This window comes from Anabrus simplex, chromosome 3 (assembly GCF_040414725.1).
Source record: "Anabrus simplex isolate iqAnaSimp1 chromosome 3, ASM4041472v1, whole genome shotgun sequence".
Taxonomy (NCBI): domain Eukaryota; kingdom Metazoa; phylum Arthropoda; class Insecta; order Orthoptera; family Tettigoniidae; genus Anabrus; species Anabrus simplex.
In genome coordinates, this window is record NC_090267.1 from 425,676,738 (window position 1) to 425,820,916 (window position 144,179).

Here is a 144,179-nt window from a genome sequence, read left to right on the forward strand (position 1 = left end):
CTTTACACTTCCTGAGCTACACGCTCAACCTAATAACCTTACTTAAGGGCAGAAATCCCCTACTGAATGGAGCACATGCTCCCAAAATGTCAATGTCAAGCCTCCCAGAGGCACCTTTACAAACACTTGAAAAGAGTTGACACGCTCTCAGTTTTCAAGCCTCTTAAAGGCAATACCAGGCTTTACAATTAATTGTCATCAAGGCACAACTTACAAAAATGACACGGGGGTATCTTGTTCCCAACCTACTGGGCCTCAGCAGAAAAAGAACAGGTTAAGTAAATGGCCCGAAATACCAAAATGAATGGAGGCGTGTACTTGCACTCGTTAATACTCATTCTAAAACCTAAAAGGCACTAGGCCGATGAAACAAGGGCTATTCCCAAACTATGGAGGTGACTCGTATAAGAATAATTTAAGACATTACAGAAAGGAAGAAAACCAGTTACGAAACGTAGTCATCTCGAACCAATATGAAGGGGAGCTCGAGAGGGTACAGCACTCTCTATCCCCGATTTACAGTTAAAGATTTTATGAAGTTTCACATAAGCCGGCAAAAAATTACATATTTAGAAAAGTACGTTACATGGAAAAGTTTCGGACCTATCTCTCGGGTTAAACTGCGGAGCTAGCAAAAGGTGAAGATGTTAAGTAGCCATACCTTGTGGAAGTACTGCTGCCTGATGAAAGAGGCACCTCCCGCCTCCTGCTTCACATACACACAGTTAGATGTTGATCAATGGCCAAGAGACGTGAAAATCCGCAGTTTATAAACCCTCGAGGAAGGTTCGAGACCTTTCCTGAATAATCAAGACACACCCACGGCGTTTTATTGGTTAACATCAAAAGTTACACTCAAAATCGAAGAAGAAATACGCGATAGGCTGAAAATTAATTACAGAAATTGGGGATTGGCTGAATTCAAAACTGGCGGAAAGGAAAGATAAATATTTTCAACCCAAAGATGAATGAACAAAATTTAGTAAAGAACAAACTTATGAATACAAAATTTCATCAAAAAAAGTTCTTTCACTTCGAACCAGGGTGCATGATCATAGTTTCTGTCGTGACATCTATGAGAGAATGTCCCCACTTCTTGATCAATGGAAAACAAAACAAGTTGAAACTCACACAGTACTGGCAACTTCATCATCACAAAATTGTGGTAGTGACATCTTCTGAGGAAAAGTTTAAGTAGGTCTAGTTCCAAGTTCAGTGTTTCTCCTGTAGAGGAGGTTTTAATTGGCGCAAGATTTAAATGTGCGGCGTAGAGGTGTACCTCCCGGTACAATTATTATTATTATTATTATTATTATTATTATTATTAATATTATTATTATTATTATTATTATTATTATTATTATTATTATTATAAAACTCCATCGGACAGCGACTTTTTCGTAAGCAGTAGTGCCATAATATGTAGTCCGGTAGTTGCCATACTGTTCCTGTACGACGTAAAGCAAATTCTAAGATAAAACAAAAAATGTAGTCCTGTAACACCGAAAAATCTTTCAACCCGTAGTTCTACTTACTTCTAATTTATCTTTGGTAAATCGTTGATATCAAAATTTACCCTTTACGAAAATAAAAGCGCACGGAAAGGAATGAAATATTATTTCAATGCTGCCGACATCTGCAATCGGGTTTGGAGAGTTTCGTCAAACAACCAGGGCTTGCGGAGCGATTTACATTGGTTTCGTTCACGATGCTTGCGCGTGTAAACTGTGAAGTGTGCCGCCGCGAACATTGTACAATGAGCTAATAGTGAACTGACCTAGGGTGCAAGTGACAGTTGCAAGAGTGTGTGTATTTTAATTGTTTCAGCTCGTACGTATTAGAATGAGTAACTAGTGTGACGGAAGAGTGTGAACACAACGTAGTCTAGACACTCGCAGGAGATCGGGCATGCGCAAATAGGTCATGAGAGCGGTCAAGTGGCGGAATTGTTGTTGTGTAGTGTGCATCTAGTTGGGAGTGTTGTTTGGGTGTGGCGTTGAAGTGAGGAGTGTCTATTCAAAAAGTGATCAGAGTTCGTAGATTAAAATTAACGTTGCCCCTGGTAAAAATGCATCAGAATGTCGAGAATGGCGAGAATGCATAACCGATAGAACGGTTGAACGATGACTGTGGATTTTAACTGCACAAGTCCACCGTCCATTCCTCAAGATCAGGCTGACATCGTGAGTGCTCTTACTTCCTTAGACCGTCGTTGGACTGTACAGGTATTAACCGCAGAGATTGGTCCCAGTCATCAACCTGTGTGACACATACTGACAAAAATTGAGTCAATTGGGTTGCACATCAACTCACCGACGTATAAGAATGGCACCGGCATGCACTGTCTGGCATCCACCTGGACAGATACCGCAACGGAGACACATTTCTGGAGCGTATTGTCGCTAGTGATGAGACGTGGGCACGAGACTACGAGCCTGAATTAGAGCGTCAGTCGAATGAAGGGCGTCACCCAGGCTCGCCACGTCCATAGAAATTTCCATAAGAACCCAGTCGGAGGAAGCCTATGCTGGTAGTGGCATCGAGGTTGTTATTCTAATGCATGCTGTGCCTGAGTGACAAATTGTCAACAGTGACTACTCTTGCCGATTTCTGCAGCGACATCTGAGTCCAAACCCCCACGTTTATTGCGAGACGACGTGCTGCATGACGGCGCACGTTGTCTTGTCGCAAACAATGTCAAGCTCTTTTATTGCAACGGTTGCATTGGGAGGTCTTGGAACACCCTCCGTTCTCACCAGACATGAGTCCTTGTGACTTCGACCTGTTTCCGAAGTCGAAGAAACCCCTCCGAGGCCACCGATTTCCTGACGTGGCTTCTGTACTCTGCGCAGTAGGGAGCTCCGTCGCTGTCGTCAACACAGAACGCCTTGCCAACAGTCTCCAACGGCTTCCCGACATTTGTCAAAAGGTTTGCGGATGACTACATTGAAAGAATGTAATGCAAGTGTCCTTGTTAGTTCATAAAATATTGCCAGTACTTTATTTACAACCCTCGTATTTTAATTTTGTTGAGTTGAATAAACAATGTTGGTAAGGATTATGTGATTAATCTCAAAAGATGGTTTATAATTTTAAAGTTGATTTCTTACTGAATTATAATATAAAATAGCTATTACATAGTCCTAGTTTTATGCTCGAAACTTCCTCCACATACACATAATTGGAGACCGCCTTTGACAGGTTAAGCAGCGTAAAGCAAGAAATTTCTCGGAGACCAGTTTTCTGTCGACTTAACTTCACTAAAATTCTCAACTCCATTTTGTCCATTTTTCACACACCTAAACCTTCCTTAATAAATACTCTAAACAACTGTGAAACCATATCAAAAATACGTTTGGTGATTCTCGAGATTATCTTGTAAGAACACAGACACTTTCCTTGCACTTCATTTTATACGAGCAACACGTATAGATATACACTGACTGACAGAGCAAATGCAACACCAAGAAGGAGTGGTTCGAAAGGGATGAAAGTTGGGGAAAAAACAGAGACGGCACGGACGAATAATTAATGTTTATTTCAAACCGATATGCAGGTTACACAATGCGCACGGCATCGACTCAGTAGGATGTAGGACCACCGCGAGCGGCGATGCACGCAGAAACACGTCGAGGTACAGAGTCAATAAGAGTGCGGATGGTGTCCTGAGGGATGGTTCTCCATTCTCTGTCAACCATTTGCACAGTTGGTCGTCCGTACGAGGCTGGGGCAGAGTTTGCAAACGGCGTCCAATGAGATCCCACAGGTGTTCGATTGGTGAGAGATCCGGAGAGTACGCTGGCCACGGAAGCATCTGTACACCTCGTAGAGCCTGTTGGGAGATGCGAGCAGTGTGTGGACGGGCATTATCCTGCTGAAACAGAGCATTGGGCAGCCCCTGAAGGTACGGGAGTGCCACCGGCCGCAGCACATGCTGCACGTAGCGGTGGGCATTTAACGATTTAACGTGCCTTGAATACGCACTAGAGGTGACGTGGAATCATACGCAATAGCGCCCCAAACCATGATGCCGCGTTGTCTAGCGGTAGGGCGCTCCACAGTTACTGCCGGATTTGACCTTTCTCCCCGCCGACGCCACACTCGTCTGCGGTGACTATCACTGACAGAACAGAAGCGTGACTCATCGGAGAACACGACGTTCCGCCATTCCCTCATCCAAGTCGCTCTAGCCCGGCACGATGCCAGGCGTGCACGTCTATGCTGTGGAGTCAATGGTAGTCTTCTGAGCGGACGCCGGGAGTGCAGGCCTCCTTCAACCAATCGACGGGAAATTGTTCTGGTCGATATTGGAACAGCCAGGGTGTCTTGCACAAGCTGAAGAATGGCGGTTGACGTGGCGTGCGGGGCTGCCACCGCTTGGCGGCGGATGCGCCGATCCTCGCATGCTGACGTCACTCGGGCTGCGCCTGGACCCCTCGCACGTGCAACATGTCCCTGCGCCAACCATCTTCGCCACAGGCGCTGCACCGTGGGCACATCCCTATGGGTATCGGCTGCGATTTGACGAAGTGACCAACCTGCCCTTCTCAGCCCGATCACCATACCCCTCGTAAAGTCGTCTGTCTGCTGGAAATGCCTCCGTTGACGGCGGCCTGGCATTCTTAGCTATACACGTGTCCTGTGGCACACGACAACACGTTCTACAATGACTGTCGGCTGAGAAATCACGGTACGAAGTGGGCCATTCGCCAACGCCGTGTCCCATTTATCGTTCGCTACGTGCGCAGCACAGCGCCGCATTTCACATCATGAGCATACCTCAGTGACGTCAGTCTACCCTGCAACTGACATAAAGTTCTGACCACTCCTTCTTGGTGTTGCATTTGCTCTGTCAGTCAGTGTAATTATATACACCGTTTACTTCACTCTGCTGATCCCGCGGTGTAGGGGTAGCATGCCTTCCTCTTCCCCGACATCCTGTGTCCGATTCCCGGCCGGGTCAGGGACTTTTACCTGTATATGTGGGCTGGTTCGAGGTCCGCTCAGCCTACGTGATTACAATTAAGGAGCTATTTGACGGTGAAATAGCGGCCCCGGTCAAGAAAGCCAAGAATAATGGCCGAGAAGATTCGTCGTGCTGACCACATGACAACTCGTAATCTGCAGACCTTCGTGGTGAGCAGTGGTCGCTTGGTAGGCCACGGCCCTTTGGGGCTGTTCTGCCATGGGGATTGGTTTTACTTCACTCTTTTGCACTCCATGAACTTTCCCCATTGCCTATCATTGAAAATTTTACATGACACCTAATCCCTGTAGTATACTTTATTCAGTTTCATTTCCCATTGCATTTACAGATATAAGATTATTTTATCATCCAGAAAAGTGGTTGCAGAGTAACCGCAAGCAAGTTTCTGGACGAAATTATAGACTCAGTTCGTTAAAGCGGGCGTCACAAATACCAGCTGATTTGTTTATGCCATGTCCTCGTCGACAGTGGAAGAGTCGCCACAGGCTGAAACACGTAACTTCATTAATCGTCTGACCATTGCACTTTTCTGATATTTCATGCATAATCCATGACATGCTGGACAAAATCCACGCCACGTCAAACAAAACTTGCCTGTCAGCGATACAAAATATGAACATTATTTGCATGCGAGTGAAATTCAATTCTCAGTGATATTATAAAAAGTACCAAATCTCATAACCATGAAGTTAATTATTTTGTTCAAACAAGAGGAGACTAAAGCTCAAAAATAAGTTTATCATAGGTCAACTATATGTTAATAAAAATATTATTTTGCTTTAGTGATATCAAATGTGCACGTTTGTGTGTGATGCTATTTATTTAACTTATGCTTTTATTCTTGACACAGATGTATTTACAGAAATTTTAAATTTATTTAAAAACATTCTACTAAAGCTAAGTCATCTCTTCAATGGCCATGGTTGTCCCTGTAAAAGTGAAGGCTACCGGGCGAGTTGGCCGTGCGGTTAGGGGCGCACGGCTGTGAGCTTGCATCCGGGAGATAGTGGGTTCAAATCCCACTGTCGGCAACCCTGAAGATGATTTTTCGTGGTTTCCCTTTTTCATACCAGGCAAATGCTGGGGCTGTACCTTAATGAAGGCCATGGACGCTTTCTTCCTTCCTAGCCCTTTCCTATGCCATCGTTGCCATAAGACATATCTGTGTTGGTGCGACTTAAAGCCAATAGCAACGCCAATGGCGACGAACTACAAAAATAGAGCTTACGGAGGAGACTATGAGTAATTCCTAATGGCAAGCGCGAATTCCATCAGATATATGCAGAATTTAGATACTTGTTTATCATATAGTTATGAATGTAATATGTCTCTCATAATGTATCCTAAAAGTTATACACTAAATAAAGTACGTGTTGAAGAGCATTTAAGTACAGAACAAAAATTGCCAACCGGTCACCAATGGGATCCGAACTCACAACCTCCCGATTTTTCATGGTTTGCTCCACCAATTGCTGCCGGCCCCATGGTGTAGAGGTAGCGTGCCTGCCTCTTACCTGGAGGCCCCGGGTTCGATTCCCGGCCAGGTCAGGGATTTTTACCTGGATCTGAGGGCTGGTTCGAGGTCCACTCAGCCTAGGTGATTAGAATTGACGAGCTATCTGACGGTGAGATAGCGGCCTTGGTCTAGAAAGCCAAGAATAACGGCCGAGAGGATTCGTCGTGCTCGTAATCTGCAGGCCTTCGGGCTGAGCAGCGGTCGCTTGGTAGGCTAAGGCCCTTCAAGGACTGTAGTGCCATGGGGTTTAGTTTTGTTTTGCTCTACCAATTGAGCTATGGTGGCCTAGGTTATATTTGTTCTGTTGTACGGGTACTAAGCTACAGATCTGGCACTACTACCATCACACTGTAGAGTGCGTGTATGTCTCCCGTTGTGTGCTAAGTCAATATTCATTATCTTAGTGTTTATTTCCATTACAGAATGGATGGACCCGAGGACAATGTGCCTACCCAACTAGTCTCGTTTCTAAATTTTTCGAGCCCACTTTCAGTCGTGAGGACTAACCTATATTCAGGAAGCAGCCGCATGAGGCTCGTATCAAACAAGACAATGTTTAGCTGGCAGTGGAATCAAACACTAGCGTGATGTTTAACTTGCTAGCAAAGAATAGTAAACGCGCTTCAGTGATTTCGTGTTTCTTTTGTTAGAAACACTTCTTTGCTAACAGTGCTTGTTAGAAACATGGAAGAATAAAAAAGAAAAAGGTCGTCGAATTTGTAGAATTTTGAAACCGATTTTGTGGAATAATTGCACAAGCTATAATATTATTCACGTCGTGTATAATCCGAGCTGCTGCTGTTCTGTGCATATTAAGAAGGTGGATTTGAAAGTAATATTGTTATATTATGATAATATTATTTTAGCTCTAAAACATGTACTGAATTAGTGATTTTTATTGAGTGAGAAGAATTAAATTTGAATAGGAGTTCAGCTGTTATGACCTTTTTATTTTATTGAATATCGCTTTGGTTTATCGCTTAATTTATTATTTTTTGGGGATTAAGGTTTTTTTATATTTTCCTTACTTATTTAATGTATTTTATTTAGTACAGTTAATAGAAGAATTGAACTTCTGTCTTATATTTTCAAAACATATGCTTTCATAAGCTTAATAAGCTCAAACAATTTCCTATGAAGAGAGATTAGCTTTAATTTTGTCAAGATTTATTTTTTTAGTATATAAGATTTAACATTCTGATAATAAATAACAGTAAGAAACAAGACCTAACCCATCTCATCCCAAAAAAATTCTAATTAAATTTGGCCTAGAAAAAAAACTAAATATATTAATATGAGATAACCCAACAATCTCTAAAATATAATCCTGTCATCTACAAACATATTAAGGAACCAGTGGCGTAATACTTCAATGCAGTGAGCAGTCTGTTGATAGCAGAAACAGAATGATTTCTCTGCGTTAGATATTGTAGGATGTTTTGTATTGTTTCCAGAAGAAATGAAACTGTTTGTTTATATAAGCGAAACTTTTCCACCGATCTCCTATCACTATGTTCTTCAAAAGGGTCACCTCTCCTCAATATTATATTTTCGTGCATATTTCCATTTTGTCCCAGATATACCAGTAAAACAGTTCATCTCCAAATCTGGTAGCCATTTTACCTTCACTGCTAACCACTGTTGGGGTTTGGTAACCGCTTGAAATTGAATGTTCAACTTTAACCGACAATAATCAGGGATTTAAATAATAATCAGGAATGGTGCTCCACAGTTTCATTTAAACAAGGTTTAGGAAGAATATTAAACGCGGATTAGGGTAAACAAGGTTCGTGCACTTCGCCATTATTCTTAATTACTTGAGTCCTAAAAGTAGAGTGACAAGAATGATAGAAATTCTTGGGTGGGAGGCATTGGAGTCCAAAAGGAAAAGAGTACACTTGCATGCCATGTACAGTGCCTATAACAATAATCCAGCTTGACGAGAACTGAACAGTCAACTAGAAAGGCATTGTCGCATAATCAGGACCGAACATTCAAATAAAATGAAATGCAGACGGTCCATCCAGCCATTATCTAAAGGCTAAGCTTTGTCGCTGCAGCCACATCCCACGATCTTCAGCAGTCCTTTTCATCGTGACATGGGAAGCAAAATCCAGCTCAGTGATTATGTTCCTAAGGTATGAGAGACGTGGTCTTCCTCTCGACTTCTTCCCTAGGACCCTTCCTTCGAAGACATTCTGGAGAAAGGTAGAAAACCAAATATACGTAGGCAAGTAAATAAGGATTTGCAAGTTTGCTCTAATTGTCTTTAGGTTGTGTGCACACCAACCGCCATGCAGTACCGTTGTATATGTCTGTGGTAGGTTTCAGCGTTATCAGATCAGTACAGCTTGCGCTGTTGCGACGTAAAGATGGCCGCGTCACTCTTTGTTTGCACCAAGAAAGAACAGCGTTCCGTAATCCGTTTTTTGTGGTCTGAGGGTGTACCAGGAGCGAAAACTCATAGAAGACGTCCAGCATAATACGGGGACAACGTTTTTCCCCGAGAAGTGTTTACCAGTGGACTGAACAGTCCAAAGTGGTTGCACGAGCGTGAAGGATGAAGAAAGATCCGAGCGTCCATCTGCAGTCGTAACTGATGCCAATATTGAAAGGGTGCGTGATATGATCCTGAATAACAGGCGAGTGACTCTTGATGACGTGGCAAAGCATATGCACATTAGCTTCGATCAACAGGTGAAGGAAGCCGTGCATACAGTGGCTCAGGAAAGTATTTGTCTGCCCATAGCCGTGGTATGAACGGAGCAGTATAGTACAAATAATGGTACATATAATGGAATTACACGTATGTAGATATGTAGGACAGTCAAGTACATCAGTAGCTGGAATATGGAGCCAAGGAGATTCACGCTGTTTAAAAACGGACCAGTAATACAGAGGCGTGCGTCAATATACGCCAAAGAAGTATTGGTCTGGTAAACAATATCATCGTGACATCGTGCTGTCTGCCGAAACTCGGGCTCATTGTGTCTGTGCTGACACGTTGGAAGATAATATTCAGCATTGTTTCCGCGTTCAGCTAGCAATGGGAAGGAAAATGAAGGAAACAATCGTGGAAGAAAGGAGGATTGCAGTGTGAGTATTTCAAAAAAGGTAAATCTTCCAAGGACATAAGTGAAATTATTGGGAGAGCTGTTACAACTGTTAAAAATATTGTTTACAGGTACAAAAGAACAAGGACAAAAGAAAATATACCAAGAAATGGCCGCCCCTCGAAGTTATCAGTACAAGACAAACGGCAAATTGTGCGTGAAGTGGCCCAAATTCCTCAACTAAGTGCGCCGAAGATAGCAACTGCGTTACAAGATGTAAAAGTGCAAGCACCATCTGAAACCATCCGAAACGTGCTACACGAAAAAGGATATGTAGGCAGAACAGCCCGTACAAAGCCGCACAGCAGTAAGGCTAACTGGAAGAAAAGATATGAATACGCTAAAGAGCCCAGAAATTACAGCTACGAGGATTGGAAGACAGTCGTTTTTACTGATGAGAGTAAATTTACCCTCTTCAGGTCAGACGGACGAGTGACTGTGTGGAGGAAAACGAATTCTGAACTTGAAGAAAGGAATCTGACAGCTACGGTGAAACATAGAGGTGATTCCCTGATGGTGTGGGGTCGAATAAGTGCGAATAGTGAAGGTGAATCACCCTTTATTGAAGGGATTATGGATCACAAAGCATGCATGAACATCTTCTAAACACATCTTCCATCAAGTGTACAAAACATGGGACTTTCAGCAAAGTATACGTTTACGCAAGATAACGGTCCCAAACACACAGCCCTGAGCACGAAGCTATGGCTGTTATATAATAATCCGCGTTGGATGGAAACTCCATCACAATCTCCCGACATCAACCCCATCGAGAATTTGTGGCACTATTTGGAGCAAAACGTGAGAAAGCAAGCAATATCAAACAAAGCTGGCCTGAAAGAAGCCGAATGGAATAACATACCAAAGGAAACTACGGAAACCTTGGTACGATCGATGCCAAATAGGTTAGATGAGATTATAAAGAGGAAAGGTAGACATACCAAGTACTGGAACGTTCACGAAACTGCATTATGTTAATTCAGAGCAATACTTTTTTGGTGGCAAGTGAAAATGATTGTTTTAAGTTATGGTTTTTTAGTTCTATGGACATGGAAAAATTATGTTTTTTACAATGCAAATGATACGCAAGATGATAAATAATCAAGGATCCTAGTATGTGTCAATTTGTATCACCATTACATTCGATTCCTCGTCCTCAATATAGCATATCTCGACAGACCAATACTTTTTTGAGCCACTGTACGAGGCTTGCTGCGCAACCGAAGACCTTTTTTGCAGAGGGTATCAGAAAGTTTGTGAAATGGTACCGTGTGTATTGAAAAGCACCGCGGGTAACTATGTTGAATAATGATATGAATAAAAAGTATGTACCCTTTTTTGTAATAAATTATAAACATTGATTGCAGATACTTATTGACTTGCCCTCGTATTAGACTGGGAAAACCATTAATTAGAATGGATTACCTGCAGCAGTCTTAGGTCTATCGCCTTTTTACATCAAGAATAATAATGCTATTGTTTTACGTCTATCTAACTACTCTTGATGGTTTCTGGAGGCGCCGAGGTGCCGGAAATTTTCCCTGCAGGAGTCCTTTTACGTGCCAGTAAGTCTACCGACATGAGACTGGCGTATAGAGCACCTTCAAATACCACCGCACTGAGCCAGGATCGAACCTGCTAAGTTGGGATCAGAAGGCCAGCGCCTCAATCGTCTGAGCCCCTGAGCCAGGTTATTGACATCAAGAAAAGATTCCAATATTCTGTAGATGTTGTGTATATCCCAGTGTGGTAGTCTTATGTTTACGATAGAAAGCAAGTAATAAGTCACTGTACTGCTTCATCTACTGTGAACTGTAGTGTTCAAGGTAATGGAAAATATTTAAGTCATCTGTGAATTTCTATGTGATTGCGTTGTAATTGTTGTATCTCGCTGCTAGTAATGCGACATTTTTTTTATTTTTTTTTTAATTTCTGAGTGACTGCGTTGTAATTATTTCATGCTGCATGAAAGGGAATACTGTAAATTATCTTCCGTAAATTTAGTATTGCCCGCCTCTGAGGTGTAGTGGTTAGTGCGATTAGCTGCCACCCTCGGAGGCCCAGGTTCAATTCCCAACTATGCCACGAAATTAAAAAAGTACGAGGGCTGGAACGGTGTCCACTCAGCCTCGCAAAGTAAACTGAGTAGAGGCGAGTTCGATTACCTTCTCAGCCATCCTCAAAGTAGTTTTCCGTGGGTTCCCACTTCTTCTCCGGGAAAATGCCGTAATGGTACCTACTGTTACTTAAGGCCACGGCCTCTTCCTTCTCTCTTCCTTGTCTATTCATTCCAATCTTTCCATCCCCCATAAAGCCCCTGATCTGTATAGCAGGTGAGGCCGCTTGGGCGAGGTACTGGTCCTCGACCCCAGTTTTATCAAACCAAACCCCATGGCGCAACAGCCCGGACGGGCAATGGCCTACCAAGCGACCGCTGCTCAGCCTGAAGGTCTGCAGATTACGAGGTGTCGTGTGGTCAGCACGACGGATCCTCTCCGCCGTTATTCTTGGCTTTGAAGATCGATGCCGCCATCTCACAGTCAGATAGCTCCTCAATTGTAATTGTAGGCTGATTGGACCTCGAACCAGCCCTCAGATGCAGGTAAAAAATCCCTGACCTGGTCGGGAATCGAACCCGGGGCCTCCGGGTAAGAGGGAGGCACGCTACCCCTACACCGCGGGGACAACCCAGTTGTATCCCCTGACTCAAAGTTTCACGGACCAGGACACTGCCCTTGAGGTGGTAAAGGTGGGATCCCTCGCTCAGTCCAAGGGAAAAGCCAACCCTCGAGGGTAAACTGATTAAGAAAGAAAACAAAGAAATTTCAATGCGACTGTTTTTAATTATTATGTTCCACTACCCGTAAGTTAGTATTAATAGTCATGTGCTTTTGTTTCTTATTTGTTAGTTATCACAAGAGTTATTGTTTAGACGTAGAGTATGTCTACTGTTTCGTCCCAGTACTGACTCCCTTCGTAAAAATCCACTTTTCCAAAGAACGGTACACCATACTTTCTTAAATAATTTCAATAATTTAAATGCTAGAAAAATATAAAACATGACCTGAAAAGTGGGCTATTACTCTAGACAAAACAGTGGTTGAATGGGTAGCTAAATTTCTAGAAAATAGAACTCGGAGAATTAGAGTAGGTGAAGTGTTATCAGATTCTGTAATGATTAAAACGGGGATCCGGCAGGACAGTATTCTTGGACCCCTATATTTTCATATATACTGTATATAAATGGTAGGGAACCTGCCAACTGGGAGACAGATCATTGATGACTGATTGATTGTTTCAGTTGAAGAAAGAGAATTTCAGATCTTCAAGCAGTGGTGGTTGGGGCAGCTAAACCCGTTAACCCCAGTTTCTTCTGCGAACGCGATAGAGTCCATTATCAGAAACTGTGTTAACTCTTGTGAGAGTTATCACTGAGCATGATGCCAATGGTCCCCCTATACAGGGTCTCCCATACAAACTTTTTTTGCTAGTGGCTTTACGCCGCACCGACACAGATAGGTCTTATGGCGACGATGGGATAGGAAAGGGCTAGCAGTTGGAAGGAAGCGGTCGTGGCCTTCATTAAGGTACAGCCCCAGCATTTGGCTGGTGTGAAAATGGGAAACCACGGAAAACCATCTTCAGGGCTGCCGATAGTGGGAGTCGAACCTACTATCTCCCGGATGCAAGCTCACAGCCGCGCGCCTCTACGCGCACGGCCAACTCGCCCGGTCCCATACAAACTAAAACCGAACGCACGCTGTTTGTATTCTGCTCTACGGCGGCTGCTTCAGCCGAACTTACGTCGCGCGCTGCAGCTCTGCTTTAAGCGAGTATACAATCTTAAATGGAGTCTTACTTTATGAAAGATGCTGGAAGTGTTGTCCTTCCTGGGTTATACAGGCATTGTATCTGGTAACCACATTCTGACTGACGCGAGTGAGTTCTGCCATTCCACTGTTTCTGATTTCACTCGTAATGTTTTCTTTCGGTCTCTCCGAGGTGTAAGGATTCGTTCGATACACCTTTTCTATCAGTTTACCCCAAAACTAAAAATCACACACTGTTAGATCTTGAGAACGAGAGGAAAATAGGGCAGCACTGATCACTCTGTGTGCAAACACTTCCGAGTTTGTAAGAAGGGAATCTTCTGTGGTATGAGCAGGGCCTGAGCCTTGTTGAAACCACCCACGCGATTTTCCTTCTTCCATTAACTGATGGAAGAATGGCATCAAAATGCCATGTTGGTACCTCTCTGCATTTATCGTCATCTCGAAACAAAAATAGGCCCAATTATTCCTGTTCCACTAACAGCACACCAAACACCAATCTTCATACCATAAAGAGGGACTTCATAAACATCATTAGGATTTTCTGCTCACCAATAGCGATAGTTATGACTGTTCACATGAACATTAAGATGAAACCAGAAATTTTACATACGAAAATACGGTGTTGCAACGATATCTGTCTCACCATGTTAACAGCTGAGTTTCAGACTGCCGACTCATGCTTGGCAGGTAAACACACGCAGGCTGTTTGCAAGGTCAAGAACTACGCGTGCGCCTCCCATACTGCAACTGCCGTAGCGCAGAGTACAAACACCGTGCGTTCGGTCTGCGTTTAAATTAGAGATCTTGTATATGATCACTACCTTAAGCGGGTTTTTCGACAGAGCCTAGAGAAAGGTGATTCTACTGTGATTCCTGCACATACCAAGACTTGGACTACTTGCAGGAGACACTTAAAATGTTCGATGAAACACCATCACGCTGTCCTACAAGAATACTTAAGATAGCGAGAGCGTCCAAGAAAGATTAGTACCTTAGACGAGGTCACCAACACCGACAATGAGTCAATGAGTGTCGAACATCAAATTCGATGGACCCAAGGTAATTAGAGCAAGAGGTAGGTATCACGCGCACGTCTCCCTACCACGTTTGGCCGTCGGTGACGTCATCGGAACCCAGACAGCTCAGTGCCTTATCCTCTAAATGAAGTAATACACAGCTCTTAGCGATTCTGTTTTAGTGAAAAGTTAGGGATAGGTTTTTTAAAATATATTTTAACCCCACCTCATGAAAGGTATTCTACTATTATATTAGAGTAGTAATATGAGATCAGTTCAGGAGCGTAGCCAAGAGGGTTTAGTGGGGAGGGGTTTAGACTCCCCCCAATGAAAATTTTACAAAAGAAAGTAAACACAAACTGACAATAAAGAAGTTAAAGTGGACTCAAAGGGTTGGCTCCTTTGAATTTCCATACATACTAAGTCGTAAAACCAACAGTGTTCTTGAATCTATTTCCTAAGTAGCCTCGAAAGTTGGAATTTAATCTGAACATACCATTCGCCGTAAAACTATTTTCTTTGATCATATTGTTCTTCTTCTGTATTTTAATGTAAAACTGTGTAATGTACTGGAAGTGAAATCTGAATGTAAACATAATTTAATTTTATCGGTGTCCTTGTGACACTCGTGCATGCGCGCACCACACACGCACATCCACCTTCAATATGTTCTATCAACATTTTGTAACCATAACCCACCCCATGCCTGTCGCCATTTCTTGATGGATGCAGTATTTTTGTATCCGGCTCTTGGCACAGTCCAGAGCAAAGTGTACCTTCCACCAGAGTTCCAGTCTCATCCACGGCTGTCACAATATGGAAGCTGCTGGGGTATGGGTGGTGCTGAGTAATGACATTTGGAGCACAACTAGTGTCTGAATGTTATGAAAGGTGTTGCTCATAAGATCAGTCAATCAGTCACTACTGATCTGCATTTAGGGCAGTTGCCCAGGTGGCAGATTCCCTATCGGTTGTTTCCCTAGCCCTTCCCTAAACGATTTCAAAGAAATTGGAAATTTATTGAACGTCTCCCTTGGTAAGTTATTCCAATCCCTAACTCCCCTTCCTATAAATGAATATATGCCCGAGTTTGTCCTCTTGAATTCCAACTTTATCTTCATATTGTGAGCTTTCCTACTTTTATAAACGCCACTCAAACTTATTCGTCTACTAATGTCATTCAACGCCATCTCTCCGCTGACAGCTCGGAACATACCACTTAGTCGAGCAGCTCTTCTTCTTTCTCTCAGTTCTTCCCAACCCAAACTTTGCAACATTTTTGTAACGCTACTCTTTTGTCGCAAATCACCCAGAAGAAATCGAGCTGCTTTTCTTTGGATCTTTTCCAATTCTTGAATCAGGTAATCCTGGTGAGGGTCCCATACACTGGAACCATACTCTAGTTGGGGTCTTACCAGAGACTTACATGCCCTCTCCTTTACATCCTTACTACAACCCCTAAACACCCTCATAAGCATGTGCAGAGATCTGTACCCTTTATTTACAATCCCATTTATGTGATTACCCCAATGAAGGTATTTCCTTATATTAACACCTAGATACATACAATGAGCCCCAACAGGAACTTTCACCCCATCAACGCAGTAATTAAAACTGAGAGGACTTTTTCTATTTGTGAAACTCACAACCTGACTTTTAACCCCGTTTATCAACCTACCATTGCCTGCTGTCCATCTCACAACATTATCGAGGTCACGTTGCAGTTGCTCAGAATCTTGTAAATTATTTATTATTCTATACAAAATAACATCATCCGCAAAAAGCCTTACCTCCGATTCCACTCCTTTACTCATATCATTTATATATATAAGAAAACATAAAGGTCCGATAATACTGCCTTGAGGAATTCCCCTCTTAATTATTACAGGGTAAGATAAAGCTTCACCTACTCTAATTCTCTGAGGTCTATTTTCTAGAAATATAGCAACCCATTCAGTCACTCCTTTGTCTAGTCCAATTGCACTCATTTTCGCCAGTAGTCTCCCATGATCCACCCTATCAAATGCTTTAGACAGGTCAATCGCGATACGATCCATTTGACCTCCAGAATCCATGATATCTGCTATATCTTGCTGGAATCCTACAAGTTGAGCTTCAGTGGAATAACCTTTCCTAAAACCGAACTGCCTTCTGTCGAACCAGTTATTAATTTCACAAACATGTCTAATATAATCAGAAAGAATGCCTTCCCAAAGCTTACATACAACGCATGTCAAACTTAATGGCCTGTAATTTTCAGCTTTATGTCTATCACCCTTTCCTTTATACACAGGGGCTACAATAGCAACTCTCCATTCATCTGGTACAGCTCCTCCGACCAAACAATAATCAAATAAGTACCTCAGCTATGGTACTATATCCCAACCCATTGTCTTTAGTATATTCCCAGAAATCTGATCAATTCCAGCCGCTTTTCTAGTTTTCAACTTTTGTATCTTATTGTAAAAGCCATTGTTATCATATGTAAATTTTAATACTTCATTGGCCTTAGTCTCCTCCTCTATCTCGACATTTTCCTTGTAACCAACAATCTTTACATACTGCTGACTGAATACTTCTGCCTTTTGAAGATGCGGTAGCACCTTCTGGTCCAGTGAGGAAAGCAATGGCAAACTACCTCACTCCTCATCTTGCCTAGTACGCCTCATTTTGGTGCTGCCATTGGTTTTTGTGGTTTCCCTATAACTGCATAGCCTTGGGTGGTACTATTTGATAATCCAACCAGCCTCTGCGCTGATGACCTAACCGACACAACCCACCCCCACCCCCAAACCGGTAGATTCCGGCTAAGCTACTGGGTCAAATACAATGTCAATCAAGTAGCGTTTCTGAAGTATTTATAAGGAATACTATCGCAGTGGAATGGCCATTCCATATGTTCATGCTTCTAACACCTACGTATGGCAAGAATAACAAAGGGTTGTAATTAAAACAGACTCGAACATTTGCTGCTCCTAATTTGAGAAGGAGATCCTTATTTTCCTTCGCCAGAGAATTATTCTGTTCAATCCGTTTTATACTTTTGGAAAATGATGACTCTTCGTTTAAAGTATGTTCGGAGGTTGAAGTATCGCGTTGCGAAATATGTGTCGAATTGGACACATCTGCTGCGATGGAATTTTTCACTTTTTCCTGTTTCTTCACAATCATCAAACTTACACACTATATTGTCTACTTCTTTCTTTGTAACTCTTTATTAATCTCTGACCTCTTGCACCGTGGCGATTTCAAATGTGGGACAGCGTTTGATTTCAACTTTCTTCTGAGGATTAACTGAAGTAACTCTGACTTCAAACCTCCAAAATGTTTAGAACAAACCTTTGCAGTATTTGTTGAAAATGAATTACGTCTTTTAGAAGCATGGGCCCACCATTTATTTAAGTTAATAACGTTAGAGAATGATTGAAAGTACCGTATATCTTTCATTCTCCTGCGTGCCTGCTATGGTTTGTGCAGCTTGCAATAAGGCAACAAACCATACTGGAAAGTGTACACTACGAGTATTACTGCTTTCTACGCTTTATCACTATACCTTGGATTTTTAGGTGGTAATAGGTTAGAATGTCCGCCTCTGTGGTGTAGTGGTTAGCGTGATTAGCTGCCACCCCCGGAGGTCCGGGTTCGATTCCCGGCTCTGCCACGAAATTTGAAAAGTGGTACGAGGGCTGGAACGGGGTCCACTCAGCCTCGGGAGGTCAACTGAGTAGAGGTGGGTTCGATTCCCACCTCAGCCATCGTCGAAGTGGTTTTCCGTGGTTTCCCACTTCTCCTCCAGGCGAATGCCGGGATGGTACCTAACTTAAGGCCACGGCCGCTTCCTTCCCTCTTCCTTGCCTATCCCATCCGATCTTCCCATCCCTCCACAAGGCCCCTGTTCAGCATAACAAGTGAGGCCGCCTGGGCGAGGTACTAGTCATTCTCCCCAGTTGTATCCCCCGACCAAGAGTCTGAAGCTCCAGGACACTGCCATTGAGGCGGTAGAGGTGGGATCCCTCGCTTAGGCCGAGGGAAAAACCGAACCTGGAGGGTAAACAGATGATGATGATGATGATGAATAGGTTAGAATGCAAACTAATTTGGTTTGTAGGAAGTGTGATGCAACCCGTTGTACCACAATGTAGGAAGAATAGCATAAATTCAAGGAGTTCTATAGGCTGTACCCCTAATATCGATGCAAATATCGTAGCATAACCGTTGTACAGTGTAGGGTATACTTGTTACAGGCTTAAGTAAGTTTGCATTCTAACCTATCAGTACCTAATAATCCGGACTCTATAAATTATCACTTAAAATAAATATGCACGGTTTCTTTTACACCATAGATAAGCTACTATCGAGTATTCTTAGTTCCTAGCTTCTGTGTGCAGAGCGATTCTTGTTCGAGCTACCGCTACCTCGTTCACGGCAGCTTCAGCGTGACGGTCCGGTGTGAGTCACAGTTCCTCTTTGCTACTGCGCTTTTCTCCCATTATCTCTTATTCTACGTATCACGCATCGACCGACCATGTCGTCCGCAACCTAACTAACACACGACTTCCAAAGCGAGTGATGAAATTTTAATTGAAGGATGGACTGAGTAATCACAGGGCGACTGTAGACCGATACAAAGACATTCTAAAGTCTGATTTGAACAACTGTCAAAGTGACATCACAACTTCGAGAACCAAGTGAGTTGGACGTGCGCAGCTGTGACCTTGCATTCGGGAGATAGTGGGTTCGAGCCCCACTGTCGTCAGCCCTGAAGATGGTTTTCCGTGGTTTCACATTTTCACACCAGGAAAATGTTAGGGCTGTACCTTAATTAAATAAAATGTTATTGGCTTTACGTACCAATAACTACTTTTTTCAGTTTAGGAGACGCCGAGGTGCCGGAATTTTCCCCAGCAGGTGTTCTTTTACGTGCCCGTAAATCTACGGACACGAGGTTGACGTATTTGAGCACCTTCAAATACCATCGGACAAAGCCAGGATTGAACCTGCCAAGTTGGGTTCAGAGGGCCAGCGCCGTAACTGTCTGAGCCACTCAGCCCAGCGGTGTACCTTAATTAAGGATATGGTCACCTCCTTCCCACTCCCAGCCCTTTCCTATCCCATCGTCGCCATAAGACCCATCTGTCTCGGTGCGACGTAAAGCAGAGCTGTGAAGGAAAAAAAATCGTTCGACGGTGCAGTATCTGATCGGCCGATGTGATGACGTACTATCCAACAAGGATCACATATCATATCCTCCCCTATCTCTAACCCCCCTCCCCTACCCGGCACCTACCGTTTAACAGCTTTGAACTGAGCAAATGAAATTCCTTTGCGATCACAATAGCTTGATTGAAAGGTGCTGGCAGAGCTGAGTATCACTGTGAGTTGAACAAGGGACTTACAGTTCAGGTTGAGATATTAAGAGTTTAATATACCAATAATGGGGTTTCCACGTTACGCTTCATGTATTATTTTACTACTGCGGAAGCTGGAGTGCATCAATATCAATAACGAACATACATAAAAACTATGCCAGACGTGGTTCGCCTCCTTAGCAAATTTGTCTGCAATTCCACTGAATATCACGTTTACAAATTGCCTGAAGGATGGCCCTTTAAAAGGGCAATATGGACATATTTGCGTTGCAGTAACTCATCTGTGTGTTTACTTTGTTGGCGGAAGTTTATAAGTCAATGGAGTGGATGATACTTATGGCGTGCTAAATCTTTCTAATGGCCATACCGACATATTTTGTCTTCTTGAATCGTTATTAATGTCCCGCACTGCGTGGCGAGTACAGTGTTATATACTGTTCAGCATCCATCAGCAAATATATGAATATCGAAAATAAATCGATTACTATCAAATAAACTTGTGTGCAGTTTGGAGATTTAATGTATCCGTTAACCTTGATGATACTTGCAAATTTACGTTAATCCGACCAAAACGATGGGAACTCTTCACATAAGTAGAATTACAATCCAAGGATAGGAAATCAAAACTCTGAGATTTGTCTATGATATTTTAATTTTATCTGAGACTGAAGAAGATATGGAGAAATTGCTGAATGGTATGGATAGAGTCTTGGGGAATTGGAACAAGATTAAAATGAACTAGCAGTTTCCCCGCTGGCTCTGCCCGCAATGTACAAAGTATGGTGTTGTTCGTTACTATCAACACGGATGTATTAGCAAAGTTTCCAGTTAATGAAATAAAGCACATAATCGGCTGTGGTAATAGAATGTAATATTATGCTAACAAAACACTTGAAAATACATCACAAAAAATAAATTGAATTAAACGTTCCTTGGAACAACACTACGCGCTAAACTGTTAAAAAGTCCTTCAAAGATCTTCGTCATGGAGACAAATATACTCATAACTTTTCTCAGAATCTACCATTTTAAGTAGTTATTGCCTTAAAAGAAAGCGCTTGATCCACACAGTGTTTTTAGACCAAAACAAACTGCGTACCTCAATTAGAACGAAATATATGATTGCTTCAATGAGAGAAATGTTGAAGAAATGAGATGTCAAATTGAATGTGCACTCTTAACTTTCCTCAGAATCAACCAATTTAAACAGTTAAGAGCTAAACTGAAAGAGCTTGATCCACTGACTGTTCTAAGGCCAAAACTAACTCCGTACCTCAATTAGAACCAAAGATATGATTGCTTCAAAGATACAAAACATTGAAAAGATAAAATAATTTGAGGAAGGCGGAAGTTAAGTGATTTATAGTACCTGATGACAAATCTGTCCATGGATACCTTTCAGTTAAAAAGAGAATGAAGGAAATCGACCTGATAGAATGGCCGGACTGACTGAGTTAAGTTTTCATAATTTTTTAAATATATAGGTAAGTCCAAAACAAAAGTAGTGGAGTGCAGTCGAACGAAGTCAGGTGACGCAGGAAATATTAGATTAGGAAATGAAGTCTTAAAGGAAGTAGATGAAAATTGTTCCTTGGGTAGTAAAATAACCAACGATGGCAGAAGTAAGGAGGACATAAAATGCAGACTAGCACAAGCGAGGAAGGCTTTTCTTAAGAAAAGAAATTTGCTGACTTCGAACATTGATGCAAGAATTAGAAAGGTGATTTTGAAGACTTTAGTATGGAAGTGAAACGGACGATAACAAGTTCAGAAGCAGAGAGAATAGATGCTTTTGAAACGTGGTGTTAAAAAAGAATTCTGAAGGTGAGATTCATATACCGAATCATGAATGAAGAGATACTGAATCGAATTGATGAGAGGAGATCTATTTGGCTAAATTTGATGAGAAGAAGAGACAAAATGATAGGACACATCTTAAGACCCCAGGACTTGCTCAGTTACTTTCCCAGTGAAGTGAAGACAACGAGAACGGTAGGGGTAGACCAAGGCATAAATATGACAAGTAGATTAGAGCAGATGTAGGATGTAGTAGTTACGTAGAAATGACACGATTAACACAGGATAAGGCGGCATGAAGGGCTGTATCAAACCAATCTATGGACTGATGACTCAGACAAAAACAATAATCTCACTTTCATTGGCCGCAATACTTCCTTAATCTAACGCAGTGAGTCTCCAGTGACGATGATACGGTAAGCTTCATTAATTTGGACACTACACAAAATAGTCGCCGTTATTCATAATTATAGTCCGCCTCTGTGGTGTAGTGGTTAGTGTGATTAGCTGCCTTTCCCGGAGGCCTGGGTTCGATTCCCGGCTCTGCCACGAAATTTGAAAAGTGGTACGAGGGCTGGAAAGGGGTCCACTCAGCCTCGGGAGGTCAACTGAGTAGAGGGGGGGTTCGATTCACTCCCCAGCCATCCTCGAAGTGGTTTTCCGTGGTTTCCCATTTTTCCTCTCCAAGGAAATGCCAGTATGGTACCTAACTTAAGGCCACGGCCGCTTCCTTTCCTCTTCCTTGTCTATCCCTTCCAGTCTTCCCATCCCTTCACAAGGCCGCTGTTCAGCATAGCAGGTGAGACTGCCTGGGCGAGGTACTAGTCCCCCTCCCCAGTTTTATCCCCGACCCTAAGTCTCATGCCCCAGGACAGTGCCCTGGAGGCGGTAGAGGTGAGATCCCTTGCTGAGTCCGAGGGAAAAGGCAACTCTAGAGGGTTAAGCAGATTTAGAAAGGAAGATACATAATTATAAATGAAATTGGTGATAAAAGGATTTGAATGTATCATATAGGTAAAATATAATCGCCTTCCCTTAATAGAAAATAGCCGACCCCGCGGTGTAGGGGTAGCGTGCTTGCCTCTTACGCGCAGGCCCCGGTTTGGATTCCCGGCCAGGTCCGGGATTTTTACCTGGATCTGAGGGCTGGTTCGAGGTCTACTCAGCCTACGTGGTAACAACTGAGGATCTATCTGACGATGAGATAGCGGCCCCGGTCTAGAAAGCCAAGAATAACGGCCGAGAGGATTCGTCATGCTGACCACACGACACCTCGTAATCTGTAAGCCTTCGGGCTGAGCTTGGTAGACCATGGCCCTTCGGGGCTGTTGCACCATGGGGTTTGATTTTTTAATGGAAAATACAGGGTGTATCCGCGATGATGTCAGAAATTTTCAGGGTTGATGGAAGACGGAAAATGGATCAATATGACGTAAAGAACCATATTCCGGAAACGATGGAATCAAAAGTTAAGCAAAATTCTACTGATTGAATTTCGCTTACCTGCTCAAGTTTCACAAGCTGCTCCATTTACAGCAACTGTTCGAAACGGCGTCCCCCTGCATCGTTGCACAAAGTTCTGTCGTACGGATACGGCGTTGGTCTACTAATCCCAAGTTAACGGGTTCAAACCCGACTGAGGTCGGCGGTCATTAAGGGCGTTTAAAGGTGACAACCCCGGCACTTTAAAGTACTACTGAGGGACGAAATTCCGACATCCCGGCGCCTGTTAAGAACGGACAGACGTTAAACAACTTAGATTATTATTAATCTTTCAACTCAAACGTATCCGCACTACGGTTCCGTATCTCAAATTGATCAATTTGCCGTTCTCCATCATCCCCTGAAAATCTTTAACATCATCACAGATACACCCAGTATAATAAACTATCCTCAGATGTCAATACATGAAACGTGTCAATGTCAACAATGTACACTATGAACAGCTAGTACTTTGTGAGCAACACTTCATTTCATTAAAAAGTATATTTGTTTTCTTAGGGAGCATACAAGAAAATCATTTCAAATGGTCAAGGTTATAAGAGGTACACAATCAAGGAACAGTCTAGTTCAGTTAAATGTAAGTGTAAGGAAAACGATGAAATGTTTAACTACAATTGTCATAATAGCTTGTGTTTACGAAAGTCTTAGATTCTTGTAAACATGTGAAGATTTTTTAAAACACAAAGATCAATATGATCTTTGATGATGGTGATGATGATGATGATGATGATGCTTGTTATTTAAAGGGACCTGACATCTAGGTCATCATCCTATAAATAACTTTAAAATATTTCTGGGTATCCCAAATTATTATTTGTTCTTTAATGTCTAATCACATTCTTTTATATGCTCTGTGATTTTATTAAGTTTCAGTCTTAATATTCAACATGTACAGAACTACCGCGCCCCTATCAGATATTATTTTCTACTTCATTCCTAATGACACCCATGATGGCAACAACATAAAAACTACTGTGGACTTGAATATACCAGTGACACCATAGAATTTTACTAACCTGAAGCATATTTTACTGGCTAATAAGATGAGCTTGGAGTATTGGAGTGAACTGCTTGATTCAATTCCTCGCTTGTATGACTATTGAGATGTGTGTCTTTGCTGGTTTAAGGTAGGGCAGAAGGCAGCAACATAAAAACTACTATGTACTGGAATATACCAGTGTTCCCATATAATTTTACTAACCTAAAACATATTTTACTGCTAAGAAGATGAGCTTGCAGCATTGGGGTCAACTGCTTGATTCAATTCGTTTGGCTTGTATGACTACTGAGCTGTGTGTCTCTGTTGGTTTAAGGTACGACACAAGGTTGCCTTGACACTGTCAATTGTAGGTCAAAGTGCACATACCGGAACTGAACCTTTACGTAAGGAAGATAATTGAAACTGTGACCAGGAATATTTAAAAAACAAACTAAGCGCCATGAAATGAAAGACATTTCTCCCAACTTGATGAAAGAGGAAATACCCGTTTGAAAGAAGTACAACTAATCGAACGCAAGAAATTATTGGACAAAGTTTATGATGGCTGACTTACTTTCGAATAGTTTCACAAAACAAATGTATCAAAATGTTTAAAATTTGGTATAATCTATTGAAAAGAGGTCCAAAAAAGTGTGGTATATGAAGAAGAGTCTCATAAGAACATCGCGCTCTTTAGGCTTTTCCAGTCGGGAAATTACCGCCGTTGCGCCCCTTGTAGCAGTGGTCTCATCAGTTGGTTTTCTACACCATTCCAAGTCCCCCGTTGAGACACCACAGCAAGCCTCTTATGTAGGACAATGCAGTGACAGTGCACTAGGGGAAGCATGTGCCTCCACTTGTATGAATGCCTGGCTTATTTTTGATACCTTATATTTGATATTAAATTCTCATAGTTAATTGAGCGGTTGTTGGCGACGTACGTATTCACACCTTGTCACGAAAAAGTAAATCTCGGTTTTCTGCTGACCAACGTATTCCATTTAACTAGTCAAACCTGATTTACATAGTAATTCATGTTTGAATGGCGTCTTTAAAAGTAGGAGAGATCACAATATGAAAATACAGTTGGAGTACAAGAGAACAAATTGGGGCAAATATTTATTTATAGGAAGGGGAGTTAGGGATTGGAATAACTTACCAAGGGAGATGTTCAATAAATTTCCAATGTCATTGAAATCATTTAAGAAAAGGCTAGGAAAACAACAGATAGGGAATCTGCCACCTGGGCGACTGCCCCAAATGCAAATCAGTATTGATTGATAGTATTCAAGGACCATCACATGCTCCTGGACCAAGACGTACAAACCCGAAAAATATTGACATGATTTGATTTCAGAATTTTTCATCCAACTAGGTGCAGGACATTTGGGCATAAGTCGTTTAACCAGAGTTCAAGAGGGTCTAGTGAATAATACGAGTTGCACACCATCCAACAGTCCCCATTATTTTCCTTGGATGAATTTTTCGATTTCATTATGTGTTTTAGCCCGCCTCAAAATCTTGCCATAATTTAGTGATTATTATCGTGAAAAGTCCATCTGTCTCACGTTATCTATTTCGGAAGCAACCTAAACAACCAGGATATTGAGATCAGAAGATTTTTGAAAAGAAGAAAGATTCATCTTTCCTCAGATGAGGCTTCTTTTCCGGTGCAGAGACCTATCAGCTGATATGAAAAACGTAATAGTTAATTTAATTTAACCCGGCAGGAGGCGAACTCTCTCTCCAGACTCAATGACGCGCGATGGGTTATAATTATCTACAAGCAAAAATCCTCCTTAATTCTAAATTGTAATTGTTTGAAACCATGAAAATGATGATACATGTATGTAGTAAATCAACTGTAATTGTTTAGGAGTAATTATGGAAATGTGCAACATGTGATAAAAAGAATCGATATTGAAATATTCATGTTCTCATAATGCTTACACATACATCGGCATCACTCAGTCTTTTATATTACATCGTTTATATTAGACACTCATTTTCTGTATCAGAATAGTCACATATGATAACCTCCCGTTGAGTATAGAAGGAAGAGCAGAGGGTAAGAGCAGTACAGGTCAGACTTGATTACACTTCTCTCCTCTCGTACATTCTGTTGCTCGTTCACTTGTTTCATACATTCTCCGCGCACACAGGCTTCACGTGTCCCCGGGAAATTAATTTTTCGCACATTACATAGCACTTTGTGGTTTTTCTGTCCTTTTCACTTCCACGGTTTTGGCATCTTCCTGCTTGACGCTTTTCGAGGACAGTACTTTTCCTTTCCTTAGATTTTCCAGAAAACCACTGAACAGGATTTCGGAAATTTGTTGGTGGATTCAGTATTTTACTTCTCAACGCCAAACGTTCCTTTGTGAGATCCAAGGACAGCACTTTCAAGCATTTTCGACGGAATGTAGGTTCAGAGATTGGTTGCTTTGCATATGACTTGAGCATTTGAAACAGGACACAACTGACAATTACTAATTCCAATAATAATAATAATAATAATAATAATAATAATAATAATAATAATAATAATAATAATAATAATAATAATAATTGTACCGGGAGGTACACCTCTACGCCGCACGTTTAAATCTTGCTCCAATTAGAACTCCTCTACAGGAGAAACACAGAACTTGGAACTAAATCTACTTAAACTTTTCCTCAGAAGATGTCACCTCCTTAATTTTGTGATTGTGAAATTTCCAGTACTGTATAAAATTCTACACGTTTTGTTTACCATTTATCAGGAAGTTTGGACTTTCTGCAACAGATATCACTACAAAAACTATGATCATGCACCCTGGTGCGAAGTGAAGGAATTTTATTTGAAGAAATTTTGTATTCATAAGTTTGTTCTTTACTAAATTATGTTCATTCATTTTTGGGTTGGCAATATTCATCTTTTCTTTCCGCCAGTTTTGAATTCAGCCAATCCCTAATTTCTGTAATTAATTTTCGGCCTATCACAGGCTTCTTCTTCGATTTGGTGTGTAACCTTACGCTAGCCAATAAAAGTAAGAGGGTGTGGCTTGATTATTCATGAAAGGTCTCGAACTTTCCCCGCCGTTTTATAAACTGAGGATTTTCACGGCTCTTGGTCACTTGATCAACATCTAACTAAGTGTATGTGTGTGAAGCAGGAGGCGGGTGGTGCCTCTTTCATCAGGCAGCAGTCCTTCAGCAAGGTAATGGCCGTTTAACATCTTTACTTCTTGCTAGGTCAGCGGTTTAACCCACGGGAAAGGTCCGAAACTTTTACCATGTAACCTACTTTTCTATAAAGGTAATTTTCTGCCGGCTTATGTAAAAAATTCATAAAATCTGTAACCGTAATTCGGAGATAGAGAGTGGTAGACCCTCTCGAGCTCCCCTTCATCTTGGTTTGAGGTACCGCATTTGTTTCTGCAATATATTTAAGTGATTTCCACCCGCGCTACCTCAGTAGATTGGAATTAGCCCCTGTGTCGTTAGCCAAGTGCCCCATAGGTTGTTAAATTTTTTGTGGAGCTGAATCTTTGACTCCATTCCATTTTGCTCGGGCCATTTATTGAACCTGTTCTTTTTCACTAAGGCCCAGTAGGTTGGGTACTAGGTACCTCTGTGTAATAAGATGGCTATTTGTAAATAGTGCCCTGTCAGGCCAGTGATTATTGGATTTTTGCATTGTGTTGCCTTGAGTAGGCTGGGAACACAGAGCACGTCAGCTCTTTTCGAGTATTGTAAGAATGCCTCTGGGAGGCTTGATATTGAGAACTGGGAGAAAGTGCTCCATGTATTAGGGGATTTCTGTCCTTTCTGTAAAATTGTAATTTTTTATAAAGTTGAGCTAGGAGCTCAAAATTGTAAACTGGCGGCTTGTAGACCAAGAATGTTTAAATTCTGATGTCTGGAGTCCTCCTAAGTCTTGGTTCTAAATTGATCTATCCTTGTTATTTCACTAAGTTGTTTAAATTTTGTTGTTTCAAGAAAATATAACCTTCGTTAAAATTTCAAATTAACTTTGACTTCGTAGTTATACCCATTCACCCCCGGCACCTTCTTTCATCTCTGCGTTCCACGGGTAACCCCGTAACAATAATAATAATAACAACAATAATAATAATAATAATAATAATAATAATAATAATAATAATAATAATAATAATAATAATAATATCAAGCTTCCGCCCTGGTCGCTCGTGTGCAGAACAAATATTCAACTTGAAGACAACACTTAAATACAAAACATTGAGGAACAAACCGGTCATCTGCATTTTTGTTGACTTCAGGAAAGCGTACGACTCGGTTGATCGACAGTCTCTCTTCGTTGTTCTTGAGGAACTGGGGCTTGATTCCAAGACCCTCAACCTCATCAAGGCAACACTCACTGACACTATCTCCAAAGTTAAATTCATGGGGGAGATCTCTGAACCATTCCCGATTAAAACTGGCGTCCGACAAGGTGACGGCTTATCTCCGCTTCTTTTCAACCTCGTCCTAGACAAAGTCATCCGCGAGTGGGAAAAGGTATTGAAAGACATGGGATACTGGCGCCCCATACGACTAGGACGACCCAAAGACGGTATTGAGATATCATGCCTAGCTTTTGCAGATGACCTGGCCATACTTACAGATGATGTATTCACAGCCGTTAAACAAATTGAAACCCTTAGCGAATGTGCTGGAAAGGTTGGCCTACAAATTTCCTTTGAAAAGACCAAGTTCTTCTGCTCAAAATTTGACATCCAAAATTTGAACACGACACATGGGCAAATCAACCGAGTACCACACTTCAAGTACTTGGGAGAAATACTTGAACCAACGGGAGGCGAGAAGGCTGCCCAGAAAATTCGCCTACAAAATTTTCGGAAAGCCTACGGTAGGGTTCACAACATATACAATAAAAAGTGCTTGTCCCGCCATGCAAAGATCAGACACTATAATACAGTAATAAATCCCGAAGTCTTATATGCCAGCGAGACCCTTACACTAAACGGGAAAGGTGACCTAGAAAACATTTTAAAAGAAGAAAGAAGAATCCTGAGGAAAATTCTCGGCCCCCGAAAAATAGAAGATGGATATAGACTGAGGTCACGCAAAGAGACAGAAGAGCATTCCAACATTGCAGCAGACATCCGCAAAAGACGTCTGAAATTCTATGGGCACGTCCACAGATTGCCGGCAAGTAGACTGACACACAAGATTCTCACTTACATGGAACATCTAAAAAATATTCCATGGGTACTAGAAGTGAAGAAGGATATGGAAAAAGCCCAGATAAACCCAAATGACACCGCGGACAGAAACCTTTACAGGAAAAAATTTAATGGATGGAAAGTGCAACCAGAGAACGAAGTGAAAAAGAAGACTGGAGCAAAGTGGACAGAAGAACGAAAAAGGATCCACTGAGAAAGGATGATAGCTGTTTGGCAACTCAGAAAACAGAATCGTTAGAGCTTTGCGTGATCCATTGGGTCCATACGCACATAATAATATTAATAATAATAATAATAATAATAATAATAATAATAATAATAATAATAATAATAATAATAATAATAATAATAATAATAATAATAATGTTATTTGATTTACGTCCCACTAACTACATTCTTATGGTTTTTTGTAGACGCTGAGGTACCGGAATTTAATCCCGAAGGAATTCTTTTAGCTGCCAGTAAATCTACTAACATGGAATGACGTATTTGAGCACGTTCCAATACCACCAGACTGAAGCAGGATCAAACCTGCCAAGTTGGGGTCAGAAGGTTAACGCCTCAACCGTCTGAGCCACTCAGCCCGATACTACTAATTCCTATCGAGGAAATAAACATATTAGGAAAGTGCGTGATCACTTCCTTCGACATTGTCAATTTTTCACTTCACACCAGCCGCGATGTCGCTGTCTTCCTTGGGAGCAATAGGTTTATGATTACGTTCTGCGTCATTGAGTGATACATCATCAGTTCCTGAAATTCACTCAAATTTCGCATGAACCTGCCGATAAAAAGTACACATACTATAAAGTACACTTGTCTAATAATTAATTTCTGCACTGTACTTCCGTAAAAACAAAGCAGTTAACCATATACAAGAATGGCATTCTGAAACGTATGGGCGCGCGCTCGGGTGAAATTTACCGAGTCGAAGTTTCTATACACTTTGAGTGGAACTAAGAAAGCCACAAAGCTGATTCAAGGTCATGACATTTGGAAGGGTTCACTCGAAAGGTACTGATAGAGCAGGACTGAAGAGCTAATTAGAAATAGCTGAAATAAACATTTCAATTTCGCCTGGGTAATTTTTACCCAAACGCGCGTCCTTACGGGTTAATTTACTGTGGGTATTACTCATTTGGTGCAGCCCTTGTAAGGCAGACCTTCCGATGAGGGTCGGTGTCTGAGAAACTGCGTTTTATTTTGGTGTAGGTGTTGGTGTTGTGTGTGGTATCTGAGTTTCAGGAATATGAGGGAAACACAAAAACACCCACTCCCCGTATCAACGAAATTAACCACTCTTATGATGAAAATCCTTCCAACCGGCCGGAAATCGATCCTGGGGTTCCGAGATGTTGATTATCAGCCATGGAGTCAACAGTAATGTTTCAAGAGAAGACTTTATGTACAAGGATGAAATATAAAGCACTCAGCTAGTAAACTGTTGGTACAAGCTCGTAATGTTCTTGCGCGTGCAGCACATAACATAAGTTATATTCAGAAACTTAAATATCTTCCATATTAAATTTGTTAAGCTTGATTTAACTAAAGTATTAACTAAAAAAAAATAGGTCGAACTATATTTGCAAATTATGGAGGCGTTTTCGCGATATTTCCCCCCATATATCTCTGATATTAATGGAAGCAGCTAGTGTTGGAAGGAACACCCATGTGTATTTTTTTAAAGCCTGCTGGGTAATGAGTTATGGAGGCTGTAGCTCACGGCTCATATCGGGCCTAACCGGAAGGAGAGGGGGAATTAAGGGGAGCATGTGTTGGGCGATAGCGCGCGAAGTGGTAACATTTGTAAGGTATATCGTGTATACAACCCCACCTCTGCACCCCTATACATACACACACAGATTGCGTTTACAGATAGGACGAACAGAAGAGAGCAAGACCGCATTAGCCACAAATTGCAACACCAAATACATGATCTTCGTTAAACACATACATTAAATTCACCAGTAGCTCAACCAACCGAGAATTTCTACGATTTTTCTCTAATTTAATTTAAAACTTGATTAGCTTAATTATTTCTGCTCTACGTATTGTCGAGATTAACCAACATATTGAATGTCACCATTTTTTCTGTACCATTTGCTTTTGTCAGTGGGAGGAATTAGGACAAGAATTGTGTCCGTGTATTCACCATGTGAGGGTGCAGATGAGGATGAAGTTGACAAGTTTTATGAAGCATTGAGTGACATCGTAGTCAGGGTCAACAGCAAGGATAGAATAGTGCTAATGGGCGATTTCAGTGCGAGAGTTGGGAATAGAACTGAAGACGTCGGATACCAATCGTCTCACCATGTGTGAATTTTGCCATATCATGTTTCATAGCGTTGGGAATGTCCTCCCGTGTCCCAAACCGTCTCCCACGTAATGGTTTGTTCACTTTGCGGATGAGATGAAAATCGCAAGGAGACAGATCCGGCGAGTATGGCGGGTGTTCCAGTACTTCCCAACCCCAGCGCTAAAGTTGCCTCCATACAGTCTCTTTTGCATGCGGTCTGGCGTTGTCATGGAGAAGGATGACATTCTTGAGAAGTTTCCTAATTGAACGATGTAACTGGCTGTGAAAAAAAGGTTTTGTAGTACGTTGCTGTCTCTGCCATGTCAACTTGTAACTTCAAAGTCTCGGAATAAATTCGTTAATTATTATTTCCGTAAATGGCTGTAATCTCATAGAAGAATCAGAGGATTAGCACATTGTTGCTAATAATAATCATAATAATAATAATAATACGTGAAAAGATTATAGTATATAGTCTCCTGTCTTGAACAAATTAGGAAATAAGGAATTAAGTTGCTGTCCGAGTAAAACATAAAGAATATATATTTATACGTAAGATAAGGACCGTTTTGTAATAAAGAACACAAGCCCACGATTATATATTCTTCGTACACGAATATAAGTGGAAATATTATTATATTCCGCCAATAAAAGAAAATATATCAGGCGAGTACTTGTGCAACTGAACGACATTACCAAGTTTCCAAGAAGTCGTGTTAATTGTGTTATTTTTAAGTTTCTGATCGGCAAAATTGTCAATATCAGTATGAAAACTACTTAGGTGACGTGTACGATGAGTCACTAAAGTCTGATGTTGGGCCGACGTCACAGACGGAGGATCGTTAAACATATCCTTGCCTGAGAACAAATCGAATCTTCTGCAGATTAGTGTTCATTTCGTTTTTTCAAGAGGCTTTATAAATTGCGGTGATGTTGGATATGTAATTCTTCGAGACAATAATTCATCTTTCCAAGGTAATGTAATTTCTATTCTTCCGTACGAAACGAAAGTATTATTATAAATACATCACAGTGAATATATAGATTACGGTATCGTGAAGTGTTAAAAGGGAGATATGATTACTTTAGGCTTTGATATGCTTTCTATGTTAAATATTCATTACCCATTTAATTTCTCTCTAATTTATTATGTCCCAAATGGAATGACGTCTTTTTAATTAATTTAACATTCGGCGAAATATACTGATAAGAGTCCCATTATGATCTATAATTATGAAATATCGGATAAGGAATGTCTTTAAAGGAACGATCTTACGTTACACATGACCAAACGGCATGGTATTATGCATTCAGGTACGATGATTTTACTAATAATTGATAAATACGTACTGGAACGTCTTCGAAGAACGTAACTAAGTGAAATGTTGTTTATATAGTAAGAGTATTAGAAGTGTTATTTGGATTATTTAGGGCCATCGAATATTTTTTTTTTTTTTGCTATTTGTTTTACGTCGCACCGACACAGATATGTCTTATGGCGACGGTGGGAGAGGAAAGGCCTAGGAATGGGAAGGAAGCGTCCGTGGCCTTAGTTAAGGTACAGCCCCAGCATTTGCCTGGTGTGAAAATGGGAAACCACGGAAAACCATCTTCAGGGCTGCCGACAGTGGGGTTCGAACCCACTATCTCCCGAATACTGGATACTGGCCGCACTTAAGCGACTGCAGCTATCGATCTCGGTACCGTCGAATTTAATATTCAGTTCAACATCTGAAGTGAATAAATACGACAGGCCTTGAAATGTTGAATAATTGATGTCATGAATATATTGAGATGACCATATATATCATTATGGGGATTGACAAGCTATAGCCGTGATTATTATTTTTATTCGGAGTAATATGTTATAATTATAGTGTCTTATTAACTTAGGGGAACTTTTCACATCGTCATACCATCGTATTTGATTAAAACAACTTGATAGTCTGGCTTTGAAGAAATGTTATTGTCTTCATGGAGAACCAGGGGAAAATAATTTCGTATTTCGTACAATTATGTCACTACTACTACATACATTCCTCATGAAGTAATATAGGTATTGCTGGTCGTCAAAATTAGTTTATGGTTAGGATGAGGACATAAGATTATATCCGAGTTATTATAGGGAGTTTCAAGTGAGTCTGAAAGAAGAGATGGGGACATTTCAGCCGAAACGTGAACCATCAAAAGAATTACACGTCAGTTTGGTTGCTGTACTTAGTGTTGCTTGAAGTAGACAAATATTACGAAGGGTATAAATGTTTCTTTCAGCCAACTATAGAATGTCTATACATATGAGTAATGAATATTTTCCGTGAATATTAATTTTGCAAATTAAATTATCTGAACTGTGAATTCATAATGCGATTTTTTTACTTCATTAGTGAAAATATTTTTCTTTTCTAAAATTCGTTATACCATTTTAACCAATATAAATAATCATTTATTGCCTTAGGAAGAAGAAGTTATGGATGGAATTCATTGAATTATTGGGAAGTGAATTATTGCGCGGGGAAATGAAAGATTGAATGTACCATAAGAAAATGCGAAATGACGCGTAAATAAGATATGAACACATAATTCTAAAATACATAATTCTGAATCTATATATATTCCCAAACACCCCATATTGAGGGTCATTTGACGGTTAGGACCAACATTGTGATTTAATCAACCGAAATAACAATATTATTGGGCCTGGACACTTATAAGACTTAATTGAACGTTCATCTATGGTGTTAAGAGATATTATATTAATGGAATTATATTTTCTATTTTCCGGAACATTAACCGTAGCCTTATTTTATTATACCGTCATATGATACGGATAATTAATCCATTTTCTTGACTCCATCAAATGGCCGATTCGATACAGTTTAAATTTCAAATAAATGTATAATATATATATATTTACTAGCGAACGTACCCGTGCTTCGCTACGGTATTCTACATTGTATTCGAATATCGAAGTAAATTGTGTGCATGCAGTAAATAAGATTGTTTTAAAATTGCATGTCTCTTAGCGTTATCCGAGGAAGAGCATGGGGAGGTCCCCGTACGTTGTTTCCAATGTAAAGTGTTTGTTATGGATTTGTGATATAACGGCAGGCTCACTTGCCTACTGGCATTCACAATCAAGTTGGGAAGTTTACATTATAATTGCAAGCCCCATTGCCTACTATGCGGACAGAATCGATTTGGGGAGTTTTCGTTAAAATGGCAGCCCCCCCTTCCTACTTCCAGACAGATTACAGTTTTTATTATAATGGCAGGCAATTACCCTACTATCACTCGAAATTGAGTTGTGCAGTTATCATTATAATGCCAGGCCCATTTTCCTACTTCCAGCCAGCTTACTGCCAGTCACACCAAGTTGGTGAGTTTCCATCAAAATAGCAGGCCACTATGCCTAATGCCAGTCACATTTTAGATGAGGACATTTCTTTATAATGGCGGGCACCCTTGCCTACTGCCAAACACAATCGGGTAGGGGAGTTTTAAACAAAACTGCATGCTCACTTGCCTTCTGCAAGTCAAATCGAGAAGTGAACTATTCATTACAATTGTAGACCTTCCTTACTAATGACAGTTACACAGGAGTTGGAGAAGGAACCCTTTCATACTGCCAGTCAAAGTCGGTGTGGGGAGTACTGATTACAATAGCAGACCCACCCTTTCTCGATCGCTACAAATCGACATCAGTGAATATATATAGATCGACATACGAAAGTATATGCGTGTTTACAATATTGAAGACCTTCATTTACAGATTAACTGCTACTAAACGTACGTCATATGGACAAAGGATTATACCATAAGACACGCCGGATTTAGTGGCCTAAATGGCTGGTCCTATGATATGTCATCTATTCTTGGGTCAGATTGAGTTAGAAAACCATTCTGGTTTCCCTATAAACCCCCGTGTATTCAAAGATTTTAAAATGATATGCATATCCAAACCTTCCCCGGGAGGAGTATACTCTAAATATGAAGTTTAGTTGAGATCTATCGAGCCGTTTCGACGTGATGGTGGAAAAACCATTCTGGTTTTCCTATAAACCCCCGTCTATTCAAAGATTTTAAAATGATATGCATATCGAAACCTTCCCCGAGATGAGTATACTCTAAATATGAAATTTGGTTGAGATCTATCCAGCCGTTTCGACGTGATGGTGGAAAAACCATTCTGGTTTTCCTTTTTTTGCTAGGGGCTTTACGTCGCACCGACACAGATAGGTCTTATGGCGACGATGGGATAGGAAAGGCCTAGGAGTTGGAAGGAAGCGGCCGTGGCCTTAATTAAGGTACAGCCCCAGCATTTGCCTGGTGTGAAAATGGGAAACCACGGAAAACCATCTTCAGGGCTGCCGATAGTGGGATTCGAACCTACTATCTCCCGGATGCAAGCTCACAGCCGCGCGCCTCTACGCGCACGGCCAACTCGCCCGGTCTGGTTTTCCTATAAACCCCCCGTGTATTCAAAGATTTTAAAATGATATGCATATCGAAACCTTCCCCGGGAGGAGTATACTCTAAATATGAAGTTTGGTTGAGATCTATCCAGCCGTTTCGACGTGATGGTGGAACAGACAAACAAACAGACACGAACAATTTTATTTATATAGATTTATTTAATTTTTTTTTTTTTTTTTTTTTTGCTAGTTGCTTTACGTCGCACCGATACAGACAGGTTTTATGGCGTCGATGGGACAGGAAGGAGGTAGGAGTAGGAAGGAAGCGGCCGTGGCCTTAATTAAGGTACAGCCCTAGCATTTGCCTCGTGTGAAAATGGGAAACCACGGAAAACCATCTTCAGGGCTGCCGACAATGGGGTTCGAACTCACTATCTCCCGAATACTGGACACTAGCCGCAATTAAGCGACTGCAGCTATCAAGCTCGATAAATAAATATTAGAACACTTTCATATTATTCAACTATCCCCTAATGTAAAATGTTCTAATTCATTATCGTTCATGAATAAATAGTCATTTTTAAGCCTTTTCCAAATAATTGTTCTCATTTTTTAGTAGTTTTTGTTAATACCATCTCGTATGTATCATCATTACTGAATTCCACGATAACTGGCCATGATAAAATTGAAATTTATATAAAAAGAAATATGAATCTACAAATTCAGCCGAAGTCCATATTAGAACTTTTACGACGTCTGAGAAGAATCTTTTGTCAACTCCGAAGGAAGTTAGTCGTGGCATACTAACCGGGAGAAAAGGGTAGTACGTGGTAGGAAGTAACACGCAGTCCCGCAATCATGCCTCCGACATCGTAAGCCTCAATGACCGTCAGCTTGACGAGGGAAGGGTTTTGTTGTAATTTCTGTCTTCGTGCTGGTCCTGCATGTCACCATTCTGCAGACTGGCGTTTGAGCTCTGGTTCATATTCTCTCCAGCATTAGCTCGTCTTCCTGCCAGTACCGTACCAAATGGTCAGAGCATATGGCATATAGTGTCCACTTTTGTATGTCAGTGAGTGCACGTGGCACCCACTGTGATGTAATTATTCAAAGATGAAAATATTCCCGTAAAATTCTGTGGATGGTTCGTTGTCAAAGCCTCTTTCGGTTAGTAACTCCTGTAGTGTCCCTCTTCTTCCCACGTCCTTGCACTACACGTCACATGTCAGTCAGGACATACACACTGCCTTCGTGATGTACAGGCCGTACTGTATCTCCGATGACGTCACACAAAGAGGCGAACGGTTTCCTCCGTCCGACCCGTGTAATGCAAAAACATGATGCGTCTGTACCTTTTGTAATTCTGAAATATTTACAAATGTTGTATTAATATAACAGGTGAGATCACTGAAACCTGTAATCGCATCGTAACTCGTAAGTCAGGTCTATGTAATTTTAGGAGAAGTAGGTTTGAAGTGCGATCTACGAGGTCTAAGCGTCAGTGTTTTCGTCGTCAATGTACCCAACAAATAATTATTATGCATTAATACAAATATGGAGACAACAAACGTGCAATAATAAACTTTACTTCCATACCTGTTGATGGCCATAAATACAGTGGCTTTCTTGGCTTGTTGTTGTTGTTGTTGTTGTTGTTGATGTTGTTGTTGTTGTTGTTGTTGTTGTTGTTGTTGTTGTTGTTGTTGACGACACTTCTGGCACTATCCTTCGAAGACTTTCTTCAGACCCTTTCTTCAACTCAAACATTTGTATCACTTTTTGTTTAGGAATAGTCCATGTTTCCCCAAATATTAATGCGCTGATCAGCCATATCTATTTGTTACTTCCCACATTCACGGAAACTGCTGAGGGATGGGTTTTACTCGCATTAAGTTTGGGGAGAAGAGGCAGCGCGTACTCAACATTATGAACCCAAGAAATAATCATATGTAGGTTCCATTGGTTACTGTCCACTTCTGTTTAACAAGAAAGTCAAAAGCAGAACTCATCATCAGCTCTGGAAAATGAGTGAAACATACACCTTTATTCTTCGTAACAGGTATTTTTTCGGTTGGGATTTTCGTTTTTCACAAAGGTAAGTGCCCCCATACGAAGAAAATGAAAATATTAATGTCTATTTACTTGTATAGTTGTAGTTTCGCCGTGGTATGCACAAGATCTTAGCATTGTGGCAACTACGAAGTTTCACACACTGTATTTAAATTTGTAGCACATTATATTTCCACTAAAACGTGTTATACGATAACAATTAAATTAATAAATTACACGAGAAGTATTACCTAAACTATAAAATGTCGTATGGCTTTTAGTGCCGGGATATCCCAGGAAGGGTTTGGCTCGCCAGGTGCAGGTCTTTCTATTCGACTCCCGTAGGCGACCTGCGCGTCGTGATGAGGATGAAATGATGATGAAGACAACACATATACCCAGCCCCCGTGCCATTGGAATTAACCAATTAAGGTTAAAATCCCCGACCCGGCCGGGAATCGAACCTGGGACCCTCTGAACCGAAGGCCAGTACGCTGACCGTTCAGCCAACGAGTCGGATTAAGTAAACTCGTGTCCTCATCCCGAGGTGGTGCAGCTCTTTTCAGGCACACCCCCATTGGAGGTGAGCTGCGTGTACCGTTTGAACCACATACCAGCCCTCCTGCCATTCTTAAATTTCTGGCAGTACCAGGAATCGAACCCGGGCCCCCGAGGACGGCAGCTAATAACACTAACCGTTACGCTACGGAGGGGGACACCTAAACTATGAAGTCTCATTATCTTAATAACAGCTGTTTACGTAAATTCTGATGTGATAAATTTAAAGAAAAACATGTAATATACTTAAATATACATTTTTGTCCCTCAACGGTCACAATTATCCTAAAAATGACCCCAATCCTTATGGATTACATTCACAAGTACAATTTGTAACATTCGCTTAGCTCGCCTCAACTGATCAGCTGATTGGCTTGGCGAGCTTTCTACAGTACGGCCTGTATATTACGAAGGCAGTGACATACAGGCCTTCCGGACCGTTGCATGTCACCGCTTGTTTTACGTCTCTGCTGAAATGTTACTGCACATCTCGCAATGGTTCGGTACGGAAGGGCATTAGTCTACACTGCTTCTACAAGCTCCCCATGACATTCTTTCGTATTGCGACCCTGGAGAACGGTCAGTTTGATGTACGCACGCTGTTCTTTCCTCGCCACATCTATTCTGCACTCCACTACTGCAGTCTCTTCACCCTGTGCGTGGTGCCTGTCCAATACGCCGCCATCTCGTGTTGTGTCCATGTACTATGAGTTTTATGTTTTCCACACTGCCTGCTCGATCTGCTACTTAGCCATCGGATGCAGATCGAGCAGGCAGTGGTTTTCCAGGATGTATGGCCATTGTATGATAGCACCGTACAAATGTGAGGGGAAAAGCAGTTGTCACGACTTCGGCCTCAACCTTCGCATGATACTTTACCATCCGACTTAATTAAACACTTTTTGGAGGAACTTTCACTTATACCAAATATAAACTAACAAAGAACTGACCTCGGATGTTCTTTTTTATTGTTTTTATTTTCAAAATCTTCCCCCACTTGGAGGCTGCCTAAGACAAAGAATACACAAGAGCAATTGCATTCAAAAATAAAAAAGTAAGTAAATTATGTCTCAGTCTGGCGAATATAAGTGGTGCCTGAGTATCAACAGAGAACTCCTTGGAACTGATGTTGAAGATCTTCATCAGCTCTATCATCTTCTTAGGGACTGACCCTCTCGCACCGTTCATGAGACCCCCCTCACTTGTACGTCATCCAGCTCGTATTTATTCATATAATACGGTACTCTAGGCAGGTGAAAATGAAAACCTACAACCTGTTTTCCAGTCATTGACCGGGTCAGGGATGTAATGAATGAAACATATAGGCTGTTATTACAATGGGGTCGCCACTCCCAAGGTGATTTATTAATGAGTGATAAATGCTATGAAATGATAATGGAGTGTGTTGCTGGAATGAAATATGACAGGGAAAATCGGAGTACCCGGAGAAAAACCTGTCCCGCCTCCGCTTTGCCCAGCACAAATCTCACATGGAGTCACTGGGATTTGAACTACGGTATCCAGCGGTGAGAGGCCGACGCGCTGCCGTCTGAGCCACGGGGGCTCCACTCTAGGCAGGTAGATAGAATTATTTTCTTTGTCCACTTCGTCTGGTTGGTCGGAGTGTGTTTTAATCTTACTGTGGTGTCTAATACATATTCTTTCTTCGCTTTAATGGCGATCATGTCTACCCTTCTCGTGTTGGCATTTACTCCGAAGCCATGGACTCCCTCGTGCACTTGAAGAAAACCTTTCTCACGGAGCGTCTGTGCTACGGACGACCTGATGTTGTGATGTCTGGTGTTTCGAAGAGCTTCACCGAAGACCTGGGAACCCAAGACGTGAGGTAATATTTCAGTCTTACTGCATCTTCTGCAGCGTTTGCCATCAAGGGACCTTCCTGGTATAGCTCTTACAGATGCATCGTTACGTGCCATTTTCAGCGCGTCTCCCCACTCCGTGCCAGAAAGGCCAACGTTGTTTCTAATCTAGCGATTTTCAGGAGGAAACTCCTTGGACAGACACACTCCCTGACTTTGCTTCTCAACTGGCACCATTCTCAAATTCAGATTCTCGTAATTTATTCCTGAGTTTCTTGGTGTCATACTCACCATGCCTGTTCTGTATATTCCTCAGTTTTATCATTTACGAGTATGTTTAGCTCAGTTAAGCATCTGTTAATTTCTTCATCGAGATTTGTAGTGGCTTCAGTATATTGGTTCCACTCCCGTTTCAGACTGTTGAGCTGTTTATATGCTGAAGCATGTTTTTATTATTATTATTATTATTATTATTATTATTATTATTATTATTATTATTATTATTCCGCATTAAAATACACAATCAGATTATCGAAACGTGTAATAAATAAATAGGTTTATTTTTCGTCCTCTCAGGTTATACTAAACAATGATTTGTGATAACTATGATCAGAGAAGAGTACATACATGCGCTCTACGGCTGTTGATAACAATGGTCGTGCATCGCTTTTAAACAAGTAGATCGTTCGGATAAACCCATTCCACGCTAAAAGTACTTGACATTTGAAAGTACTTTTCAGTTGAGTTCACACGAATTAAGTAATTTCAAATGCTTTTTCCTCAAAGCATGCAGTTTTTTGTAGTTCACCCTTTGCATTTGGAATGCATTATATGTGGCGTGCTTAAGATTTCTCTCTAAAGGAAGCAGCGCTCTCTTAAGTCACCTCCTTCCCGGTTTCCCAGAGCGCATATACAAGACGTTTCTTTATCATCTCGTCACTCAGATGTTGAGATTGAAAAGCAAAGAAATATCATTCACAATGTATGGTATGCTGTAGATAAAGTGGCACGGTGGGAAATGAACCTTTTGAATTGTGCAGTACTGTTTTACAGCCACCGTGAAGCAGACAAATAAAAGCGCGGAGTTTTGTTGTGCCTGACCTTTATTAGGACTGTTCATCCTCCCGGCGCAAACCCAGGGGCAATCAAACATTCTCGAACATTGTGCGACATGTTACCAGTTTTACGGATGTGGAACACAGTTATTTTGATCCTGCATTCCACTTTGTCGTAGCAAATTAACGTTGAATGTCTACAGTACATTGTAATGCATAAAACAACAACAGAGTAAGCGGTCTGTTAAAGGAGATGTACTCCAGGTTAACGCTGACTAGTACTGCAAATTGAGATCGATCCAGATTTTCACGAACCGATACGTTGTGAGAAAATATTATCATTAAAAATCCACAGTTCTAGCTAGCCCTTAAGGGAAGTAATTCAGTGTTAAAAACATCCTAGTGATATGAGCTGCGAATTTTAGGTAAAAAAATAAAATAAAGTATTCCTAAAAATTGCAATCCTTTTCCTAATCATCGTTATCCGATTGATTAGATTAGCAGTTCGTATTTTCTATCACTACGAGCGCTAAAGTGAGTCAAGGCAGAGTTTAACTTAACCCCTTATAACTACATTCGGTGTGGTCATATTTCAAAATCAAAAAACAACTGGGGATATTGAGCCAAGTAACACATTACAGAAATAATTTGGCTATGATTTGAATTAAAAAGGAAATTAGTACAGATATAAGTGATTTTAGGCTGTTTTTCTGGAACTGCATTTAGGCCAGAATTGATTATCGAATTTTTTAGTTTGATAGAGCTATCCAAGACTCACACTTTGAAATTTTTGGGGTCGGGCCCTTTAGCCCTTCACCTTACGGCACAATTGAGGAAGTTGCTGAATTTTACGTTTTTCGTAGTATTAGGACCCCTACTTTGCTACGAAATGTTTTCAACATAAAAACGGATTACAATTGGGAAATATCCCGCTGACGATGTCTGTTTACAGCATCATAGTAGCGAAATTCAAACAAATTAAATAACAACGATAAACATGTCAGATTGAAAGCAGCATATTTCCAATGACCACCGTTTTGAGAGAATCAGTTTTATAATTGTGTTGTTGTTGTTGTTGTGTGATTGTTAATAAAGGGTACAGATCTCTGCACATGGTTATGAGGGTAGGGGTTGTAGTAAGGATGTAAAGGAGAGGGCATATAAGTCTCTGGTAAGACCCCAACTAGAGTATGGTTCCAGTGTATGGGACCCTCACCACGATTACTTGATTCAAGAACTGGAAAAAATCCAAGGAAAAGCAACCCAATTTATCCTGGGTGATTTCCGACAAAAGAGTAGCGTTACAAAAATGTTGCAATGTTTGGGCTGGAAGATTTGGGAGAAAGGAGACGAGCTGTTCGATTAAATGGTATGTTCCGAGCTGTCAGAGGAGAGATGGCGTGGGAGGACATCAGTAGACGAATAAGTTTCAGTGGTGTCTTTAAAAGTAGGAAAGATCACAATATGAAGATAAAGTTGGAATTCAAGAGGACAAATTGGGGCAAATATTCGTTTATAAGAAGGAGAGTTGGGGATTGGAATAACTTACCAAGGGAAATGTTCAATAATTTTCCAATTTCTTTGCGATCATTTAAGAAAAGGCTAGGAAAACAACAGATAGGGAATCTGCCACCTGGGCGACTGCCCTAAATGCAGATCAGTATTGATTGATTGATTGATTGATTGATTGATTGATTGATTGATTGATTGATTGATTGATTGATTGATTGATTGATTGATTGATTGATTGATTGATTGATTGATTGATTGATTGATTGATTGATTGATTGATTGATTGATTGATTGATTGATTGATTGATTGATTGATTGATTGATTGATTGATTGATTGATTGATTGATTGATTGATTGATTGATTGATTGATTGATTGATTGATTGATTGATTGATTGATTGATTGATTGATTGATTGATTGATTGATTGATTGATTGATTGATTGATTGATTGATTGATTGATTGATTGATTGATTGATTGATTGATTGATTGATTGAGTAAAGACAGAGATGCCATTCTTTATCGGTAGATTTCACGGCGCGTAAAGGAACTCCCAACGGGAATATTTTCCCGTACTATAAAAGGCAAAAATGACAAACTGCACAACTACTACCATTTAAGGAAAAGGACTGATATTACTAAATTGTTTTCCTTTCTGCCCTGAAGGGGGAAGCGGGCCTCTTAGACGGTGACGCCGTCTCTCAGATCAGGAGATTTGTTACAAAGAAGGTGACGGGTTGGCGGCCGTGGTCTATGCTGGGAACTGTCGCGACATTCGCCTTAGTGCTGGAGAATGGGAAACCAGTGAAAACCATTCTCAGTACAGCTGACGTTAGGAACCAGCCCCTCTCCGTCTCCCGGATATAGAGGCTTAGTAGAGCCGTGGCTACCTCTTCTCCGCTTGGTTAGTCGCTCGGTGTGCATAGCTGTCGGGACATGAACCAGCCGTGGCATTCGTAGGCCGAAACCTACTCTGTAACCGCTGGTCAGGAAAATATAACTAACCCTATGTCACTACAGCACTTGAAGAGCCTTGGCCTACCAAGTGACCGCTGCTTAGCCTGAAAGTCTGCAGATTACGAGGTACCGTGTGGTCAGCACGACGAATCCCCTCGGCTGTGATTCTTGGCTTCCCAGATCGGGGCCTCTATCTCACCGTCAGCTATTTCCTCAATTCTAATCACGTAGGCTGAGTAGACCTTGAACTAACCCTCAGATCCAGGTAAAAATCCCTGTCCTTGCCGGGAATCGAACCCGAGGCATCCAGGTAAGAGGCAGGCACGCTACCCCTACACCACGGGGCCGGAGCTGATCAGGAAAAGAGGTTAAAAATTTCATGTTTGGTGGTTGCAATCCACTACTCAAAATGATTTACTAGAATTGCAGTAGGCTACACATGTTTTCTGATCATATGAATTGCAAATCTATGAGTATGTATGACTTTGTAAATCCAATAGCTTTAAAAGATATCGACAATATTTTGCGATTCCAATTACTGAATTTGTAGGAGGCCTTATTGTTTATTCTATATTCGGGATACAGTTTTTAGTTACTTCTTATGGAGGAATATATACGTCCAGCTCTACAACTATTACAGGTCCTGGTCTTGCAGTGGCGGATGATCTGCCTGTCAACTCCACAATCACATTTGGATGGAGACGAAATTCTGCGAGCCTGTTCAAATGCAGGAGATTTCCTCGTGATGTAGGGCAGAGTTTGAAATCTTGGAGGGCAGTTTTCTTGCCAGACTTGCTTCCAGGATCTAGCAAGTTTGAAGTTTCTCATAGATAACTCCTTACAAGTGGTCACTGATGGATGCCTAGATACTAGCCGGTGTCTTTGTAAATCCTCTGAGACAGGGTTTTCTAAAATTTCCTTGTACTCCCGATGAAGAGCGTTCTTCAGCCGAAGGCCTGGATGAGGTACATGACTCAAGATAGGTATCCAGAAGGTGGGTGTTCCTCTTGAAGTTCCACTGACAATTCGCATTGTGCTGACAAGCAAGCTTGATTTTAAGCCATAAGCTAGCAGTTCATAGGGAATGCGCGAGGAATATTCCAAATAATATTAACCCAAGAACTGGTAACTGTCGAATATTCGACACTTTGGTCCATACTGTAGTGGCACTGTCGAATATTCGACGTGTTCGTATTTCTTCTCGTATTTCCTCATTTCTTTAACAGATGTCATGACAGTCTACTTCTTATCGTTCTCGATATTCACAGCGGCTGTGAGTTCAGTTTCATTCGTATTTACAATCTTTTTCGGCGCAAATTCACAGAAATAAGTGAGTGCAGGTTTTCGACGATCTCTTTGAGCGTCATTTCTCTAGTGTTTGTAAACAAACCGTCACGGGCTTTGCTTTTTTGTTTAATTTTATTTCGTAGTTTTCTTTTCAGTGCCGGCCCCGTGGTGTAGCGGTAGCGTGCCTGCCTCTCACCCGGAGGCCCCGGGTTCGATTCCCGGCCAGGTCAGGGATTTTTACCTGGACCTGAGGGCTGGTTCGAGGTCCACTCAGCCTACGTGATTAGAATTGAGGAGCTATCTGACGGTGAGATAGCGGCCCCGGTCTAGGAAGCCAAGAATAACGGCCGAGAGGATTCGTCGTGCTGACCAGACGACACCTCGTAATCTGCAGGCCTTCGGGCTGAGCAGCGGTCGCTTGGTAGGCCAAGGCCCTTCAAGGGCTGTAGTGCCATGGGGTTTGGTTTGGTTAGTTTTCTTTTCGGTGCGAGTGTAGTGGTCGGCATTTGCAGAGTGGGCTTCAGCTGGCCCGACGGCTTTGTAGTGTGACCGACCAACCGAGCATAGGAGGGGTGGCAACGGCTCTGCCGTGGCTCTACGCCTCTGTATTTGGGAGACGGAGAGGGGCTGCTCCCCACCGTCGACTGTCCTGAGAGTGGTTTTCTGTAGTTTTCCATTCTCCTGCACTAAGGCGAATACCAGTAGAGTTCCTAGCATATGCCACGGTCGTCAACCCTCCCACCTTCTTCGCACATCTCCTGGCCTGAGAGACTGCGTCACCGTCTAAGTGGCCCGCCTCCCCCATCAGGGGAGGAATGAAAATATTTTAATAGTAGTAGTAATTTATATATATGTATTGTTATTTGATTGATTATATACAATTTTAGTACAGCGTGTGTCTAAATATGCCATCTTCACTTCATTACGGAAAATTAGTAATGAAGTAGGCCTAGTGCGAAATTCGTTGGAAAATGAAAGTGACTCATCTGACTTTGAGGTTACTGAGAATGAACCGAGAGATTCACAGTCAGATTTGGAATGCTTATCAGCTATTTCTTTGCATCAATTATCGGAAAGTGATAGTGGTTACGAACCTCCTCTAAAGCAATCTATCATAACCACGTGGTCTAAGGACACGCCTCCAAATGACTGCATGCCAATACATTTTCCCCAATATTTTCCAGAGTATACCTCTCAGAGTGATGAATCTTTTGCTAGCGCATTACAGATACATTACTGACAATCTGCATATTTCAGGTTGTTTGTGACATGTTTCAATTTTGTGTACATATAATCGAAAATGTTATTATTCCGTTGAATTTCGGAATTACACTTGTTTTACAGACTGTATATTTTCTATTCAAAATATGTACACAAGTTCACTTCACCACGATATGTTTCGGTGTATTCGTTTTACGTAGATTTATTTCATATCTTGCGGATGTTTTGTATTTTCTCTAGACAAGTAAAAGTTGCCAAATATGGCTGCCACCACAAGATTTAACATTGTAAGGTCTAGGATTAAATTCATTTGTGTGTTTCTTTCTAGAAAATGTTGCCCGCACTGCATTTAAGGTATTAACAGTTGTACCAAAACTAGGCCATCTCTGCACTGCCTACGAAGGTCGTTAGAAGAGTAGAAAGTCCACTGCCCATAACCTCGGTACTAAGTAATGTATGCCCGACACCTTGGCCCCCAGGTACTAACTAAGTGTAGGCTGAGTGATTTTCACGACCAGGAGCCTCTCCAGAGTATGAAATCTCATTTCCAAGTGAGATTGAATCAAGGTGTAGTAAAGCTAATGCAGTGAGCTCGCAGTTGCGATCAGCAGTGTTCTGTAAGAAGGACGTCAGCTCCCAGACGAAACTATCTTTACATCGGTCTATTTTCAGACCAACTTTGCTTTACGGGAGCGAAAGCTGGGTGGACTCAGGATATTTTATTCATAAGTTAGAACTAACAGACATGAAAGTAGCAAGAATGATTGCTGGTACAAACAGGTGGGAACAATGGCAGGAGGGTACTCGGAATGAGGAGATAAAGGCTAATTTAGGAATGAACTCGATGGATGAAGCTGTACGCATAAACCGGCTTCGGTGGTGGGGTCATATGAGGCGAATGGAGGAGGATAGGTTACCTAGGAGAAAAATGGACTCTGCTATGGAGGGTAAGAGAAATAGAGGGAGACCAAGACGACGATGGTTAGATTCTGTTTCTAACGATTTAAAGATAAGAGGTATAGAACTAAATGAGGCCACAGCACCAGTTGCAAATCGAGGATTGTGGCGACGTTTAGTAAATTCACAGAGGCTTGCAGACTGAACGCTGAAAGGCATAACAGTCTATAATGATAATGTATGTAAAGTATGTATGTATGCTGAGGACGAAATGAAACCACAAACATCGAAGTGAACCAATCACGCCCTTACCACCATGGGTACGCATTCCTAAATGTGTTTGACTGTCACATTATCCTTGTAAAAATTGTATTCCTGTTCGAGGGATTGTTTTTACCCCTGTCTCTAACACCTGTTAGAGAATGCTCAATTATTAAGCGCCCCATAAAACGTGAAGCTTTCAGCTAATACCCACATAGCATACAATGAAATAGAGTGGCTTTACGTGGCGTAAAGTACAGAAAATTAATTCTGTGCCATACTCGTAGCATGACGGCAAATTGATTACATGTGGTTATGCTAACATGTAGACATAGTAAATATTTACTTCCACTGCGCTGTTGCACTGAAATATGTGGAGAGTAAGAATTAAAATATTTTCTCTACAAGAAGAATGGGTCAAACATCACATTTACGAGTCCCCACTCTGTTTAATAGAAGCCTGTTTATGCTCTCACCTTTGGTTCGTCCTAGAACTGCACATGACACACTTCCACAAGAAATACTCTTCATAATTAAACCTAATTGTCAACATCAACAAGATAGAAGATCTTAATGATTGGGTAACTCCGCCTTTAAAATACTGTACACTATTATTCCTTTTTATTTTATTTTAGCAAGGGATAAGTTTCGTCTCTTCCATATGAGACATCTTCAGCCTAAACGTAATTATAATAAAAACACAATATATTGTTGGTAACTCTAAAACAATTACATATCCGTAATTATTAACTGTCGCAATGACTCAGTCTGTCATATGTGGACACAGTTATAAAACGTACAATACAATCAACAGCAAGCAGCAGTCCTACACAAGACCGCACACTAGCCTGCCGAACAAGAGCGAGAGAAAAACGCCCTACCCTCAATATATTGACCACACGATTTGTCCGGCTATACAACCAGTATATTGGAATATTCCACCTACGAAAAACAAACCCTTTTCAATCACTATATAATTTCTACTTTTAGAACATTGTGATCTTCACATCGATTTTTGATTTTCATTATCAAAACTCAATGGAACTTTTATCATCGAGTAATTTTTTCTATGACACAAAGTATTTTTACAACATGAACTGTTTTAACTGTGTCCACTGAATCATTTTGATTCTTAAAACTTTATGGATACGTCATTGTTTTAGTGTTACCAAGGATATCATAATTTTTAAAAATTATAAAATATTGGGTCTGAAGGTGTCTCACATGGAAAAGACGAACATGTCCCTTTTTAAAATAAAATGAAAAGGAATAATATTGTACACTAATGTAAAGGTGGAGTTACCCAATCATTAAGACCTTCTATCTTCATGAGACACTTGGCAAAATGTTTGCTAAATCAACAGGTCAAGAGATCACGTATGCAGTTTTAACAATTGTACAACAACCCACTGTCTAGCAGAGTGCCCCTGCGGGGGGCGGTATCCCCCGCCTGTCGTAAGAGGTGACTAAAAGGGCTCCAGGGGCTCTGAACTTTGGGTCATGGGTTGGTGACCACGGGGCCTATAGCTGAGTCCTGGCATTGCTTCCACTTACTTGTGCCAGGCTCCAAACATTCATCTATCCTATCCGACCCATCTTGGTAAACTCTTGTTCTTCTCCGACCCTGACGCTATTAGGTTTGCGGGGCCTAGGGAGTCTTTCATTTTCACACCCTTCGTGGCCCTCGTATTCCTTTCGCCGATACACTCATTTTTCGAAGTGTCGGACCCTTTCCATTTTTCTCTCTAATTAGTGTTACATAGAGGATGTTTGCCAAGTTGTACTTCCTCTTAAAACAATAATCACCACCACCACCACCACCACCCCGGCAGAGTGGTCAGTGTATGGGGCCTTCAGTTCAGAGGGTCCTGGGTGTGATTCTCCTTTGATTAACTCCGGGGCTGAGCATTCGTCTTGATCTACATCTAATCTTCTATTTAAAGAAAAACACCTTGTCACTGCAGACTGGATGGACCTTGACCTAACAAGAGATCATTCCTCACGAAAGCCAAAGCCCTGCAGATAACGATGTAACGCGTGTCGGCGCCACAAATCCTCTCGGCAGTTATTCTTGGCTTTCTAGACCGGGACCGCTATCTCATCGCTAGATAGCCCATCAACTGTTTTCACGAAGACCAAGTGGCCCTCAAACCATCCCTCAGATCTAGGTAACTATCCTTGGCCAGGCCGCGAATCTAATTCAGGGCCTCTGGTAAGAGACAGACTCGGAATCTTTACATCGCGGAATCAGATTTCATCTATACACACCATACAGAAAACCATCAGAGAAGCACGTAATAGCCGAATATATTCTTGCATATAAGCCAATTTATATTGTTAGTAGTAGTAGTAGTAGTAGTAGTAGTAGTAGTAGTAGTAGTAGTAGTATATTCGAATAAGACTAAAAAAACGTACACGTTGTACATCAGGCAACAATACGGGAACAAAAGTTCACCCTCATAAATCGTGACAATAAAAGGTCGGTTTTTCTTTTATTTTGCGATCTCTTGTTTGTCAACAAACAATCTCCATTCAGTTTCAAATCCATTTGAGTGTATTCATAGATTTACATAAATGATACATCCCGAGGTGAAATGGACAACGCACGGCAACAGAAAATCTGATTTGCATATGACGAATGGCCATAGATCTGGTATCAGTAAACTCATACATGATCATGTGCGTACAGCTTTATTCTTTTTAATACCTTGTGTTTATTTTGCACGGATCATATCATTTGAAATTCATAATGCAGGTGTGTGTTTGTGATTCGTCAGCCCTAACATAAACCTTTCAAATGACAGAAATATTACTTTTCTAAATATAAATGAAATAAAGCTTAATGAAGGTAATTTCATGTTCCAATACTCTTTGTTGGTATATCACATCATAATTGAGCACTTTAGCACAGCGAGTTCATTTGAGACTGTACTCAGTAGATCAGTGTGTTCAACAGTCGGACGGGAATACAATATAGTATTACGGAATAGAGTAACTGTTAAAAACATACAGTTGTAAGTGACAAAATAGATCACATTATTGCGAAAAATAGGATGTCGAGGTGAAATTAATTGAATCGATGAGTTCGAAAACCAGTCATCTCCATTTTTTTTTTTTTACAAAATGTAGATTCTTTTACTTTCCAGATCTACTGATGTGGACACTCCATTTAGGCTAAAAATATGTCATCTCCTCCTACTGTGTCGAGGAAATATTGCGCAGTGAATTTTCTATTTTGTCTCAAAACATGCCATATCCTGGAGATGACCTGTTCTCCTGGAGGATTCCTGAACCTATACACATAGTTTACCTTTTCCATATCACTTTGTTAACTGTTGATACTATTCCAAGTGACAGAAATGTCCATACATTTTAGGATCTTGTTAACATTGTCTATTGAGTGTTTATGTAGAAAATATTTAATTCTACAGGTGGTTACTGTATAAATTAAACATTATTGATATTATTTTGTAATCTGAGGCATATAATATATTTTTGAGTCAAGAATTATAAATTTCAAACAAAATGTGAAGTACATATTAAGATTTGGTACGAAACCAAGTCATCTCCAAATTCTATATATTAATTCTTATGGCAAAGTAAGTATTACTTTCACAAAATAGTGATGAAATATTTAGTAGCCTGGCATAATTTAGTGTAAAAACATGAAAAATCCATGTGTGTCATACGAGTATTGAAAAGTTCAGTTTTTGTCTCTCCTGTAAATTTAGTCTCAATGGAAATGACTGGTTTTTGAACTCATCGATTAAATTAAAATGAAGGCAGCCTACATGAAGACTCTTGAGACATACAATAAGAAATCACTATCATGGGGAGCTAAGATCCGACACTATTAGACAGTTGTAATACCAGAAATGTTATGTGCATCAGAAACACTGACCATGAGAAATAAAACCACAAAAACGAGAATTGGAGTAACTAGAAGGAAGGGTAGAGAGAAATATATTGGGATCCATTAAATCAGGGCCTCTCAAACGCCCAAAATCTCACGCGTGGAAACCGTTGCGCAGAGGCTCCATGCACCGTCATCGGTCCGACTCGGCTCAACTCGGCTTGACTCGGATGGTGTAGTGCGCTGAGAGCGACGAAGCGTTCGGTGATAGACGGCTTGTTTATCAGTGAAATAGATAAGCGAAAGACAACATAATAATGGAGCAACCTGTTTCGAAGAAAGCAAAGACTCCCGAAATACCATTTCAATCGAACTGGAAACTTTCGTATTTTTTTCTCAGTCGTGACGATAAAGCGAAATGCTTAATCCGTGGGACAATAATTATGCAATCATTTCTCTGTTTGGTTCCATATGCATATGTGAAAGTTTTTTACCTGTTTTGACTTGTACGAAAACCAGATCGCGTGCGACTAGGCCTATTTCCGATTATAATTTAAAGAAGGCTCTCAGAATTGCTGTCAGCCGATCCTTTGTTCCAGACATAACTCGTATAATTGCACAGATAAAGAAAAAGAGGAGCTAGAGAAGATAAATTGTCTGCTCAAACCAAACTGAAAGAAGAGTCTTTCAACACCGGTAACATTGTCCCACATAACAGTGTCTCCTCTCACCGCACAAACATTTGGCAGTGAGGGGAGAATCAGCGGGGAAGGTGAAGAAGGCGGAGACAGGTCGAACGGGTGAGAGAGGTGTAGGGAAAGTGGAGTGGGGGTTTGCACTCTGGTCAACCTAGTGAAGACGTCTCCTGCACCTTGCGCCGTGCAGTGCACGGGCACATGCACCCTGATTGGCCCTGCATTATATGAAAGGAACACGGGAGCTCAGAAAAAGGGAAGAAGTGCATAACAAGGTAGGCAAAATAACGGACGTCATCAGGAATAGGAGGCTGAAGTTCTTCGGTCATGTGTTCCGTATGCCTGACAGCAGGCTGACGAAACACAAGTTTGGAATCTCAAAGGTAAACTTAGATGGCACCAAGCAGTAGCTAACGATCTGAGACTCAGTGGCACAACAAGATATCCTAGGGAGACGCATCTTTAAACAAAGAGTCCAGGATTGGAGGGTCAAACCAGCGGAACGACGTGCCTGGTCAGAGGACAGAAGAAACGCTCATATTAAGAGAATGAAGGACATGTTGGAAGGAAAGCGAAATAAACGCCGTCCAATGAGGTCGTAATGATGTTAGAAAAACTGAATCTCTTATGTACATATAAAGAAATTAATTTCTTACCCTAGTTAAATGCTAAATATTTTCTGGTATAAAATATTAAACTGTTTTCAAGGTATTAAATGTAGGGTAACCTTTAGAATAACTGTGATGAATGGTATCATGAAACGCAACACAAGGAACTCAGGAAGTTACAAGAATGAACACAAATATGTTAGCTGATGAAATTGTGGATTTAGAGAAGGATGTGAGAATAATTTAAGAACATTCTCATCCAGTAAATGAGAACTAAAAGAACAAGAGAAGCAGAAACAGTATAGAGAAAATCAAGACAAATATTATTAGTGTGAACACGACCGATACAAAAATACAATTTCTTTTTAATTTCGAGTGATGTGCAGGAAAAACTTGTACTTTATACAGTAAGTAGATTTAGATTACCGTAGAAGTTAAATTGAGTAAAAATTGAGAAAGGAAGAAAGAAAGAAAGAAAGAAAGAAAGAAAGAAAGAACATGAAAAAAGCACAATGAATAATTTACGAAACGGAATAAAAATAAAAAAGTGAAAGGAAAACACGATACAGAATTGGAGATTTATACAATACGTAAAATAGAAAGGAAAATACAAAAAAAGGATATAAATGTACATGAAATAGTAGGTAAAAACATGAACTGTACTAGGATGTCTAGTTGTTTCAGGAACTGAATAGTCGGGTGGTGGGATCATGCGAAGCGAATGGAGCAGGATATGTTAAGAAGAATACTGAACTCGGCCCTTGACCTTGAGGAGAGTGCATGGAGGCCAAGGCGAAGATGGTTAGATTGGGCTTTTTATAAGTATTCATTGATAAGAGGTTTGCAACTAACCGAGGCCACAGACCTAGTTGAAGATTTCGAACCTGGAGATCCCAGTGGAAACCGAGGAAGATCTACTGGCACGGGTTATGGCTGCGGCGGATGTTGGAGGACCAGGGATTGGTGGTCGTCACATCGAGCCCCACCTGTGACTGGGGGGGGGGGGAGTCGGAGTCGGACGGAGCGCCGAAAATGCGGGAGCTCTGAACGTGTACTGTGGTGTTTTACTGCGGATAGCGGGGCACAAGTTCCTATGATAAACTTCACCGTGTTAGTCCCCACCGAGAGCCCCTAAAGTCTGTAACAGGTATTTCTATTGAGAAATAACAACTTTAACATCGTTCTTTGACTAATTGTCTACCTTTATAATGGTAAATCAGGGTAAGGCGGAGTGTATTGGACTGGACAGAAGGCAAGAGTAAGATGCCTGATGTGAAATTGGGACACCAAGGGAAACCATTCGCTGTAGTTTCGCTCAACAACACGCATATGAGACCAATACAGCACTCGGGTTCGGGGAAGTGATGCACGTGTGTATTAACAGAAATACTTTTTTTATTGCTAGTTGTTTTACGTCGCACCGACACAGATAGGTCTTACGGCGACGATGGGAGAGGAAAGGGCTAGGAGTGGAAAGGAAGCGGCCGTGGCCTTAATTAAGGTACAGCCCCAGCATTTGCCTGGTGTGAAAATGGGAAACCACGGAAAAGCATTTTCAGGTCTGCCGACAGTGGGGTTCGAACAACAGAAACACTATGCTAATGGTAGGTATCCAGTGGCGATATGATATAGACATCTCTTATTTCAACAAGCACACGACATCTTCCAGACACACACACACACGTACATTTTACAACGCTCTGCTTGTCTTGTGGATCCCTGAAAAGCTCGTAAGAATAGTACAAACCTGCATGGAGGGTTTAAGGGCAGAAGTGCGAAACTGTGGGGCCCCATTGGACAAGTTTTAAACGCAGACTGGTCTCAGACAAAGCTATGTTCTTTCGTGTGCTTTGTTCAGCCTGATACTAGAGAAAAGGATGAGGAAATGCAGCATAAGAAATGGAGTTGAGTGTAGGTGGGTGTCACTATTCATTGAATCAAAACAGTTTTCTTTTGCTAGGGGCTTTACGTCGCATCGACACAGATAGGTCTTATGGCGACGATGGGATAGAAAAGGCCTAGGAGTTGGAAGGAAGCGGCCGTGGCTTTAATTAAGGTACAGCCTCAGCATTTTCCTGGTGTGAAAAATGGGAAACCACGGAAAACCATCTTCAGGGGATTCGAACCCACTGTCTCCCGGATGCAAGCTCACAGCCGCGCGCCTCTACGCGCACGGCCAACTCGCCCGGTAAGTCAAAACAGTAGCTCACGAAAATGTATCGAGGAATGAAGGATTGTAGGCGGACGGTTAGGCTAGTGGTAAATCAGACCAAGGCGGAGTGTATCGGACTGGGCAGAAGGCAAGAGCAAGATGCCTGGTGTGAAAATGGGAAACCATCTTCAAGGCTGCCGACAGTGGAGTTCGAACCCACTATCTTCCGAATGCAAGCTCACAGCTGCGCGCCCTAACCGCACGGCCAACTCGCTCAGTGTTTTATTTTATACAAGTTTATTATACAGTACAGATCTATACATTTTATACAATTTTTACGTGTTTACAATGAACTTCATTTCATTAAATTTAAAAACTATAAATTATAATAGCTGTACCTCAACTTTAAGTTTATTTACATCCTTTCAACAGCTCTTTCATAAGCTGCTTACTGAACAATGGCTATGTTTAAAAATATTAAAAACAAATTAATGACGGCCTACTCTTGATTTTACTAGCTTCTTAACATTAAATTAGTTCGTCACGTCTATCCATAATTTTAGAAATTGCTACGCACATTTCTAAAAAATACAGCACAGCAACGATCAAAAAAATTATGATGATGATGCTTGTTGTTTAAAGGGGCCTAACATCGAGGTCATCGGCCCCTAATGGTACGATATGAAATAACAAAAAGTTAAAATTCATCCACTGACCAAAATAAAATAAAAAATGTCATGAAGAATGAATGGATGGACATGAACCCAACCAAAAACAAAAAACAAAACCGTGGTTCAGACTCAAAAAAGATCGTAAATAATAGTATTACTGACCAAGTGACCACTTATAAAGCACAATGATGCTTCATGTCTAAAGGGGTGCAAAATCCACGTCTAAGGCCCCACGGAATGGTACATGTCGCGAGTAAAGTAGAACCATGGTATTTGTCATGTTGGGGTACTAATCAAAAGTAGCGAAGACTCACGGTGTTCCACACAAGATGGTATTACTCACAAGTATTGTACTTCGTACAGGCAACGCAGACCCACAGTGCCGCTCATATAGTAGTACAACTCACAGGCTACGCCCAGACCCGCGGTGTTGCTCACATAGATACGACGCACGGGTGCTGGAAACCCGCAGGCCAGCCTCTTTACTGCTACTAATCACAAACTTATTTCGTACCTAATTTAGTGGTACTACTCGCATGTACAGGCAACCCATGGTGTTCCCCGCATGATGGTACGAATCAAAAGTAGTTTCATGGTTCTAATTCAATCATCCATTGGTCGCCCCTTTTAGTCGCCTCTCACGACAGGCAGGGGATACCGTGGGTGTGTTAATCGTCTGCGTCCCCCAGCCACAGGGGGTAAAGAGAGAGGAAAAAGAAGAAAGAAGGGATCCGTCACTTCGAAAAATGAAGTAACGGACGAAGAAAGGCAAGGGCCACGAAGGGCGTGAAAATGAAAGACTTCCTAGGCCTCTAATACCGTCGGGGTCGGAAAAGAACAAGAGTTAACCAAGGGAGGTCGGATAGGATAGACGAATGTGAGGAGCCTGGCACAAGTAAGTGGAAGTAATGCCACGACTCAACTAAGGGCCCCGTGGTCGCCAATCCACACTCCCAAGTTGAGAGCCCCTTGGACTCCTTTTAGTCGCCTCTTACGACAGGCAGGGGATACCGCGGGTGTATTCTACATGTGCGTCCCCCACCCGCAGGGGGTGGAGTGTTTGGTCCGCGAAAGGTATTTTATTTCCCTCAAGTCCGCCGGCAAGCCGGTTAGGACCCCACTATCCGCCACCTGGGACGCGCCACGTGGTAGTATCACCTCTCCCCCTGCTACGCCAGCGTAGTAGGTTCGTGGTTCAAAAAGAATATATCACGCATAATATTTTACTTGAAATAAAGCATTTTATAAATAAAAACTTTGGAACAGGTTAATTTAATTAATTTCAGCAAATATTACAAAATGTAGCAAGAAAGATTTTTTTGAAAATGAATTATACATTTTTATGTTTTACAAATGAGACATTTTCTTCTTCAGTATTTTTTGGCGTGGCGTGGTTCTGTGCCCCTGATGGAGATTGGCGGCACCTCTTGATACCGCGGTGCACACTTTGAGAACCCCGGATTTAGAGGGTTAGCAGGTCAACAAATGTCATTATTCTAATTATACGAGTACACATAACTGACTTCAAAAATACTGAAGTATTCACCCAGTTTAACACCAAAGGAGTACCATCTCATTCATCGCCATCAAATTTGAGGTAACCTCAGTTTCCCTGTTCCCAATTGTTCACGTCACAGGCATGACCTTCCGCCATAAATTACAGAGAAATCAAAGTGTTTCACATACATATGTTGGATAAGCCATCAATGCCGCAAATTGAGTTCCGAGCTTGTATGAACCGTCCGGCTCATTTAGCACCCTAGATAGCCACAATTATTTAACCAGAACCCAGCATCCCTCGTAGGCATCAAACAGCGTGTGGAGGGTTGCCTACATTCACCGCCAGTGGGGGAGGCACTTGGTTGAAAATTGTGGTTCTGGTCAATCACTTAGTTAAACTGACCTGACAGCCTTCCTGAGGGGACCGTTACAATGAATGGTATTGCTATTTATTTCTCATTTCGTTGTAATCAACACAAGCCGAATCATTGCATTTCTATCCCATGAAGCTTCCCGTAATTTGTAATTTGCATACTGCCTGCGGTAAATAGGAGAGACGCGTGCCCACAAATCTTCAGCCAGTAGTCAACTTTTCTGGCGATAATTCCTCGTTTGCACACTCTCCATGCTATTATGCAAATAATAATAATACTAATAATAATAATAATAATAATAATAATAATAATAATAATAATAATAATAATAATAATAATAATAATAATAATCTATAATATCAAACGTAAGTTTGTTCGTTATGCAAATCCGCACGCCTCCACTCATCAGTACCAACATTTACACGAAGGCACATGAAGCATTCGGACAGGTCTTACAGTTAGTTATATTGTCAAATTTTTACTCCATGCTTTAACGGGCATAAAGCAAATAAATCCATTAAATATGGAGAATATCGAAGTAGTCGTAGAATCAACGGACTCAGCTCATTTTACGTCTCTCACTGCGAGAAACAATATTCGGTTAGTCCGAAAACAATACTGTAATTCCCTAAAACAGCCCATTTACAAGATATTTCCAAAAAAACTCCCCGCTTTTGGAAACAGGTCAAGGACTTGCTAGCGGCAACCATGGTAAGGCCAGCTCAGTATGTACCATTTAAATTTCCAGCTCTCTAAGGTGTCAGTGGTCAGTGCCCAAAAATGGCGAGGCTAACTTCAACAAATACTTATTTTGTGATGCCGTCTATAGTCGTCCAAAAAAAAAAAAAAAAACAACAACGCTTCTTTAAGTCTTCAAGGCCTGCTGAGATAGTTTACTTCAGAACCGGATTTTGCTCTATGATACAATCTAACAATTCATTCTCTGTAAAATCAAATTCACTTACGGTGGCTTATTTGCTTTAATCGTATGCACCTCCTTTTCATTTAATTCTAAAACGTTGCTAACAATTGTGTGCCAGAACACGAAAGGGAAATAACCCTCCAATTGTTAAAAAATGAGTTACTGACATATTTGGATATTACTATTATATAATTACTAGCCCACAATATATGAAAAATTATTATCCACTTTTACTCTCCCGCTGTTCAACGGAGAGATTTTGGAATATCTCTTAATCGCAATCTTGCAGTGTGAGAGGGAGCTGCTGTAATCCAAGCGGTAACATTATGTCAGCTATTCGTATAGCCAATAGCACACGACCTTTTAGTCACATATTTTGATGCAAGTAGCAACTTCAGATCTAGCTAAGATAAAGACGTGTACATCTGCGCAGAAGATGAAATTTCGCAAAATTTATGTCATAAAGATCATGTCATACGGATCGAAACCTGGCATTTTCTGATTTAAAGAAAACTACTCTCCATTGGATTTTGGGGAAGTAGTTGAGCTTTTGAACGAAAGTACTGGGCGACCTTGGAAACACAGAACATCAACAGATTTCTACACCATCCCACCTTATTCACACTTACAAAATGCAGAGTGCTTCTGTTCTGTTGGCAGGAAGATTGCTGCTGCAAAACACAAGGACTTGATGTCCCTACTCCATTACATCCCTGAGAACCATCATATCGTGTACCGTACTCTTCAAGCAGACACTCAAGCTGCAAACAGCGAGTAGGAGGAGGATCCAGACGGCTGATTAGAGTCTGTGTGACTTGAACCCCAAACACTATTAGCAAACAAAAAATTCATGTTGAAGTAAATATGAACCAGAGTCCGTTTTAAAAGAAGTAACTGATGAAAACTGGACCTTTATAAAAGTAACCCATTTTTTAAATTTCATTTATCAGGTTTGGTAATTTGGAGCTGATATTTTTCGGATAAATAACGGATATTAGAAGATGATTATAATTTTCCTGTACTGTTTCGACTATAAATAACTGTTCATGAACCAAATATGTGACTGTCAATGTGCTCAATACCATGCAATAACGACAAATGCAAAATGCCAAATATCTCAGTTCCATGTCGGTGTTGGTTAGCTCCCACACGCCATCTAGCAGTCAATTCATACTCTGCAAAATTCACCTATGGTAGTAGAAACTGCTGGTAGTTTATGATATTGTGCTACGCATCATTTTACGGAAGCTTTCATCATGTCTGTAAACAAGGCTCCAGGACAATCGCTGAAAGTAGCAGGGATAATTTGGAAACACTGCGTTTCTCTCTTCTTTCTTCTTATCTCAAGGGAAGTGTCCTGAATCGTAAGACGTTGGGTCGGGGATACAACGTGGAAGGAGGACCAGTACCTCGCCCAGGTGGCCTCGCCTACTATGCTGAACAGGGGCCTTGTGAAGGGATGGGAAGATTGGAAGTGACAGGCAAAGGAGAGGGAAGGAAGAAGTAGCCGTGGCTTTAAGTTAGGTACTATCCCGGCATTTGCCTGGAGGAGAATTGGGAAACCACCGAAAACCACTTCGGGGATGGCTGAGGTAGGAATCGAACCCACCTCTACTCATTTGACCTCCCTTCAAATTTCGTTACAGAGCTGGGAATCGAATATGAGCTTCCGAGGGTGGCACCTAATCACCCTAACCACTACACCACAGAGGCGGACTGTGTTCCTGTCATGGTCAATTTTATGTACGAGGTGTAGGTTGCTCCAGAGTTAGAACTCCGAGGAATTTGTACGTTTACACTCTTAATAGTGTGACACGTAATGTTGGATTAATGATTTCGCAGTTCGAAACGTAGGGACTGCTCGGCTGAGGTGGTAACGGCATGCTCGGTTCATCTGGAAGGACGTCGGTTCGAGTCCCCGTCAGGAAGTCAAAAACGAGATTTCCACTTCCGGAGGTGCACATGGCCCTGGAGTTCACTCATCCTAGACTAAAAATGAGTACCAGGTTAATTCCTGTGGGCAAAGGCGGACGGCGTAGAGCCAACCACTGTACCCTACCAAGTGCCGAGATTACGGATTGTGGAGGCCTATGCCTTCCACCCCTCCCATGGACTGTACGGAGATGACTTCGCTTTGCATTCAGAAAAGTTGTACAAAGTTAACGAATATATATCAATAATTCGCAATAAGTTTAAAAATAATGAACTGCAGAAAAACAAATGTAATTCAATTTTTATTTGTGATGTATTTTCAAGTGTTTGATGATATAATACTACATTATATTATCACAACAATTATTCATCTTCTTCCGTCGCTTTTCCCACACTTGTGGGGTCGCGGGTGCGAATTGTGTCGCATACGTGGATTTCGCCCTTTTTACGGATGGAGGTAATCACTATTGTGTGTTTCTGTGGTGGTTGGTAGTGTAGTATTGAACCCTTGGTGGTACAAAGGTCATGGGTTCAGTATGTTGTCTGAATATGAAGATCAAAGTGTAGGGACAAACACAAACACCCACAAACACCTGGGCCAGAAGAATTAATCGAACGTGATTTATCGAACCAGGGACCCTTTGAACCGAAGGCCTCAACACTGACCACTCATCCAAGGATTCGGACTATTACCACAAGAGTTCATGTGTGTTATTTAATTACAAGTACATCCGCGGGGATATTAAGGAAAAATATTATACATTGTCCCGGTCTCGAAAGCCCAGAATAACAGCCGAGGGGATACGTCCTGCTGACCACACGACCCCTCATAATCTTCAGGCCTTCGGGCTGAGCAGCGGTCGCTGGGCAGACCACGGCCCTTTCAAGGACGTTAAGTGCCACTGGGGGGTGTATTACAACATTGCGGGCGGATCCCGCGGGTAATTGATAATAATAATAATAATAATAATAATAATAATAATAATAATAATAATAATAATAATAATAATAATAATAATAATTGTTCCGGATGTACCGGTGGAGCAGAACGAGGTTAGTCAGGTACAAAATCAATCTTGAAACAAGACAAGGAAAATCCAAGATAGTGAATTTTACAGATTATGGGCTTCAAGCCCCTAGTTTTACAATTCCCGAGATACCTGATCCAGTTTACAAAAACTTAAATTAAAAACAAGGAATTATTTAGTTAAAGGCAGAAATCTCCTCATTCATTAGCACTTACTCCCAAAATAGAATATCTAGCCTTCCAGAGGCACTCGTTAAACTTACAAAAACTTTGAAAAAGAGCAAACATGCTCTCAGTTTCTTACTGCCCACTCAAGGCAACATTACATCAACATTTACAATCTTTGGCCTCTCAAGCCAACATTTACCAATTGACCTTACTTTTACAGGGGTATTTTATACCCAACCTACTGGGCCTTCATGCAAAAGAACAGGTTAGATAACTGGCCCAAACACGTAATGAATGGGGGCGTACACTACGCTCCAAGATAATGAAAACTTAAAAACCTACAGAGCTCTAGGCCGATTCCCAAACTACTGAGGTGGCTCGCATAGAAATTACTGTAATCCATAACAAAAGGTTGCAAAATCGCGGACACCTCAAACCAAGATGAAGGAGAGCTCGAGAGGGTAACTCACTCTCTATCCCCACTTTACAATTTTACATTAGCCGAAAGCTAAGTTACATTTTAGAAAAATAGTTTACATAGTAAAGATTCGGACCTTCCCCTCGGAATAATTTGCGGATACAGCAAGAAAGATGGAATTATGTGGCCATTACCTTATTGATGTTCTGGCTGCCGATGAAAGAGGCGCCCCGCCTCCTGCCTTAACGCACACACTTAGAAAGTCGACGATCAATTGGCCAGGAAACATGAAAAGACGCAGTTTATATACCCTCAGGGAAGGTTCGAGATCATTCAAGACTAATCAGGACACACCATCTTAATTTTTATTGGTAGATGCAAAGTGAACAAGAAATGCGGGATTGGTTGAAAATTAATTACCAAAATTTATGATTTGTCCGATTCAACTGGCGAAAAGAAAAGGAAGTGTCGCCAATCCACAAATAAATGAACATAGATCAGTTATGGAAAACCTAGGAATATGAAACTTCTTTAAGGTTTAAGTTCTTCCACCTTGGGCCAGAGTGCATGATCATAGTTTTTAGTAGTGTAATCTGTAGAAACATGTCCAAACTTCTTTATGTATATCAAAACAAGGATAAATTCAGTCAGTTTAGGAAATTTCACAACAAAACAATTACTTAATATTTCAGTGGTGACATCTTCTGATTAAAGTTGCAGCTTGTTTTGTTATCCGTTTCACTTTTTGACCGATAGAGGAGCTTATTTTGAATGCGCGGCGTTGAGGTGAACCTCCCGGTACAATAATAATAATAATAATAATAATAATAATAATAATAATAATAATAATAATAATAATAATAATAATAATAATAATAATAATAATCCACTTCCTTGGCTGAATAGTCAGCGTTAGTGACCTACCATTCAGAGCATCGTGGGTTTAATAACAGACCGGGTCAGATGTTTTAATCGTGGGTGATTAATCCGTTTATCACAGGAATTGGATGTATATGTTCACCTTGAAAATCTCCTCCTCAGTTCCTTACTCAACACCACATTGCCTACCACTAGAGATAAACGTAATCATAGAACACATTACCCTACATAGGTAAAGCCGTCAAACTGGGGTTAAAACATGTGTGGCATTGCACATGTTATCCTATATGGTTGTTATGGAAAGCGGTGGGATAATCTACATGAATCCACTTGGGATTGGTAAAAGCACGTTTTCAATAAAAATCTGCAATATTTCAAATAATAATAATAACAATAATAATAATAATAATAATAATTTTGCTACTGGCTTTACGTCGCACCGACACAGATAGGTCTTATGGCTACAATGGGAGAGGAAAGGGTGAGGACTGGGAAGGAAGCGGCCTTGGCCTTAATTAAGGTACAGCCGCAGGCATTTGCCTGGCGTGAAAATGGAAAACCACGGAAAACCATCTTCGGGGCTGCCGACAGTGGGGTTTGAACCCAGTATCTACCGAATACTGGATACTGGCCGCACTTAAGCGACTTCAGCTGCAGCTATCGAGCTCGGCAATAATAATAATAATAATAATAATAATAATAATAATAATAATAATAATACGTCCCACTAACTACCTTTACGGTTTTCGGAGACGGAATTTTGTCCCGCAGGAGTTCTTTTACATGCAAGTAAATCTACCGACACGAGGCTGACGTATTTGAGCACCTTCTAATACCACCGGACTGAGCCAAGTTGGGGTCAGAAGGTCAGCGCCCCAAACGTCTGAGCCACTCAACCCGGCTCAAAGAATATTTTCAGCTTCGAATTCTCTAATGAAAACCTACAACCTACTTTCCAGTCATTGACCGGGTCAGGGATGGAATGAATGAAGCCTCCATCTTGCGGCGAGGATAGGAATGTGCCGGCTGCCGAAGCCTTTCGCACTCCTCTGGGGCAATGATTAATGACTGGGAGATGAAATGAAATGATACTGGAGAGTGTTCCTAGAATGAAAGATGCCAGAGAAAACCGGAGTACCCGGAAAAAACCTGTCCAGCCTCCGCTTTTTCGAGCACAAATCTCACACGGACTGACCGGGATTTAAACCACGGAACCCAGCGGTGAGAGGCCGACGCGCTGCCACCTGAGCCACGGAGGCTTTTCGAATTCTCTATTATGATGTTAAATATAGCGTACTTGGAAATTCCTATTACAAACTCCCAGGGCCTGTAAAAGGGGAAAGAGACGACTGAAAGGGGCCGCAGGGGCTCTCAGCTTGGGAGCGTGTGTTGGCGAGCACCGAACCCTTAGCTGAGCTCTAGCATTGTGTCCACTTACTTGTGCCATACTCTTCGATTTTATCTTTCCTATCCGAACTCCCTTGGTCAAATCTTGTCCTTTATCCGACCCCCACGGAAGTAGCTTTGCGAGACCTTCGTGGGCCTTCTCTTTCTTTGGCCGATACCTTCATTTTTCTAAGTCTTGCACCCCTACCATTTTCTGTCAGATTAGATTTAATACGAGGTATCTGTTATAAACCCAGATGGGACGCGGGGTGTTTGTACTCTGCGCTACTGGAGCTGCCTCAGCCCAACTTACTTCGCGCGCGGCCACCCTGCTTCAAGTGTGTATACAATCTTGTATGAAGTGCTACGGTACCTTACAAAAGATGCTGGTAGTGTCGTCCCTCCTGGGTTACACAGGCACTGTATCTCGTAACTACATTCTGGCTGACACGAGTTAGTTCTGCCACTGTAATGTTCCTGATTTCGTTCGTAATGTTTCTTTCCTTTTTCTCCAATGTGTGGGAATTTGTTCGATACATATCTTTTTCCAGTTTACCCCCATAAGTAAAAATCACACACTGTTAGATCTGGAGAACGAGGGGTAAATAGACGAGCACTGAGCTGTTGTCAAGATGGCCGGGGAACATAAAGAAATAATAGAAGGAAAGCCAGCTCGTCCATGAAGCCGAATTGAAAGAGCCTTAAAGGAAGTGAAAGTTATTGACATTGATTTTCTGCTCAGAAAGCATTTTGGGGAGACTTGGAAAGGAAACGAAGATCTTACTTTGTGTAAGAATCTGATCGATCCTCAAACAACCGTGAACAATGCAGAGGGGAACTCAGAAGACAATGAGTTGCCTGTGTAATTTAGATGGGACAGGACAGGACTTCTTGTTGCAGGCTTTCATTTGATGTCATATTATTTGATCACTGATCACTGTGTCTGCAAACACTTCCGATTCTTCTTCTTCCGTCAACTGGTGGAAGAACGGCATCAAAATGTCATCTTGGTACTTCTCTGAATTTACTGTCGTCTCGAAAAAATAGGCCCAATTATTCGTCTTGCACTAACAACACACCAAACACCAATCTTCTTGTCACAATGAGGGACTTCATAAACACCATTTTGTGCACACCAATAGTGAGAGTTATGACAGTTCACGCGAACATTAAGAAGAAACCAGAACTTTTACATACGAAAATTCGGTGTTGCAATTATAACTGTCTCAGCATGTTAACAGCTGAGATTCAGACTGGCGACTGATGCTTGCCAGATCGAACACGTACAGACTGCTTGCAAGGTCAAGAACTATGCGCGCGCTTCCCCTACTGCAGCTTACATACCGGAGAGTACAAACACCATTCGTGTGGTCTGGGTCTTGGCCGGCCGGCCAACGCAGCAAACGAAGTCTGTGTGCCACAGGCCATCTCGTCGACTCGCCGGCGGACTACGACGTTCGGTTTCGGCTGTCGAGTCAGTCAGTTCCCTGGTTGCATCTAAGTAATCACTCATTTTCATAAACACTAAGACGCAATTCACTTTCACGTAGTGACAGTAAGCAAACAATGTGACTTGAGGTTCTCGCACCGAATCTCCTGCAAAAGGCTGAACGATGGCCAGTGCCCGATCGGATCGGCACTTCTATTTCAAGTGCTTGTAATGAACAAAAATATATGTGCCGACCCCATCGCGACGACAGCTGTGAGACCCCGAATATTAACGTTTTTGTCTCGTTAATGGTTCATTTATCAATACACATGCACAATAAAATAGGAAAAAAGGATAAACCATGTTTCATTCAAAATCCACAGTTCCAGCCATTCAGGCAAGCAGTTCAATGTTAAAAACATCCTTGGGATATGAGCTACGAATTTTAGGTAAATTATATATATATTGGTGTCGCTATTTCTAGCCGAGTGCAGCCCTTGTAATGCAGACCTTCCGATGAGGGTGGGCGGCATCAACTGCGTGTTATTATGGTGGGGGATAGTGTTATGTGTGGTATGTGAGTTGCAGGGATGTTGGAGACAGCACAAACACCCAGCCCCCGGGCCACGGAAATCAACCAATGAAGGTAAAAATCTCCGACCTTGCCCGGAATCAAACCCGGGACAATCTGAACCAAAGGCCAATACGATGACCATTCAGCCAACAAGTCAGACAAATAAAATATGATAAAGTATGAGAATATATTCTTTACGTATTCCTAAAAATTACATTCCTTTTCTTAATCATCGTTATCCGGTCGTTTGGTTTAGCAATTTGCCGTTTTCTACCACTACGAACGCTAATGTGAGTCCAGGAATTGTTTCACTTAAGCACCACTACGAGTGCTAATGTGAGTCAATGCAGAGTTTCACTTAAGCCCTTACAATTACATTCCGTGTGGACATTTTCAAAAAAATCAAAAAATGACTTGAGGGTATTGAATCAAAGAACACAATATAGAAAGAATGATGTAAATAAGTTAATTTGAATCAAAAAAATCTAGTACGGAAACACGCGATTTCGGGCTGGTTTTACGGAACTGCATTTAGACCGGATGTGATTTTCGAAATTTGGTTTCATTTTTAATTTGATAGAGCTTCCCAAGACTTACAATTTAAAATATTTCCTGGCCCTTTACCCCTTTAACTTTCGGCACAATTGAGGACGCCGTATAAGGCCATAATAGCAGTGTAAAAAGTATGAACCATAGAGCTTAGCTGAGTGAATACCGAGTACGCCATGACGGCACTTGCGACAACCCTTTGACCCGATAACTTCGATGAGTTTGGGAGAGGCCAGAACGTCGGACTAAGAGAGGCAGGTTGAACGTTCCGGTACATTGCCAGCCACTCGAACAGTCCTGATTACACTGTGGAGCGGTGTTGAACGCAGTGGGAACATGAGAAGGGTCGGGTTGACCGCGGTGGACCACTAGCAGGAAGGATCCATCCACGGCGAGAAAAGCTGTAAGCAATCAATGGGCGTCACTGCTCACCACCATTACTATATAAAGGCGGCGAGTAGAGCAGGATCTTTCGTCGCGGTGTCTCTTACGACATCTACCATTTTGACATGGCATCACTGAGCACGTTTGAACTTGTGCCAGGAACGAGCAGCATGGTATCTTTGTGGAGTGGCGACGAGTGGTGGTGTTCAACGACGAATCAGGGTTCTGTCTGGATACAGACCACCGCCGAACTCGAGTCTGAAGACTTTTCGGCCAGCGCAGTGATCCGCGCTTCATTGCAGAGAGGCACGCCGTCCCAACGAGAGATTTGAAGGTGTAGGGCATTTAATGAGATACCTGCTCCCCACTGGTGGTGATTTATGGAACGCTGACAGCGCAGCAATACATCCAGGAATCTCTGCGACCTCGTGTGCTACCCTTCCAGCCCAACAACCCCACTCTCCAGCATTACAATGCCCGGTTTCACACAGCACGGATATCTGTGGTCTGCCTTAGTGACGTCAACATGCTTCCTTGGCTAATTAGGTCTCCAGGTCTTTCGCTCATCGCGAACATTTGGGACCAGAGTGGATGACAACTTCGCCAGCAGCGGCAACTACGGCAGATTTGGATGGTCTCTTGCACCAGCTCTGGCCGGATTTTCATCAGGAAAACTCCCGACGTCTGCATTTCGACCGCATTGTCACCTGTCTCCGTGCTACAGGTGTTCCAACACTGTAGTAAGTGCATCCTGCAAGTGCTTGTTACCTTGCAATAAGTACTTGGTGTGGTATAATAATAATAATAATAATAATAATAATAATAATAATAATAATAATAATAATAATCTGCGTGTTTTCTACGCAGTGGGGCAGAGTCCACTGTATTGCAAGCCAATATGCACTTGGTTCTCTTAACCGCATCATTTGGAATAAGATGAACATAGAGCATGTCTTCTTGAAGGCGATTAAACCACCATTTCTTGAGCCGACTACGTGGCTTATTTCAAGATGGTGTGATGCGAAGTGCCGTCTGTGCAATAGATGTACCACTGAAGTTGGGTCTCGCGTATCTCGTCTAAAATCGTGGCAACTCCCATGAATATCCCGATTTGCATATTGGTGACATGATCTAGCCAGTTCATGCCAAGTGACCAGCGAAGCATGCGCATGACATGAAGTTCTTGCTCGCGCATGACTGTTGCTGGCCAGCATTCATTTCCATACAGAGCAACTGGATGATCAAGAGTCTTGTAAATCTTGTACAGTTGGTTTGTATCCGGCGTTCGCAGAGAACACCAGTTGTTTGCCGCCACTTCACACGGGCCACAATATTTTGATGTTTTGTTTATACTACCACATCAGGTGCATGTACCCACTTGCGTGCCCCAACGTGGGCTCCTTCATGGTGTGCAATTCTTTTCTTCTGCAAATAAGTGTATTTTTACTAGCTTTTGTAGTCCTGAAATTACCGAATGAAGTCTGGTGTACGCGCTTTTTTTGGTACAGATATTTTTAGGGACCCACTAGTGCAACAAAGCGATAGACGTAATATGTTAAGGTATATAGGGGAAGTCCATTTAATTTCGACCACTTAACTTTAAACGCAATGAAAATTTCTCAGATGTTGTACACGATAATTAGTACAATATAGGTATCAAATGATTTGCTGAAAATGAAGGTTTTTATAATCTTTATGGTTTATTTAAGGGTAATATTTATTCAAATTTTTTATCGTGTAATTTTGACCGACAGCGCGTTACATGGACCAGGTGATCATGCATTTTGGACTGGTAAATATAAACATTTAAGTTATTTAATTAATTTGTTATGAAATACTAAGCAATAAAATACGACACTACGAAAATTAATGTTGTCATACCTTCTAGCATGTAGGACAATGATGAAACAATTCATCCTGAATTTTGGTGCAGTTTACATAAGGCCAGGTTTTGCAACTATTGCAATGAATCCAATCGTTATCATAATACTTGTCACATACAATGCCGTCAGGTAGCTCCTCAAATATTTTAATCACGTAGGCTGAGTGGAATTCGAACTAGCCCTCAAATCCAGCTAAAAATCCCGACCTGCCGGGAATCGAACCCATGGCCTCCGGGTAAGAGGCAGATACGCTACCCCTACACCGCGGGACCGGTCTCAAATTACAAAAGAAATTATTTTAGAATTAACAGTAAAACTACAAAGAAACGCAATTTTTACAATTGTTTGAACGGACCAAATTACACGACATGCAAAGATTTAATTAAAAACAAAATGATATGGGAAGTATTTAAAATGTATGAATGAAACTATGTAGAAACTTACCTAAATATTTCGTCAGTACTAGAAGAATCTAAACACCTTCCTGGCCGAAATAAATACTTCACAGTACGCTTACTTGTCACAAGGAATGTGAGTATTAAGATTGCTTTCCTCTTCTACCTTCAACCTTAAGTCCATTAGCAGAACATCTTCCAAGATGAAAGCTACCTTCGGCTGTCTTGCTGACCTAGACTCACACAAGGGGTGACCAAACTTGCAAATGCCAAAAATACTATCGGTCCATATTACATGCAGGTCCAAACTACACGCACTTCCCCTACAGTCGTTCTCAGCATATTCAGCCCAGATGCTCACTTTGCCACTGCGATACAAACCACAATATCACCTACAAAATGAATTGGATGTCAAGTCTCCATTAACCTGGTTAATGGTGTCATTCCACACACAGCTTTCAAAAGCTTATGCTCATTCAAAGGGAAGCAACGAGCTTTCTAAAAAAACTCTACCTCATAAAAGACTGAATGAAACATACGGCCCTTTCATCCTGTAGACTCTAACGGGGCTTTTAATATTCATTTAGATGAAAGAAACGACACTGGGATATTTGAAAGAGTATTAATTATTTTCATTCATCAGTCTCTTTCTTACTCCTAAACCATTCCTGGTTGGCTTGCAAGAGTCACAACTGGAAAGGTGTATGGAAAAGAGACACAAAGGCACTTCGCAAGAACACGTATTTTGTACTTGGAGAAAATTGCAGCACTACTAATTAAAACACTGTCTTGATAGTTGCAATCTCCATAATCCGATGTTCCTTCCAATTTGTTCAGCGATGGATGTAAGAATAAAAGATTATATGAAATATGTGTTCCTTCCACTCTGTGAACTCAAAAGGAGATTGATACCTTCATTTAGATGATAAACCTGCTACTAAGATGTTTAAAAATATCCATCAAATTCACTTGTCTATATCCGTTTCACCATTAGAAGGGAAGTATTTGGGAGACGAACAGTCGACAACGGTGGGGACACACAGTTTCGTCCTCCTCATTCTTCTTATTCTTCTTCTCTTCATTCTAACCCGTCTTCTTTAGTTTTCATCACCGCCGTCTCAATCTCTATCTATTGCCTGCTCTGTGCCGTGAGAATTGGGTTTACAGCGACATTGCAGATGGCAGCACTTACCGCACACAGAGCACATGTTGGTTAAATGAGAGTTGGTCCGTAACACCAATATAAAATGAAAAATAATCCGTAACATATTACTAATTGACAATATAATGCACATACAGAAACTAACATTTCACATTTGAGCTTGACTTAAGATACAGAAACGTATGTATGTATGTACTGTATGTTCAGTCCGTCAGCGATTCCACTGGTGTGATCCTCAACAGCTCTGCCATCAGCTGTCATAGATGGCCTAGGCATCACTGAAGAGGCGTACTAGGGAAATGAGGAGTGAGGTAGTTTCCCGTTGCGTTCCTCACCGAGCCTGAGTTGCTATTACATATCAGTCTGCCAAGCGCACTGAGATGCATGCACCAACCGACTCCATGAGCAACATTTTCACACCATTCATAGCAGGGACTGGCTGCAGAAGGATTGGCATTATTAGCATCGCTCATACCTCAGTCACTTTCATATTGTCAAAGCCAAGGATAAGACAGAGACAGATCTATGATATCCGAACGTTAATCTGAGCCGTCTTCCGCACTACAGTGAACTTCATCGTACACTTTCCATTGACATTTCCGTAGAGAATTCGCTGTGTATGAATGTACCTTTTGATTTCGAGTATTTCTTTGTAACTCTCCCTCTGAACAGCGACCCAGCACATTTACGAGAGTCTCCGCATCTCTACAATCCGGATAACAAATTCCTTGTCCGATACCTTCATTTAAGTTCTTACTATATACGATATATAAATTAGTTATCTTTCTAAGAAGCAACGCATCTCAGCTATTACAATTCATTGATACCACCATCAGCCATTCAATCATTAGAGTTCTGATGGTCCTCACTCACAGTATCACTCCAATTCACTTAGAGATGCAAACATCTTTAAATTTGATAACTTTGAATTTTTCTATGATTAATTAAAACTGTTACCAGTGATTATTTTTATTAAACTTACTCCACAACGCGTTAAGTAGTCTAGGCTCATTTTCACCACCTCATGATGATGTACTCCAAAACGTGTTCCAGAGTCTAGGCTCCATTTCACCACCTGATGATGTACTCCAAAACGTGTTCTAGAGTCTAGGCTCCATTTCACCACCTGATGATGTACTCCAAAACGAGTTCTAGAGTCTAGGCTCCATTTCACCACCTGATGATGTACTCCAAAACGAGTTCTAGAGTCTAGGCTCCATTTCACCACCTGATGATGTACTCCAAAACGTGTTCCAGAGTCTAGGCTCCATTTCACCACCTGATGATGTACTCCAAAACGTGTTCTAGAGTCTAGGCTCCATTTCACCACCTGATGATGTACTCCAAAACGAGTTCTAGAGTCTAGGCTCCATTTCACCACCTGATGATGTACTCCAAAACGCGCTCTAGAGTCTAGGCTCCATTTCACCACCTGATGATGTACTCCAAAACTTGTTCTAGAGTCTAGGCTCCATTTCACCACCTGATGATGTACTCCAAAACGTGTTCCAGAGTCAGGGCTCCATTTCACCACCTGATGATGTTATACTCCAAAACGCGCTCTAGAGTCTACGCTCCATTTCACCACCTGATGATGTACTCCAAAACGCGCTCTAGAGTCTAGGCTCCATTTCACCACTTGATGATGATGTACTCCAAAACGCGCTCTAGAGTCTAGGCTCCATTTCACCACCTGATGATGTACTCCAAAACGTGTTCCAGAGTCTAGGCTCCATTTCACCACCTGATGATGTACTCCAAAACGTGTTCCAGAGTCTAGGCTCCATTTCACCACCTGATGATGTACTCCAAAACGTGTTCCAGAATCTAGGCTCCATTTCACCACCTGATGATGTACTCCAAAACGTGTTCCAGAGTCTAGGCTCCATTTCACCACCTGATGATGTACTCCAAAACGTGTTCCAGAGTCTAGGCTCCATTTCACCACCTGATGATGTACTCCAAAACGTGTTCCAGAGTCTAGGCTCCATTTCACCACCTGATGATGATGTACTCCAAAACGCGCTCTAGAGTCTACGCTCCATTTCACCACCTGATGATGTACTCCAAAACGCGCTCTAGAGTCTTGGCTCCATTTCACCACCTGATGATGTACTACAAAACGTGTTCCAGAGTCTAGGCTCCATTTCACCATCTGATGATGATGTACTCCAAAACGTGTTCCAGAGTCTAGGCTCCATTTCACCACCTGATGATGATGTACTACAAAACGTGTTCCAGAGTCTAGGCTCCATTTCACCACCTGATGATAATGTACTCCAAAACTTGTTCTAGAGTCTAGGCTCCATTTCACCACCTGATGATGTACTCCAAAACGTGTTCCAGAGTCTAGGCTCCATTTCACCACCTGATGATGATGTACTCCAAAACGCGCTCTAGAGTCTACGCTCCATTTCACCACCTGATGATGTACTCCAAAACGCGCTCTAGAGTCTAGGCTCCATTTCACCACCTGATGATGATGTACTCCAAAACGCGCTCTAGAGTCTACGCTCCATTTCACCACCTGACGATGTACTCCAAAACGTGTTCCAGAGTCTAGGCTCCATTTCACCACCTGATGATGATGTACTCCAAAACGCGCTCTAGAGTCTACGCTCCATTTCACCACCTGATGATGTACTCCAAAACGTGTTCCAGAGTCTAGGCTCCATTTCACCACCTGATGATGTACTCCAAAACGCGCTCTAGAGTCTACGCTCCATTTCACCACCTGATGATGTACTCCAAAACGTGTTCCAGAGTCTAGGCTCCATTTCACCACCTGATGATGATGTACTCCAAAACGTGTTCCAGAGTCTAGGCTCCATTTCACCACCTGATGATGATGTACTCCAAAACGCGCTCTAGAGTCTAGGCTCCATTTCACCACCTGATGATGATGTATTCCAAAACGCCCTCCAGAGTCTAGGCTCCATTTCACCACCTGATGATGATGTACTCCAAAACGTGTTCCAGAGTCTAGGCTCCATTTCACCACCTGATGATGTACTCCAAAACGTGTTCTAGAATCTAGGCTCCATTTCACCACTTTTCTTACTGTTACTTACCAGCAGTGGACGCAAAAGTATATTTCTTTCTCTGACCATTTGTTCATGACCAGTTTTCAGGTTACGTTTTATAGCACAAAATGCAGTGCGTGCGTTCGCCATGTCATTAAATCAACCACCCACTCTCTCTCTCACTCTCATTCTCATCACGTCTCCAGAAAATCATCTAGTGAGGATATAAAATAACCGATTTTGTAACAGATAAGACACACATTCCACTATAGATTTCACAGTTAACGAGACAGCATATGCCGTCTCATTAGTCAGACCCTCCAGTTTTCCCGTTTTGTTTCCAACCGAATTATTTTACGTACTCGATGAAATCATTATTCAACCATTGTAAGTATTTTATCTGTTGGAGAGTAGAAATTCACACAATCTGGATTGTTTTGCCGAAAGGCATTACAGTAATCATTTCTGAACTAAATGGGATAGATAGGAGACTTCTAAGCCTTTAACGGGGAAGTAGACAGCAGGACTAGAGAACTTCTTTCAAAGTCGGATTACAAAAAGACACAACAGTTTATTCGCGAGAGCAGGAGATTTTTACAATATCTGTGCCGCATACACCTTCAGCATTAATCAAGCCAACGAACTTGTCACTGGTTCGGTCGTAGAGGAGCCGTACGGTACGTAATTAGCCATTCAATTGGCTATCACTGTTACACTCCTCTCTGTTGGTCTGAGAGTTTTACATTCAGCTCTACGTCTGTCCTTCACTAATTGAGAAATCCTGACAAACACTATCAACATTTTAGGCTACCTGTCCAGAGTACTTTGTGACGGAGCTGACACTAGACCAGCAGTCCTGCCATATTCGTAACCGTTTGGGATACTATTCCCCACTTCACATAGTACCCTGTGATTTGTTCTGACTGCGAGGATTTTATCTTGCGAACATTACGCACATGAGTTTAAAGATAAACAGTCTTTCATTCATTATATTTAGCTGCTTCCTTTACTTTATTCGGAAATTAAAACCAATATCAAAATTGATAACGTCAGAATTGATCAGGTCAAACAATTCTGTTATCTTGGTCGTATGATAACAGAGGATAATAGATGCTTCCTGGAAGTAAAGAGAAGAATAGCATTGGCAAAACAGGCATTTATGAGCAAGAAAAACATTTTAACGAGCACACACATGAATATAGATGTCAGAAAATCCTTTGCAAAATCATTTGTATTGAACCCATGACATTTGTGCCCTAAGAACATTATGCATAAATTAACAATTAAACTAAAAGTTGGATTCTTGATAGCATGGATTTGACACGTGACGAGGGGGTGATTACCTTCGGTCCCACGCTCTGGGGTACGTGACGTCAGCCACACGTGTCGACGGCGGAAGAATCTCAAGTCATTTTTATGAACTATTTCAAAGCGCGTGTACATGGCGTGACCCAAGCCAAGTCAAAAATATAGTGCCTATCAAAGGGGGTCAATCATCTCGCAAATCGAACCCGTATAAATTTTAAATGTCCATAAACACTACCGCCAGAAATGTAGCAAGCATGTAGTCACTTTCAAAACTCTTGATATTACAGTTTAGTTAAGTCAGAAAATTTATAGAAATTTTCTTGGCGGCAAAGGGAGATATCCGAAGAGAGGGGGGTAACTGCTATAAATATGAAGGGACGCCATGACGAAGTCTCCTTCTCCGGCATTTGTGATACAAAGCGGACGAAAAATTGTTGAGCTGCTCTGCGAAATCAAACCAACGAAAGTAGACTGAGTTCAACTGCAGATTTTAACCATTATGGCTAGGTCTTGAGTCCATGGGGAGATTTGTACCAGGTAGGACGGTCAAAGTACTGAATAAATTCTAATGTGATTAAGTAATTCGTGTGCGGAAATAATTATAGTCCATCGTGTGCGCTCAGCAAACAAGTGAAGGGTATTCTCTTCTTTTTATGCTTTATTCCAGGAAACCTGAAGAACGATAATAATGATCTGTACAGCCATGAATGTAAAAATGGCTAAATAAAATGCCAGGGTCGCAGGTGAGCCCTATGACGAACAATGGTGTGACTACATGAGGTAGGTGACTTTCCATCTTACTACCTCTTATATCTTGTCTCATGATCTCTAAAAGTGTATTTGAATGGGGATATACGACGCAGTGGTCACCACTACTAAGTTTTGTAAATGTGAGAATACGACTAAAAGAGTCATTTGTTTCATTTTCCACTTGGATAAATTTTTGAAGTCTTGCGAGTGCCGTATAATGTTGTAAAATGTTATTGAATAGGGTTTCGAAGTGACATCACGTCCGATGTAGATCGTCATCCGTGTGAGTGTACTGCCTATATTTTGTGATGTCAAATTAAGATGTTCATTCGACGTAAAATTTTTCTGTCTGCAATTTGACGTTCATAATAATAATCCATGGTTACTCATTTTCAATCGAGTGGAAGCGCGCTGTCGGGTGAGAATCTAGGGTGATGAATTTGGTCACGGAGAGAAACGTTTCTCTAGGCCCATTTTAAACTGTGTCTGACTGACAATAAAAGATCTAGTAGAATGTTTCAGTCATTTCTCGTAAAAATCAAGTTATTAAATACGATATCCTTTATGCGAAGTTATTCATGATTAATGCATTGTGCGATATTAGACGTCGAGATTTCTAGTGAGGATTTTATTCCAGTTCTTTGTCGATGATAATTGTGGAGCTGGGAAACAGAGGTTAGTTTTGTTGATATGAGATTTGTGAATCAGGTTGGACCTGTCATTGAAGCCGGGACATGGAAGCCCGAGGAATGTTTTATATGAGTTGAGATGAGATGTGCGAATCAGGTTAGAGTCCTGTCATTGAAGCCGGGACACGATAGCCCGAGGTATATTTTATAATGTTGGGAATGGAAAGAAATTCATAGAAATCCATAGCGGTATTAATTGGCGACGCGTATAACTAGTGTGGGCATCTTGAAGCTTAATCTGTGAATTTTGTTGGTCAGAATATCGTATTTGTTTAATTTTGTCGGCAGAGTTTAAAGAGAGCATTTTGAGAAGCCAGTCGACTGGAATAAACCAGGTGTTTCATGTTACTGCCAAGCGAACTTGTGGACGAGAGGCCTCAGCTGTGATAACGGGACAGGCGTGGAATTGAGATTGTACTGTATTCTCGGCCGGGAAAAACGTTAAAATGCTGGATTTAGTTGAAATTCATAGCCGGTAATGATCTGAGTATTGTGAAATACTGTAAAATTTGTTTAATTGGGGACGTAATGAACATTTGAAATCACGAACTTTGAGTATAAGGAACAGAGTAACCAAATTCAGGGTTGTCCAAAATATAGAGCGATGGTTGTGATGATCGGTTTGTCTGTGAGGGGTGTGCAAAATTCATAAATGGTATGACGAGAGATGACATCGTAATTATATGGCAAGTTGTTTGATTTGTACGTAGATTATTAGGATATCCAAGTGTTAATAACGGTTAGCACTAGATTAGATTTTAAAAGTGTGAGATCAGGAGACAAGATATATAACTGGACATGAATTATGTAACAATTGTTTTCCAGCCAGATAAATATCACTAGATTGAATTCACATCACAGCTGCGTAGGAATTTGTGAAGAAACCAGAGTCCGCGGAGATAAAATTTACTGTTCTTTAACATTTCGTTAAATCATTTAAGTTTATTTAATTATTAAAATCAGTGAAACCGCATTTTGAAATAACTTTAATCAAGCGAATAACTTGGAGATGCATTCTGGAAATTTTAGTTTGTTTTCTGGGGAATATTAAAATGTAAAGTAACGATTAAGGGGACATATCCGAAGGAAGTGGATTTTACTACCACAAAGTTTGTGAGCATTGCTATTGTTGTAATTATTGAACTTTGATTGATTGAGCAGTGAATGTGCTGGGGATAGTAAAGTGGAAACTTTGGTCATCAACCGATGTAACTTAATTGTGTTTAGCCTTCAGCCTAGAAACTTGGATGGTCAGGGGGTCATCAACCTCAGTGACTTAGATTAGGGCCATATGCCATTGTAGCATCATTTTCCTTGCGATCATCATCCACAATGACTTTAAAGTAACTTAGAAGTTTAGATGTCGGTCCATGACATAGACGCAGGTCACATCGATTCAATTAAGGGTCCATGCCGTAGAACCACTGTGTGGCACACACCAATTGGACTGCCTTAATTATACCCAGAGTCCAGAGTTCGTGTTACGAGAGCTGGACCATAACAAATCACTATGATGGTACATGTGGTCTCACATGGAAGCCGAGTTTAAGGATTTCCAGACTTTCCTTTCTTAAATAATTAATAATTGAGACAATGGTTTCTAGTAAGAATGCCCATCAGGCAGTTACGTTAAAGTCTCACACCAGTGTTCTGACCATTATGTTAAAAATGATTGTGGTGTCCACTGGACACAGTTGACTTCTATGATACCGTTGACATATCAGATTGCTTCAGAATTTTCCTGAATAAATAGGAATCTTTAAAATAGACCTTTCATTCCAGTAGATAGATTAGAATTACTGAACCCTACCTTTACCTCAGCAAGTGACGAAGAACCCGATACGACCCAAGAGACAGATCTCATGAACTTTGCTGATAGGTAAGAAAGGTAGGTATCCCTCAATATGGACCAAAGGGTTCAGTATGGAGTACACTTCAGTATGGAAGTGAGAGTTGGACTCTGGGTAAATTAGAAAGGAATCGACTTGAAGCTGCTGAAATGTGGATATGGCGGAAAATGACCAGAACGAGCTGGACGGAAAAACCAACCTGGGCATCTTAAGGGAAGTTAAAGAAGAGAGAAGATTTTTAAACGAAATGGAAAACAGAAAATTAAAATTGATTGGACATGTCATCAGACACAATACTTTCATCACTAACATACTTGAAGGGAAGGTGCTGGGAAAGAAAGGCAGAGGAAGACCTAGGATGAAGTATTTGGACGACATCAAGAAGAGGTTAGGTTGTGTCAATTACATGGAACTGAAACGAACAGGCAATGAAAGAAAAGAGTGGTTGCACTGGCAAGGAATTAGCCTTTAGAATATTGATTGATTGAATTTCTGGGTTGTCTTTCATTATGGTTAGTCATCAACTGTTATCGCAGTCTCAGAATTCTTTATCGGAGCTTCTAATGTCTGATTTTCTGATCAGTGTTGTCATTCTTACTCGTTGAAATATTGACTCGGATTGATACATCGTTGTTCAAATGAATTTCGTACTCGTCATCCAATGTATTTCCTGTGGATGAAGAGCTTGTTTCATCACACATTTCTTCCGAAGAAACATCTTGCCGCTGTCTGGTGTTTCATGGAGCTATTTTTCTGGTTGGAAGGTAACGGGGATAATTCAAAGTCCGACTATGTACGCTCTCTGGCTTCAATATATTTTTCTTTTAGTTTTAACTTTTATCTCCATATCTAAAATTCAGGCTACAAACACGAGAATAGCCCTTGGTTGGTCCTTGCCATGATATAGCGTTAAGCGAATTTTCCCAAAGTTCTTTACATGGGGGATAACAGGAATCCTCACACCTGAAGAACTTAGATTTCCCGCTTTGATATACAGAGAGGAACAGGAAAGTTAAACATTCTACACCCAGAGACACACACCTAAATGCTCGATGCAAACGTACTGGAACACAACAGTGGGTACGGAGGTAAGTTGGGTGCGTAAGCTGGCGCCCCTAGCGGAGGTTCGTAACACTAAGAGCTCACGCTGAGAAGCATGTTAACTGCATGGCATAGAGCAGGCAGCATACAGGATTGAGACGGCGGTGGTTTTCATTAACTATCCTAGCGAAGTCAGTTCACTGTTGACCTCTTCACAGAATCAATTCATAACAATTCCGGCATTTCCTTCGCCATGAGTTTCGGCAATGTTCTCTTTGGTCTTAAAATTTGACTTACTATATCTATTAGTCTCATTTATCATTATCTTTCTTTTCCCCCACAATAATTATTCTTATTCGTAGGCCACCTTCCTCTTTTACGAATCCAAGTTCTCGAATCATTTAGCATTTATCCGTTCCAGTGAGATCAAATCTAATCTATTTCTCATTTCTTCTTGTAGATCAAATGGAATCTAAGAAAGCTCCCATTCGGTAGGTTCTGCAGCCAGGTCTTTTACTTCATCCCACGTTTTCCCAGTTCCATTATGAGAAACGAAACGGAACCCGTTACGTCTCACGAATAAATCACACCTGAAATGTGTCTACGTTCTTTTCCGTTGGTCCAGAGCCATAGCCATAGCATACCTCAAGACCCAATTAATCTAAATTGTTTAATAATAATAATGTTATATGCTTTAAGTCCCACTAACTACTTTTACTGTGTTCGGGGACGCCGAGATGCCGAAATTTTATCCCGCAGAAGTTCTTTTACGTGCCAGTAAATCTACCGACACGGAGCTGACGTATCTGAGCACCTTAAAATATCACCGCACTGAGCCAGGAGCGAACCTGCCATGTTGGGGTCGGAAGACCAATGACTCAACCCTCTGAGCCACTCAGCTCGACCCTCTAAATTGTTTCGAATGAGCTGTTCTATATGAAACTTCACCAGATTGCGACGGTATTAGATTTGCTGAGACATTCTGGCATTTATGCTATTTACCCAGCAATTGGTCAATGATAAGTGTTGTTATCTTTCAAGAAAGCATAAAGGACAGCGCTACAAGTAGTTCGCTCGGTATTGTCTTACAAGAAGAGCCACCACTCCGGTTACTTGCGGCGTAAATCTCCAGGTATATATGCGTTGCACTGGAATCGGAGAATGCGGACCTGACATGTTTAGTTAAACTGTGTTAGCTTTTTAGTAATCCATCACCTCCACTTGGTCTGAAATGGATCCTTCGCCATGATATTTGACCTCATTTTCTTCGAAAACGGAAGCGTATTCATCTAAAAGCTTATACACGAGTTACTGATGAGTGTTCCCCTACAGATACATTGAAACTCGTTGAAATCGGTTGGACGCAGGACCTCTCCTTCTTAGTGAAGTATAGCGTAACTGCGAATGTGCATGCGAGAAGAGAGTCAACCTGGTCTCCAAGGAATATTCGCAATACTTATAACATGCGATTTGTTAATATATGCGATAAAACCTGGGTGGCTTCACGAAAAATTCTTGCTGTCAGAACACGAGAGATGGGATAATTTAATGTGGGCTATCTTGTATAAAATAATGGTAGCTCAGCAGACAAAATACGGTATAATAAATAACGGAATATGGCCTACGGAAAGGCCCAGTGCAGGTCGTTTCCTTGTACACGGCCTATAGGGGACCTGCATGTAGGCTATGTGATGATGGGGTCCTACCTAAGATGATTTCTAATGTTGAAGACATCACAACCACCCATTCCTGAAGTCAGACAAATTAGCCAATTAAAGTTAAACTCCCCAACCCAGCCGAAAATCGATCCCGAGACACGTTGGACAAAACGTCAACATGCTTACCATTTAGCGACGGAGCTGAGCACAAAATACGGTGGAGAACTGCTATAGCAAGAGATGCTGTATCTAAATTGACATTCGTCTGGAATGATCATGTGATAAGCTGACGAACCAAACTAATGATACTTAAGACTCTATTGTTTTCAGATTTCTTTTCTTTGAAGAAACTTGGGTATTAAAGCAGAAGTTCAGATAGAATTGATTCGTTCGAGATGTGGCCGTATGTGAGGATGCCAAGGGTGTAGTGGAGTGACAGAAGAACTAACCAATAAATTCTCAGTGAACTCCATGTGTAAAGAAAGCTATCGTTTATTATATATCAGGAAATTATTTTATTCTTTGATCACACTGTACTTCAACAGGAAGACAACTTGGAGAACATCATTTCTCAGGGAACAGCTGAAGGACGAAGATCTCGAGAAAAATAACCATTGTGTTGGATATAACAGGTGAAACGGAGAAGCAGCAAAACACTGGGTCCATTAAGTCATGTTGCAGAAGATCGGCTGCTGCCATAATTGTAACATGATAGGTAGGGTTTACCAGCCGGTCGCTCATTTACTGGCAGTCCCAACAATTACGCTGTTGTTCTCAAAAAAGCTGACGGGCATAATATTCTTTTATTTTACTGTGTTTGGGTCATCCATCCACAGACTTGTTTGATAGAGTCACATCTTTCAAGGTATGTGTGTCATCCACGGGGGCGCAGCTGTGTGTGGCATACCTTTAAATGATTTTTTCTGGGCTAGTCCCTTTCTTCCATACTGTCCGACCTAATTCGGTTAAATTTTATTCTTCCCCTGGACAATAGCATTACATTTATAAGTAGGGAGTGTTTTTTAGTTTCTAGTAACAATCCCCATTACCAGACCGTCACAACATTTTTCCTTGTCGATACAACCACTCTTCTATAGCTCCTGCTGATCCTTTTACCTTCCCGTAGCTTTCACGACCCATTCCGCTCCTGAGGACCTCCAGATATCTTTTCCTACGTCCGCCCTCCTAATTCTCCATGTTTCGGAGCCATGCAGTACATTCGGACGAATTATGATAGAGTAGATATTTTTCTTCGTTCGATTTGAAAGTACTTTATATCTCAGTGTATTCCGTGGGCTGAAGAAGCATCCGTTTCCTTCCTGAATACTCTATTGTGTACCTGACCAGTGGCTCATACGCACAGCTTCATCCATCTAATTCATTCCTAGCATAGCCCTTATCTCCACTTTGCAGATACCCTCCTACCATTATTTGTCGCTGCAATCACTCTCGCTGCTTCCCTTTTTCTTATTTCAACTTGTGAATAATATGTACTGATTCCACCCATTTTCACACTCGTGTAGCAAAGCAGATGTGAAAACGGAGTAATAAAAGAATAATTTCGTCTGAAAGCACACTTCTTTCTTACAGAATGCTGTTTATGACCACTGCATTAGCTTCGTTACAAAATATAAGAGTAAGGAACTAATATCCTCTTTTCCCTTTCTGCTTCTCCCGCCTCTTTCCCTCCATACTCTGACGAGGTAAAAATGTAGAAGCATAAATGATCGGATATTTAATTCCAAATAACTTTAGTTACGTAGTTTTGATAGGACCACTAATAACAAAAATATTTGAGAACTGAACGTTAGGTCTTCCCCTAAACTACTATCTCACTCAACATGAATAACAAATTTTATAAGCTAGATTTTTGTGCCTCATTCTCCGACTTTACGTACCGATTTACATTAAATTATCTTCAGCCATTTTCTCGTGATGCCCGTACATACATACAACATACATACATAGATGACGAAAAATTAAAAAGTGCATTTCCTTGTCACTGTGGACACGACCGATACAGAAATACCATTCTTTTTAAATTCTGAGCAATGTACAGGCACAACTCTTAATTTATATAGTGTATACAGACTAGCAAATGTACCCATGCTTCGCTACGGTATTCTACATTGTATATGGATTTCTCCGTAAATTACTGTAAAGGCAGTGAGTAAGATTATATTAAATTTCATGTCTCTTAGCGCTATCCTAGAAACAAAATAGGAAGGACGGTATACGTTGTTTCCGATATAGGTAGGCATTTGGGAAGTTTTGAGGATAATGACAGGCCATATTTCCTACTGCCAATCACAATTGATGTCGGGAGTTTCTACTATAATGGCAGGCTCACTTGGCAACTGCGATTCACAATAAATATGGAGAGTTTTCATTATGAAGACAGGCACTTTTCGTAATGAAAGTCACAGTCGAGTTCGAAAGATTTGATTATAACCAAGAAATGCAGCGCTATCTAACATATCAGCAATCAAGACACGACAGTAAGTCATAGGACCAAAGTTGTTGACCTCTCAAATAGAACGCCGATGAAAAATTAAATGGCGTATGGTTTTTAGTGCAGGGAGTGTCCGAGGACATGTTCGGCTTGCCAAATGCAGGTCTTTCGATTTGACTTCCGTAGGCGACCTACGTTTCGTGATGAGGATGAAATGATGATGAAGACAACACATACACCCAGCCCCCGGGCCAACAAAATTAACCAATTATGGTTAAAATTCCCGACCCTGTCGGGAACCGAACCCGGGATCCCTGTGACCAAAGACCAGCACGCTAACCATTTAGCCATGGATCCGGGCAGAACGGCGATTATGCTATCTGTTTCCGCAATTCGACTTACCATTCAGCCTCCAATTATCCCCAAACGAAGATCTGCACGTGCCTTTGCTGGCGGAACCTAGTATTTACAGTGTACTATGTCTTCTGGTATATACATTTTAATAGCTTGGAATTTTTCCTCAGAGAAAAGAGCGTCCAGGTATCGGGATCAGCAGTCGCATACATGCGGAGAAATTAAGGAAGAAAGTGATACAGTTAGGAAAGTTGACATTAACAGAAAATAGGATTATAACTGCGAATAGCCGGATAGGACAAATATTTAAGTACCAAGTGGATGTATTGGAAAATCAAATGACCCTCAATAAATAGTGATGGTATGAGTTACGGATATAAGAAGGCGGTAACAGAGGATAAATTTAGGTGCAGGGATTACTAGGTAAATAGATAAGAAGATGACTTATGGTGTTATTACTTAAGCTATTCGAGGACGGTTATAACCTCCAACGATATTCCGCCAATATCCCGCAGAATGGCCGATTGACGTCTCACTCGCATTCTACCCTAGGAACAGAGCATGATACCCGCAGAAAATAGTAATTTTCTCCGTCATTTGAAGAAAAGCTAAATTATGAACGTAACAAAGTTGTTAATAATCAAGAGACGTTTCACATACAGTCCATGGATTTTACAGAAAATCAATAGTATAAGAGAAAATGGAGGAAAACTATTCTGGTTTTTCTATAAATCCCTCGTTTATTGAAAGATTTTAAAATCATATACATATCAAAACCTTCCCCGGGATGAGTATACTCTAAATGTGACGTTTGGTCGAGATCTTTCCAGCCGTTTCGCCGTGATGGTGGAACAAACAGACAAATCGACACGAAAAATAAAAACCACCGATTCGGTCTTGAGTTCACCTAAAACGGAAAAATATCTGAAAAAATTGCAAAACAAACGAAATTACAGACAGCGGACCCCCTATAAATGTATTTATATATAGATTAGTTTGACGTCGTACTAACGCATCGAAGGATTTGGGTGACGGAAGGACTGAAAAGGACTAGGGTTGGGAAGGTAGTCCATGTGGCTTTAATTAACGTACAGCTCCAGCATTAGCGTGGTGTGAAAATGGGAAACCACGGAAAACCTTTTTCAGGGCTGCCGACGGTGGGATTGGAACCCACTATCTCCCGAAAGCAAACTCACAGCTACGCGATGCTAACCACAGAGCCAACTCGCTCGGTCGATGCAAATCATTCAAGCAAGGAGCGGATAGAATGAAATGATATACCACTGAGTAAATATTCTACATAGGCAATGTTAGTATATTTTACTTTCTGTTGTGATAAATGCTTCTGTTCCAGTAAATGGTCCTTGGCGCGACTCGACCTGTGTGGCACCTGGGTTCCGCAACCAGCCGTAAATAATATTAGCGTATAGCCTATCTGTGAGTGGGATTTATTTTCCAAGATATCGGCCGGATAACGGCGGCCGTAATTACGAGGGTAATGAACGAACCGCTCGCTCGGCTGCCTCAGATGGCGCACCAGCCTCACCGGTTTATATTTATGACATTGATTAAAACGCTTATCCCGCAGAAACTCTGTCAAGCTCCCTCTCTGCGTACGAGTGAGAGAGAAGGGCAACTAATCCACTGTAGATACGAAGGGACGAGTTATCATTCAATTCTGAATTCCCCGACGAGCAAACAACTGCACATAATCAAGCGATTCAACACAGAGATTACACAACTAGGTGACAGAAGGGAAACTGTTCCCACGGAACCTACAGTATTGTACTTGTAAATAAATATTTACTTTCGACTAAACTGCACATGCCTCTTCCGACCTAAACCTGAGAAATTAGAAGAAAAAAGCTCTTATTCATAAACTGACACGGAGACTTAGTGAGAATGATTGCTGATGCAAACAGATGGGAACAATGACGGGAGGTCACTCACAAGATTAGGGCACGTAGCGGAAAATCCCGGATGTTACGTACAGTGTTGCCAACTTATATTTTCAAGATCCGCTAAATACCACTAAAATCCGCTAAAATTCCGCCAAGAAATCCGATCTCAAATAATGGGCAATAATAATAACAATAATAATAATAATAATTGTTCCGAGGTTTCTGTGGAACAGCAGAGGTGAAAGAAGGTGCAGGGGTGAATGGGTCAAACTACAAATGCCAAGAAAAGAAAAATTTAAAACTTAAACTGAAGGTTATATTTCCTTTTTTTAAAAGATCAACTTTATCAAATTTATAACAATGAAACGTTAGGTAAAATGACATGGATTTGACCCAAAACAAGAAAATCCAAAATTTAGAGACAATTTAACAATCTGGGCTTCAAGCTCCAAGTTTTACAATCCTTGAGCTACTAGCCCAACTTTACCAAGGCACAAATTTGTTCAAAGGGCAGAAATCCCCTAAGTCCTGGAGCACTTGCTCCAACTCACAATATCAAGCCTTCAAAAGGCACTCAGTAACCTAATTTTGAAAAGAGCTAACGGGCTCTCAGTTAATCAAGCATATTCAAGGCAACATCAAATTTTACAATTACTTGCCATCAAGGCACAACTTACAAAATTAAACGGGGGCATCTTGCACCCAACCTACTGGACCTTAGCAGAAAAAGAACAGGTTAAGTAAATGGCCCGACATACAAAAGGAATGGAGGCGTGAATTTGCACTCCTACATGAAACTTCTTAAAACCTAAAAGGCACTAGGCCGATGAAACAGGGGGTATTCCCAAACTATGGAGGTGACCCGTATAAGAAAGATATATGAACATTACGGAAGAAAAGAAATTCAGTTATCAAAACGTAGTCACCTCAAATCAAAAATGAAGGGGAGCTCGAGAGGGTAAAGCACTCTCTATCCCCGATTTACAGTTACAAATTTACTTAAGTTTTACATAAACTTGAAGAAACTTACATATTTATAGAGATAGGTTACATGGTAAAGGTTTCGGACCTTCCCCGCGGGTTAAACTGCTGAGCTAGCAAGAAATAAAGATGTTAAGTGGCCATTACCTTGCTGAAGAGCTGCTGCCTGATGAACGAGGCACCTCCCGCCTCCTGCTACACTTCCATACACAGGGTTAGATGTTAAACAAGTGGCCGAGAGACAGGAAAATCAGCAGTTTTTATACCCTCGGGAAGTTTCGAGACCTTTCATGAATAATTAAGGCACACCAACAGGCTTTTATTGGCTACAGTACACAGTTACACACAAAATCGAAGAAGACATACGGGATTGGCTGAAAATTAATTACAGAAATAATTGATTGGCTAACTTCAAAACTTGCGGAAAGAAAAGATTAATATTGCCAACCCACAAATGGAAGAACGAAATTTAGTAAAGAAAAAACTTATGAGTACAAAATTTCTTCAAATAAAGTTCCTTCACTTCACACCAGGGTGCATGATCATAGTTTTTTCTTTTTTGGTAGAGACATCTATGAGAGAATGTCCATACTTCTTGATAAATAGTAAACAAAAACAAGTCGAAATTCACACAGTGCCATCTTCAGAGCAAAAGTTTAAGTAGGTCCAGTTTTAAGTTCAGTGTTTCTCCAGTACAGGAGTACTTTAAGGCAGAAAATTCGAATGTGCGGCGTAGAGGTGTACCACTCGGTACAATAATAATAATAATAATAATAATAATAATAATAATAATAATAATAATAATAATAATAATAATAATAATAATAATAATAATAATAATAATAATAATAATAATAATAATAATCTGAGGAAAGTTATCGGCTCCCGAAAAACAAGTTGGATATAGAACGAGGTCACGTAAAGTGACAGAAGAGTTTTCCAACATTGCAGCAGACATCCGTAAAAGACGTCTGGAATTTTATGGGCACGTCCGCAGACTGCCGGCAAGTAGATTGACACACAAGATTCTCACCTACATAGAATATTGTATGGGTACTGGAAGTGAAGAAGGATCTGTGGGTTTGTTTTTTTTTTTCTTTTTTTTCTTGGTTTTTTTTTTTTTTTTGCTATTTGCTTTGCGTCGCACCGACACAGATATGTCTTACGGCGACGATGGGATAGGAAAGGCCTAGGAATTAGAAGGAAGCAGCCGTAGCCTTAATTAAGGTACTGCCCCGGCATTTGCCTGGTGTGAAAATGGGAAACCACGGAAAAACATCTTCAGGGCTGCCGATAGTGGGGCTCGAACCCACTATCTCCCGATTACTGGATACTGGCCGCACTTAAGCGACTGCAGCTATCGAGCTCGGTAGAAGGATCTGGAAAAGGCCCAGATGAACTCAAATGACACCGCGGACAGAAACTTCTATAGGAAAAAAATTAATGGATGGAAAATGCAACAGAGAACGAAGTGAAAAAGAAGACTGGAGCAAAGTGGACAGAAGAACGAAAAAGGATCCACGGAGAATGGATGAGAGCTGTTTGGTAACTCAGAAAACAGAATCGTTAGAGCTTTGCTTGATCCATTGTGTCTATACGCACATAATAATAATAATAATAATAATAATAATAATAATAATAATAATAATAATAATAATAATAATAACAAGAATAAATATAAGAATAATCGTAAATATCTGTACTCACCTGATCTGTGAGTTCCACTGGGATTAACCCCCTGCCTGCGAGGCGGCAAGCTAAAACTTGAAGGCGTTTTACTACCGGGTAAACTACCCGAATCTCCTACCTCAAGGGCTACATACAGAACAGGCCAGTTCATTAAACGGTCTTCCTTCATAGCATAAATATAAATGCAACTCTCTCTCACTGTTTCATTATCTGTCGTCATTCGTCAACTAAGAGATAAGTACCCTTTCCCCACGCATTACAAATTTATTTTGTAATAATTTATTGCAGCCAATGGCCATACACATAATTATTCACAATGATTAGATTACATAATTAAATTCCATAGAGTAAAAAGGTACAATGTCAGATAGTCATTGTCAGGGCTTTACTAGCAGTCATAGTGGGGATCGACTTCCGTTCCGCTTGTAAGCAGGTCCGTACAGTGGTGCTCGTGTGTCCATGTGTTCCATCTGTGAGAGGACATTTAGAGCTGAACTCTGCCTCACACATATTGTAACGCACAGTGATGGGAGGCCGTTTGCTTGTCTAATTTGCGACACTGTATTGAGATCGCATTTTGTAGGGCACAGTGAAGATAAGACTTTCGGCTGCCTAATTTGCAACACTCTGTTGAACATGCCTCGTCCGCTTGTAGGTGCACGCGGTTCCTCTTTACCAGTCTTTAGCGAGTGCGGTAATACATATTGTTCTTGCGGTGCAGTTGATGAGGTGGTACCTGGGGCATTTTCCACCACACAGCCGGCAGGTACATTCTTCGTCTGGCTCGTGGTATCCAGCGGTTTGACATACCTTTCCGTGGAACCCGTGGACGGCGAATCGGGTGAAGGTGTGGCGTAGGTTGAAGCCTGGCCCTTTCCATTCGTCGTTTCTCACTGCCTCAGTTTCATAGAATTCTTCCGGGATTTGCTGTGCTTTTCGTCGTCTTTCTTCCAGGACTGCGGCGGATGCTTCGGTGTCGGGAAGGTTAAAGGAGGTTTTTATGTCCTCTAGAAAGAACGGCTCGTCCACCAGGGTGTACACCAGTCTGTTCTTTGTATATTTTGATAGCTGGAGGATTCGCTTGAGGTATCTGGCTTTGATATATTCAATCCTTTTTAGAATCGCTGTGGTTAGTTTGTGCCAGACTAATTGTATACCGCACGTGGCTACCGGGGCAACTTTAAGTTTGAACAATGCCACGGCCGTTTTCACTGATAGATTCTGGAGCTTGGGGATTTCGAACATTGCTCTAGTTGCTGCTATCGCTCTTTCTTTGACGTGTAGTGTGAAAGTTGCTCCTGTAGTCTGGAGCGTGATACCTAGGTACTTGAATGACGATACTATTTCTAGCTGGTCCCTGCCGTTTGAGAAAACGTCGTCTTTTGCGAGTCTTCCTCCTCTTCTCAATTTCTTCACTTTTGTTCTCTCACTGTTGATACTTAATGAGTTTTTGTCTGCCCATTCTTGTAAGTTATTGAATGCCTTCCGGATTCCGATGGGGTTTCTTGATAGCAGAGCCATGTCGTCGACATACATTACAAGATTGACCCCTGCTGGTTCTGTTGCACTTGCGATGTCGGCTGTCATCAGGTAGAACAATACCGGGCTCATTGGGTCTCCTTGGAGTACTCCTTTGGTCTGCGTTATAGGTGCTGAGATTGTTGTCCCATCGTGGATTTTCACGTAGTTTACGTTAAGTATAACTTTTATGATTTCCAATTCATGCTGCAAGTTGGTTGGTGTTAGTGTTGCTTCCAGTTTTCCTATTAGTATCTTCCTGTTGACGCTGTCGAAGGCCTTTTGATAGTCGATGAATATAGTGTACAGCGGTGTGGATGGTTGTGCTAGAGCGGTGTCTATTTCGTTTGTTACTTTCCCTATGGCTTGTAGTGTTGATTTTCCGTCCATGAATCCATATTGGTTGGGTGGTATCTATTCTATTATTCTTGGTCTGATGCGGGCCATGATGGCCTTTGAGAACATTTTGAAGATATTGCACTCCAGAGCGATTCCTCGGTATGAGCTGGGATCATCCCTATTGCCTTTGCCTTTGTACAGTGTGATTAGGTTGGCCTGTCGCCATATGTTCGGGATCCTCTTGCTTCTCAGGCATTCATTGAACAGTAGCGTCAGTACACTTACAGTGTCCACCGCCGTTGCCTTGATGTGCTCCTTGTACACTCCGTCCGGGCCTGCTGCCTTTTTGTCCTTGGATTCTTGGATAATTCTCCATACTTCATCGGTTGTGAGTGGTTGGAGTGTATGTTCCGGTATGTCTCTTTTTTTAAACTCGTTCGAAGATGCGTTCCCAAGAAGTTCTCGGAAGTGTTCCGTCCACCGCTGCGGGCTTATTATAGAGGTTTTCTGTGTTGACTTGCTTCCTTTCAGGATTCGGTGGGGTTTTTCCTCTGCTTCCTCGATCACCTTTTTCTCGTCTAGTAGTTTGTGGTCTATCTTTTTCATTCTTAGTATTTCTTTATATGCTTTCCTCGTAGGTGACATTGGCTGCTACTGGATCTGGCTTTATGGAGGTATTCCAGAGTTTCTTGTCTTGCAATGTAGCATTCTTTGTCAAACCATTTCTTGGCCGTTCTCTGGATGTTTGGTTTAGTAGTTGAGGCCAGTAGAATTTGCTGCAGTTTTGCCGTGACTTCTTCAATGTCTCCCAGTTTGATCATTGTATTTATTTCCGGTATGGCTCTTATGTTTACCTCCCATAGGTTCATGTCTATTCTTCTAGGGAATCTTGTTGGTAATTCCGGAACTTCCATGCGTGCGTCTAAACCTATGCGGAGGGAGGTCTTGACTGGTAGGTGTTTCCTGATTGGATTGTTGAGTGCGATCCTCTGCTCCACTTGGTATATCCCTCGATTACTGAGGAATACCAGGTCGTTTGTACTTTTTCCGTTATGTCCTATGTATGTATACTCATCTTCTGTGTTCACCAGTCTTAGCCCGTTGTCTATTAGGAAGTCTACAACATTGTCAGTTTTGATGCTTCTTTTGTCAATCCGGCAGTTGAAGTCCCCGGCCACAAGGAGAGGCTTATTGTCGTTGAATGCTTCGATGGCTCTTCCTAAGCTGTCTATAATGGTTTCTGCATCGATATTTGGATTGAAATAGGCTATTATTATGTTGATGAGTTGGGTAGATAGTGACATTGTGAACTGTGATTTGAAAACTATTCGTGTTGGTTGCAAGTGTGGTTTGAGGTAGCAACTGATCCCACCTTCAGGGCGTCCTCTGCTTCCTTGTTTTGCGATGATATGGGTGCCGAAGAGTCCCTGGATGTCAATTCCCTCTGTGGCGAGAGTCTCTGTAAGCATTACGATGTCGTATTTGTCCCAATTCGTGATTGTATCTCTGGAGAGTAGCGTTCTGAGTCCTTCAACGTTCCATTGCATCGTTTGGATTGATGTGTAAGTTCTGTCTCTGTTGGGAGCTGAGCGATTGGCGTTGTCGAGTGTTGAGCTGGTGTTGACGGTCGGGTTGGTTGGTTCACTGTTAGAACTTGTAGGGGCGAAAAGTTACCCTCTCGGGCCAGAACGATGGGTCCTCCATGGTTTCCTTTTAGGAAAATGGAACTGCGAGCCTGTAGGCTTTGTTCTGTCCTTTGGAGTTTAAGGGCATGACTTCCCGAACGTCCTTTATGCCGTTTTCTGCGAGGTGGCTCTTTATGTCTTCCTCTGTAGTGGTGGGGTCTAGTCTTCCAACGTAGAACCATGCTAGTTTTTCGGCGGCTCTCAGGTTGCTACTTCCTTTTCCTGTTCCTGTACCGTAATGGTTACGTTTGTGCCAGGAGCTGGTGCCCTGTGTGTCCGTGGTTGCTCGTAGCACGCTGCTGGTTTGCTCTCTAACAGTGTGGTTTTGGCTTTGGGTCGGGTTATGAGCGATGTTTTGTGTGTTTCTCGTCTCCCGTGCATGGTTTTGAGTTACTCCTAAGTACGGTTGCTTCCCCGCAGTTGTGGATTGCTTCCCTATTGATGTTTGCTGGGTAATAATAGATATCAGCTGGTCCGTCATTATTTCCGATCGTTTCACTTGCACTTCTAGCATGAGTGCTAGTTTGCTTAGCAGTGATTCGCTGAGGTTGTCAATGGTTTATTTAATTTCATTTACGTCATTCTGTAATTTGGAGCACATTTCTTTGTTTTCCAGGACAGCGCGTCTTGTTACGTCTTTTTCTGGTGGCGCTATGTTAATGCCGTATGCGACGAATTGATGCCTACACTTGGGACAGAGCCAGAAGAAATTGTTCTTTTTCGATTTTAACACGTTATGCGCCGATACGGAGACGCCTACGCACTCTATGTGATACACGGTCGTGCACTTACCGTCGCACAAGATTGCCTGTTCTTCATCTTTGATTGTCTTTTTGCAGTCGTTGCAGTTGTTTTTACCTGGTGCTATGGTGTGTACGTTGCCTTTGTGCATTCTTCCTGATTTCATCCCGTTTCGCGTTATCACGGAATTCTATGTTTCTCTTCTGGTGTGCGGTTTGTTACTTGACAATAATTTTGTGTGTTTCTCTTCTGGTGTGCGTTTTGTGAGTTTTGTCACTTAACCTCACTAATCGAGTCTGATCTGCTTCTCAGTTTTGACATGAAGTTTTTATCTTTGCGTACTAATATTTGTTATTACTGAATTGTAGGTTTATAGTACACTGCTTCGTACTTACTTTGGCCTATTTCGTGACTACTGGATTGGTCCATTCCTCTTTCTATCTTGCTTCGTTCTTTCCCTTCTTCGTTTGCACGTCCGCCAAAAATTTATGACACCACGATCTCATAACATCAAATCCAAATAACATGTTTTCCTCGTGTGACTGCTAGCTCCTGACAAGAAATACGGAATAGCTGAGAGACAGACTGGAGTACAATTTCTTTTTTAAAAAGTAAAATGGATAAAACGCTAAATTCCGCTATAGTAAATCTAGAATTCCGCCAAAAATGTCGCTGTCAGCTAAGTGGTATATTTCTCCGCCGACAGTCTTCTAATTCCGCCAAATTTAGCGGAAAATCCGCTAAGTTGGCAACACTGGTTACGTACATTTTTCTCATACGTTAAATGAGCCAAGAATAACCCAATGGTCAAAACATTTCTTTCTGAAATTAACTTATGCGACTTAGAGAAAGCCTTAAGGTTCACATGTTTGAATTGGTGCAGGACTGCGGCGCGTGTTGGATTTACTCGTCGAGGGATTTCTTCTACGAATATTTCTGATGCTGCCATGGTTTCTGCTTTGCAGGTCTGCTTTTTCGTCGTTACAGATGTTATTTTTCGTGACAATACCATTGCGCTCCTTAAAGTTACGTACCTACGTGTGGCATGCGCATTTTTTTTTTTCATGAACAACTTGCTGGATGGCCACATCGTGAATATTGTTTCATTATTTTGATGTCTGCCTCTGTAGCGTAACCGTTAATGTTAATAGCTGCCGTCCACGGGGCCCGAGTTTGATTCCCGGTACTACCAGAAATTTAAGAATGGCGGGAGGGCTGGTATGTGGTTGAAATGGTACATGCAGCTTACCCCCATGGGGGGTGTGCCTAAAAAGAGCTGCACCACCTCGGGATGAGGACAGGAGTTTATTATTATTATTATTATTATTATTATTATTATTATTGTGGGGGAAATAGATGTTTTTGATAGTACGTGCTATTGTCCTCAATTTTTCGCGGCGAGTCTCACTGTTCATTACGTGCTTTTCCCACAAATGCAAATCTTGTTTTGCTTTTAACACGATGGAACTTTTGTTTCACCAACGAAAACAAAAGCGGGCCCTCTAACTATTTCTCCAAAATTGAACAGCCTTCTTTTTTCTCTCTATTTGCTTTACGTGGCACCAACACAGATACGTATTATGGCGACGATGGGATAGGAAAGACCTAGGAATGGGAACGAAGCGGCCGTGGCCTTCACTAAGGTACAGCGCCAGCATTTCCCTGGTGTAAAAATGGGAAACCACGGAAAGCCATCTCCAGGGCTTCCGACAGTGGGGTTCGAACCCGCTAATTACCGGATGCAAGCTTGTAGCTGCGCGCCCCTAACCGCACGGCCAACTCGCTCGGTGCCTTCCTTTTAAATCGTACGTCAGCGCGGCCTCAGATCAGCTGTTGGACAGTGCGAATTATGTCCGGCCCCATGGCTAAATCGTTATTGTTCTGGCCTTTCGTTGAAGAGGTCCCGGTTTCGATTCCTGAGCGGGTTATTTCCACTGGTGCGAGGAATGGGTGTTTGTGTCGTCCTTAAAGAGAAAGAAATAAGAAAACATCAGTAATTAAAACAACAACAAAAGAGAAGTAAAATACTTTTTAAAAAGTTGCGGGTAGGATATGGAATAGCGGCCTCTCGAAGAGAGAAACCTGCACGCGATGCAGTACTGTGTAGTCGAGAGCGCCAATTCAAACATACAAACTATAACGCTTTCTGTGGGTCACCCGAGTTAATTTCCGAAAGAAGTATTTTGGGCGTTGTGTTATTCTGTGCTCTTTTTAACGTGTGTGTAAAATTTACGTAAGATCGGCGATACCCCGGTACGCGTCATTCCTTTTTTCGGTACGATGCAGTGAAAGTTAAGTTAGGAATGAACTATATTGATGAAGATTTACATATAAAGCGACTTCACTGTTGGAGTGATGTGAGTCGAATAGAAAAGGATATTTTCAGAGGAAATACTGTACCGTTTTATAAGTGCGTGGCTTTCTTATTAAAAGAACACTTATAAAATTATATTTGAGGATGCATGTGCGTCCTTATTCTGGAGCGAACTCTCCGGCGCCAGAAGGAACCCTTGCTTCCGGTGTTCTGAAGAATGTCAGAGACTGTAGGAACTTTCCGCCTTCGGGTAAGAAGATGCTAGGCTGCTCTGAGTGAGTGGTCGATTGGTCCCATTGCTCTAGAAGGGTGACGCGTCCAAACTAAGGGGTTTATATTTTAAGACGCAAAGTTAACGTCTGTCATTCTCATCTTGGTTTTCAGTCTAAGCGAACGTGCGCGTTTCGGGTTCTTGCTCCACAGAGGAATTCGGGCCATTTCGGGATAATGTAAGTTGTATTTTCTTTAACATGTCTTAACGTAACTTTACTCGTATCACTCGAACGAATTCTATGAGACACTGTCACAACTTCGATGATGTAATTTCGTCGAAATAGTACTTTTTAGACATCATTCATTTTGGGGGTTAGCAACCTTGCCATATAACTTATAATTTTCAATCTGCGTCATTGTATTTTTCTTTGTTTGCCTGTTTCCGGTATAATGGGACTAGCCCACTGTATAAAGGAATCTTCATTTCCAAAATAGATGTACAATTGGATGTACTTCCGCCTCACGGCACGTATCCATTATATGGAAGTAATTGCATGATCATATTTTCAGAATCATATTAATTAATACCCATTGCTGAATTATCTACCATTGTAACCGTTAACTTGTGTGACGTAACTTACCCCTGCTTCACTAGCAGAAACCAAACAGAACTATTTAAACTTCGCATTTTATTTTTCTATGCATAGTTTTACCCTTATTTGTGATTAGCTAATGATGACTATGAATACTGGTCGAAACCGGTACCAATTTTAATTAAATAGGAATGTAAACTTACATTTCGTATTTTAATAGTATTGAGAGGTGGAACCATTATATACCTTCTTTTAACTTAATATCGACAGACACATCACACGGGTTCTGAGGGCAGGACCACGAATCATCACGTGCCTGCGAGCATGGCTGTCAGTATGATTGGTTACCTCATTAACCTGCAATGTTTTCAAACGTAAGAGAGTGTAAAATCTTCAAAATATTTTGAGAGTGTCGACGAGCACTCGGCGTCAAATATGCCTCAATTCCTGCTCTTGAATTTCAATTTTGTCTTCATATTATGATCGTCCATACCTTTCAAAACTCCTTTCAATTTTATTCGTCTGCTGATGTCATTCAACTCCATCTCTCCACTGACAGCTTGGAGTAGTCTGGATGCTCTTCTCCTTACTTCCAAGTCTTCCCAGACCAAAGTTTTGAACATTTTCGTAACATTACTCTCTTGTCGGAAATCAACCAGAACAAATTATATTGCTGCTTTTCTTAAAAATGTTCCAGTTCTATAATCAACTAATCCTTTAAAACCTTTAGAACGAGCAACACAATACAGAGACACATCAGCAAGAGCAACCTGAACAAAAAATACTCTTTCTCAAAGTCAGGAGTATACGAAATCAAGTGTCAAGAACCTAACTGCAATGCCACATATATAGGTCAAACGAAACGTAATTTCCACACAAGATACAAAGAACATAACATTTCGAACAGCTATAATCGGCATTCATCCTTTCTGGGAACACATATACGGCTGTTCACACCATTTCACAGATATCAATACAGATCTAAGACTTTTGCGCATCGAAAATAAAGGTAAATCTTTGAATATGAAGGAAGCAACCGAAATTTACATCGCAAAAAACGCTAATGTAACCAACCTAAATGACCATACACACTTAAAAAATTCTCCCTTCTTCGCTCTACACACATAACATCTGGACAACACTTACTCATTAAATCAGCTTTTATCATCATAATAGCATATAATAGTCTTTATTTCAATCCCTTACTTTATTCAACTAAATCATTAACTTACATTCTTCCATGCTACGTAAAATTACATTATAACAGTGTTGATAGAAGGTTCCACAACGCTCCACTCGCTCCGCCCTACTTCTTCCTCCCCTCTCCTTGCACAGTATACTAGATTTTTACATCCAATAGGAGGGATCCACAATGCTCCACACGGCTCCTCCCATTCTTCCCCACCCCTCTCCGCGAGCAGTGTGCTATACCCAAAACATTCCATTTGCCTCTCCGTGAACATAGTCCTGAAATAGTGTTTGGTGACAACGGACTTAGCATCAGCAATCTAGATAAGTACAGACATTTTTCATTATATTAATACTTGTAATATTTTAATTACTGGTTCATATTATCATTAAACTATCACTGACAAGCTTTACGCAGCGTGAACATTACTGTACATATATAAGCATGTTTAAGTGATTTGATAGAATCTGAGGATGTCCTTGTAGAACGAAACATGTCACTCTTTGTATAGTAGTGGGTATTTTTACAGATATGTTTATAGTGTTAAAATTTATATTATTATTGAGTCGACACTGAAAAGTATGCCTGCATTCTTTACAAAAAAAAGATAACTAACGTCAAATACGACGGTTTTAATGTTGTTGCATTTTGAATTTTTATTTTATTAATTCTACTTCCCATAGCTGACGTGTCACTGTACAGCAACTGAACAGCCATAGGAAGAAGCAAATTAGATACTACTTTCTTGACATAAAACCCCTCATCAAATGTGCAAACGGTATATTTCCGGTCAATCAATAAAGAAGGTAAATAACTGTCAGATGATTCCTAAAGACCCCATAAGTATGCTTATTTGTCAATACACGAATAGGATGCTAAGTAGCCAACAACAACAACCACCAATGATAATAGTAATGCTATAGTATTTACATCCCTCTAACTACTTTGGACGGCTTTTGGAGAAGCCGAAGTGGCGGAATTTAGTCCCACAGGAGTTGTTTTACGAGCTAGTAAATCTACCGACACGCGTCTGACGTATTTGGGCACCTTCAAATACCACAGAACAGAGCCAGGAACCTGCCAAGTTGGAGTCAGAAGGCCGGCGCCTCAACCGTCTGAATCACTCAGCCTGGAACAGCAACCACCATCATTGTCAGTTAAATTGTTTCTATTCATACTGAACGATAACTCTATTATTAGAGTTCACGAGATAAAAGTGCACCACGTATAAAATATTGGAAATTGATTTTCTATCAAGTTTGTTATATGTGGGTATAAGAGAGAACTAAACTGCAGGATGTAGTTGGAAATTGGTGAAAAATTTAAACGAGAATATCTCCGTTGCTATTTTTCGTACAACAGAAATGTATGAAATATAAAATATGGGAAATTCTACACAATTTTAATATCATGTACAGGAATTCGATACATTTCATATAAACGGAGACATTTGGCATTTCCTGTTTTGGCCTCCTTAATGTTGCTGGTGCACAATCCGGCTATTTCTGAAACGAAAAACTGAATTTCGAGAAATTTTCTTTAGTAATTTTCCCGTAATATCATAACAAAGAAAAAACAAACAACCAACCAACCAAAAACGACAGGCAGAGAGCGAGAGTGAGAGAGAGAGAGAGAGAGAGAAAACTGACTCTAGGGTCAACTCTTTTACACTCAGTCCGATACGAAAACGAAGCGCGAAGCAGAAATCTGAGGTGTGTAGACAAAATTACAATTTCATTTCTAGAGATTGGAAGTTTATTTATCCTCCTGGCGCCAAACCTTTTTTTCTCTTTTGGACGGTCATATTTTTCAAAATTTTCTGAATTCTATACACAGAGCGAGATATATAAATCGTTAGAGAGAGATAGGGAAAGAAAGAGATAGATACATAGATAGATAAATAGATGGATAGATAGATAGATAGATAGAGACGAAAATCAAATATCTTTAATAAGTGGTTTCATGGGCGCCTGAAGAAACACACGTCTTTCCGCAACGTTTCCTCAGAGAATAGGCACTTTACAGAAGAGGAGTATCGGCAAGTTCATCACAGATGGCCATAATCAACATCAATACACTATTACGGAGTCGGAACCTGCTCAAATTTCTTGGTATTGTACAGATATGAATGACAATTTCATACCTACTGTACTCATTTTGCAGAGTCACTAAGTGTAGGATATTTTGTCAACAAGCACGACTTGTTTCTCAGCTCTTTCCTTCAATCCACAGAAACTTGTTGTCCACCCGAAGAGAGTTATTTGTCAGCAGCCTGTGGAAAATAAGTTTGTACTAAACACTGGCTACAGTACATAAAGTTCGGAAGAACTCTTTCTAAATGCTTGTCTTGCACTGGCTATTAGTCTTCAAGCTGTGAGGCGAGGAAATTGAACTGCAGCACGATATCAAAAACATACTTGGGCGTTTTTTATTCGCTTCGCTAACTGTTTCACTTACTGGAGGTCAAACTCGAAATTTACGAACTGTAATAAAAGTGATAACCACGGCAATACTTTTCTTTTCCACCTCCCAATATCTCTACACTGCACTAAATGTGCGACTTTATGGCCCAAGTCTTGGCCAGTCTGCTGCAGGTATAAAACCTTACAGGAAGTACTTTCCTCAACTACTTTCCACACTTCAGGATATACAGCCAGGTTATTACATTTTAATTTTGTTTTATGGGCCTAAGTAGCTCTGCACTAGGCAGAACGGATCATAGCCTCCTCTAAACACCACATCAATGTGGATATTCATTGCTCACCTATCCCGCGTTGAAATTAAAATTGTACCATTATTATTATTATTATTATTATTATTATTATTATTATTATTATTATTATTATTATTATTATTATTATTATTATGGATGGAACCACGGGAAGCGTTGCCTCCCGGTCATACCGAGGACTGGTTGACATGGAGGTCCTTAAACAGACTTAGATCTGGAGTGGGTAGAACCAGAGCGACTCTACAGAAATGGAACTTCCCCATCGATACGGCCTTTGGTGACTGTGGTGAACTTCAGACAACTGATCACCTGCTATGCTGTCCCTTGTGTCCATCAAACTGCACAATGGAAGACTTAGTGCTGGCTAATCCAAATGCCCTTGAAGTGGCCAAATTTTGGGCCGAATCTGTATGACATATATTGTTGTAGACCTTTTACTTGTATATATTTGTGTATATAGTTTGTTTCTTTTAAATGTAGTGTAATTCTATTGTACTTCTGATTCGAATAAAGAAGAAAGATGATGATGATTATTATTACCGTAATATTGTGGACCAGATAAGTGTAAGAAGGTGCTGGATTGAACGAGTGGACAGGGAAATGACCAGAGCATAAGTTAAAGCACTAAATTTTCAAATTTTATTTCATTCCTTTTTAAATTTCAAATTTGGTAGGTAGAAAATCTGTACAAGTAACAATAAATAACAGTTAATGAGAATAAATATGAGCTCCCATAACAACAGTGACTTAAAGTCAAAAAGCAGGTACAAGAAATGGATAAAATTGTTAACAAGATAATATATACGGAATGTGCATTGTAGCTATGAAGTTCCACTATTTTACAAGAGCATTTTTACTCCACTTACATGCTAGAAGACTTAGCTCCGAAATGTACTGCAGCCCAGCCTCTAAGAGGCACAAACTTCTTAAACAATTAGGTATTTTTTACAACTTTCAAAAACAATGTTTGCATTCACTTCTGCTCAACAGTCTGTTACACTCTCGTTTATCAATAATTACAGTTTAAGCCGGGGCGATGAGTGTCCATACTAAATGGCCTTAATGTAAAATTAACAGGTTTAAAATGATCGGCATTGAACAGAAGGCTAGGAGGCGAAACACTTCCACTCCTTTTGAAGTACAAATAAAAATCCTAAATGGGCTTATGGCCCGAAGTTGTAGAAGCTAAGCCTATACTACAGAGGGGTGACTAAATGAAAAACATTAAAGTGCCGGAGGAGAGTGAAGAATTTAAATGTTTACAAAATTTGAGTCACCCCATACCAAGTTGAATGGCAATAAATAGAGGGTGAACACTCTTTGTTCCCTTAATTTACATGTTTCCCAGCAGGGATTTGAACAGAGCCCTCAGACTTACAGAAAATTTTCATTTAAGTAGAACTTTATATTAATAAAGGAAGTTTGAAACCTTCCCCTCAAGTTAACTGTTTGGAGCTCTCACATGTTAAGAAATGTCTACCATTACATTGAGTAGTTGGGCCTTCCGACGATGGCAGGCAGCCCCTGCCTCCTTTCCACGCCACTCACACTAGACCGGAAAAATGAAAAAGACAATACGGCCCTAAAGCGTCCAGCTTGTATAGCATCTCATAGGGGAAAGTTCCAGATCTCTCTTGAGATCGGCAGAATGCCTGCACACACACACACCCAATTTTAATTGGGTAGGGAAGTATACACAAAATTCTTGATTGGTTATTAACTTAAGGAAGAAGGAAGGCATAGGAGTGTTGTCAACTATAACACATGACAAAAATCTACAAAAACTTAAGGTTTGCAAACAATGAAAACTGAAAATTCCCTTAATAATTAATTGTCCGTAATCCCGCCAGAGTCGGCACATAAGCCGATAGTAGAGACATCTAAAGGTTTAAGGTCCAAGTATCTTAGTTCCGGATTCACCACACAGATGGCCTTCTAGAAGATGCGCAGTTCAACGGGACGGAGAAGGTGTAACCCCGGTACAATGATTATTATTATTATTATTATTATTATTATTATTATTATTATTATTATTATTAATATATAAGAACGGAGAGTCTGTGTGTACATTCGTTTTCTTATCGCAATTCCGATAGTGTAACACGATGTGGAGACGATGGTATCATTTCTGATAATATGAAAAAGCTCTCCAGAAACAGGTGATTCTAAAATTAAATGAATAACAATGAGAGAACCTTGAAAAATTTCTTAAAATATATCAGGGCACGACATATCCGGGGCTCCAGGTCGCCATGGCGCCTAAAAAAATTCTTTGGCGCCTTCCTTTTCGAGTTTAGTATAATCTGAGTATACATTTAATTCCCGGTTTGATGTCGCTGACTATTGCAAAGTGCATGTAATAAAACACAACCCCTTGACGCTCCATAAGATTTATCGAACTTTGTTGAACAAGAGAATGAGAATGAGGTTAGGTAAGGGCGGGGATCGTGGCAAGTATGGTCGATTTCTGCTTTGATATTAATGTCATTAACATTTTTTTTAAATACAAAGGCCGCTTTATATAAGCAACAGGAGAAAAAGAAATTCAGTTTGAATGTTTGGGTGTCGAAACCCTTTCGTAACGCAAGTATTACCTACATAGAAATAATTTAAATATACTTTTCATGTAAATGACACGAAAAATATCCTACGATGCTCCTTTACCATCAGAATAGAATCTCTCTTGCTATTAAATTGATCATTTTAACAGAGCTGCTATTGTAAGGTGAAACAGAACGTACTCTCGTGAAATGTATTTCCATATGTTGACAACGTGCAAAGCTCCTGGGCATGCTCATGGACACAAAGGGCACAATAAGGTTTTCTTGTAAAGTATGGGTTCTTCCTTGTAGCATACATTTTTTTTTTTTTTTTTAGATATGTAGTATGTATGTTTAGTCCTCAGCTCGAAGGCTGGTTGGATCCTCAACAGCTCCGCCGTCAGCTGTCATAGATTGCCTAGGCATCACTGAAGAGGCGTACCAGGGAAATGAGGAGTGAGGAAGTTTCCCGTTGCTTTCCTCACTGAGCCAGAGGTTGCTATTACATATCAGTCTGCCAAGCCCACTGAAATGCATGCACCAACCAACCCTATGAGCAATATTTTCACGCCATGCATAGCAGGGACTGGCTGCAGAAGGAATGGCATTACTAGCATCGCTCATACCTCATTCACTTTCATTTTGTCAAAGCCAAGGATAAAGCTGAGACAGATCAATGAAAGTAACAAAATTGCTCTAGCCCATACCAGAAGACATAGCGCACTGTAAACACTAGGTCCGCCAGCAAAGGCACTTAGATATGTAGATAAATAATATTTGAGCTTGAAGTTACAGTATTAGGTCTTTAACATGTCAAACTAATACGTACAAAGCAATTGTACAATTTGGTGTTGTTGAGGACAATATTCGCTTTACTCTTCATTGTTTACAGTTTACAAGTTTCTTGGAACAATATCAAAATATAAGTATGTAACATGCCTTTGCTGGCGAGATGTAGTGTTTACAGTGCACTATGTCTTCTGGTATGGGCTATATCAAATTTGTTACCTTCATTGACCTGTCTCAGTCTCATCCTTGGCTTTGACAATATGAAAGTGACTGAGGTACGAGTGATAGATTGCCTAGGCATCACTGAAGAGGCGTACCAGGGAAATGAGGAGTGAGGAAGTTTCCCGTTGCTTTCCTCACTGAGCCAGAGGTTGCTATTACATATCAGTCTTACGCAGCCAGTCCCTGTGTGAAAATGTCGCTCATAGGGTCGGTTGGTGCATGCATTTCAGTGGGCTTCATAATGATGTGTATAGAGAGTAGCATGTCTTATTTAGTCCTGTGTCTTGCTGTCTTTACATTTTGTGGTAATTATTGTACTGTATAAAACAATAAAATAACAACGCATAATGCTATTACAACCATGTTTTATTTTTCAGAGGGCTAAACGCCAGTATGTTAAAGATATGAGTACTAGAAAAATCACATGGTTCCTAGATTTTAAAACATTTGTCATTCCTCTACATCCTTATCCTCTTATTTCTGAAAATCTTCAAATTGTACTTTAAAAAACCGACGGAAGCCAATTTAAGAAAATGTTCCACAAAGTTTATCTGCATGTTCTGAAACCACTCGTGATCTACTTAATGCATTTTGATACACTTTCCAGTGTCAGTTAGTTTTATAAATGGCCACAAATACTGTCTTCACGCGTTCAAATCCGTAGAAAAAAGCTAATATTAATGGAGAAAACCGTACAGCTGGAGACTCAACGCGAAGTGTTGGGCGGCGGTAAATAACCCAACTCCTTAAGGTGACCTACGGCTTCGGGCGAAGGAGCCCATTTCAAGTTGGAAATGCCACTGAAATCCACCATGCAGCGTCTGTAATCTAGGTGAGGAGCGGCTGCAAAAGACGTCTGTTCTCCAGGTTAGGGGCGACCCCACTGAAACATGGCAGGAGGTATAAAATGCCGTCAGTGACAAGCGAAGCAACACATCGGTTGAGGTAATTTATCGTCGTATCAACGGCTATGTCTTATCGACGCGCGCCGCTTTAACCCGAGTGACGTGAGGAATGTGCAAGAGCTACCAGCTCAGAGAGAGGGCAGGCCAAAGAAGCTACTACAACTGAGGTTTTCTGCACTTAACATTGGAACGTTGATTGGTCATCATCGAGAGTTAGCCGAAACCATGGAGAACAGACGGACTGATATCGCGTGCGTCCAAGAGACAAAGGGGAAAGACTCCAAAGCACAAGGCTACAAGGTCACTTATCATGGGAGTGTCACAACGAGAAATGATATGGCAGTTGTTGTGAGTCATCGACTATTTAACAGTATCAGAAATGCCACCAGGGTATCAGCCAGGCTTATGGCTATCAAGACTGAAACAGAAATAATCAATGCCCGCATTGTCTCCTGTTATGCATCCCAGGCCGGGTACGTACACAATTGAAAGGAAGAATTCTGGGAGAGTCTTGATGCTCGACCACCTGCGAACATTTGCCTCAGATAAGTCTATCTTCATTGGAGAAGATTTGAATGGCCATGTTGGGGCTCGGACAGACGGTATGTACAATGTCACGGACGTCATGGACTTGGTGTGCGAGATGACGATGGGTACTGAGCCACACCCTCCCTAACTAAAGGACACACGTAGTGAATCACGACCATCGTAGGGAAACAAATTTGCCGTGGATCCCCGATCAGGAAGGGCGAAATACATAGCCCTGAGCTGAAAACGTTATTCTCCTCAAACAATTGAAGCTAACAACTAACACTACTACGAGTAAAAATCGTTATAAATGATAGATGAGAATTTATTGTAATGTAACGTAAATCAAAGGGATTAATTAGATGAAATAACCAGTAATAATAACAAGGTAATACATACATATTCGGCGTCAGCCCAAAAGATAATCGTACCAAGGTCTCGTGACCTCATCTTTTCTTACATGCATAGGGCACAGTTACTCTTGAGATGATAGCATTTATTCCACCACTGACCTCGCTACTAAAAACTGCGAGCTGAGTATCATTAACTCAATCTTTATTCAATCTTTCCTTCGGCGAGGAATAGAAACGCAATTCCAAGCGTGGGAGTCATTTTCCATATCCAAACGTATTTTAACAATACCCCTCTCATATCGATTCCACACACCAAGGAGCAGATAAAATTAGAAAGTGATTAAATCAGAAAACTGCCGGACCAAGGAAATAATCCACGAGGGGCAAAGACAATGCTCCATGGAGCAATGAACGCAAAGCAAAACAATAACAGAAAACATGGACCTGCAGACGGCCATGAAATAAATAAACCAACATGGCGAGCTCCAGGTCGTAAACACAAGGATGCACACCATACAAAATAAGGACTTCGCACCCAGGAGAAAAGAGGCACGATAGGGAACAAATAGGCATAAATTCAACAGACCGATACGTCATCTTGGCACTCAGCTCATTCATCTACACATTCATTCAATCACGCGATCCTTTTGCCCCCAAAGGCAAATAATTCCGGCAGATTGGTGCAAGTAAATAAAATCAAGGCAACTCGTGGAGTGCAGTTCAACATTTCATCAATAAGGTCTCACGTCAGTAGTAGATATATAGCCCACCTAGGGCAAATGACAGTAGGACGTTTGTGACCCCACAGTCACGCGTAGATCCATCACCTACATACTGCGTACGGCTAGAATAGACCTGGCTGACACACAGACCATACCTCCAAATAATGGCAAAATGTTTCATCGAGAAATTCATTTAGAATACAGTAATCAGAGACCAGATTTTGACGCACCACAATCACTTACACAACTCATACACATGCCATTCTCGCTTCGAGTACCGAGATGGACTTCGGTCGGCCATAATAAAAAGAAAGATAATACATCAAATAAATTTAAAACGTTACATTACCGTCAATATCATTCATCGAAGCATGCAAATGATGCAGCAGTTTTACATAGATTTAAACTTATAAAACCACCATAAGAAAAGCAAAAACGCCGCTCCTGTGTGTGTGTGTGACACATCTCTTCTTTCCCCAGCATAAACAGCCCAACATTACTTCAAGGAGAAGATATTAAAAAGGTCTCGCCGAGAAAAGATCCTTCAAGCTCGCGACAGAGGGAGCTGCCCTCTGTCGACAGAAGGTTGAAATACAATAACTATAGGAACAGCCAGATATCTACTCTTGGAGACATCGGTATAATCACATTAGAAACCATGCTAAATTAGCATGTTTCAGTACCTCATACTAAACTGCGGAGAGTTCAACGACCTGGCTGCTGCTAACACATTCTTAAAATAAGGCCAACCCATTTAGCCACGGACACCAATAGCAGCCATGCAACTTAGATTGACTACTGGTTAATCATACGTCGAGAACTGAATAGAGTAATAGATACCAAGGTGATCTCGTATGATAGCGTCACCCCCCCAACGACAACGTCGGTTTCTTGTATAAGACATATAAATGAGCCATAAGAAATAGACCATGTCTTCCAGAACAGGGCCCGAGGGAATTCGATGATGGATAAAAAATATGCATATGAATAAACTGAAAGCTGCATTGGCTAATTTCACATGGAGACCAAATCAAACTGTGGAAGATGAACGGAAAGATGCTCTCGACCAGATACACCAGGGAGCCTCCAACATCTTAAAGAAAAAGCCCGGGACGAAATTCATCAATAAGCAAACATGCTGGTGGGAAAAAGAAGTACAGCATACAATCAGCGAGAAAAAAGCTAGTCTTCAAAAACGTGGTGGAGCACACATCTTGCAGCGGGCTTCCATCGATATCGCTCACTGAAACAGTCTGCTAGTAGCCACCGCAGAAGATCGCCATTACTAAGGCTTGTACACTCAGCTGGATAAACCAGGAGAAGCAACCAATATCTACCGCCTCGCCCAATTCCCTAATCGCTCAACTCAGAACATAGGGCATGTCGTGCATATCAAGGGATTTGACAAAACCATTCTACGAGAGCCACTAGACATCCCTGAACGACGGTCAGACTAAAGGCCACCACACACAGAAAGCTAAGCTAAGCTACGCTACACTATGCTACGCTAAGCAATGCCAAGCTGTGGTGTGCTATGACACGAATAAAAAGCTAAGCTAAACTATGCTAGGCAGCACTTTTATTGTCTCACTGTTGTAAATAATCAATTACTCTCTCTGCACTACTGCTCGGTGGCAAGATTTTTTTTTCGAAGGAGTTCGACTGGCTGAGATTGTGTAGGTGTGTGGGCGGACGGAACAGATTATGAATCAGATGTATGTGATAAGGAGTGTAGGTCATCACATTCCGGACTCTCACGTTCATCTGGGTGGCTACTTCAGTTACCTCTTGACGTCGATATGTTTCCTGTCTGTCAATGTTTGAATGTGTGCTTTAAGGAAACTTAAGCTATGAATGCACATCCAAACGTATATTAAGAAATGACACATCGAGATCTGTTTATGGAGAATGAGCATATTTAACTGTCCTAGCCCTTGTGCTTCAAACGCAGTTATGTTTTTCATTTTATTAGTGAAATGTTTATAATGTCTTAGCTGCAAAACATAACAAATCGAGACGGTCTTGTCTGTGTCTGTTGGATCATCAGCCCAGAGGCTGGTTGGATCCTCAAATAGCACCACCAAGAGTTATGCGGTTATAAGGAAATCGCAAAAACCAATGGTCTTATTTTCTTATAACCTCAAATGAATTGCATGCGTTTTCATTTATAATATACTCAACATATACATTCACTTATAATTTCATCAACTTTTAATATTTTAAAAATATTTCAAACATTAGTGATACTGCGTGCGTTAAAATGACAGCTCGCCTTCTTGTAGAAATATAAGCAAACAAAACCAAACCCCATGGCAATACAGCCCATGAAGGGCCTTGGCCTACCAAGCGACCGCTCCTCAGCCCGAAGGCCTGCAGATTACGAGGTGTCGTGTGGTCAGCACGACGAATCCTCTCGGCCGTTATTCTTGGCTTTCTAGGCCGGGGCCGCTATCTCACCGTCAGATAGCTCCTCAATTCTAATCACGTAGGCTGAGTGGACCTCGAACCAGCCCTCAGATCCAGGTAAAAATCCCTGACCTGGCCGGGAATCGAACCCGGGGCCTCCGGGTAAGATTCAGGCACGCTACCCCTATACCACGGGGCCGGCTGTAGAAATATAAGGCAGAAGGAAATCCATTAGTTTGTGGAATCTCCACTCCATTTTTTCCCTTCCTGCCCACTTTACTCTCTTTTTGTCTCGTTAGTGCCTCCCTAAAACAGTCTCTCAGTCCTTTTGATAAGTTTTTAAGTTCCTTACCTAAAACAATACATGCTATTATTTTACCTTTCACGTTCTTAGTAACTGTTGATATATTTCGGAATATGGCATACAGTTGCAGAACAGGCGCGTCAACAGTATCTGCTAAATTGTAAATGTGTGTAAAGCCATGTGAAAACTGTATTCTTTTCAAACAATTAGAACTGTCAAAATTTTGATTATATAGTTAATTTATAAATGATAGCCTACCTACAATCAATTTAAAGTACTGAAATTTCCCGCCAACAGTTTTCCTTTATCAAATCTCTGTAGTAATTTGATGACATATCATAAAGGCAGGGATATATTTTTACCTCCTCAATTAGTCGTTCTTCTTTTGGCCCGTTATCCACTGTATTAAAATATCGAAGTACTATTCCAGTAGAGACTCACACGACACGACTAAACACACACGACAGCCCGCAAGACCAACTGCTCAGAAATTAAAAGCGCATGCGCCAGCCCAGCTACAGCCAAGAAAATCGCCTGCCTAGCGATCTGTTTAGCTTAGCTTAGCTTAGCTTAGCTTAGCTTAGCTTGGCATAGTATAGCTTAGCATAGCGGCCTGTGTGTGTCATCGTATTTAAATGCATTGGGAGCGATATTTTTCACAACACCGCGTAGCTTAGTTTAGCTTAGCCTAGCTTTCTGTGTGTGGTGGCCTTAATATGCTGGCACCTTGAACAAGAAATTTCACCACTCGCCAGTATCAAGCCCTGAGCACATTCCCGAACCTGCGCCATTACGCCAGAGGTGATATAAGCCATCAAGATAATGAAAAATACCAGCCGAAATTTGGAATATACTTTGGTGAGTCTAGAGTGGCGTTCCTTGCCACTCTTTTCAACCAGATCATACATGAGAATAACCCCACACATGTGTGGAAAACCAGGACAATCATAGCAATTCGGAAAGGTAATATACGTGATGATATCTTGCATCGTGACCCTTTAAAGAAGAAACTTGAATGTTTACAGAGATTTCAAACAAAACTTAAAATGAAAACAGGCAAAGACTTGGACCGAAGCTCAACGAAGAAGGTTGCGAGAGTACTGGGCGAGTGTTACAGCTTAAGACAGAAAACGATTGAAATAGCATGGTCCATAGCTGGCTGAAAGGAAGGAGAAGAAAAATAATAATCGAAATGAATGAAAATTCAAATTATTTCCATCCAGTCAAAAGAATTCCCCGGTAGTTTCCCCATTTCAAATTTACATGAAACCAATTAAATTGATCAAGATTGCCCCTTTCCAATTAATGAATGTCGCCATCACTGATATGATACCCACACATATTGTTAACCTGTTTATAGTCACTCGACCGGGTAATGTATGGTACGAGAAAACCTCCCATCTAGCAGCGAGGACAGGAAATGTGCCGACTGCCGACGCCTGTCGCACTCCTCTGGGGCAATGATTAAGGACTGACAGATGAAACGATATTAGAGAGTGTCTCTGGAATGAAAGATCACAGGGAAAACCGGAATACCCCACCTTCGATTTTTCCAGCACAAATCGTGTATGGAGTGACCGGGTTTTGAACCACGGAACCCAGCGGTGAGAGGCCGGCGCTCTGCCGCCTGAGCCACGACTCATCACCTGCACTCATCGTGTGACTGATATATTCCATGTCTAAGTACAACATCGTCATGTCCAAAATCTTTGTAAGACCGCAGCAAGTATACCGTATATCCGATGTTAAATTTCTGTTCCGATAAAATTAGCTAGGTCTGCTACGTGCAAGCTCTAATCACTCTACTTTGAACATCAGATTCACATTTAATTTCATGGAAACCGCACGTCTCCTGATATGCGAGTCCAATATAATAAGTGAACTTCTACAAACCATTTGTCAGATCGTTTTTCAGATATTCACGTGATTCATGTTATATCCCACAAGCTTGCTCCGTTGTGGAAATAGAATTCTCTGCGGAGGAGGGAGCGGTGTTCCCTCCCCTCTGGACATGGCAGAAGACGTCAATCTCTGCTTCACTGACTTTCAATTTGCTCCGCGCTCCATTCTAGTTTTCCACTCGCTGAATGGCATATGATAACCCACTCTGATGTATGAATATCTTACTGGTGCAGAAATAGACCTCAACCCAGTAGAAAGTGAGTAATATATCATTCGTTATCCAAGGATCATTTCTAAAGGCAGTAATGTGAGTGATGTTTGCTTCGTGTCCCATACTTTGAATACTTGGAATGTGATTATCTCGACGCATAGGTGGAGCAAACATCTTACTTCAAATACATTTAACCATAGAACTGGCAATATTAAATCTTGTGGTGGCAGCCAAATTTGGTAGGGTTTACTTGTCTAGATAAAGGACAAAATATCCACAAGGTACCGTATGGAATAAATCTACGAAGTTTTATATATCTACGTAAAGTTAATACACTAAGGATTGTTTTTTTTCTTTTGCTAGGGGATTTACGTCGCACCGACACAGATAGGTCTTATGGCGACGATGGGATAGGAAAGGCCTAGGAGTTGGAAGGAATCGGCCGTGGCCTTAATTAAGGTACAGCCCCAGCATTTGCCTGGTGTGAAAATGGGAAACCACGGAAAACCATCTTCAGGGCTGCCGATAGTGGCAGGATTGTTGTGTTGACACGAAATTGCATAAATGTTTTTACTATAAAAGATGTGTACAGTCTGTTCAAAAATTGTAATTCCCAAATTCAAAATAATAATAATAATAATAATAATAATAATAATAATAATAAAAACTAGCATACAACCCGTTCTTCGCACAGGAATTGGTAATCGATTTCACGATTCCTCAATGAATTTATGAGAAGTTACATGAAGTACGATAAAGCTGAGCAAAGTGGAGGCAGAATGGGGTAGATCACAGAGTTTATTGAACTATACAGTTCCTGGTCCGAAGTTGTGCGTAATTATCCCTATTTCTCGGTTACATATTGTTGTTCTTCTGAAACCGGGAGTGACACTATGGCTGAAGAATCATGAAACAAATCGTCGACGAAAACCTCCCTTTCCATCTATTCTATTTAAGATAGTAAAATGGCTCTTTAGTTGAACTATTTAACCTAACTTGGAGAGACATGACAGCCTGTAAAACAGTCCACAAATGATAACGCCCTTGTTTTCCTCCTATCGAAAAGGTGCACATAAAAAGAAACCTTTTTAGAAATTGATTTCCTTTGAAGCTGGTAGGTCTCCATTAAGGTTGGCCATGTATATTTTTTGGGAGAGTAGAATCACTGTTTCGACTTCCAATAAATCCCCAAATCAATCCGTGATTTAGAAATAATATTGAGACTAATACCTACCCACGGACAGATATATGGTTTGATACAAATATATATAACAGTTTCTCAGTTATAAGAACTCAACAAATGGACGAAGAAATAAATCGCCAAAAATGCTAAAAAAAAAGGGGGGCCCGCTCGAGGTTAGACTAAAAAAGTGTACATTAATGATATATCCCATATTAATCGTCGTATCTAAATGATGCACATGAGAAAAAAATAGAAATTGATTTCCATTAGGGCAGGTAGATTTCCATTAAGTTTGGATGCGTATAATTTGTGGGAGTGAAAATCAAGCTTTCGGTTTCGGATAAACCCCTAGTCAATTCAGGGATTTAGAAACAATATTGGCCCTAAAAAGCTACCCAAGGGTACGTGTGTTCTAAATATGAAGTATGGTAGAAAAATATCCAGTAGTTTACAAGTTATAAGAACTCAGACAAACAATCAAACAGACACCAAAGCTAAAAAATATGCAGATGGTCATTATTACACCTGAAATGGATAACTATATGGAAATTTTGAGAAAATATTCAAAGTACAGACAGAATCTCATTACAATTTTATTTATATAGATAATCATCAAACAAAGAAATGGTCTCTAAACTACAAAAAAAAAATACAGACTCACTTGGAGCAGATATAATAAAAAACCTATATTCCGAAATGCAAAAATAAGACATTATAACACTGTAATCAAGCCTGAAGCACTACATGCTCTGAAACACTGATCATTGTGGGCAGATCATTGATTAAAGATGTTGAAAAACAAGAAAGAAAAATCTTAAGGAAAATGTTTGGACTAGTCTGTACAGTGGGAATTTAGATGATTAAAAAAAAACTCATGACCTGTACCAACACTCAGAGAAAATCTCACACACATTTAGGAAAAGACGTTTGACATTTTATTGATGTATTCACAGAATGAATAATTAGAGATTCACCAAAATAATTCTGAGCCTCATCCTATGAATGAAAGCAAAAAAACGATCGGCTTCTCGAAGTTCGAAAAGATCGTCAGGAAATAGGCATCACAGATGACATTGCGTTAGACCGATCTACGTTTAGGAAATTAGTCAGTAATCGCCGCTTTAAACATCATCCAAGTTCAACCACCAACAAAATCTGGTCAGAAGATCGCAAGAAAAGCCACAGCAAGAAGATGAAGAGATTTTGGGGGAAGAAAAAGCCCATTCATGAAAACATGGTTGTTAGGTATGGACGTCTGAGTCAAGATCTCCGCCCATTAAGACTGCACGGGAACTCATCAATAGGAACTTTAACGGTTCTGATGAATGGCAATTGGAGTGGACCAGCTCAGCTCCAGATGAATAGTCGCCAACACCTACCACCTGCTTTTAATCTTCCCACAAGAACTTGGGTTCTTCTCAACGGAGTCCGTACCAATCATGGACGATGTGGGTCATTGTTGCATATGTGGGGTATGCAGAGGAAACAGACCATCCGTCATATTGTCACCGAATGTCCTAGGAGGTCATACTCCGGTCAGCTGAAGGAGTGTGTGTGCTTCTGACGGGGTTGTACAATGGTTGGACACCTTGGATTTAAGTTTATGAACTGTTTTAGAGATTGGTTGATTGTTTAAGGTGTTATATTGTTTGTTATATTTTCGAATCTTTGTATGTAGAGTTATGTACTAGCCATAAGCTAAATAAATAATAAATAGTTCAATAGCGCTCCTTAGTATGGCATGACGAAGGAAGAAAGAAAGAAAGAAAGAAAGAAACAATAATAAGAATGATATTTTTATCATATGTGCTTATCAATAACGTATCTGTAATGTACTAGCAAAAGCTTCATCACTTTGAGACGCATATTCTAGAAAATATTAGGGAAAATGTATTTCATTTCTTTGATTCACCATGTCGCACATTACGTTACGCTAAGTTGCTGTATGGCAGGCTCTTCATCACTTTAACTTTCCGATATTTGATGCGAATAAATAGCTAGTACACATTCCAAATCCGACTCGAAATCTGTTGGTTCAGTCTCAATATCCCCAAAGTCAAATCTGTCACTTTCATCTTCCAACAACATTTTCACTACTTCAGCACCAATTTTCCGTAATGAAGATACCATATTTAGACACACGTTACACTAAAAATGTAATCAGTTAAATAGCAAAATATATATATTTAAAGAAGTAAATAACTTGTACCAAACGGAAAACTACGAATTACAATAATGGGAAGTAGCGTCCGTGAAGGTTTATATACAAGCAGCACAGCACTAGTGCTCAAAACGGACGGTCTGAGAACTTCACTCATTTCTTACCGTGAAATTGCGACGAAAGAGGTTGTATCTATGTATGAAACCATGACGTCATGATGAAACTGAACCCACGATTGTTGTGGACATCGAGAACGACAAAAAGTAGACGGTTGCGACATCTATTGAAAAACTGAGGAAATAACATGAAGAAATACGAACACGTCGAATATTCGACAGTGTTACCACAGCAGGGACCTGAGTGTCGAATATTCGACAGTTGCCAGCTCTCGGGGTTAAGAAGTAATACGCCTAAGAAGTTTAGCTCGTAAATGTTTAAAAACTTTTCGTATCTCAGTTGTCAAGGTGATTTACTGTGGAAATACCTTCTTCCAAACACATTTCAAAAATAAGATTTCAAAATTATCAAACGCCAAGGATTTTAGAAAGTAAATGATTGTATTACTTTTGGAAGTAACGTCGCAAACAATGTTTACAGTCCAGACAAATTCCTTTCAACATATTTCAATAATAACACATAATATTTCCGAACTGTAGGATATTTAGAAAGGGGCCGTCTGGCTGAGGATGTAAAGATGCGCTCGGTTCACATGGAAGGTTGTGGGTTTGATTTCTTTTCAGGAAGTCGAAAAATTTAGATACGAGGTTTCCACTTCAGAAGAGGCACATGCCCCTAATTTTTACTCAGCTTACACTAAATTAAAGGAAATAAAAGTGTGATTGATAGAATCTGGTGGTGTTCTTTCAATAACGACGCATGTCATTCTGTGTTCAATTAATTGTTATCTTGTTCAGGTATATTCTAATTTCTTTAATACACTGTTAGTTTCAACTGTGCTTCCTAACTCTAAATTATGTCATAGCTGATTAGAGTTCACAAGTGTCAAGAAACAGCTGATCTTCTAAAAACACTTTCTTTAAAATATATTTCGTAAATAACGTGCTAAAGTTTACAAGAGCTAAGATTTATAGAACTCAAATGTTTCAATTTCTTTCAAAATATAACTTTGTAAAAATATAATCATAGTTCAAACACATTCGATAATATCACATAAAATTTTTCAGACTTCAGGATATTTAGGTTACATTTTTGTTTCACTTCTTGTACATAACCTAAAAATATAAAATAAAGACCCTCTTTTGGACCGATGACCTAGATTGCAGGCCCCTTTAAACAACAAGCAAACAGACCCTCTTTCAAACTTATTCTTTCGAAATACAACTCGAAAATGTTTTCGAGCTCCAGGATTTCTTAAATGTAACCGCATAGACTAGTTGTCTGGTATAACCTTCCTGAAATCATTTAAAATATCAATTAGTCTAAATTAGAACACTGCAGTGTACGGAGCCCTATAAATCACAATACTCGTTCCAGGTTTTAGGAGTAGCATGCCTATCTCTTACCCGAATTCCCCTATGGGTGGGGGAACATCCTGTCGTGAGAGACGACTAAAAGGAGGACCGGTGGTCCATAACTTGGGAGTGTGGGTTGGCGCCCATGGGACACTTAGAGTTTCCTGGCAGAGTTTCCAATTATTTGTACCAGGCTCCTTATGATAGTGCGTATATCACACTCTCGCACTGTATTCACAACCAAAAGATAATATTATCATTTTCGTTATTCGTATTATTACTATTATTATTTAATTTGTATATTTATTCTTAATATTTGTAGCTGGCAGGTCTTCATATGTGACACAAGTAATTTGTTTTGTACAAGGAGATGGTAAAACTGTGCTATTTGAAACTCGTAAAGTTTTCGTGAGTTATATGGAACAGCCCAGAGTCCGATGACGTGGCTTTGTTATTCCCTTGGGACCAGGCAAACGTTCGGCGCGTGGTCTTGGAATTTTAAGAGGACCTTCCACTAGTGACTGGATGACGATCCGGACCTATCTAGACGTACCATGAGAGAGTAGGGGGAAGCTGGGGCCTATATAGGCATGTGAGAAAACAGCGAATGACTTGACTTAAACCTTTTGTGGAACGTGGTTGACTTGAAATTTTTGTGGAACGTGAAGTGTGGTACTTGCCTACAAACTGTGGAATGCTTAGGTAATTGGTATTATATAACTTGTGGTGGTTAGGTGTCCTAACCACCAATTGTCGTTTATGTTGGTAAAAGCTATAGGCTGCTTTATTTCAGACTTTCCGTAATCTATGAAATGAAATGTCGTATGGCTTTTTAGTGGCGGGATATCCCAGGACGGGTTCGGCTCGCTAGGTGCAGGTCTTACGATTTAACTCCCGTAGGCGACCTGCGCGTCGTGATGAGGATGAAATGATGAAGAAGACAACACATACACCCAGCTCCCTTGCCATTGGAATTAACCAATTAAGGTTAAAATCCCCGACCCGGCCGGGAATCGAACCCGGGACCTTCTGAACCGAAGGCCAGTACGCTCACCGTTCGGCCAACGAGTCGGACTCCATATTCTATGATCTGGAACAACAAGTGTGTGTTGCTCAAGTGAAAGTATCATTAAAACAAGTGTTTGAATCAGTGAACACCGAATTCTAAAGGTACCTACAGTATCAATGTGATTTACCAACTGTCGGTGGTGAGATACAGCATGTTGTGTTAAGACACAAAAACAGCGAAGGGCAGTACATAAACTGTATATAGTTAGTGTTCAACGGCCTAACTAAAAATGGTAGCTTGATCCTCGCTTTCGTTTCTCACCGCTTTTCTAATATAGGATAATTGTGTAAATATGGAGTATTGCAGCTGTATTTTGCATATGTATCGTATGTATTGTTACGAATAAAACTCCATCTGTTTCATCACTTTAATTTATTTCAGTATGACCTAATAAATGCACACACACACACTTATTTAAACACACCCAATTCTAACCAGTTATGAATGACCACACTTATTAATTACTAGTCTATTCACAAGTCCATCTTCCTTACGCACAGTAGGAGATCCAGCCCGCTCATCTATCTGCGGACGCTTGAGCCTTACTTCCACTTCTCCAAGTCCAGTCAATCAACTCATACAGCAGCTGTGTGTAGACCGCTGGATTTGAACACAGTTCCACTGGCTACGCAACACACAACGACTGTTCGTTGGTTCGACTCCACAGATAGTCCAGTACTTCACGCAGTCACATGCAGTGAACAACTAAACAGCTCAACAGTATTCAGCAGAAGGACGGTACTCACAACAGCGAACATTAACACAGGTACATTTATCCTCGCACTCACGATAGCGAGTTTCCTCGCTGGCTCACTGTGATCCTCAGTCCACAGACTTACACGAACACACAGTACAGTTTTCCGTTCTGTCGTCGCCAGTTACACATTCACTGGTCTCTCCAACACCACAACAACAGCTCCTGGTTCAGACCTCAGTGGGACACTAGCGACAGCCAACACCTCTATCGCCTTCAGCCCAGCCACAGAACCCCAACTCACTGAGTGTCACACTGACTCCAACTCGGAGCCAAACAGTAATTCCGAGTCCATCACTGACTCCGAGTTCAGCACTGACTTGACTGACTGTCCGAGGCTAGCCTCCATTTTTATAGCTCGAGTGATTTCAGCGAGAAATTTCGCGATGTCACTAGAGGCAGAACATTCCCGCTGAATCTCGAATGAACTCACAGGTAAGCCGGCCAACGAAAACAATACACGGAAAGGCCGGCCCCACCTTACAAGCCGGCTGGGAGGTCCCAGGTCGTGTGAGTCACTAGCCCCTTCCTAAAAGTACCGAAAACCGGGCGAGCTGGCCGTGCGCGTAGAGGCGCGCGGCTGTGAGCTTGCATTCGGGAGATCGTGGGTTCGAGCCCCACTATCGGCAGCCCTGAAGATGGTTTTCCGTGGTTTCCCATTTTCACACCAGGCAAATGCTGGAGCTGTACCTTAATTAAGTCCACGGCCGCTTCCTTCCAACTCCTAGACCTTTCCTATCCCATCGTCGCCATAAAACCTATCTGTGTCGGTGCGACGTAAAGCAACTAGCAAAAAAAAGAAAAAAAAGTACCTATTTAGTCTTTTTCAGAAGGTTAAGTAAGGTCTGAAGCAGATGTACCACGACGCAGCTTTATGTGGCCCTTAAGCCCTGAGAGAGAGAGAGAGAGAATACCATGCTCTATTAAAATTCGAGCGATCCATTTAGGTGAACACTGGCGCCCATATTACGGTTATTTCGTTTAATTTCAATTAATTATTTTATTAAATTGCGTTAACTTTATTTTTCAAATATTAAGTTTTATTACATCCTCACTTCCATGCATTCTATCCGACCTCCTTTGGTCAACACTTGTTCTTTCCCGACCCCGCCGGCATGAAGTTTGCGAGGGCTAGCAAGTCATTCACATCCACGCCTTTCGTGGCCCTCGTCATTTCTTGACCGATAACTTCATTTATCCAAGTGTTCGATCCCTTTCAATTCTTTCTCTCTCACATTAGTGTTACCAAAGGATGGCTGCTCAGTGTTTTCCTTCTCTTAAGGCAATAATAACCACCACCACCACTCAATGGACAAAAGGCCACCATGTCAACCATTTCTCCATGGAACCAACAAATTAATTTATACTGAGGCATAGACCACCCAACAGAGAATACGTTTATTCTGCCATTTGGTAAAGTAAAAGGGAACGCCGAAATTGACGCACATGCAGTTTATATGCTTCAAATTAGATATTTCCACACGGTTGTTCAGACCATACGATAATAATAATAATAATAATAATAATAATAATAATATATACGTCTCAGTGTATAAAATATTTATTTCTGTCAGGTAATTCGTGAATATTCCTTGTATCATTAAAAACGGAACGAACATACAAATTATACATTTAAATCGGGTACCGGTATTGTGAAAAGTTATCTGGCACGATGTTGGTAACTGTGAGTTAAACACATTATGATGATTGTAGGTTTAGTGTTAAAAGAGACCGCGATAGGCAATTTTGTAGTCGTTAAATGCAAGTTGTGTAGATCTGTTTACGCGTAAGATGGGACCTAAGCCAATGGCTTACATATATTTTTATATTTCATGTTACCTACTCTGTAAACTCTACCCAAATAACTCATACAATGGCAGCACTAGAAATAAACTTTCTCATTCTTTATATATTGCAGATTTTACAATTTTCTGGACGTCGCACCGATGCAGATAGATCTTATAGCGACGACGGGATAGGGCTAGGAGTGAGAAGGAGGCGACCCTGGCCTTAAATAAGGTACAGACCAGCATTTGCGTCGAATGAAAATAGGTAACCACGGAAAACCACCTTTAAGGCTGCCGACAGTGGGGTTCGAACCCACTATCTCCCAAATGCAAGTTTCGTTTAAAGGTAAACGAAAAGAAGTACGTAACGGACAGTTTCAAAGAACGGATGGAAATGAAAATCCACAGCCGAGGTGCTGGAATTTAATCCCGCAGCAGTTCTTTTACGAGCCAGTATATCTACCGACATGAGGCTCACTCTTCTGAGCACCTTCAAATACCACCGGACTGAGCCAGGATCGAACCTACCAAGTTGGGGTCAGAAAGCCAGGGCCTCAACCGTCTGTGCCACTCAGCCTGGATATTTCAGATAGTGCTTTGGTACATATTCCCTAAACCATTCCCATTTAAGATGCTCCTTTTAATCCTTTTTGATGTCGTATTGTTTAACGTCGCACTAATGCGAGGCTAGGAAGGGAATGGGCCAGGACTGAAGAGAAAGCGACCGTGGCACAAAAATTTCAAGTCGACCACGTTCCACAAAAGGTTTAAGTCAAGTCATTCGCTGTTTTCTCACATGCCTATATAGACCTCAGCTCACCCTACTCTCTCCTGGTACGTCTAGATAGGTCCGGATCGTCATCCAGTCACTAGTGGAAGGTCCTCTTAAAATTCCAAGACCACGCCCCGAACGTTTGCCTGGTCCCAAGGGAATAACAAAGCCACGTCATCGGACTCTGGGCTGTTCCATATAAATCACGGAAACTTTTTTTCCGGTGGTTGAGCGCCTGGAAATTTCTGCTCAAAGTCCTATACCGACGCTGTCTTATTATTGTGCTGCTACCAATACCGTACCGCAAAAGCACATTCATCTTTGGTTATTTGCGATTCATTTCAAAAAGCACGAGCGGATATTACAGAAAAATCCAACACAGTAACATGGAAAAACAAATGAAATATGAAACACGACGAACACGCTGCCAACTCTCAATACTTACACATGGGGTGCTCGCTTGTTTAAATTATGGCACCTGTGTATGTGTTTATGCGCGAACAATTATGAAAACTGAGAACTTTTTTTTCTTTTTGTGCGAAGCCAACATCTCATCCTGTGAACACTGTGATTCGAGAAATGTTTTGAGGAATAGACACGAATACAATTTTCAGAAATAAACATAGATATATTCTTGCCATGTACATCTCATTTTAAACTGTCCTGAAGCACGCACTGCGTGCATCCTGCCAGTAACCTCTTCTCTTCTTGTTCCTTCTGATCCTCTTTCTTCTATTACATGTTATGTTTCACATTTTTATGTCCCGAATTTTAATAACTGGCTAAATTTTTAGCTTCCACTTTTAATATTAGTTGTACTCTTGATGATTGTTTTTAGGCTGAAGATGCCCTTAACTGACGGCGAAACATGTCCCATTTAACTGCGAGTCTATTTATATAACCACTATAAGTGAAAATAAAAGTATTGAATAGGCGGATTAAATTAAAACACCTTTATTGTTGTTGAACTCTTTCTTCTAGTCACTGCAGCTTCATAGCTTCCTAGTCGACATCGAAACTGAAGCAACCCACTATAACTCTAATACCCAAGAGTGAAACGAAATGGATTGGGCCAGAATTCAACCCAAATACCCATAGTTGGTATCGTACTAAAATGAATATTACGGCATTTTTTCAATCTTCCACATGACTATCGGTAAATGATCTATTAACCACCTTTTCCTTCCCCTTCGTGTGCTGTATACTCTTAGCGAACGATGGCCATCATTTCTTCTTCAGTCTATGCTCGGAAGCCTCCGTGCAGCAGCGCACCGCTCTGATGTGTTTCGGTCTATCAAACAAGGGATGCTTAGCCTAAAGGCTTCCAAATTACTAGGTAAAGCGTGGTCAGTATGACGAAACCTCCCAGCCGTTATTCTTGGCTTTCTCTACCGGGGCCAGTATCTCACCATCAGATAGCTCCTCAATTATTCTCGAGAAGGTTGAGTGGAACTCGAGCCAGCACTTAGATCAGGGAAAAATCCCCGACCTCACCAGGAATCGAAGCTGGGACTTCCGGGTAAGAGCCACGATCGTAGATCATTATAACAAAATGATGTCCTAGTACGGCAATATCCGGCTGCTTTCTGAATGGTAAGCATAGTCGCTATTGGTTCAGAGGGCCACGGGTTCGATTTTAGTCTGAGCTGGGAATTTTAGCCGTTTCTGATGGATTTGTCTGGATCGAGGGGTGGGTATTTGCAACCAAGTATTACCATCACCATCACCCACGTACAGATGTACATTCTATGGAAGCTAAAGGAAGAAAAATCTACTCTATATTTGATGCCTTGAACATTTTTCCGTGCTCCAATTCCTTGATTTTATCCTTCGTGCAAGAATAAGCTCTCTAATACCATACTATATTTGATGTAATACGAGAGGGATTCACAAATGTAGATACAGTATGTTCCTCGACAGACATCACAGGTCTCATTTTTATTACCATTGATATATAACGCACCCATATAACAATACTTACATTTATGTTTTCCCTTCCGCTTTATTGCAGCTCCTTGTATCTTCTGCACATGCATCAGCGTATCGTAATTCTTAACGGAGGGGTTTCTTTTCTATAAACTTCCGTTGAGTTGAAATTTGATCCTTCTCGGAATCCCTCCTTGATCCCTGGAATAAGCCTGCTGAATTCCCAAGCAGATGAGTATCTATATACATCTCTACTACCTGAGATGAAAGGAGGCCTTGTTAAAGAAAGTATGCATTGATTTCTCGCTCCTTCAAGCTCCGTTTCGGCTTGTCCTCAAGTATTCCCCCACGGTCAGAGACAATTTCAAGGGAAATGAATAAAAGGAGACAATTAGCGCTGAGAATTTCACTGACTTTCAGTCAATTAATAGAGAAAAATAATGATAAAGGGCACAAATGGCACTGCGCCGTGTGAACCTGTTTTAGCATTCTTTGTTGTAAAAAATGAACTGGCGTATGGTTTTGAGTGTCCGAGGACAATTTCAGCTCGCCAAATGAAGGTCTTTTGATTTGACTCCCGTAGGCGGCCTGCGCGTCGTGATGAGGATGAAATGATTATGAAGACGACACATACACCCAGCCCCCGTGCCAGGGAAATTAACCAATTATAGTTAAAATTCCCGACTCTGCCGGGATTCAAACCCGGGACCCCTGTGACCAAAGGCCAGCGTGTTAACCATTCAGCCACTGAGCTGGACATTCTTTGTTGTGAAATAATAACATTAAACTTCCCAATTAATTATTAAACAATAATATATAATAACTTGGATTTTCAATATGTCAGTCAGTGATACATTAATTTTCAAATTAATTGAGAGGTTGGTATTTATGAAAGTAATAGTGAATGCTCCTTCCTTCCTTTCCTTTCCTTTCCTTTCCTTTCCTTTCCTTTCCTTTCCTTTCCTTTCCTTTCCTTCCCTTCATTCCTTCCTTTCTTCGTTACAATTTGCCTTACGTCGCACCGACGCAGATAGGTTTTATGGCGACGATGAAATAGGAAAGGGCTATGAGCGAGAAGAAAGTGGCCATGGCCTTAATTAAGGTATAGCCCCAATATTTGCATGGTGTGAAAACGAAAAACGACGGAAACCATCATCAGGGCTGCCGACAGTGCGGTTCGAATCCACCATCTCCTGAATTCAAGTTGACAGCTACGTGACACAAACCACGCAGTCGCTCGCTCGGTGAAAGTAATTGTAAAATCACATGTTGATTCAAAATAAAGCGAAGCAAACTCATCTCCATACAGGTCATGAAGGTTCTTGGAGGAGTGGAAGTTAAAGGCTTCTGCGCCAAGTGGGGTAGAGTGGTTAGCTCCCAGAAATCAACGAGGTATTCGCTTCTGGTGTAGGCTGAGTGAACAACAGGACCATTCACCGCCCCAGAATTGGAAATATCGTTTCTTAATGTTCTGGACTTCCTTGCGGGGAATCTATCCCATGCCCTAGCGGGTGGACCGAACACGCCTTTACCACCTCGGCCAGGCAACCCTGGGTGGGTTGAACTAGGACATAAAATAAATTACATCAACTGCTCGGAATACTGATATGAAAATGAAAAGTATATAAAAGAGCCGGGCTGAGTGGCTCAGATGGTTGAGACGTTGGCCATCTGACCCTATCATGGCCCCTGTGCATGTGCTGTTACCAAACAGTGGAACACGACACTACTAGTTACATGTCACCACCTTCAAAAGTGAAATGTGAACCATACCCGGATGTACAAAAAATACAGTGTAAAACAATATAGGATATCCCTCGGATATTGAATGGATATAGGTTGCAATGAAGTATCTGCTGTAGTTACACTTCTATGCGTTATTGATAGGTTTTATACAATCTCTTTGAGGGTCCCAATGTTTATTTTTTGCAGGCGGGCCCATGTCATAACCGTTACGCCCTTTTCTAGGTTGCTTATGGTTTAGAGGAATTCAGTGTAGGGCACGTCATGTACCCATCTTCCATGTGACCTGCTTAGCTCCACTTCGCAGTGCTGATGACGACTTTCACAGAGGTTTAAAATCTAATTCAAACATTGATCTTCATATTTTTCAAAGAAATACCGAACATGACACACTCAATTGCTTTCTGGCTGCTCAGAGATCTTTGATATTCTCTGTATGTATATTTTTGTACATTTTTATTTTAGATTTAGATTTTAATTACATACTCAATAAATACTAATTTCATATTATTAATTAATATTAAAATTTAAAATTCTTTAGTAGCTAAGACACTTTACTCATGTCTATTTACAGTCTACATCAGGGCCTCTCAAACACCCAAAATCTCACGCGTGCAAATCGAGGCGCAAGAGCTCCGTGCACTGTGCATCGGTTCCAATCGGCTCGGCTCGGACCAACGCTTCGTCTCTGGGCTACTCGGCTAAGCTCGGCTCAACTCGGCTCGGATTTGGAGCGCTACGTAGCAAGTGAGGAAGAGGTTTTGCTATTTTGATTTACGTCGCACCGACACAGACAGGTCTCATGGTGACGATGGGACCGGAAAGGCCTAGGAATGGGAAGGAAGCGGCCGTGGCCTTAATTAAGGTAGAGCCCCAGCATTTGCCTGGTGTGAAAATGGGAAACCACGGAAAACCATCTTCAGGGCTGCCGGCAGTGGGATTCGAACTCACTATCTCCCGATTACTGGACACTGGCCACACTTATGCGACTGCAGCTATCGAGCTCGGTGTGAGGAAGAGTGAGACAGGGGGAGCGATCGAGACAGGCGTGGAGAAAGGGAGAGCTCTCTAGGCGACCAAACGAAGTCGTCATTTGCACCGTGCACAGTGCATGCATCAGGCGCATGCACCCTGAGGGGCCTTGGTCTACATAAATGTTATTTAAATCATTTCAGTCAATATGTAATTTTAGTGTAGATATGTTCATCTATAATAGAGAACAATATTTGTAAACCGAGTGAGTTGGCCATGTGGTTAGGAGCGCGCAGCTGTGAGCTTGCATCCGGGAGATAGTGGGTTCGAATCCAAATGTCGGCAGCACAGAAGATGGTTTTCCGTGTCTTCCCATTTTCACACCTAGAAAATGCTGTGGCTATACCTTAATTAAGGCCACGGCCTATTCTTTCCCACACCTAGGCCTTTCCTATCCCATCGTGTACCGGGCGAGTTGGCCGTGCGCGTAGAGGCGCGCAGCTGTGAACTTGCATCCGGGAGATAGTAGGTTCGAATCCCACTATCGGCAGCCCTGAAAATGGTTTTCCGTGGTTTCCCATTTTCACACCAGGCAAATGCTGGGGCTGTACCTTAATTAAGGCCACGGCCGCTTCCTTCCAACTCCTAGGCCTTTCCTATCCCATCGTCGCCATAAGACCTATCTGTGTCGGTGCGACGTAAAGCCCATAGCAAAAAAAAAAATCCCATCGTGTAGGTGCGACGTAAAGCAAACTGCAAAAAAGTAATGTAAATAATGTATTAAACTGGTTAGATGTAAGAGAAGATCATCATCTAGCCTTGATCTTGACAGGATAAATAAATCATTAATCAATCAATCCAATCAATCATCTAGGCTTCAAGATTCACAACCGTATATCATTACAGGAAGTACACGCTGATCGAACACTTTCGTTTTAAGCTTAGTGGTGGATTGCTTTAGAACGGTGGTTCCCAACCTTTTGCGGCCCATCTCCCCTTTGTGTAGGCTGACTAACACCTATCGCCCCTTTTCATTTTCACTGTATGCCTAATTTCAATTTGAACTAAAGTGTAAATAATAAATCAGTTTTATTATTTTAAACAATTGTATTACCGTATGTAAAAACAACCAAACGAGTTTTATCCGATCACTTTTAAATAAAATAGAAAAATAAAATGTACATTTTTACAGATTTTTTAAGAACAAATATGTGAAATAATTAACTAAGATCATTGACGTACATTTAAAAACAGGCGTACATGTTTTCATTGTTAAACTGGAATCTGGAAAAATTGAGAAAGTTGACGGTTAAAATTTGAAAAAATGAAAGTTTGAAAACTTTGTTACTGTTTTATTTTACCTTTTCAATGGCTGCCTTGTGCTTGGTGGATTTCATTTAAAGTTTGAATATCCATCTTTATGTGCGTCAAGTTCAGGCGCAAGTCTCCTTTGAGGCGTATGTCCAACTTATTTCTTTGTATTGTGAGGAGCTGGACAACAGAACTAAATCCTTTTTCAACTAAATATGTTGACGGGAACGAGATGAGAAGTGGTTCAGTTTTTCCACACAGTTGTGGATAAGTGTACATAAGTTTCACCCAGGCTAACTCGTAACCGCTCTGCTTGAAAATGATTTTCACCTCACAGTCATACTTCAGGTTTAGAAACTCCGTCTGCAAAGATTTATCAAGCGTATCCACAGCTTCAAATGCGAATGGATCTAGATCCAATCCGGAATTTGTAACTTGGTCAAATCTTCAAATCTTGATTCCATATCAGTTTTTAACTGGTGAAGGTGATCAGTAAAAATTAGGAATTTGTCTTCTGGGAGTTCTGTTGTCTTCTTATCTGACACTGAACACTTTTTCAGGGTCGGAAACTGAATCAGCTCTTTACGACCAATATTTACCTTGTGAATATCAAACTTGGCGGTGAATGATGAAATAATTCCTTTGGCCTTGATAAGGTTCATCTGGTTTCCTTGAAGCCTTATACTGACTTCGTTCATTTTTCAAAAATATCTGTAAGGTACGCAAGTTCCAACTTGCGTTCCTTCAAATTCTCACTTAAAATAGGATCAGACGTGTCGAAAAACTCAGTAACCGTGTCAAATAATTTGAAGAAACGGCACAAAAGTTTCTTTTGGAAAGCCACCTCACGGCCTATGTAGAAGCAAGCGTTCGAATTCCTCATCCTTTTCATGGCAAAGTTGTCGAAACAGACGGTCGTTGAGGGAATTAGCTTTGATATTGGTGAAACTTGTAATAACCAGTTGTAGGGTTTCATGCAGGACACCACTCAATTTTTTCGAAGCTAAGTGTTGACGATGAATGACGCAGTGAATAGTGATGACCTCTGGCACTTCTTTCTTAAGGTGGGCTAGAAACCCAGCATGACGAACATGACATGGAAGGAGCACCGTCTGTTGCGCAAGCGCTCACGTTTTTTTTTTTTTGTTTTTTTTTTTTGTTTTTTAGGGGAATCTATTTTTCCTCAAAATATTGCACCACTTTAAATATCGACGAACCCTTCGTCTCACTGATCAAAGTTCTAGTAAACAACATTTCCTCGGTAATTTCATTTTGTTCATTGATAAACTTCATAAAAGCTAATACAATTTCTTTGTTAGAAATCACAGTTTCTTCATCAGTCTGCAAAGCAAATTTACTTTTTTTTCAACAAATTCGTGAGTTTGGATTCAACGTCCGTGGCCATTTCGTCAATTCGCCTGGAAACAGTATTGTTGCTCAAAGAAACTGACTGATCTTATTACTAGGGCCGTCGCCTAGCATGATTTCAATAATTATTTTGGTAGCCGGTAGAACAAGAGTTTCGCCAATTGTGTGAGGTTTACCATATTTAAAGATCAATAAAAACACCACGTATGAAACAAGAAGACCTCTGTCAAGATCGGTTGCTCGTTTTTGAAGTAATTCAGATTTAGCTTTGAGGTGTTGAAAATAACAAAGTCTTTACTCGCTTTATCACTGTGTACTCTTGATAAATGATCTTTCATTCGCGAAGGCTTCATGGATTCATTAGTAGTAAATGCTTCGTCGCACAGTAGACAGTGTGGAAACTGCACATTTTTGCGGTGACGCGATAAAACCGAATTTTAAATACTCAGCTGAGTATTGACGACACTTCTTTTGTTTCGAATCCATTGTGCATGAACTTCTACACTTCAAAAGAAACGCTTAAAAACAGAAAAAGACATGCACAAAAACTGATGATGAGGCACACAAAGGCTAGTTAAGACTGAAGACGTATTTAGGTCAATGACAAGTGTGTTGTGATGGCAGGAGTGGGAGGGGTTGAGTCACCATTCGGTCGCGCTGAGCATCAACAGTTGGGAACTGTGGAGAGGGGTGAGTGCAGTGAAATCGCCGGCTGAGAATAGCCAGTGGCTCGTGCTACCCGGCAACTTCTACTGTACATTGCGATTTTACTTTCCCCCTTTGAATACTCATCGCCCCCCACAAATCGCCCCCCACATATGTATTGCCCCCCTGATAACCCAAATCGCCCACTTGGGGGCGATCGCCCCCAGGTTGGGAACCTTTGCTTTAGAGGATAACATTCAGCCTTCAAAAGGTGCTCCACCCTGACCTGACTCTTCAATTTGTTTCATCTGTAAAGCCATTACTTGAAAATTTCAACTGGCGACGTACGCATATTGATTTACGAAGTATACCGGGTGGTACAGCTGCCCCTATTCACGCAGTTTTATGCAACCCGCAGATTATAGTCGAACCTAAAAATATTCACCTTGACTACTCACTACAATATCTGCTCTTACAACGCTTTCCATAATTCGTTTATTCGTGTCAAGCAAATCAGCATTAATGATAAAATAACGATTGATGGTAAAGAATCGTGAAAATTATGTGTCGCAGAAACGTCCTGTACAGAGTATATTATTGGTGAATGACTAGAAGTAGCAGCAACACAACAGCGCTAAACAGCAACCCGTGATAGCCGAGCTTGCTAAAAGTTAGAGGAGAGTACCGGTGTTCGTTAGTAGGCGGTTCGAGTCCTGTGTACGACGAATATTTTTCTTGCGTTGTTGATGTTCGTGAGAGTCGTGTTGTTGACGACAAATCTAAATCATGATCAGTTCTCATATTGCAGGTACGCAGCTATGTTTGTTTTTTAAGGAGCTCTTAAAAGAGCTATTTGCAATAAAGTGAGATTGTACCGACAGCGGTGCGATGGGCTTATGCATGGCCATTCGATTAATGAAGCAAATGTTCAAAATGACCACCTGCTTCGTTAATGCACATCTGAGCACGGTGGAGGAGAGACATTCTTGCTTGCTGCAACATATGTGGTGGAATCTGTCTGCAGGCTTCCGTGATGAGCCGCCGTAAATGATTCGGGCTCTCAGGCTCCTGCTCATAGACTCTTTCCTTTAAATAACTCCAGAGAAAAAAGTCGAGTGGAGCAAGGTCAGGTGATCTAGCCGGCCATGTGACCGGACCCCCTCGTCCAATCCATCGTCCAGGATATGTCCTATGCAAGTGGTTCCGTACTGCCAACGACCAGTGTGGGGGAGCTCCATCCTGCTGGAACCACATCCGTAACCGTGTCATAAGGGGCACATCCTCCAATAAGAGTGGGAGGTACTCACGAAGAAACTCTAGATAGCGTCGTCCCGTGAGGTTTCCCTCAAAGAAATATGGTCCAATTATCTTGTCACCTAGTATCCCGCACCACACGTTGACGCCCCATTGTACCTGAAATCGAGCTCCCCTGATCCAGTGAGGATTTTCAACGCTCCAGTAATGGAAGTTGTGACGATTAACAGTTCCGTTGTTGTGAAATCTGGATTCATCACTAAAGAGAATGTCCATTAAGAAATTCGCATCAGCTTCAACTCTTTGTAATATCCATTGCGAAAATTCTATCGGTTTTGGAAAGCCATCTCCGTGAAGTTCCTGGTGCAGCTGTTGATGGAAAGGGTGGAATTTATGGCGGTGCAATATTCGCAGTACAGATACATGACTGATGTTCAGTTCATTTCCTATGGCCCGTGAGCTTGTGTGCGGGTTGTATACAATTGCATTTTGAACAGCTTCGTCGTTATTTCCAGACGTCACTGGAGCATCCCGAACGGGGAGTAATGTATGAAATGACCCCGTTGCACGCAACCGTCTTTCAACACGTCGAAATGTATCTGCAGTTGGCAGCCTTCGTCCAGGAAATCGTTCTTGATACAAGCGTCTGGCTTCCCGTGCATTTTGCCTTGCTTCTCCATAAAGTAGTACCATATTCACATAATCATCCCGTGAATACATAATGTTTGCTTTCGTGCTAACCGTACAGTACGTGCTCACACGTTGCTGCTAGGATTACGATATGCTGTTTCATGTGCCCTACGTATGAAGTGTAGACCGCTGTTAGTTGGTCTTCGAGTCGAACGTGCGCAGTTGCTTGGTTGAATGGGTGGGTCAGAATGTTGACAACACGTGCACTGCGCTTCATTCCCTGTAGTCGTTTGCCACGTGGAAGTCGCATGTTATTATTCCTTTCGTATGTATGCTTTCTTTTTAAAGGTGGCAAATTACTTTTGAGACTTAAGAACGTTAAATATTTATTACGAATGGCCTTACAAGTATAATATAAAAATAAAATTGAAAAGCTCGTAACTAGATTCGAACTCTAAATGCCTGCTAACATATCGTATACTCGCTGCGATTGGCGCCATGTAGCCACTGCAGGCGACAAAAAAGTGGTCTCGTAGCTCTGTACTAATGGAATTACCTAGGCTATCGCTTCGATACTGATCGTTGATGTTAAAGGTTCTGAACTCGAATGTGCAAACACCACAGTGAACTAAAGAATCGCGTCTCTCTTACGCCCAGATAGTTGCAACCATTTTCTACGCGTTACTTGGTTGAATGAGTCCAGCGTTATGTTTCAGGTGGTATTCACAATCGGTGCGTATGTGGCGATATTTATGATACCTGTTTATTATAACTTCCGTAGAAGAATATCGGAGACTTCAGAAAGGTCTTCGTAAACGATGCCTAGGCGAATACGAAATGACATTAAAAAATTCATGACGCAAGAATGGTTGGAACCCTTCCTGCTTCAAGTAACTTATCGAGGTACGTCTTCCATACGTAATTCCGCGCAGCTATTTGCAACGTACAAGCGCCATCCTTGTAACTCTGTATTCACGAGGAGAGCGGAAGTTCCCGCTTCGACAAGTTACTGATGAGTTACAGCCTTGTGGTCCCGTGTTATGCCTTTTTTGACCGCTCTAACGGTAGTAATTACATGGCGTAAGCTATCACATCTGCTGTACAGCATTTGCGTGCCACAGGCTATAAACTACAGTGCAAAACACGTTTCTATCAATTTCGATGTGATGAGACTGTACAAAATGGTGGTGCATTGACATGTCTGTAATTGGTCTTACCCTATCACGTTTTCTATGATACCACGACCGCCCTTTCTATCAAACGAAAATGGCCTCTTGGACCAGTCAGGTGCGCAATTCTCTACCGACAGCTATAGGCGTGTTTATGGTTTGTACAGTATAGTAACATTTCGTAAAAATCAGTAGAGTATTGGACACCGCTCTACATAAAATGGTACAGTGTTTTTGAGATGGACCTCACTTACTGCCTCTTGTACCATTTTTCCATTGTGCGGAGAAGTCTACATCGGGTTAACTGCACATAACATTGCTGTAAGGTGTTGCGCAAGATGGGACTAAGAGGCATTTACGTCCTAGCTGGTTGCATATATTCGGAAAAAAATAGGGGCAGCTGTACCACCCGGTATATATATTTTTTACTAGGGGCTTTACGTCGCACCGACACAGATAGGTCTTATGGCGACGATGGGATGGGAAAGGCCTAGGAGTTGGAAGGAAGCGGCCGTGGCCTTAATTAAGGCACAGCCTCAGCATTTGCCTGGTGTGAACTAGAGGTCTGCATTATCTCTGATTTTTACCGGCGAGTACCGCTCGCCTCTCTGACTCTCGGGATTATGCGGCCGAGCGTCCTGTGCAGCCGGTTGCGGGCTACCGATCATCAGCGACTGGCCGAGCGCGCCAAACGCTCGGTCGGTCGCCAGTAACCGGCGGGCTCAGTGCTAGCCAGCCAGCGAGCTGCGCTTCGCCGGACTCGAGATCATAGGCCACTACTTTACATTAATCCTCACCTATTTATTTTACAAATGTCTTTCGTACTATCAGTTCTATAACCTAAATTGTATATGTTACATTTGAAGTGTGTTAATATGTTGCAGACTATTGGATTTTCGTCTTTGAGGTGATAATGTATCTAATAATTGTAACGTTATGAACTGTAATGTCTTCATATAGTATTTTATTCCGTTCGCTAGATAAACGGGGACACAGTAATAGTGGGCTATGTGTAGCCTATCTCCAGACTCGGCCACATATACACTGTACTAGTATCAAATGCAGGATCAAGAAGAAATGCAGGATTGTTTTTAAACAAATACTCATCAATTTTCTTTTTACAAGCGTTAATTTATAAACAAATTATGACCTGTAAATAAAGTTATATGTGAATCATAAATATACAATTCGTTTTTCGTCATTGGTGCTGCCTGATGCACAGGATTCATTTGTGTTCCTGGAGCTACTACTACAGCTGGCGGTTTGCACTTCTTCCTGTGAAGTAAATGAAAGTAAAATCATACATTCATAGCGTTTGAAGAATGTTTTCTTTCTTGTGATTACGTGGTATGTTCAGAATACTTACGAAATTGTGATGGATCAATAAGAGATCATCTACCTTGTCTGATTCCAAGCACGATCATTTGCTGGACAGCAGGTGACCGGCCTGGCTAAAATTTCTTTCGCTGGCAGCACTAGTGGCAGGAGTGCAGAGAACTTTTCTGACTGCTACTGACAGCCTTGGAAATAACTCCGCATGCGTTTTCCACCACTTCAAAATGTGGCATTCAGCACAGCTACAGTCGGATTTGGAGAGCGAAAGGTACCTGTCGAGATCATTAGTAGTATTTTTGTGTCCATCTTCGTCGTCCTCATCCGAACTCCAGTCCACCTTGGACTTTTTCATGGGAAGAACTAGGTCACTGTTTGCTTGAATGGGCTCTAAAAATGAACTCATGTCACCTTTAAATATGTATAAAAGTTAGGATACTGGTTACTAAAAGCTATATTTCCAGTGAATTCCTTTATATATTACATCAAAACGCATTGTGTTGCGAAACACTTCCCAAATATTGTACATTTTAGACGGCATAATTGCTGATCTAACGAAAGTTGGAAGATAAGACAAACAAACATTCGTTTTGTTGTCATTAATGATTTCCTGGGCCGTACTTAAAGACATGATACTGTACAGGCTTTTGGGCTTATGCCTAATTTTCTTGACACGGCATAAGCCCAAAAGCCTATACAGAAACATTCGTTTACTATCTTTTTTCAGTGATTCGACCTTACCATTTACAGGCACATTTACGAGCACAATCGTCGAACTTCAGCATACGCGACGTGCTTTTCTTCTACTGTGACTTTTTTCAAATGACGTCGTGATGGCCATAGAACCGTGGCTTTGTAACGGATAGCCTCTGTTGAAATATGCTGCTCTCGTTTTTATTTTCGTCATGCACTGAAAATGATAATATATACATAATTAAATTCCGATAATTCAGCAGGTTTATAAACGATCGTAACTTATAAAAATATTTCTTTCTTCGCTGTCACTCTCTTCTGGTTCACAATGATGTAACAGACGCGTGTACCAAGGCAGCACACGTTCCAGCCTTGTTACACTTTCCAAATCCAAACTCGCTTCTTTAAAAGGGGTTAGAAAAGCGATAACTTCTAGTATGCACTCTTCATGGAAAGTTTCTAAGAGTTTCGATTACCCGCGGGATTCTAATAGATCTCGAATATCGTCAATTAAACTTATGATGGAATTGAGCATTAACAGTATACTGTTCCACCGCGTTACGGCTTCTTGCTTCATAGAGTGCTGCAGACGCCCCGAGTGACCCGATCTCTTCAAATAGCCTACTATAGCTCTTGCTGATAGCAGACACGACAGGATTTCAGGAGCTTCATCTTCTAAAAACGTCTCTTAACATGTGTGACGAAGCGCAGTCATCAGGCAGTGATCAAAGCAAGGCAAACGGTCGTAAGATTCAAGTGTCTTCTTCATATTAGCTCCTTGGTCGGTGACAAAGTAACATTTTGTAAGATCATTCTTGTTAATTGCTAACTCAAGCAACCGCTCTTCGATTTCGTGCCGAATGTTCTCTCCTGTCTTAGGTATGTCCAGAAACTCAGTTGTTAGCAAAACAAGTGTTTCTAGCTGCCACTCATCGTTAACATAATGCAATGTCAGAGTCAAAAATGTTCTCTTCTTGTAGTTATCAGACCACAGATCAGCGTCTAAAGCACACATTTTGTTATTTGTGGCACATATTAGCTTCGGCACCATTGTCGCCCGTATTTTTTCGGCCTTTTTTTAATATGCCGTGATACAGTGGTAGGGTGCGTAAAAACATCTTCTATTATTGACTTTGCCATAAGTGGCGCCAACATTGATGAGCTCCTGCGAATAATTCTTGAAGCCAATCTGACTACAAGTATTTAACGGTAGCAAATCTATTCCACTCATATCGACCAACTTATCAACACCAACTTTCTTTATGCTGCTTGGTACTGCACGTGTTCGGTGGAATTCTGATCCTCAGTTATTTTTTCAGCGCCAAATCATACCTGTTTTGCTTGGCTGGTAAGAAAGTACAGTATCACATGTGGCACACTGCACGAACCCAGAAGAAGCCTGCGTGACAGGATCCACTACAAGTGCAAACGATTTCCAAGCTTCACTCTTCGCCACCTTTTCCGACATATCTTTCTTCTTCAGGACTAACGAGCCGCTCCTAATTCTCTCCAGAATACTTATCTTCGTTTCTTGAATGCAGCGTTTACGACTTATACTTGGTTGATCCATAACGCTGTCTACACTGCTCAAAGCCCAGTCACCAACTGGTTTTACACGCGATGTCTAATGCATTCCGCACTGTAGAGCGCGCGGCGGTTTTACTGTCACCGACCGGGATTATGATTACGCTCGAGCGCCCGGCAGTGCTCGGCAGTTCCACTGATCACCGAGAGGTGAAGGACGACCGGCCACATGGTGTAGTAGACGGCCACAGCCTTATCGCAGCGTGGGCTTTTCCCAGCCGTCGAGCAGCGGCACGAAGTGGGCAATGCTCGAGCGGTTGTTTTCCTCCAAATGCAGAGCTCTAGTGTGAACATGGGAAACCACAGAAAACCATCTTCAGGGCTGCCGATAGTGGGATTCGAACCTACTATCTCCCGGGTGCAAGCTCACAGCCGCGCGCCTCTACGCGCACGGCCAACTCGCCCGGTACGAAGTATATATATATATTGTTTTTTTGCTAGTTGCTTTACGTCGCACCGACAAACGAAGTATATAAACGTTGGATTTATCCGTATGTTTCGCCTAAGGCAATGTGGATTGAACAGAACGTCGACATATACAGTATATGTAAGGAATATAAATTACCGTTATTCCATGTACGCAAAAACGTTCAGCGATCGACCAAAATAATATCGCGATCAACATGTTACGCAGTTATAAATATTAATTTCCTGCTAAACATATTCCACTGTTGTCAGTTTGGTTTATGCCATTATCTGCTGGGAGTATGTTTACATATTAAGCTGTAACCATTCACGGCGAAGCCTAATGAGGCGATAATGACAAAAAGACTTCGCACCTATTATCGACGGAATACAGAACGCATACGGTTGTAACATTTTACTAGTACACTGCTAGATTTTGCTACATGGTCATTTCCAACACCGGCACCTAGCCCCGCACTGATACCTCAGGACCTTGCAAGTTTCAAGGCAAACAGGATTTAATGCCGATACAGTTTAAGCTCATCTAATAGCTTTTAAATCTTAATTAAGTACCTTAGAATTTTGATTTACTAAATGGTGTTATAACCGAGTGATATCCTCACCACGGCAGTAGCTTCAGCCGTGGGTCAGTAGTTGAAATTAGGCTCCCGCAACCCAAAATAATTTCAAACCCACCGAGGTAGACGGAGATTTGGAGGGCAGAAGAAATTCCGTTCGGTAGACCATGTCGCAAGATGTCGGCACGACAAATATATAATAATAATAATAATAATAATAATAATAATAATAATAATAATAATAATAATAATAATAATAATAATAATAATAATAATAGTAATAATAACAATAATAATAGCTTTGCGTCCCACTATCTATTTTTATGGTTTCCGGAGACGCCGAGGTGCCAAAATTTAGTTCCGCAGGATTTCTTTTATGTGCCAGTAAATCTACCGACACGAGGCTGACGTATCTAAGCACCTTCAAGACCCACCGGACTGAGTCCGAATCGAACCTGCCAAGTTGGGGTTTGAAGACTAGCGCCTCAGCCATCTGAGCCACTTAGCCCGAAGTATCAAAATAAAATACAACGTCAAAACTGACGACGGCTGCCAAAATGGCTTCAAATCAAATGCCTACCGTATATCAGACAATACGATTGGAGCCACAATTTCCCTTCCTTTGCAGTCTGCTGAGAGCTGTGTATCGTTCTAATGCCATTGTCATTACGTGAACGAGTGTATAGCCTATACCTTCATAAAATACAATAAATCTTGTGCGAAAACACGCATTGACCCTGTGCCGGGCGAGCGGTGGCCGCATTACGGCAAGGTGCTTGGCGGAAGACAGGCTCACAGTCTTGCCGGGCTTGCGACATTCCCCTGAATAGATAAAATAATATCACTGTATTATCACTAACTTAACATTGATGTAAATAAAACTAATGTTGTGGTTGTAAGCAAATCTTAAATTAAGCTGGAGACACATCTCAGAACTGGAAATATTTTAATAAAATAAGTGCACAAGTTCTGCTACTTAGGATCAGTTATTACCGATGACAACTGATACACTGTGGAAATAAAAAGAAGAATTTCCCCGTGTAAGAAAGCCTTTGAGGAGAAGAAGCAGGTCTTAATTAATAAATCCTTAAATACTAAACAAAATAAATTGTTTATCAAAACATTCATTTGGAGTGTGCTGCTACATGGCTGTGAAGGATGGACTATCTTGGAGGAGGACGTGAAACGACTAGAGGCAATGGAAATGTGGCTATGGAGGAAGATGACAAGAACTAGCTGGATTGGGAAGAAAACTAATGAATCAGTGCTTAGAGAAATAAACACCCAGAAACATTTAATAAGAACGATAAAAATGAGAAAAGCGTCGGTTTTGGGTCACCTTCTCCAGCATAATGACTTCATAATGAACTTGTTCGAAGGCAAGGTGATGGAAAAGAAAGGCAGAGGGAAACCACGGAAGAAGATCATTGAAGAGGTAGTTGAAATGATGGGATGGCAAGGTTATGGAGAGATGAAAAGGATCGCAGAGAGAAGAGATCAATGACGATGATGATGATAATGATTATCATTCTGTTTCTAGATCATTTTTGCTGTACGGGAGTGGACTCAGCATCTGGTATTCATGAGTTAGAAGTAACAGACATGAATGTAATGAGAATGATTGCCGGACAATAAGTTAAATCATTTATAAATGATGTAATTTTAATCAACAACATATCTTGTATTGAAAAGGTGGATCTAGTACAATTTAACTCATTGTTTTGTAATCTCTATTCAATACGGACCAAAAATGAAATTCTTGACTTTAAATGATTGCTGGTACAAACAGGTGTGAACAATGGCAGGAGGATACTCTTAATGAGTGAGATAAAGGATGAACTCGATGGATGAAATGGAATAGATTATATCGGCTTAAGTGCTGCGTCATGTGAGGCGAATGGAGGAGGATAGGTTACCTAGGAAAATAAGGGGCTCGGTCATGGAACGTAAGATAGGTAAAGAGAAATCAAGACGACGATGGTTAGACTCAGTTTCTAACGATTTAAAGGTAAGAGGTATGGAACTAGACGAGGCCTCAGAACTACTTACAGACAGAACATTGCGGTGGCGATTAGTAAATTCACAGAGGTTTGCAGAATGAACGCTAACAGGCATAACAGAGTGTAATGAAGTATGTATGTATGTATGTATGTATGTATGTATGTATGTAGATCCTGAACCGGCTTATTGTCTACTGCTTGAAACTTTTCACTAATCATACCTGTGTACTTCTGTCTGATTTCCTCATCCTGGAGGCTTTCATAAAATAATTCGCGGTATACCCACATATTCCTAACAGAATTACTGAATTCAAATTCGGTTATGATATAGTCTGTTACGGATACGGTGCCCCAACTCTCCCATGTGTAGCGGTGAATAGACTTAAGCTTGAAAAAGATATTAGTAACCTTCTTCTTCTTCTTCTCCTTCTTATTCTTCTTCTTCATGTGCCATATCCTCGCAGAACGTGGGCGATCGGTAGCATGATCGGTTGTTTGTTCATAGCTGTTCTGAGCAGAGTAAGCTTTGTCACCCCAAACCACTGGCTCAAATTGCCGAGCCATGATCTCCTACTTCTCCCCGGACCACGTTTTCCATTAATTTTCCCTTGGAGTATTACTTGCAGAAGGTGGTATTTACTATTCCGCATTATATGACCAAAGTATTCTACCTTCCTTCTCTTGATGGTAGTGAGAATTTCTGGTTCTTTGTTCATACGGCGCAAAACTTCTAAACTGGTCATTTTAGCTGTCCAAGGTATCTTCAGCATCCTTCGGGACGTCCACATTTTAAATGCTTCCAACTTCTTGCACATGGTCTCAGTTAGTGTCCATGCCTCAACTCCGTGTAACAGAATGCTGAAAACATAGTACCGGAGTAGTCGTATCCGTAGTGTAAGTGGAAGGTCACGGCGTGTCAGAAGTGTTCTCTCTGAAAAGAAGTTCTGGCCTGCTCAGTTCTGCATCGGATCTCTTGAGCAAGGTCCCAGTTATCATAATCCCATACTACCATAGAAGTCCAGTAAATGCTCCTATTCCTATTACCTTCCACATCTTCCCCACATTTACCCGTCATCTTTTCGTATCCTTCAGTTCTATTTACAATTCTTGCATTGAAATCGCCCATTAGCACTATACTATCCTAGCTGATGACCCTGAATATCACATCCCTCGCTGATTCATAACACCTGTCAACTTCATCCTAATCTGCACTCACAGTCATGGTGAATACACTGAGAAAATTATCGTCCTGTTTCATCCAACAGCCAAATCTACAAACCTCATTCGTTCATTTACAGCTACGTTTCGTGCATAGTGTTCCTGTTGAAGAAACCTACCCCAGACTCTACTCTTCTCTTTTTAACACCTGTAAAGAGTACTTTACCATCTCCTGTCACATTCTCGTTATATCTACTTAACCGAATATCACGAACTCCTTACACATCCCGACGCATCCTCTTTGCTGACTCAGCCAGTTCTACTTTCTTTCTTGCATAAGCTTCATTTACATTGATAGGACCCCATCGAATTACATTTCGTTCGCCAAGTTGTGTCCAAGGAGTTCCTCGCTTGTCGAATGGAACTGGAACTACATTATTTCCAAACGTTATTAGTGTGCTCGGGAAAAAATCTGTGAAGTAGGATGGTACTCTACTTACACATAGTCAGAGAGAGATAATCTCTCCTCTAAAGGGTTAAGGACCACCGGTGGATTGTTTAGTCCAGGCTGAAATTCTTCATCTGGCCTTCGGTGCACTCAGCGACGTGCGTCATTGGAATACACGCAAAAGTGTGATTCGTCAAACCACATTACGTTCCGCCAGTCAGCTACTGTCGACGTTCGATGCTTTCTAGCCCATTGAAGAAGTGTAACTTTATGTGCCTGTGTGAGTATGGCCTCTTGTGTCCGGTCCTGCAGTGTAGGGGGCAACACGTCCACCTGTCACCCGGCGGCACCGGGTTCCATTTCTGGCAGACACTAGGGTTTGTAATTGTAAATGATCAATATCCCTGGCCTGGGGACTGGGTGTTTGTGTCGTCCATAACGTTCCTTTCCTCACATTCAACACTCTACACTTCCGCATTTCCAATTACACGCAGGTTCATATCATATGGTGCAATTAGGGGCAAACGATCTCTACAGGTCGACGCTCCGAACAAATAGCAAAAAAATATGGCCTCTTGTGAGGTGATCGACTGTAAATGTTCATTACATGCAGTTGCTGTCAACATATTCTCTCGCTAACAAGTTGGGATGGAGCTTCATTCACTGACTGCGGCAATTCCTGTCGGGTTTGGAAGCGATTTTGATTCACAAGCCTGAAACGCGTCTCCGGTCCCTTTCAGTCAGGATCTTTATTCGACCACAATTCTGACGTCGTGTTTCGTGGTCACGTATACTGTATCACTGATTGTAGACACGTTGAACAGTCCGTTGCAAAACACCAACAAATCCAGCAACTTCACGCACCGTATGGCGATGGGCACGGCCAAACACTATTGCTCCTTTTTGCCACTATGTCACATCCTTACATCTACCCATCTTGACGTTCACTGTCCGCTTGAAACGTCAATGTCTTACTGATCGCTATTGCTTTATGCTCACGTTGATGCAGTGCGCCTGCGGTCGAGCACAGGACTCGTTCAGTGCGCCATCTGTACAGGCTTAACGATTCATCTGTACGAGTGCACTAGAGTGAATAATATTTTGTCCGGTGTAATTTGAAGGGCTGTCACTTCATTTTGTCACTTCACGGTAATGCTGCAAAGCAAGAAAGAAAATATGGCATCATTTCCTGAATTATATCGCGATATGCAGGAATTAATTGGAGATAAAAAGCTATGTTACACTTTCTCAATATTTAACTATTTGCACTAAAATGGAGTTTTCTATTAGTTTCTATCAACGTTTTTGTCCTTCCTCAAATATTCATATTTCTGGTTTAGGTTATCAATAGGTTATATGAACGAAATGTCACCATAATAGTTGTCCCAAATGGAAGATAATAATTGCTTTTACTCAAATAAAGTCTAAAATCTGAGGTAAATTAAGAAATAATACGAAATATTGTATTTGTCGAGCTTACATGCTTTACTGCCTTACAACTACTATTTCTGCTACATCGCAGCGCTTCCGTAGGCGTTTTGTTTGTCTAACACTGTCGTGTGTGATGTCTTTGCTCACTGACGTTCTTTGGTGTCGTCTTATTGATTTTTCTCAATCGATGTAATTTGAAGGGCTGTCACTTCATTTGTCACTTCACGGTAGTGCTGCAAAGGAAGAAAGAAAATGTGGCATCATTTCCTGAATTATATCGCGATATGCAAGAAATAATTGGCGATAAAAAGCTATGGCCTATGTACATTAGAAGAATTCTGTGGACTAGCGAACTGGAATACAGAGATAGATTACCGCTTACAGTGTTTTTGTTTCTGGAAATGGTTGTTCTATGGACTTTTTCATTGAATTTTTGAAAGATTGTAGACGAAAGTCTAACGTGATAAGTCCAAAAAAATTACAAAATTCATAGGAATCTAGAAATGGTTGGAGAAATGTGTGGAAGAAAAAAAAGGATGGATATTTTGAAGAAACGAACATATTACGACATCTCGTTAAGGCGAGTTGTGGGCTTGTGCCCTAACTGATTCATGAAATGATTTATTGGTCCAGGGTTCATGCTATTTTTCTTTCGGCAATAGCTTTAGGTCTTGTTGCTTCCTTATAACACGGTCATTCGCCTCGTTAAAGAACGCGATAACTACCAGAATCCTCCTGATCTCCATTTTGCTGCTTGAACTGCCCGCGCTAGACATATGGACAAAGATAATGGGAATTCACAGACATAGCACTCCCATTCATCGGAGCCAGCCCTGGACCTCAAGACAGAAACAAAGGACGGCGCGAGCAGCGGAATGCAACATAATGGAGTCCTGTCTACAGCCCGTAAGTACATATACATATTTCTCTAGAAATTTCTCTGGTAACAACTGTATTTGTTAATTTAACTCAGATTTTAGACTTTATTTAAGTAAAAGCAATTATTGTCTTCCATTTACGACAAATATTACAGTGACATTTCGTGGATCAGATTCGTCTTAATTAAGGTGTGAAAATGGGAAACCACAGAACCTTCCTATAAAATTCAGATTTCTGGTTTAGATCAAGAACGACGAAATATGACTTGATGCAGACGAGTTAAGTGACCTGTTGAAGCACTTGGACTCGAGTAATCTACTGCTGGGATAATAAAAAAGTGATTTATATGACTACCCCCCCCACACACACACACATATATATAACCTGGAATGATTGTTCGGTTTTAAACGATAGAATACCAAAGCTGATTACTCGTATGCCCTCATTAATTTATTTTGGACGGGTGACGAAGGAACACTTCATGTACTACTGCCAGTCAGAGACACGGTCTGCTCGTCAGGTGAAACTAATTCTCAACGATGTCCTCTCGAGAGGAAACTTGCAGAGTCATCTGTTTTATCATGTAGCCTACAGCTCACCGCAACAGTGTGGGCAGAAGCTGCAGTTGCTGGAGAGCAGGTAGCAGCGAAATTAATAGCATTGCTCCAGACTGAATATTCCGGAGGAAGAGGGAATAAGCACAGGCATATTATTATTATTATTATTATTATTGTTATTATTATTATTATTATTATTATTATTATTATTATTACACCGTGGTTCAAATCCCGGTCACTCCATGTGCAATTTGTGCTGGACAAAGCGGAGGCGGGCACTCCGGTTTTCCCTGTCATCTTCATTCCAGCAACACTCCCCATCAACATATTTTTTTTTTTTTTTTTTTTGCTAGTTGCTTTACGTCGCACCGACACAGATAGGTCTTATGGCGACGATGGGACAGGAAAGGGCTAGGAGTGCGAGGGAAGTGGTCGTGGCCTTAATTAAGGTACAGCCCCAGCATTTGCCTGGTGTGAAAATGGGAAACCACGGAAAACCATTTTCAGGGCTGCCGACAGTGGGGTTCGAACCTACTATCTCCCGAATACTGGATACTGGCCGCCATCAACATTTCATTTCATCTCTCAGTAATTTATCATTGCCCCAGAGGAGTGCGACAGGCTTCGGCAGCCGGCATATTTCCAATCCTCGCCGCTAGATGGGACTTCCTTCCATTCGGACTTCCTTCCATTCGAATGACTGGAAACAGGCTGTGGATTTTCATTATTATTATTATTATTATTATTATTATTATTATTATTATTATTATTATTATTATTATTATTATTATTGCAGTTTGCTTACGTCGCACCGTCGCAGATAGTTATTCTTACGGCGACGATGGGATAGGAGTGGGAAGGAAGCGACCGTGGCTTAATTAAGGTACAGCCCCAGCATTTGCCTGGTGTGAAAATGGGAAACCACAGAAAACCATCTTCAGAGGCTGCCGACAGTAGCTTTAGAGATGGAGAAAGGGGAAAAGGGATGAGGGGATGAAATGGGGATTTTTAAGGTTAAAATTGAAAATTCCATTTTTTGGTCGAATGTCGCAACATTTCAGTCAAGACTCCCCTTAAATTTCGAATGTAAAATGCGTTCCCTTTAATTTCCTTGAAATAATTTACCTACTTATTTACCTGATCCGTTTACCCTCCAGGGTTGGTTATTCTCTCGGACTCAGCGAGAGATCCCACCTCTACCGTCTCAAAGGCAGTGTCCTGGAGCGTGGTATACAACTGGGGAGAATAGCCAGTACCTCGCCCAGGCGGCCTCACCTGCTATGCTGAACAGGGGCCATGTAGAGGGATGGGAAGATTGGAAGGGATAGACAAGGAAGAGGGAAGAAAGCGGCCGTGGCCTTAAGTTAGGTACCATCCCGGCATTTGCCTGGAGGAAAAGTGGGAAACCACAGAAAACCACTTCCAGGATGGCTGAGGTGGGAATCGAAACCACCTCTACTCATATGACCTCCTGAGGCTGAGTGGACCCCGTTCCAGTCCCCGTACCACTTTTCAAATTTCGTGGCAGAGCCTAGAATCAAACCCGGGCCTCCGGGGCTGGCAGCTAATCACACTAAGCACTACACCACAGAGGCGGACTTGAAATAATTTAACGAATATAAACTAGTTCCCATTCTGCTGTTTCAGTTATTATTGTAAGCGAAGAACTGCAAGTGACGCTTTTATTACTCGTTCGAATGGAAGAAGACATGTGTTCCAAGTATATTTCTTTCTAGTTAAGAATTCGAAGTAACCTTCAGTGTTTTGGTACAATATTTCATTCAGTACAGATGGTTCAACTCCTCTGAGAACTTCAGTTCAACTTTTCGTAGACTGTATATATTCCTTTTACTTCAAGACAGTTAATTATAAACTCCGCTCGTTATCGACATCTTACAAACTTCTTGCATATTTTCGGAAGAGGAAACCTCGTATATAAGAGTTCAATGCCGCTAGAAATAACAGCAACAAAACACCTTGTTTATCCAGACTCTGATGGCAAGATCAGTCGGCAAGAAGTTCATAAATCCTTTGAATACGTTTTAGCATCCAATTCTTGCACACAGGAAGGAACTAGAAATTTCCTGAAACTTCTGCGATAGTCCCTGTGTGCTGCGTTACGAGCAATTGCAGATCATAAATAAATATGTGGTGGGATAACTTTCTGAATCGAGATACTCTCTATATCTGTCATCCTCTGGTTGGAATGAATAAATGAATTAATGAATCTTATGGACTCTGTTACCTTCGTAAGGGATGCTATCTAGGTGACCTGCCTACCACTTTCACCATTCCGTTTGTTACTGTCTAGCAACGACAGCGGAATTCTACTGCACTATTAACATGGCTCACTCAATTTAATTTTGTCAGATGACACTGACACAAA